Source organism: Schistocerca serialis, chromosome 9, assembly GCF_023864345.2.
Source record: "Schistocerca serialis cubense isolate TAMUIC-IGC-003099 chromosome 9, iqSchSeri2.2, whole genome shotgun sequence".
Taxonomy (NCBI): domain Eukaryota; kingdom Metazoa; phylum Arthropoda; class Insecta; order Orthoptera; family Acrididae; genus Schistocerca; species Schistocerca serialis.
The window spans coordinates 126,742,539-126,886,717 of NC_064646.1; the positions used below are offsets into that span (position 1 = coordinate 126,742,539).

The 144,179-nt window shown below is 44.9% G+C and overlaps 1 protein-coding gene across 1 annotated transcript; it reads left to right on the top strand.

Annotated features, from left to right (window-relative positions):
- Nucleotides 1-1,806: 1,806 nt before the first annotated feature.
- Nucleotides 1,807-101,998, top strand: LOC126419414 (43 kDa receptor-associated protein of the synapse homolog). Its single transcript, XM_050086603.1, has 9 exons — nt 1,807-1,838; nt 5,113-5,320; nt 27,872-28,023; nt 32,887-33,193; nt 52,067-52,267; nt 53,703-53,801; nt 70,991-71,182; nt 90,857-91,056; nt 101,806-101,998. Exons 1-9 carry the CDS (start codon nt 1,807-1,809, stop codon nt 101,996-101,998), a joined length of 1,584 nt encoding a protein of 527 aa, XP_049942560.1.
- The last annotated feature ends 42,181 nt before the right edge of the window (nt 101,999-144,179 follow it).

The following is a 144,179-nucleotide window of genomic DNA, read 5'->3' on the forward strand; positions in this document are numbered from 1 at the left end:
CGTGCTCACAAAACCAGTCCTGGACTATGTGAGATTTGTGAACAGTGGCCCTGGAACACAGCAGCATCATTAGGAATCAAATATTGTACAATGGGATGGATCCGATCGGCCAGAATAGTCACATAATCCTAGACAGTGAGGCGACGCTGGAGAGTAACCTTGGCGCCCTTGGAATGCTCCGATATGGCTGCCCCATTCACCACCGAACCTCCGCCATGTTTTACTCTTGTGACTTAAACTGTGCCAGACGTTGGAAACAGTGCAAAATACGACTCATCCGACTATATGACTTTCTTCCACAGTCCAGGTTTTATGGCTTCAGAAATAATTCAAAAGCCAAGATCGCTTAAACACTGTTTACTAGTTGACCGGTTTCAGCACACTAAAGGTACCATCTCGGATCTGTGAAGATAGAATGTACAGGATTGAGGGAGGTCTTACATGACTTACACTATAAACATTACTATTAGTACAGTACTACATACCTGAATGTAGCTTAACATGCACAAATCAGTTGCATACAACGATACATGAGGCAGACCAGTTGATATAAAATCATTGTCGCAGAAATAAAAATTAAAAAACAACTGCGACAATCATTTTATATCAGCTGGTCTGCCTCATGTATCGTTGTATCCAACTGATTTATGCATGTTAAGCAACATTCAGTTATGTGGTACTGTACTAATAGTAACGTATATAGTGTAACTCATGTAAACCCTCCCTCAAACCTGTCACGTTATATCTTCATAGATCCGATGATGGCATCTTTAGTGTGTTGAAACCCGTCATCTAGTAAACAGTGTTTAAGCGATCTTGGTTTTTGAATTATTTCTACAACAGAGTGATCGCCCCACGACACACTATATCTTCACTGCATTTTATGGCTTCGTCACCACGTTTGGCTGTTATACGGACATTTGCATCACTGACGTGTGGTTTTGGAATTGCAGCTCGCCCTGCAGTTCCGTGCTTATGGAGGTCCTTTCGCGTTGTTTTGCTGCTGACAGCGTTAGTGGGTGCGACATTCAGTCCTGCAGTGACTTTTGATGCTGTCAGCCTCTTACGTTTAGTCACAATCAATTTTAGTGGTCATCCGCCACTATCATTCAACACAGACTTTGTAACTTAGCGGGTGGTGTTTTTCAGCGGTATATACGGTATAAATATTCGGAACGGTGCCTCTTGAATCCACAAACGGTTCGCTACTTGGTTACTATCCACATAGCACCCACTGTCGAGCACCAACAACTTGCCGACGTCCGAATTCACTTAGCTTCGATAGAATGCACTCACAACTACACGGAACACTGTTGTGAGTACGTAGTGAGGACACTGCACAAGTGCCTTCCGTGGCCAAATAAATTTGTATATGTATTCACGTTCAATCATGAATTTTTTGCAGTGTTTCCATTTTTTTGTTCAGCCCTGTATATACACTGTTTAGAACTCAAAAATGTTCAGATGTGTGTGAAATCTTATGGGACTTATCTGCTAAGGTCATCAGTCCCTAAGCTTACACACTACTTAATCTAAATTATCCTAAGGACAAACACACATACAACCATACCCGAGGGAGGACTCGAACCTCCGCCGGGATCAGACGCACAGTCCATGACTGCAGCGGCCTAAACAGCTCGGCTAATCCCGCGCGGCTGTATAGAACTGTTGACGTTACTTTTGAAAGAATGAACTTGAAAAATAGTCATATAAATACACGGTAACTAGTTAACAGCACTATGTGGAATCATAACCTCCCCTACGGTCCATTAGAAGACCAACTGCACGGAAGAATCACACGTTCCGATGCTCCACGGTGAACCTCCCGCGATCAACTGGTAAAGACGAGCCTCGGCTGTACTGCTGGCTGACTACATAGGCGCTAAGGTCCCCCGAGACCAATAAGGCCTCGTGTTACGTAAGCCACAGAAACGACCTATAGCCCGCGACCTCTGGATGCGTGACATTCCAGTTACAAGTGGCAGCATCGGGCAATAAGTTCGGGCGTTACCTACGGTTCGAGTGTCCTGCCTGCGAGGGACGAATTCAAACTACAAGATGGCTACTAGAGCCGATCAGCTTTTTCTATAGAACGGCGCCCATAAACCATAAATTTTTGTAGCCCAAAAGTAAGGCAGCAAGATTAGCTTTAATTTAGGAAAATAAGGCGGTAAAATGCATGAAATTTAGGAAGGTATGTGTCATCATGGAGAACCTGATAATTTATAACATCAACTATGAAGATCGCCGGACAATTTCTTCGAATACAGAGGGATTAGCAGAGATATATTTTCGACTATGTCACCAGTGAATGATAGACGAGTTTGTTTATTTTTTTTGATTTATTTTTTATCCACGGTCATTCAACAGGCTATAAGTGCGAAGAATGACTGAGTATGGTAAGTACGGAAAAATAAGTGATTATTTTCACGATGTGTACCTGGTTTAGCGGTAGCGCCAGCCGGTGTGGCCGAGCTGTTCTAAGCGCTTCAGTCCGGAGCCGCGCGACCGCTACGGTCGCAGGTTCGAATCCTGCTTCGGGCATGGATGTGTGTGATGTCCTTAGGTTATTTAGGTTTAAGGGGGGTAGGACGTCAAACGGGCCGACTTGGAGCAGGAGAGTCACCACAGGACATTTTAATTTCCACTGTCTATACTTTTACAAGTAAATTCATAAAACTTTGTCAGCATGACCAGGAAGGATTCAGGATTCACACTCGTAGCAGCGGAAGTTCAAAAACATAACAAAATAACGTGAAATTTCATCATTTCTTCACTTACTATTGGCTGCATTTGTTGCTATAAGTACACTTTTCTTCATAAGTAAGAGAGAATGTTCGACGAATTTGGCACAGCATACAAACCCTACTTACAGGTGTCTGAAACTCTAGAATCTATTTAATTCATGAAAAAATGAATGAGCTGTTACGTTTTAAACTTTATGTTTAGAAAAAAATCAAGTTTTGTAGTTAATTATCTCAATTTTTACCACAGTTTTTAATAGATTTGGAAAATTCTAGAGTTTCATTCACCTGTATGTATGGTTTGTATGCTGTGCAAAATTGATCAAAGAATCTCTCTTACTTGTGAAGAAAAATGTACCTATAGCAACAAATGCAGTCAACAGTACGTGAAAAAATGATGAAATTTCATATCTAAAAAAAATTATTTTGTTACGAGTGTGAATCCTGAATCTTTCCTGGTCATGCTGACAAAGTTTTATGAATTTATTTGTAAAAGTATAGACAGTAGAAAATAAAATGTCGTGTGGTGCCTCTCCTGCTCCAAGTCGGCCCGTTTGATTTTTTTTTTTTTTTCCTTTATTGTAATTTCACACCTTACATAAGGTGGGCTGGCAGCAGCACAGTACGCTGCTCTTCAGCCACAGGTATTACAAAAGAAAAACAATGGAGACACATAATATACATAACATAGTGGGGGACAAAAAACAGTAGACACAGTAACGAAAAAACACGAAGCCGTTCACACGCTAAGACAACCAAAGAAACTGTTAGCACTGAACACGGACACTGATTATGGAGGCGACACGTGAACAATGGAGCGTGGGTGGCGAAAAAACTCAGGCACAAACACGACGCCACACACACTAAACTGATGGCGATGATCTCTGGCGCGCGAATGTCAACTGAACGTGTGCGAGTCCGGGGGACCTGCCAAGAGGGGAAGAAGGTGGAGGTGGAGGAAGAGGGGAGAGCAGAGATGCCAATGACAGAGGAGACGGTGGGAGGAATGAAGGCATGGGGTAAAGGGAAGCCTGGGTAGGAGGGGGGGAGGAAGGGAGGAGGGAGGGAAGGGAGAGAGAAGGGAGAGAGAGTGCCCTAAGGAAAAAACACAGGAAGTGGGAGGGGAGGATCAAAGTCGATAGGAGGGGTAGATGGAGGAGAGGAGGGCATCACCAGGGAGGAGCAGCTGGTGGAAACCACCTCGGGAGAGGGTAAGGAGAGTGGAGAGATGGAGAGCAGGTGGGACGTGGATATACAGGGGAGAGTGGGGTAGGATGTGAGAGACGAGTGGGTGAGGGGGATCTAGTTTACGGGAGGTGTAGAGGATCCGTATCCGTTGGAGGAAAAGGAGGAGTTGGGGGAATGGGATAAGGTCGTACAGGATCTGCGTGGGGGAGGGGAGACGGATACGATAGGTGAGGGGAAGAGCACGGCGTTCGAGGACTTGAAGGGATTTGTAAAAGGTAGGAGGGGAGGAGATCCAGGCAGGGTGGGCGTAGCAGAGGACAGAGCGGATGAGGGATTTGTAGGTGTGGAGGATGGTGGAGGGGTCCGGACCCCACGTACGGCCGGAAAGGAGCTCGAGGAGACGGAGTCGGGAGCGTGCCTCGGCTTGGATTATCCGGAGATGGGGGGGTCCAGGAGAGGCGACGGTCGAGAGTGACGCCAAAGTAGTTAAGGGTGGGGGTGAGGGCGATAGGACGGCCATAGATGGTGACATAGAAGTCGAGGAGGCGGAAGGAAGGGGTGGTTTTGCCTACAATGATCGCCTGGGTTTTGGAAGGATTGACCTTAAGCAACCACTGGTTGCACCAAGTGGTGAACCGGTCGAAATGGGATTGGAGAAGGTGTTGGGAGCGCTGTAGGGTGGGGGCGGAGGCAAAGAAGGCGGTTTCATCGGCGTACTGAAGAAGGTGGATGGGGGGGGTGAAGGCTGCGGCATGTCCGCCTGTCGGCCTGTTTGACGTCCTACCCTCCCTAAGTAGTTCTAAGTTCTAGGGGACTGGTGACCTCAGATCTTACGCCCCATAATGCTCAGAGCCATTTGAACCATTTAGCGGTAGCAACTTGGGTCAGTAATGTGATTAGTCCCGGATTCATACCAAACTACTAATATTTTACCTGACTCAGCTATAAGCCTGTCACAGTTCTCTGTACAAAGCTTTTATCCACTACTCTTTACTCTGCAGCTAATCGTATGACTTTTAGGTCTTGCCAGATTACTTGATTTGTAAGTGTGTACATGCCTATCCCGTTACATTGCACATATAAAATTCCTAGTAAAACACATTGCTCAACCATGAAATTTTATTGAGCGCTTTGGTACTGGCGGCGGACGGTTTGTACAGGGGTGTCTGGTGTGTTGCAGCGGAACGGCCAGCCATCAGCTGTCTGCGACGGCGCTGCTGCCATCTCCCGACGGCTCGCGGCACCCTCTGGACGTGTACGAGTTCGCCGAGGAGGACCTGCCGGACGGTCGGCGCGACGGCCGCGGGGGTGGCGGGGGCGGCGGCGGCCTGTGGGAATGCCTGCTGGGCTGCCGGCACCGGCTCGACCACCAGCTGGCCAGGAGGAAGGTCCGTACCCGCTGCTGCCACCTCACAGCCTCACGAATGCAGGAGCACTAGTATCGACCGCGACCGACGTTTCCTTTCCTTCTCTTTTTTATTTTTTTACCGATTCCGAGTTGTTTCCTTTCTGTCTGACACTCTATCTGCACGGTTGTCACAGTAATCTATCACGATAAATGATGACAACCAAAACAGTTGCATGATAAACATTTATTAAAATTCTTGACCGAGGTTTCGGTATAAATATACCTTCATCAGAAATAAAATATGCTCAACAAGAGGACACTTTCCTTAGAAAAAATTTAGCATCGGAAATGAGAAAGAAAACACACTATAGCTTAAGTAACCGTAAAATTACTAGAGTATTACAGGCACAAAACTTTAAGTCACTTACTAAAATTACATCCTCCAATGGAGATTAATAAAACAATTATGCCAAAGATGTCGTCAGTAGTTAAGACATCATCTCCATTTATACAACATGATTCTGCACACAGGGTCGATGCGAACACAGTTTAGCATCAGTACTTCGCCTATGAACTATCGTGACGAGCGTGTGAGAGCCCTAGGGCAGATAGTTTCGCCGAGAGAGGACGCTTGTGGTATATGCCAGACACTCACGCACATTAAAATCCATGGATACATTGTTGTTGTTGTGGTCTTGAGTCCTGAGACTGGTTTCATGCAGCTCTCCATGCTGCTCTATCCTGTGCAAGCTTCTTCATCTCCCAGTACCTACTGCAACCTACATCCTTCTGAATCTGTTTAGTGTATTCATCTCTTGGTCTCCCTCTACGATGTTTACCCTCCACGCTGCCCTCCAATGCTAAATTTGTGATCCCTTGATGCCTCAGAACATGTTCTACCAACCGATCCCTCATTCTAGTCAAGTTGTGCCACAAACTCCTCTTCTCCCCAATTCTATTCAATACCTCCTCATTAGTTATGTGATCTACCCATCTAATCTTCAGCATTCTTCTGTAGCACCACATTTCGAAAGCTTCTAGTCTCTCCTTGTCCAAACTATTTATCGTCCTTGTTTCACTTCCATACATGGCTACACTCCATACAAGTGCTTTCAGAAACGACTTCCTGACACTTAAACCTATACTCTATGTTAAAAAATTTTTCCTCTTCAGAAAGGCTTTCCTTGCCATTGCCAGTCTACATTTTATTTCCTCTCTATTTCGACCATCATCAGTTATTTTGCTCCCCAGATAGCAAAACTCCTTTACTTCTGTAAGTGTCACATTCCCTAATCTAATTCCCTCAGCATCACCCGACTTAATTCGACTACATTCCATTATCCTCGTTTTGCTTTTGTTGATGTTCATCTTATATCCTCCTTTCAAGACACTATCCATTCCGTTCAACTGCTCTTCCAAGTCCTTTGCTGTCTCTGACAGAATTACAATGTCATCGGCGAACCTCAAAGTTTTTATTTCTTCTCCATGGATTTTAATTCCTACTCCGAATTTTTCTTTTGTTTCTTTTACTGCTTGCTCAACATACAGATTGAATAACATCGGGGAAAGGCTACAACCTTGTCTCACTCCCTTCCCAACCACTGCTTCCCTTTCATGCCCCTCGACTCTTACAACTGCCATCTGGTTTCTGTACAAATTGTAAATAGCCTTTCGCTCCCTGTATTTTACCCCATGCCACCTTCAGAATTTGAAAGAGAGTATTTCAGTCAACATTGTCAAAAGCTTTCTCTATGTCTACAAATGCTACAAACGTAGGCTTGACCTTCCTCAATCTAGCTTCTAAGGTAAGTCGTAGGGTCAGTTTTGCCTCACGTGTTCCAACATTTCTATGGAATCCAAACTGATCTTCCCCGAGGTCGGGTTCTACCAGCTTTTCCATTCGTCTGTAAAGAATTCGCGTTAGTATTTTGCAGCTGTGACTTATTAAACTGATTGTTCGGTAGTTTTCACATCTGCCAACACCTGCTTCCTTTGGGACTGGAATTATTATATTCTTCTTGAAGTCTGAAGATATTTCGCCCGTCTCATACATTTTGCTCACCAGATGGTAGAGTTTTGTCAGGACTGGCTCTACCAAGGCAGTCAGTAGTTCTAATGGAATGTTGTCTACTCCCGGTATCTTGTTTCGACTCAGGTCTTTCAGTGCTCTGTCAAACACTTCACACAGTATCGTATCTCCCGTTTCATCTTCATCTACATTCTCTTCCATTTCCATAATATTGTCGTCAAGTACATCGCCCTCTATATACTCCTTCCACCTTTCTGCTTTCCCTTCTTTGCTTAGAACTGGGTTTCCATATGGGCTCTTGATTTTCATACAAGTGGCTCTCTTTTCTCCAAACGTCTCTTTAATTTTCCTGTACGCTGTATCTATCTTGCCCATAGTGAGATATGCCTCTACATCCTTACATTTGTCCTCTAGCCATCCCTGCTTAGCCACTTCCTGTCTATTTCATTTTTGAGACGTTTGTTTTCCGTTTTGCCTGCTTCATTTACTGCATTTTTATATTTTCTCCTTTCATCAATTACATTCAATATCTCTTCTGTTACCCAAGGATTTCTACTAGCCCTCGTCTTTTTACCTACTTGATCCTCTGCTGCCTTCGCTACTTCATCTCTCAAAGCTACCCATTCTTCTTCTACTGTATTTCTTTCCCCAATTCCTGTCAATTGTTCCCTTATGCTCTCCCTGAAACTCTGTACAACCTTTGCTTTAGTCAGTTTATCGAGGTCTCATCTCCTTAAATTCCCACCTTTTACAGTTTCTTCAGTTTTAATCTACTATGTCTATATACTACAAAATATTATTTGTCACATTTCGACGAGGTGCTCTGATGGTCTAGCAGGTAGAGCACCAGACTTTGACAGTGGAGGTCTCGGGATGTCCCGAATAGGGCCGGAGATTCCCACAGATTCCAGTCCCTTCAGAACGCACCCAGGTCCAGTCAGCCTGCTGTGCAGGGCACTACAGAACTGTTTGTGATCGTGTGTCCAAGTTACTGCTATGTTAGTGACAATTTGTCAACAGTGACCAGGAGTGGCATCGAAATGGAGGCATCCCAGCCCATCACTACGAGACTGCCACGCCAGAAGAAAAAATATGACCACAACGTTTACGAAAAGACTATGTAAGATCAGTATGGCCTTATTTTAAAGTTGTTTTTGTAATGCCATTTAGCCTGAAGATGAGGTTTACCTCGAAACATGTCACTAAATAAATAAGCAACACAATAGTTGGCAAAGTTTGTGACTGGTAACGGTAATTAAAAAAAAACCTTTACATATTTCTTGAGACAGTCACAATCGAAAAATAGTGAAAATGGCTTCAAAATATGATATGGTATCCCTTTTCTTCTATTATTTATGAAAACATTCCATTTTCCATACAGTTCAAGAAAACATCCATCAACATACTTGAAATATGGCAATTCATTCTACGGCATTCCTTTTCGTAACTAAATGATTTAAGTGAATGTAGTGCTCAGAGATTGTCTTTACTGTCAATATCTGTTTCTCTGTAGTAGTGTCTGAGATTTCTTGTTTCTTGTCAGTCGTTCCTAAATGATTTTTATCCTACTTATTTGCTATTGAAATGTATATGCTCTGCAATAATGTGTGTGTCGTATGTTTTTAATTAATTCCAAGGAGTTCTTTTATGAGTACCGCTTTGTAAATAAAATGTTCGACTCAATACAGGTATGTGTGAACACCATCTAATTTGGGAATTGGTCCTTTGGAAATATTTTATTTTGTATATTCTGGGCTCACTTCCTACTGGACTTCTCTGCCCAAGGTTTTATTTAAAAATAGATTTTCACTATAAACTGAAGTCTAAGAAATATTTGTTGGCAGCAGATTTTAGTCTGTTAACTACTCTTGTGTTTTACATGTGAACTCTTGTTTTTGCGTGAGCTCTGATGTCTTCCTCTTTTCTGCCTTTGTAAGTCAGTTCTTTTCTTATTGAGATCATTGCTATGGCATGTCTTCCTTTCTATCATCTTCTATCTGCTAATTATTTTTAAAAATGCTAACGTACTATTTTTAACGAAAACATTCATGTATGTTGTAGAGCACTAAACATGCTTAAAGAAATCAGACGAAAGATATTACGCCCAAAAGAAAGTAATTTAAGATGCAAGAACAAATTAAAGTTTTACACAAGGAAATACTCTGCTTTACGTCCATAATATTTCAAGAAAGTGATTGGCAGTAGAATATGTAAGGTGCGGCGGGAATGGGGGGAGGGGGGAGGGGGTTTCAGTTGGCCGACATCCACATACTTAGTATGACAGTGACAAGGGTTAGATTAGGTTCCACACAGAGTTCGTTCACACGCTCTCCACTAATGTGCATTTTTTATTTCACAGTGCAAAATTGTAAAATCTTTATCACTCTTCTGAACACTTTCGCTGCTGGCCTCAGTGATTATATTAACATAAAGTAAACACGTTGCACAATCTTCTTCTTTTCCTTCAGCGTTTGTCCAGCTCGTCTGCAGGGTCCGCTACGTGGGTCTGTTGTCTCCATTTCGCTTTATGACGAGCTGCATCTGGGTTGATATTCCCGCATTTAAGGTCTTTATGAATCGTATCAGCCCAACGTTGCCAAGGTCATCATTTGGGTCTTCTGCTGACGACTTCAAGTGTGTAACCAGCCTTGGCAATAGAGTCATCACCGGCCAGTAAAACATGCCCAAACCATCTAAGACTACTCTCACACATCTTGTCTTGGATCGGTGCAACACCAAACTGTTTTCTAATACTTTCACTGTAAACGTTATCTAACTAAGTGAGGCCCGCTGTCCACCTTAGCATCTTCGTTTCCATTACACTTAGGCGGTGTTCTGTTTCAACTCAAGTCGGCCAGCACTCGCAACCATACAAGACGACTGGTCGGATGACAGTGCGATAGATGTTTGATTTTCAATTGTCTTTCATCTTACAGTCGCAAGTAACTCCGGTTATTGTTCGCCAATTCATCCAGGCTGCCTAAGTTCTGGTGTTGAGCTGCACAATACAATCAACGAAACTGACTCACAACAATTACATTATCGGCTGTAAGTGTAATTTGGAAACATAGTTCTGCTCCAGATTTAGGTCTTGAAACAGAGCTGATGGAAAACTGTTGCTTTGGAATTTAGGTTTCCTGCTGCCGTAAGTAATTAATATCTTCAGCAATCCATTAATTTGTGAAAAGCAATGCAGTTCAGCTGTTATAAACGCCCAGACGTACAGGTAGTTACTTGGAAACCCCTCGCGCAGTGCGATGGACGATCTACAATCACGCTCATAAATTAAGAATAGCGCAGATACATGGTGAAACAGCGCTGTGGTGGGCAGTTTTCAGGGTTTAAATCACCTCGGGGCATAACCATGCGGTTCATTTGACCTGCGGTCGTCGCACGCGCTGGCAGCAGGCACATACGCATAGGTGTGTTGGTGCATGTCAGAGTACGGTGCAGCGAGCACGTGTGCAGACGTTCTCAGACGTGCTAACGGTGACTGTGTGTTGAAAATGGCTCAAAGAACACATATTGATGACATTATGAGGGGTAGAATACTAGGACGACTGGAAGATGGTCAAACACAGCAGGTCGTAGCACGGGCCCTCTGTGTGCCACAAAGTGTGATCTCAAGATCATGGCAACGATTCCAGCAGACAGAGGAAACGTGTCCAGGCGCTACATTACGGGACGTCCACAGTGTACAACATCATCACAAGAAGACCGATATCTCACCATCAGTGCCCGCACACGGCCACGGAGTACTGCAGGTAGCCACATCGGGACCTTACCGCAGCCACAGGAACAGTTGTCTCCAGACACACAGTCTACAGACGACTGAATAGACGTGGTTTATTCGCCCGGAGACCTGAAAGGTGCATTCCACTGACCCCTGGTTACAGGACAGCCCGTAAAGTCTGGTGTCAAGAACACAGTACATGGTCATGGGAACAGTGGTCCCAGGTTACGTTCACGGACGAATCAAGGTACAGTCTGAACAGTGAATCTCGCAAGGTTTTCATCTGGAGTGAACCAGGAACCAGATACTAACCCCTTAATGTCCTTGAAACGCACCTGTATGGAGATCGTGGTTTGATGGTGTGGGGTGGGATTACGATTGGTGCACGTACACCCCTGCATGTCTTTGACAGAGGAACTGTAACAGATCAGGTGTATAGGGACGTCATTTTGCACCAGTATGTCCGCCTTTTCAGGGGTGCAGTGGGTCCTACCTTCCTCCTGGTGGATGATAACGCACAGCCCCACCGAGCTGCCATCGTGGAGGAGTACCTTGAAACAGAAGATATCAGGCGAATGGTGTGGCCGGAATGTTCTCCACACCTGAACCCCATCGAGCACGTTTGGGATGCTCTCGGTCGACGTATCGCTGCACGTCTTCAAACAACTACGACACTTCAGGAGCTCTGAAAAGCACTGGTGCAAGAATGGGAGGCTATACCACAGCAGCTGCTCGACCACCTGATCCAGAGTATGCCAACCCGTTGTGCGGCCTGTGTACGTGTGCATGGTGATCATATCCCATATTGCTGCCGGGGTACATGTGCAGGAAACAGTGGCGTCTTGTAGCACATGTGTTTCGGTACGGTTTTCTCAACTTATCACCAACACCGTGGACTTGCAGATCTGTGTCGTGTGTGTTCCCTATGTGCCTATGCTATTAGCGCCATTTTTGTGTGGTGCCACGTTCTGTGGCACCACATTCAGCAGTTATCCTTAATTTATGAGTGTGAGTGTAGTTGGGGCACAGAGAGAGAGACAGAGAAGTGTGGCGCCCCCGGCAGACTGCCGGGGCGAGGTAAACGAACGAGACCGGCAGGTGTCAGCGAACGGAGATCCCTCAGGAATGCTGTCGGAGACAGGGCATAGACGTGACTCACAGTGTTCAGTCGGTAATACGCGGCCGGTATTTTTGGTGCGAAGCGTCAGTCGCTGTTACCGATCACTATCCAACCAAAAGTATCCGGCGCACTGTGTGAAGCGTAATTGACCACTAGATGTCACGAGATGCTCGCCCGTCAGTATAAAAGGAGGCGGGGAGTTCAAAATGGCTCTGAGGACTACGGGACTTAACATCTGAGGTCATTAGTCCCCTAGAGCTTAGAACTACTTAAACCTAACTAACCTAAGGACATCACACACATCCATGCCCGAGGCAGTATTCGAACCTGCGACCGTAGCCGTCGTGCGGTTCCAGACTGAAGGGCCTAGAACCGCTCAGCCACACCGGCCGGCAGGCGGGAGTGCTGTGTTGTTAATAGAGACGTATCAGAGCAATGGCTCGGTCATAAGAGCGAAGTGAATTCGAAATGGGCTAGTCACTGGAGTAACAAATCAATCAGGCAAATTTCAGTGCTTCTAAGGCTGCCAAGTCGGCTGTAGTAATGTGGCTGTCACGTGGAAACGCAAAGCAACAAATCACAGCTCAACAAAGGCCAGGTAGACTTGCACTGACGAACGTGAACCGACGAATATTGCGTAGGGTGATGGTAAAAAATTGCATGTAATCAGCAGAAGGGATCAGTCGTGAGTTCCAAAGTGCTGCCAGCAGTCTTTTTGGCTCAGTCACTACTCGTAGGGACGTAAAAAGCATAGGGTGCGATGGCCGACCAGTTCCTCATAAGAGCACACATTCCTTGCACTTGAGGTGGTGCCAAGAGGAACGTCACTGGACGGTGGCTGACTGGAAACAAGTGATCTGAAATGGTGAATCGCTCTGTATTCTGTGTCAGTCGGAGGAGGGGTTTGGGGTTGGGCTTTGGCGACTGCCTGGGGAAGGTTATGTGCCGTCATGTGTGGTGCCTACAGCGAAATACGGAGGAGGTACCGTTACGATATGTGCTGTTTCGTCCGAACAAGACACAGTTAGGGCAAAAGCAGCACAGGCGCAAAGATGCGAGCTGGTGCCAGTGCCATAGAGACTCGCCACTTGCGCGAGTTCCAGCACTGCCATGGGCGTCGTTGAGGGTGAAGATATCGACTTACCGTCGGCCAACTGCCGGCCGAGTACAATCCGCCAATGACCGGACGAAAACGGTGGGAAGCCTACTCGGAAGACAGAATAGCAGCTCTCGCCCATTTGGTTATAGATGATCGTCCAGGACTGACTTAGACAGAGAACGTCGTAATTTAGAAGTCACCAGATAGTTGTTGTATATTGCATTTGCTACGTCCTGTGAAGTTTACCTACGATTGTTTGCACCTAGCATTGAGGGCCCTTTTTTGTGAAGGCCGGCCAGTGTGGCCGTGTGGTTCTAGGCGCTTCAGTCTGGAACCGCGGGACCACTACGGTCGCAGGTTCGAATCCTGCCTCGGGCATGGATGTGTGTGATGTCCTTAGGTTAGTTAGGTTTAAGTAGCTCTAAGTTCTAGGGGACTGATGACCACAGATATTAAGTCCCATAGTGCTCAGAGCCATTTGAACAATTTTTTTTGGTGTTATAATACAAACTACAGACTACAGTATTCAACTAGTCACAAAGATAAGTAAACTTGGCACGAATCCGCCCGCCGGATTTTTGTCGAGGTCCGGTGAACCGGCCAGTCTGTGGATGGTTTTCAGCCGGTTTTCCATCTGCCTCGGCGAATGCGGGCTGGTTCCCCTTATTCCGCCTCAGCTACACTATGTCGGCGATTGCTGCGCAAACAAGTTCTCCACGTACGCCTACACCACCATTACTCTACCACGCAAACATAGGGGTTACACTCGTCTGGTGTGAGATGTTCCCTGGGCGGTCCACGGGGGTCCGAATCGCACAATAACCCTGGGTTCGGTGTGGGGCGGCGGAGGGGTGAAGTGGACTGCGGTAGTCGTCGTGGGGTCGTGGACCACTGCGGCTGCAGCGGGGACGGAGCCTCTCTGTCGTTCCTAGGTCCCAGATTAACATACAATACAATACCATACAAACCTTTTAAATAATTTGTGTGACTTTCTTACTGTTTTGCTGGAGTGTTGTAGAACCTTCGTTCTCCTAACCTGTTACCCGACCCTGTGGCATAGCTGTGTAATAGTGACAGGGAGAAATTCTCTTAGCAGTGTATTGCACCAGAAGCCGTTTCACGAACTCACAAACTCGGCCTGCTGTAACAGTGGCAACTCCGTCTCCACAGCAGCAGCGACGAGGATTTACAGAACTGGTGACAAGGGTTACAGAAGTATGGGGGTGCTTTTCGTGCTTAGAGTCTGCTCTCCTTATTGCGCTTAAGTGAGCGTTAAATATGGGAGGTAGTGATCACTTTTTACAGCACAGTATACTGCGTAAAGTAGAGCATCGGTTGGGAGATTAAGATTTCTTGCTTCAGCGTGACAATGCACCCTGCCATAAAGCAGTATCTGTGAGACAAAGGATTGTGGATTCAGCAGTCCTGAAATGGTTCGATCTGCGAAGTGTCCCGACCTTTTTTAGAGAAGGATGGGGCCCCTCCAGCCCACAAAGACGTGGTGACCAAACCAAAAGTTCTACTGTCACCTCTGTATAACACGTTAGTTTTCGAATCAGGAGTCACAGGATGCGGGCTGTGACGTTTTCCATGCGTCTGGGTAGGATGACTCATTGACATGGTTCATCAGGAGACGGTAAGTGGACGAAAGCGAGCGAAGGGGGACGGTGTGTAAGAGCAGAGAGGAAAAACGTGGCAAGGCAAGCGCCAAGGGAAAGAAACCTCTGCGACAGTAGGGGCAGTAGCGGCTTGCTAGCTGCGACAGTGCATACAAGGTGAGGTTATGGTAGCGCGAGGTGTCGTGCATTGTTACCTTTGTCGCTGTGGGTTCTCGTTGCAGATGGGTCAGTCCGGGAGCTGCAGCTGGGCTTCTGTGAATTCTCCTGGGCCTTCTCCAGCGGCTGCGTCCCTGTAACAGTCCGAGGTCGTCATACATTAATGGGGGATCGGCCCTAGAACAGCTAACAGTGTAGGGGGTGTGTGTGGCTGGTTTGCGTGTTGTGTACAGTACGGCTTCGCTGCTGTTGCCTGTTTTTCGGCGGGTCGAGCATCTGGGATTGCCAGTAGAGCTGTGTTGCAGGAACTCGCCAGTACTGTTCTGTTAGCGTGCTATGGACCACAGATGTTTAGTTCCTTGCTCATAGTGTCTTTCGACTATTATGTTTCCATCTGTGGTTGTGGTCGTAGTTCACCAGAGAAAGGAGAAAGCATAAACAGGTTATGCGAGTATTTCGTGTTTCTGTACAGTCGTGTGGAGAGTTTTTGCAATACCTGCAAGAGGATATGTAGCCGAAATTCCCGGTAAAGATCCGCGGTGAGTGTGTAATGCGGAGCGTCGCTTATGATTCTGAGTACTTTCTTCTGCATTAGCTGCAGCCTGCGCAGTGCTACGCCTGTTAAGCATAGGATAAAGTTGTTTGAGCCTCGCGTTTGCTTTGTTGGTCACGTATTGAATGTGCCCCGCCCCCCAGAGTAGTTTCCGGTCCAGCCAGACACCGAGGTATCTGACCTTCTAACGGAAACGTATTGGGCGTGCATGTAGCGTTATTGAGTTGCAGTGTTGATGTTTGCGCAGTAGTTTCGGTCTTCTAATGAACAGAACGGCTTCGCACTTAACGACGTTTACTCTAACACGCCATTTCACCAAACAGGGTCCCGACCTGATTCCAATGGAACACATTTGGGATGAGTCAGAACGTCGAATTCGTTCCAAAGCCATGCGCCCAACCTTCTCAGATTTCGGCTCTTGAAGAAGAATGTGGTGGCATTCCTCCACAGACATTCAGACACCCCACTGAAAGTGTCCACAGCAGAGATAAAGTCGTCATAGAGTCGAAGGCTGGATACATCCCATATTAATACCCACTAAAAGATGCCGGAGTATTTTGATCAGATAGTGTACTGTCATCAGTTTTGTGGACCCGCCTCTACAGCCATGCAACACGTAAAACCACTATTAGACGCAGTATTTCAAGCCGTATCACATGAAATGAGATGAATTGGCAGTACCGCACCACGGATAATTTGTTACAGTTTTTATAGAGCAGTAAATTCAGTACAATCATTAAAATTAACAGCGCCTAAAATAAGTAACCTCCCCCCATGAACCATGGACCTTGCCGCTGGTGTGGAGGCTTGCGTGCCTCAGCGATACAGATGGCCGTACCGTAGGTGCAACCACAACGGAGGGATATCTGTTGAGAGGCCAGACAAACGTGTGGTTCCTGAAGAGGGGCAGCAGCCTTTTCAGTAGTTGCAAGGGCAACAGTCTGGATGATTGACTGATCTGTCCTTGGAACACTAACCAAAACGACCTTGCTGTGCTGGTACTGCGAACGGCTGAAAGCAAGGGGCAACTACAGCCGTAATATTTCCTGACGGCATGCAGCTTTACTGTATGATTAAATGATGATGGCGTCCTCTTAGATAAAATATTCCGAAGGTAAAATAGCCTCCCATTCGGATCTCCTGATGGGGATTGCTCAAGAGGACGTCGATATCAGGAGCAAGAAAACTGGCGTTCTACGGATCAGAGCGTGGAATGTCAGATCCCTTAATCGGGCAGGTAGGTTAGAAAATTTAAAAAGGGAAATGGATAGGTTAAAGTTAGATATAGTGGGAATTAGTGAAGTTCGGTGGCAAGAGGAACAAGACTTTTGGTCAGGTGAATAAAGGGTTATAAAAACAAAAGCAAATAGGGGTAATGCAGGAGTAGGTTTAATAATGAATAAAAAAATAGGAGTGCGGGCTAGCTACTACAAACAGCATAGTGAACGCATTATTGTGGCCAAGATAGACACGGAGCCCACGCCTACTACAGTAGCTCTACAGATGATGAAGAAATTGATGAAATGTATGATGAGATCAAAGAAATTATCCACACAGTGAAGGGAGACGAAAATTTAATAGTCATGGGTGACTGGAATTAGATAGTAGAAAAAGGGAGAGATGGAAATGTAGTAGGTGAATATGAATTAAGGGAAAGAAATGAAAGAGGAAGCCGCCTGGTAGAATTTTGCACAGAGCATAACTTAATCATAGCTAACACTTGGTTCAAGAATCATAAAAGAAGGTTGTATACATAGAAGAAGCCTGGAGATACTAGAACGTATCAGATAGATTATATAATGGTAAGACAGAGACTTAGAAACCAGGTTTTAAATTTTAAGACATTTCTAGGGGCAGATGTGGACTCTGACCACAATCTATTGGTTATGAAGTGAAGATTAAAACTGCAGACACTGCAAAAAGGTGGCAATTTAAGGAGATGGGACCTGGATAAACTGACTAAACCAGAGGTTGTACAGAGTTTCAGGGAGAGCATAAGGGAACAATTGACAGGAATGGGGGAAAGAAATACAGTAGAAGAAGAATGGGTAGCTTTGAGGAATGAAGTAGTGAAGGCAGCAGAGGATCAAGTAGGTAAAAAGACGAGGGTTGGTAGAAATCCGTGGGTAACAGAAGAAATATTGAATTTAATTGATGAAAAGAGAAAATATAAAAATGCAGTAAATGAAGCAGGCAAAAAGAAATACAAACGTCTCAAAAATGAGATCGACAGGAAGTGCAAAATAGCTAAGCAGAGATGGCTAGAGGACAAATGTAAGGATGTAGAGGCTTATCTCACTAGGGGTTGACAACATTTCATTAGAACTACTGACGGCCGTGGGAGAACCTGTCCTGACAAGACTCTACCATCTGGTGAGCAAGATATATGAGACAAGCGAAATGCCCTCAGACTTCTAGAAGAACATAATAATTCCAATCCCAAAGAAAGCAGGTGTTGACAGATGTGAAAATTACCGAACAATCAGTTTAATAAGTCACAGCTGCAAAATACTAACGCGAATTCTTTACAGACGAGTGGGAAAAACTGGTCGAAGCCGACCTCGGAGAAGATCAGTTTGGATTTCGTAGAAATATTGGAACACGTAAGGCAATACTGACCCTACGACTTATCTTAGAAGAAAGATTAAGGAAAGGGAAGCCTACGTTTCCAGCATTTGTAGACTTAGAGAAAGCTTTTGACAATGTTGATTGGAATACTCTCTTTCAAATTCTGAAGGTGTCAGTGGTACAATACAGGGAGCAAACGCTATTTACAATTTGTACAGAAACCAGATGGCAGTTATAAGACTCGAGGGACATGAAATGAAGCAGTGGTTGAGAAGGGAGTGAGACAGGGTTGTAGCCTCTCCCCGATGTAATTCAATCTGTGTATTGAGCAAGCAGTAAAGGACACAAAAGAAAAATTCGGAGTAGGAATTACATTCCATGGAGAAGCAATAAAAACTTTGAGGTTCGCCGATTATCTTTTAATTCTGTCAGAGACAGTAAAGGACCTCCAAGAACATCTGAACGGAATGTACAGTGTCTTGAAAGGAGAATATAAGATGAACATGAACAAAATCAAAACGAGGATAATGGAATGTAGTCGATTTAAGTCGGGTGATGCTGAGGGAATTAGATTAGGAAATGAGACACTTAAAGTAGTAAACGAGTACTGCTACTTGGGGAGCAAAATAACTGATGATGGTCGAAGTAGAGAGGATATAAAATGTAGACTGGCAATGGCAAGGAAAGCGTTTCTGAAGAAGAGAAATTTGTTAACATCGAGTATAGATTTTGAAACGTCCCCTTAGAACAATTGGAGGTGAGCCGCCAGCAGTGGTGGATGTGAGGAGAGAGATGGAGTTTTGAAATTTGTAATACTGGATATCATGAACTGCTGTATACATTATGACTTTTGAACACTATTGAGGTAAATACATTGTTTGTTCTTTATTAAAATCTTTCATTTGCTAACTATGCCCATCAGTAGTTAGTGCCTTCCGTAGTTTGAATCTTTTATTTAGCTGGCAGTAGTGGCGTTTGCTGTATTGCAGTAGTTCGAATAACGAAGATTTTTGGTGAGGTAAGTGATTTGTGAAACGTATAGGTTAATGTTAGTCAGGGCCATTCTTTTGTAGGGATTTTTGAAAGTCAGATTGCGTTGCGCTAAAAATATTGTGTGTCAGTTTAAGCACAGTCATGTATAATTGTTCTAAGGGGACGTTTCATATGTCGACCCTTAGCCGAGGATACCTCACTGGAATCTTCTGATTTTTTCTTGTAGTTTGTGTAATTAGTGTAGCTATTGTTTATTGCTAGCGCGTAATTGTAGAGAGTATCTCCTTTGTAGTTGCAGTCTTTCATCGTTGTATAGTAAAACAGTTGTGGCATGCATGTAGATTTGCACCAAGTATTTCGCAGCTGCGCTTGCAATTAACTAGATATTATTTTCAGTGCTATGTTAATGTGTTCTCTTATTTTTGCTCTTCAAATTGTGCTTTTCTGTGTTATCGTGTGAAATATTGTGACAATAATGGCGTGTGAAAAACGTAACTCTAGGCTCCAAAGTAAACTGAGAAACAATAGTGACGACGAGCGTAGCTTATCAGCACCACTGTGTAGTGAATTAACAGACATTCGAAGTAGTAATTTGGTAATTGTGCATAGGGAAATGGAGCGGGCGGCAAATAATGGTGTAGACAGTGAAACAGGTAGTGAACAGGGAAGCATTATCTATCGATCGGTCGGCAACAGCTCGCCTCAGGAATCCGAAATGACAGAAGACTATATTGCAAATACTGTAGACTTAGGTTTGGGGTCCTCACCGTTTTCTCAAATGAGTCAAGACACATTTTCTGCTTGTCAAAATGTGAATGTTGCCGGTGAAAATGCACTGCCAAAAAGCATAGAGAAACAGATTCCAGACACTAATACATTATTATTGCAATTAATGCAACAAATGGAACAAAAGCAGAGACAAACACAGCAAAAGCTTCAAAAGTTAGACGCAATGGAAGAAAATCTTCATAAGTTAGACTCAGTGGAACATAAGCTTGAACAAACACGTGAAGATTTAACTACTGAGTTACATAACATTGAATCGAAATGTCAAAAAGTCTGTAATGATGTAAAAACACAAATTTGTAAGCATTTTCAACCTATTTTTTCGCGGCATGAAAATGCATTACAGAATCACAAAGCAGCCATAAAAGAACTGCAAACTATTGTTCATGAAAATCATGAGACCTTGCAAGCTAAAATTGACTCAGTTGCGTCTACCGATTCGGTTGCGCAACTTGCAAAAACTCAGGAAAACTTAAAGGACACAGTAGATACTCTGAAAATTGGTTCAGAAAGACACATGGAGGAAATTAGTTCATTCATCAGAGAAAGTAGTTGAACTTTCGGATCAGCTAAATAATTTATCTACGAAGGTAGATGATAATCTGAATGACACAAAACCGGTAGTCTTTAATGACACAGAAGAGTGCGAACAAATTAGGAAATTCAAACAAATTCAGAATCAAATAAATACGCAACACCAAAGAGAAATCCGGGAAGTACAAGATCAGCTGACACAGGTAATACAAGAATTACGTATTTCAGAGGACACTCGCGCCCCAATACGGGAAGAGGGACATAGAAATACGGAAAAGCCACAAAATAATAACACAGGGCATTTCGGCAATTATGAAAGAAATTGGCAAGGTGCACCGAATTTTGAAATGGAACCGCCGAAACGGCGTAACAATGACCGGTATGCAACTCGCCGACATGAAGATTTTGACTATAAGCTGTTCATTACTACACGTAAATTTAAAACATTTAAGAATTCTGGCAACGACATTCATCCACAAGCGTGGCTCCATCAATTCTCTCATTGTTTTCCTCCCAACTGGTCATTAGAGCACAGATTAGAATTTCTGTGTTGCTATTTAGAGAATGAACCAGCTGTAAGAATGCGACCGGTCATTCACGATTGCCACAGTGAAGGAGAATTTTATCATGCCTTCCTCTCAGCATATTGGTCTCAAACTACACAAGACCGAGTAAAACATAGCATCATAATGATGAAACATTTCGAACAATCTGAATTTTCCAGTCTTGTGAAATATTTTGAAGACATGTTGCACAAGAATCAGTACCTGTCAAACACATACAGCCCCTCAGAACTCATCCACATTTGCTTAATCAAATTACCTGAACATTTACGACATATTATTTTGGCAGGACATTGAATCTTTTCAGGGACTCTTACAACAATTAGAAATTGACACTGACAATCGCGGAACGCGAAAACAGGAACACAACAATTAAAGGTCACATCCGTCGCAATTCCGCGATGAAAGAAATAATAACTGGACATGACAAGACTATTCTCACAACAAAATCGTGACCAAAACAGACACCACCCGTATGACAACCGTTGGCAGAGCAGTAATAATTACAGGGAAAGATCACCTCTCCGCGGTAGTGACCATCACCGAGACAATCAGAGAAACAGACAATATGGGAACCAAAATAATTATTATCAAGGGAGACAGAATAACTTTAGACGCAACGGTCCAGCGCGCAGTTACGATTCAGGGAGAAATTCTCCACCACGTGACCGACAAGAAAGAAACTATGGAATCTACCGACATGACGACAGCCGATATGATCGTAACGACAGAGCTGAATTGCATCAGAACTGGCGGGATTCAAACAGAGCAGGGCCCTCTCAACAACACGAAATTGTAGAAGTTAGGTCTCCAAATCCCAATAACGACGCGCGCCAACAAAGAGACAATAGGCAATGACTCATACTGCTGGCAGCCACAAAACGTACGTATGAAACGTCCCCTTAGAACAATTATACATGACTGTGCTTAAACTGACACACAATATTTTTAGCGCAACACAATCTGACTTTCAAAATCCCTACAAAAGAATGGCCCTGACTAACATTAACCTATATGTTTCACAAATCACTTACCTCACCAAAAATCTTCGTTATTCGAACTACTGCAATACAGCAAACCCCACTACTGCCAGCTAAATAAAAGATTCAAACTACGGAAGGCACTAAATACTGATAGGCATAGTTAGCAAATGAAAGATTTTAATAGAGAACAAACAATCTATTTACCTCAATAGTGTTCAAAACTCATAATGTATATAGCAGTTCATGATATCCAGTATTACAAATTTCAAAACTCCCCCATCTCTCTCCTCACATCCACCACTGCTGGCGGCTCACCTCCAACTGCGCCACGCTACGCGCTGTTAACATCCAGCTGCTCAACACTACAATGGCAGACAACAATGCGAACTAGCCACAGACTGCACACGGCATAGCCAGTGATTTTCATACAGAGCACTACGTAACGTTGCCAATAAGTAAACATAAACAGCCTACTTACATAGATCCTGGCAGGGTCGCCATATGAAATGTCCCCTTAGAAAAATTATACAAGACTATGCTTAAACTGACACACAATATTTTTAGCGCAACACAGTCTGACTTTCAAAAATCCCTACAAAAGAATGGCCCTGACTAACATTAACCTATACCTTTCACAAATCACTTACCTCACCAAAAATCTTCATTACTCGAACTACTGCAATACAGCGAGCGCCACTACTGCCAGCTAAATAAAAGATTCAAACTACTGAAGGCACTAACTACTGATAGGAATAGTTACCAAATGAAAGATTTTAATAGAGAACAAACAATGTATATACCTTAATAATCATAATATATATAGCACTTCATGCCATCCAGTCTTACAAATTTCAAATCTCCGCCATTTCTCTCCCCACATCCACCACTGCTAGCGGCTCACCTCCAACTGCGCAATGCTATGCGCTGTTAACAGCCAACTGCCCAACACTAAAATGGCCAACAACAATGCAAACCAGCCACATACTGCACACAGCACAGCCAGTGATTTTCATACAGAGCGCTACGTGGCGTTACCAATACAGAAACCTAAACAGCCTACTTACATAGCCCCCATGCTCCCCACAAAAAATTTCACAAATTGTTTTGGGCACTGGCGAATACATATTTGTTAAAATTTTTTCACAATTACAATAACAAAGAAATCAAATGCACACATTTAATGATACAATGTTGGTCAAAAGCTAAAATTTTCTCACAGTCCATAAAGACAGTCCTGAGCATTCATCACAGTAAAATTGCAGTTTTTTTTTCTCAAAGTCTGAGAAGTAAAAGAGAATGCACACGGAAGTAGTGGAATTCCATGCAGTCTTGAAGAAGTAGTGTTATCCTTCCAACGGAAAGACAGTGCTGACTCTTGACATGCAGACAGGTAAAACAGAGCAAACCCACAGCAGAGTCAGTCGAAGTTGAAGAATATTGGTAGGTAGTAGGTAGGTCATCACAGAGCAGACCCACTGTAGTCCTGGTAGAGATTACGGTATTGGTTGGCCATCAGAGGTGCGGACCCACTGTAGTCCTTGTAGAGATAATGGTATTGGTGGGCCATCAAAGGTGCAGACCCACTGTAGTCCTTGTAGAGACAACCAGCAGCCATCTGTTGCGACTGTGCAGGTGCACAATCACCATCGAAGACTCTTCTGGAGAATATAGCAAGTCCATAAACCACCACTTGTGCACTCACAAAGTTATTGGAATTGTCCTTAGAACAAGCAATTGGCTGACAACAATGCAAACTGGCCACAGACTGCACACAGCACAGCCAGTGATTTTCATAGAAAGCGCTACGTAACGTTGCCAATAAGAAAACATAAACAGCCTACTTACAATTTAAATGTCAGGAAGTCGTTTCTGAAAGTATTTGTATGGAGTGTAGCCATGTATGGAAGTGAAACATGGACGATAAATAGTTTGGACAAGAAGAGAATAAAAGCCTTTCAAATGTGGTGCTACAGAAGAATGCTGAAGATTAAATGGGTAGATCACTTAACTAATGAGAAGGTATTGAATAGAATTGAGGAGAAGAGGAGTTTGTGGCACAACTTGACTAGAAGAAGGGATCGGTTGGTATGACATGTTCTGAGGCATCAAGGGATCACCAATTTAGTATTGGAGGGTAGCATGGAGGGTGGAAATCGTAGTGGGAGACCAAGAGATGAATACACTAAGCTGATTCAGAAGGATGTAGGTTGCAGTAGGCACTGGGAGATGATGAAGCTTGCACAGGATAGAGTAGCATGGAGAGCTGCGTGAAACAAGTCTCAGGACTGAAGACCACAACAACAACAAAATAAGTAACATGCTATATCCAGAGAGACTGTCGGATCCAGCTGAGCTAATGCTACTTAATGATGCTATGGAAATTCGCTTAACAATAATGGTTTAGCTGCCAGTCATGCGTAATTACTGTTCATTAATAAAGTTAAGCAGTGCTAATTACAGATTCCCCAGGTACGCAAATACAGCGGCCTAGGGAGTGATACTGTACAGTCATACCACAACGTATATTTATGTGTTTTTGGCGGTGTTACAGGTACTTCAAATCAAGGAATTAAGTTTCCCTTTATAAAACGTAAACAATACGACAAAAAAGATTCAGATAAACGCCAGCATATGAAGCGATGTTAAAGTGGATGCCACACATGTAATGATAGGAGCAGTGGTTGAGAAGATACATACAAGAAACTACTGGAAATAATGGTTACTTCAGAACCAGTTAAATAAAGTACGTCGTGTTTGGTGTTGACGAGTGCCAAATTCAGTCATAAAGAAGCTGATACTTTGTTTTCTGTATGCGGTCGATTTTAAGAATTATTTCAGTTTATGTGTTTTGAGCTAGACATCGTCCATCCCTTTTACTGATGTGGAGTTATCGACCGCAAATAAGGACCGTGTGTAGAAGTGCTTGACATTCCCTCATCGGCTGGTTATGTGTGACGCTAGTTTATGTAAAAGTGTGAGAGGTGCGTGGCAGTACGTTTCCATGATAGACAATTTTTGTTGATTTCTATCACATAGAAAATTCTGCACTTCTGCCGTTGCGGTACACAGAAAACTTCACCAAGTTTCAAGCTGCGATACTTTAACTCCTTTCGGCGGTCATACGACAGATTTCAGCCATAGACGTGACTTTTTGTCTGGGAGGCTCTCTCTAACTGATTCGAAATTCCTAGACTTGTGCAGTTGTTGCTGGGCGACTCGTGTATCAAATCAGCAGGTTCGCACAGGTAGGACTTCAACATTTTTGTCGATCGAACATTTAGTGTAGACACGCTTCGATGCTGTCGGACTTTGATTATTATTGCGTTTCGTGCCACCACTATTATTGAGAACTACAGTCTTTCAATCAACGGAATTATTCGTTTAAAGCACAAACCTTTGTGTGACGCCGCTGCCCCGTAATTATTACTGAACTTTGTATAAAACTGGAACCTACTGCACCGGATTGTGGCCTCTCCTGAGACATAACCAAGAAGATGTCGATGGAACTATAATGCACATTCGTTCCAGGCCACACATAGAAGGATGCCAAGTCGCAAGGTCATGTTGATCGTGTGACTGAGCACCAAAGGATTCTTGGGAACGAGCGAGTTTGCCCTTGTAGAGCTTCTCGTCAAGTATGTCAATGACTGTAGACTCAAGCACGAAAATTTTGATACGAAGTTTTTATAAATTAATTTGGGAGTAGAGTTGCTGATCGTGAGCTGAGATAAAACGAATGAAAGTCTTTAGATAAAGAACAAATCAACTTTAAAGAGAAACTCAAATCTGGCGGACAGACATCAGTGCAAAGCTAATTAGTGGTACCATGTCTGTACGTATTCTATAGCCGCATCTGCTCTCAGATCACGTAACTACAGGACGTGAATAACGATAATAATGTTACTACTAATGAACTTTGACTGTATATATCACGTTGCTACTGTAATTACTTTTAATAAAGTTGCAAATGATAATGCCTTTACGTTGAAGTGCTCAAAAACTTACGTTCACAGCTGTAATATTTCCTAGTCTAATTAAAACTTTTAATTCTGCTTTATTATTTGCAATCACAAAAATGGTGCAACGCTCAAATACTGCGTACTGGTTGAGAAACAGATAGTTCTACAGTGTGAAATAGAGGGACATTTTTAAAAAATCCTTATAGAAATTTTAAAGGTTTTATACGTCTCGTGCTATTATACACTCCTGGAAATTGAAATAAGAACACCGTGAATTCATTGTCCCAGGAAGGGGAAACTTTATTGACACATTCCTGGGGTCAGATACATCACATGATCACACTGACAGAACCACAGGCACATAGACACAGGCAACAGAGCATGCACAATGTCGGCACTAGTACAGTGTATATCCACCTTTCGCAGCAATGCAGGCTGCTATTCTCCCATGGAGACGATCGTAGAGTTGCTGGATGTAGTCCTGTGGAACGGCTTGCCATGCCATTTCCACCTGGCGCCTCAGTTGGACCAGCGTTCGTGCTGGACGTGCAGACCGCGTGAGACGACGCTTCATCCAGTCCCAAACATGCTCAATGGGGGACAGATCCGGAGATCTTGCTGGCCAGGGTAGTTGACTTACACCTTCTAGAGCACGTTGAGTGGCACGGGATACATGCGGACGTGCATTGTCCTGTTGGAACAGCAAGTTCCCTTGCCGGTCTAGGAATGGTAGAACGATGGGTTCGATGACGGTTTGGATGTACCGTGCGCTATTCAGTGTCCCCTCGACGATCACCAGTGGTGTACGGCCAGTGTAGGAGATCGCTCCCCACACCATGATGCCGGGTGTTGGCCCTGTGGGCCTCGGTCGTATGCAGTCCTGATTGTGGCGCTCACCTGAACGGCGCCAAACACGCATACGACCATCATTGGCACCAAGGCAGAAGCGACTCTCATCGCTGAAGACGACACGTCTCCATTCGTCCCTCCATTCACGCCTGTCGCGACACCACTGGAGGCGGGCTGCACGATGTTGGGGCGTGAGCGGAAGACGGCCTAACGGTGTGCGGGACCGTAGCCCAGCTTCATGGAGGCGGTTGCGAATGGTCCTCGCCGATACCCCAGGAGCAACAGTGTCCCTAATTTGCTGGGAAGTGGCGGTGCGGTCCCCCACGGCACTGCGTAGGATCCTACGGTCTTGGCGTGCATCCGTGCGTCGCTGCGGTCCGGTCCCAGGTCGACGGGCACGTGCACCTTCCGCCGACCACTGGCGACAACATCAATGTACTGTGGAGACCTCACGCCCCACGTGTTCAGCAATTCGGCGGTACGTTCAGCCGGCCTCCCGCATGCCCACTATACGCCCTCGCTCAAAGTCCGTCAACTGCACATACGGTTCACGTCCACGCTGTCGCGGCATGCTACCAGTGTTAAAGACTGCGATGGAGCTCCGTATGCCACGGCAAACTGGCTGACACTGACGGCGGCGGTGCACAAATGCTGCGCAGCTAGCGCCATTCGACGGCCAACACCGCGGTTCCTGGTGTGTCCGCTGTTCCGTGCGTGTGATCATTGCTTGTACAGCCCTCTCGCAGTGTCCGGAGCAAGTATGGTGGGTCTGACACACCGGTGTCAATGTGTTCTTTTTTCCATTTCCAGGAGTGTATTTCAGTGCTCAGTTTCAGTAAAGCACAAGTTATGTTTATTTTACAACATTGTTCTTACATATCATTTGTGATCATCATAGGCAAAAATATTTGTCAACAGGCCGCATATTTCCGTTTGACACTCGACTTGGCAAGTACTTGGCATCTGACAGGGCGGACCAGTATTTGGTTCTTGAAGAAGTGTGTGCAAAAGCAGCTCGTAGAATACATGTGACGACTCTTTTTACAGGTGGAGCAGGGACTGCGGTTGTACAATCAGCACAAGCAGCAGGCGGCTGTTCGCAAGTGGCGGAGCGCGCTCAAGCGCATGCGCAGAAGGGACGACAAGTTCACGCTGCTCGGCTACCTCTACCAGGCCTACATGGACTGGGGCAAGTACAGGTGAGCAGCAGCCGCTGGCCTATGGCAGAGAACAGTTACGAACATGCGCAGTAGAGACGACTAGAGTGCTGCTAGGCTACATCATCACCTTACATGGATGGGGTCAGAAACAAGTGCGCAGGAGACATTGCGTTTCTGTTCCTTCTCTCCCCTCTGAGGATGGCCTTGACATACCAAACAGCAATATTTCCTACTCTCTCTGAAGTTTTCAGTGGCATGTATGTCCCACTACATACAAATTATGTACAAGCCGGCAGAATTACTGTGGTGGGTAGTAACGTGTCAAAACATTATCTACGATGTAAAACGTAACACGTTTAGTTAATTGAGACATTCTTGGATCGGAAAAGATGGTGATTTGATTTCATTTTCTGGAAACAGGCACACTGTGCGACTTATAAATACGAGGTGCATTCAAGTTCTAAGGCCTCCGACTTTTTTTCTCCGGACTGGAAAGAGATAGAAACATGCGCATTGTTTTAAAATCAGGCCGCGTTCATTGTCAATACGTCCCAGAGATGGCAGCACCGTACAGCAGATGGAATTTTACCGCCAACGGCGAGAATGAGAACTGTTTTAAATACTTAAAATGGCGACGTTTTCCTTATTTGAACAGCGTGCAATCATTCGTTTTCTGAATTTGCGTGGTGTGAAAGCAATTGAAATTCGTCGACAGTTGAAGGAGACATGTGGTGATGGAGTTATGGATGTGTCGAAAGTGCGTTTGTGGGTGCGACAGTTTAATGAAGGCAGAGCATCGTGTGACAACAAACCGAAACAACCTCGGGCTCGCACTAGCCGGTCTGACGACACAATCGAGAAAGTTGAGAGAATTGTTTTGGGGGATCGCCGAATGACTGTTGAACAGATCGCCTCCAGAGTTGGCATTTCTGTGGGTTCTGTGCACACAATCCTGCATGGCGACCTGAAAATGCGAAAAGTGTCATCCAGGTGGGTGCCACGAATGCTGACGGACGACCACATGGCTGCCTGTGTGGCATGTTGCCAAGCAATGTTTACGCGCAACGACAGCATGAATGGGACTTTCTTTTCGTCGGTTGTGACAACGGATGAGACGTGGATGCCATTTTTCAATCCAGAAACAAAGCGCCAGTCAGCTCAAAGGAAGCACACAGATTCACCGCCACCAAAAAAATTTCGGGTAACCTCCAGTGCTGAAAAAATGATGGTGTCCATGTTCTGGGACAGCGAGGGCGTAATCCTTACCCATTGCGTTCCAAAGGGCACTACGGTAACAGGTGCATCCTACGAAAATGTTTTGAAGAACAAATTCCTTCCTGCACTGCAACAAAAACGTCCGGGAAGGGCTGCACGTGTGCTGTTTCACCAAGACAACGCACCCGCACATCGAGCTAACGTTACGCAACAGTTTCTTCGTGATAACAACTTTCAAGTGATTCCTCATGCTCCCTACTCACCTGACCTGGCTCCTAGTGACTTTTGGCTTTTTCCAACAATGAAAGACACTCTCCGTGGCCGCACATTCACCAGCCGTGCTGCTATTGCCTCAGCGATTTTCCAGTGGTCAAAACAGACTCCTAAAAAAGCCTTCTCCGCTGCCATGGAATCATGGCGTCAGCGTTGTGAAAAATGTGTACGTCTGCAGGGCGATTACGTCGAGAAGTAACGCCAGTTTCATCGATTTCGGGTGAGCAGTTAATTAGAAAAAAAATCGGAGGCCTTAGAACTTGAATGCAGCTCGTAGATGCGGCCCACTTTGATCGCTCACAGCCTTCTATGTATCTATTCCACAGTCGGCAGTATTTTTCTCCAAATTCCAAAAGCATCCCACTACATGTAGCAATACACAAATTTGAGATATAGGCGTCCCATAGCTGAAACCTGGATATTAGTTTAGTAGGAAATATGTGTCCCATAAACCAGAAAAGGCTTAGGCTGCAGCAGGATCATCAGAGTCGGTTCGCCGTATTACATATGAAAGAAAAATTTGTACAGCATGTATTACGAGGGTTGCCCAGAAAGTAATACATCGCATTTTTTTCTGAGCCGTAAACAATACTACGAATGCGAAACGCTACGTTTGTATTATTTGATGTCTCCTGAGTGAGCGCGCCAATTTTCTTCACTTCCGACAGATAGCGTAGCTGCGGGACAGTTTCAAAATAGCGTCTGTAGGTGATGTACGTTACAAGCAACGTGCCGTCATTGAGTTTCTTACTGCAGTGAAAGAAACTGTGGGGAATATTCACATGGAGCATCTGCAGTCAACGGATGTACGGTTAGTTAGTGCGCAGCTCGTAGTCAAGTGGCTAGCGTTGCTGCATCCGGATCACGGAGTTCGATTCCCGGCCTAGTTCTGGATTTTCTATGTCTGGGGACTGGGTGTTTGTGTTTTCATCATCGTCATCATTCGTGACAGTGGCTTGACTGGATTGTGTTAAAAATTGGCCTGTGTAAAAATTGGAACTTTGTACGGGTGCTGATGACCGTGCAGTTGAGCGCCCTACAAACTTAACATCATCATCAGACGTGCAGTTAGTCGGTGGGTACGGATGAGGTCATCAAAAGGCGGTTCTGCGAAGCTCCACTATTTTCAGTGGTCGGGGAGACCATCCACGGCTGTCACACCTGACACACTTGACCTACCCCCCTCGGATTTCCACTTGTTTGGGCCATTAAAAGATGTCATTCGTCGAAGACATTTTGAGGACGATGAGGAGGTGATTCACACAGTGAAGCAGTGGCTCTGGCACCAGGACAAGGATTGGTACCGGCAGGGCATACGCGCTCTTCTTTCCCACTGGAGGAAGGTCATAGAACGGGATGGACATTACGTGGATAAATAGGGTGTAAATAAAAAGCATTATTTGATGTGTGTAATTTTCATTATGTTCAATAAAGAATTGTTGGAAATGTATGAAGAAAGTAACTGTTCTCGAAAGAACAGATACCATTGATGACCGTGCAGCTTCTCTAGAATAAATGATAATTAAATGAAACGCTCAACTGCCGACAGGTGTTTTTAATATACCTCGATGGGGACAGCAAAAAATGTGTGCCCCGACCGGGACTCGAACCCGGGATCTCCTGCTTACATGGCAGACGCTCTACCCATCTTTTTTTTTAGTCTCACTTTGTTCGCTGCATCTTCTCGGGGCGGACGTCGTAAGACATCCGTTTTAAGTTCGTTGCTGATCGATTAACTCAGTTTTTTTATTACGGATGGCAGCTAACCCTGTGACCGAACACGCTGAGCTACCGTGCCGGCAATGATAATTAAATGAAACCCTCAATCCATCTGAGCTACCGAGGACACACATGAATAGCGCGACTGCAGGGACTTAACCCTTGCACGCTTCCCATGATACCCACATTCCCAAATGTCCACAATCTACATACGTAATGTATCTAATAGATATTTGCCCATCCACTCATTACTCGCGCACACTAAGATGACGATTCCTGTAAGAGTTCGGGCAACCTGTGCGCATTCGCACAGGCGAAGGTCAGTGGCTGGATAGATAGCAGCTGTTCTCGAAAGAACAGATACCACTTATGACCTTGCAGCTTCTCTAGAATAAATGATAATTAATTGAAATCCTCAGATGCCGATAGGTGTTGTTGATATACCTCAATGGGGACAGCTGAAACTGTGTGCCTCGGTGGCTCAGATGGATTGGCCGGCACTGTAGCTCAGAGTGCTCGGTCGGAGGGTTAGCTACCCCCTGTAATAAAAAAAAAACTGAGTGAACGGATCAACAAAGAACTTAAATGGGTGTAATCGGACGTCCACCCCGAACAAATTCAACGAATAATAGAGGAGAAAATTAGATTAAAAATAAGATGGATAGAGCGTCTGCCATGTAAGCAGGAGATCCCGGGTTCGAGTCCCAGTCGGGGCACACATTTTTCGGCTGTCCCCATCGAGGTATATCAACAAAACCTGTCGGCAGGTGAGGGTTTCAATTAATTATTAATTTTTGGAAAAGTGTGGTGCATTACCTTCTGGGCAACCCTCGTAGAACTTTGTATGTTACTAACAGCTTTGATCAGAAGGAATGGGTTCTTCCCTGATAATAGGAGCTTATTTCCTGCACCCCAGCTGGACTGGGATCCGGGAGCCACGGGTACTATTTTTCTAACCACACGAGACTTATTTGAACCAGTCCAGAAAAAAATCTGTGTTAGAAGCGCATAGATGAATCGCAAGTACAGTACTGGTGTTGGAGGGTTGTTCGCTGCCAACCGTGATCAACCGTGAATACACCTGATGTAGAAAGATTGCTTGTATTACAAAGACAAGTATGCCACTGGTGTTGATGATTCTAGCACTGTACAGGGAAAGTGTTTGAGAGCGTGCCACGAAAAGTGCATCCACATTACCAGGTGTCCGCAGCTAGCGTTGCTGCCTCTATATTACGTGGTCCCGGGTTTGATTCCCGACCGGGTTGGGATTTTCTCTGCCTGGCGACTGGGTGTTTGTGTTGTTCTCATCATTTCATCATCATCATCATCATTCGTGACGGGGGCTAGACTGGACTGTTAAAAATTAGACAGTGAAAAAATTGGGATACGGGTGGTGGTGACCTCGCGGTTGAGCGCCCCACAAACCAAACATCATTATCAGCAGCAGCAGCATCATCATCACATGCCCGGCGACTGGGTGTTTGATTTGTCCTCATCATTTCATCATCATCATCATTCGTGACGGTGGCTAGACTGGACTGTGTTAAAAATTGGACTGTCAAAAAATTGGGATACGGGTACTGGTGACCTTGCAGTTGAGCCCCACAAACCAAACATCATCATCATCAGCAGCAGCAGCAGCAGCACATTAGCGGGTGACGGACGGTGAGTAGTGGTGCGCCCGCGGCTGTGCAGGGAGAGCGTGGAGTGGGCGCAGCGGCAGCTGACGCTGGCGGAGGAGGCCGACTCGCCCAACCTGCGGGCCGAGGCGTACCTCAACCTGGCGCGCGCGCACGAGCGCCTGGGCGCGCTGGAGCGGGCGCTCGCCTACGCGCGCCACTCGCTGTACAACGAGTGCGACCAGTGCCGCACGGCGGGCCACGTCCACCTCACCGTCGGCTCCGTCTACCTCGAGCTGGCCGGCTTCTGCAAGGCGCTCGACTCCTTCCAGCGCGCCCACAACATCGCGCAGGCCATCCAGGACCCCGCGCTCGAGCTGCAGGTCAGTCACTCCGGCACACACACACACACACACACACACACACACACACACACACACTTCCTCCACTGCTCAATCTCCCAATCACTCCCAACTTATTCAATCTTGTGCTAATCTCATCATCTCAAAGCAACTATATCCAACATCCACTCTCGATATTTTGAAACTCGAGGGACGGGGAAAAAATTCAAATTACCGAGAGTTCGTAATAACAGAAGTTCAAATAATCGGGAGGAACGGAGGAAAAAAACTTCAAGTAAGCGAAAATTTGAAACTTCCTGCCAGATTAAAACTGTGCGCCGGACCGAGACTCGAACTCGGGACCTTTGCCTTTCGCGAGCAAGTCCTCTACCTCTGCAAGGTTCGCAGGAGAGCTTCTGTTAAGTTTGGAAGGTAGGAGACGAGGTACTGGCAGAAGTAAGGTGTGAGGACGGGGCGTGAATCGTGCTTGGGTAGCTCAGTTGGCGGGCAGTCTGCGTTCGGTAGGGCAGCAGTGCGCACCGCGCTCGGCCGTCCACGCCGCTGCGGGCGCGGAGTGTTTTGTTTATTTCCTCGTCTCCGCGCTTCTTAGTCGATCAACATATAACGGCCAACTCTTACAGGAAGAACACTCTTAAGTTCACCTTCTCAAATGAATACGCACGACCCAAAGCAGTGGCCGTCGAACGCTTCCTACGCGAAGACGTGAAGATCCCGCGTGACGAACTCATCGGCATACACCTATCGATCATTAGCAGCGACGTTTATTTTAAGATGACTTCCGACGCTGCCTGCAATGAGATTATTCAAAGGACACGACGTGGACTAAAATTTCGGCACTCCGACGGAAACGTCGGGCCTGTGGATGTCGACCATGCAGGACTTGGCCTTCGGACGATCCGTGTATCCGAAATGCCTTTCGAGGTGAATGAAGATGAAGTCATCGCGGCGCTAAGCCCGTTCGGAAAAGTCCAGAGCCACGTAGCCGAGACATGGGCACAGTTTACGACGTATCCGGTGCTTAATGGTGTGAGACAAGTCCGAATCGATCTCAAACGGCACGTACCATCGTACATTTCTATCGGCGGCTGCCGTGCGGTGGTCATTTACGGCGGACAACCTCTAACATGTTCCGGTTGTGGCTAAGAAAGCCACGTCAGTAATGAATTCCTGCAATGCCGCATCACACAACTACGGCACGACGACACGAACACCGACAGAACCACAACCACCCTTCCAGTCACCTATGCGGCGACACTGCACGTCCAGCCCTCTCAAGACGCCGTTCATGGGCGTCTCTCTGGTCCGATACATCCGGACACGTCCCAGCACCTTGACACCGGCGATGCCGCCCGTGAACATGTCCAACAGCCGGACACGCCCACTCTAGAAGATCACAAGGATACCAACGAGACTGTTCTGGAGATTGACGACCGCATCATAACACCCGCGGCTTTTGTACCGGAACGACGTGAATCTCTTCCTTCCTCAGACACCGAAACTCATTGCCGAAAGCAGAAGTCGCCCAAACGACGAAAAAAACGGGGCAAGACGTCAGAATCGACCATTGAGCCTCCTCCACAGGACGAAGAGATGGCACATCACTCTGACGGAGAACACGATAACACTTTCTCCTCTGCCACGGAGACGCGTCATCCACAAGACGGTGAACCGTCCAACAGAGATCGTGCGCTAGTCCCGCGCCCAGAAGCCATGGAACATAGCACGCCTGTTGTCACCGACGTAATTGAGCCGACTCGGCCAGCGCTGCCACCTCTCGCCGATGTCAAACCTGTCGGGCATTTTTCAGGGGCGGATGACACAGGTTCCCCACCTCCATCTGATGCGGAAATGAGATCTGTTCCTCCGTTAGACCAACACTAAAATTGGGGAAGTTTCTACGGCGACTCCTGCGACTTCTATGGACTTCACGCATCCACGACGACAATCTTCACCAGCTACGAACCTATCGGCAGCACGGATCTCCTATCAGGCGTACCGAATAGCTACTATCAATACTAATAATATCGGCTCCCACGTTAACCTTCAACTGCTCCGTGACACGCTAAGAGCAGCGAACATCGACATCGCCCTGTTACAAGAACTGAGGACGGCAACTTGGACTGGGTGTTATGGATATGAGACGTACGCCGCCCCTGCAGCTATGGAACACACAGGAGCAGCCATCCTCCTACGAGAAGGGATTGCAGTTTCCGATGTCGCATACCTCCCAACGGCGCGAGGGGTGGCCATAACATTTGAAGGACTCAAAATCATAAATCTCTACGCCCCATCGGGCACTGATAAACGGAGGGATCGCTCCCAGTTCTACGCAGAAGATATCACGCCTTTATTCCTCGGCCGATACGATCATCTCCTCGTAGACGGAGATTTCAACTGTGTTCTCGAGCGCACAGACCAATACCCCCATTTCACCACGTGTCCGGAACTTCGCTTCCTCGTTTGCCGCCTTCGTCTCCTCGATACTTGGCGAGTGGTACACGGCGACCGCCCGGGGTATACACACATCACGCGCCACTCCGCTAGCCGACTTGAGAGAATATACATCTCTGACGCTCTGAAATCAGTTCTCCTCGACGCGGAACGTTGGCCGTCTGCCTTTTCGGATCATGACATCTACATCTGTACCATGCACCTACGTCGACAATCTATATGGTGCAGTGCAGGACCTTGGAAACTCAATGTCACGCTACTGCGGGACCCTGAATGTCGACAACAGATCACCGATACGTGGCACACCTGTGTTCAACGCATTATGCGTTACGAGACCACACTGCAGTGGTGGTTGCTGTGCGCCAAACCGGCCATCCGACGCACATTGACACACTATGGCAGAGCCAAAGCCAGGTGGAATCACCACACAACTGATTTCTACTATAGCGCTCTTCGTGAACTCATGGATCATCCCCCATCCCCGGATCGTCTAAAAGAAGCTCAACGCATCAAGGCAAAGATTTTAACCTTGACCAGATGCCGTCTATGCACCATATTGTTCAAAATGTTCGTCGATGCAGACAGGCTTTAATGTCAACTTTAGACCTACCTGATGGACGACGGCTGACATCGCAAGCTACCATTGCGGATGCATTCACAACGCACTAAAGACTTTTCTATCAAGAAGTACCTGCCGGTGTAGAGGCCGTTGCTGAGGTTGCCCAGGAGACACTTGGTACTCTACACGCAGCAGCTGCAGCCCTCCTGATTCTGAAGTGACCATCGACGACGTCCAAGGCGTTGTGGCGCAAAGGGTCTCTGAATCGATCTCCCGGCCCGAATGGTTTACCTCTCGAATTTTACAGAACCTTCCAAGATTTGATGTTGCCACGGTGGAGGGTCATGTACTGGGAACTGTTGTCCGGCGCGGCGAACCCGCCACCAATGTTCATGGAAGGCTTACTTGTACCAGTCCCGAAACCCGCAGGAGGAACACGACTCGACTGTTATCGGCCGATCACGTTACTCAATTCCGACTTCAAGATTTTCACACGCCTTCTAGCAGTGCGACTCAAACATGTCTTACGAGACATTGTTCCCCACGAACAAACATCCTTAGGCGGCGATCGTAATATACAGACAGCCCGCAGTGAATATCGAGATGTGATCGCTGTGGCAACACACTCGCGACTGCCAGGCGCTTTAATCTCCATCGACTTCAAACAAGCGTTTGACCGCGTCAATCATACATTCCTCAACGCAGTGATGGACCGAATGGCAATTCCCCTGCCGTTCACGCAAGTGATTATGCGGCTCCTTCGTGGAGCAACGTCCAGACTTCTCGTCAACGGCACCAATACTATGCTCCGGTTATGGAAAAGCCAAAATGCTACTTTTACTGGAATGTTGACCACTGAGCTCGCACCTGTTTCGAGGCGCCCACCGACGTCTCTGGTACACATCCCACCTCAGATGTCACATATCGGCCGTTTCTTTCTGGAGTATAGCTACATATGCACCGAGCTCCCCAGGACCAGGCAGACGACCACCCGCGACATCTATTGCCTTCTCCGAAAGTCTCCACCCCGCAACCCCGTCGAAACACGTCAACCCCAGGTTTCATGGCCTACAGTTTGGAAAGCGATCCACCAACCATATCACACCACTAACACCACCTCTATGTGGTACCTTCTCGTCAACGGCAAGTATACTACAAGACAGAAACTGCATCGCATCAAACTGGTGGACTCACCCCGTTTTGAGTGTGGGCCAGCAGCAGCTGTCTGGACCCTCGCACAGAAGATTGTAGCTTTCTACCTGCGAGTGCCACCACATCACGTTTCTCCTACCATGATGATACATCCCGACTCGACCTACTTTCCATCGGCTAAGTGGCACGCCATCACATGGATCAGTGGCATGGCTGTCAACTACCTCTTCCGCGACGACATCGTCGATCCGGCGGACTTTTGGACACGCCTCCAAGTACATCACCACACCCTTCGCCGACATCGACACTATCGGGCCACTTTCGCGAACTATTTACAGAGTATTTTCACCAACCCGCCTCAAAGCTGGAATCTCAACGAACTGTGCCAGCCAAGACTGGACGATCCCACGTTCCCCTTTAATGGTCAATGATAGAATGCATTTTGTTGTGATGGCGCGCCAAAGTGGAGCATGGCGCGGAAAGTATTCCTATTTTATTTCACTTCTCTTTTCTCCTCCTCTTCTAAGTTTTTTTTCCTTACACATGTAACAAAAAAAAAAAAAAAAAAAAAAAAAAAAAAAAAAAAAAAAAGGCCGTTGCGGAAATACAGCTACCTTTTATGTTTTACGTTTTCAATGGATATTGTGTTATTTTACGAAGAATGTCGTCTTTTATTTTCATACGCAAGAGGTTTTTATTTGTTTTCTCCTTACCTGCAACTTAAAAAAAGACAAAAACGTTGGTAAAAAAAGCGGTCAAAAAAAGTTGGTAGAGCACTTGCCAAAAAAAAAAAAAAAAAAAGTTGGTAGAGCACTTGCCCGCGAACGGCAAAGGTCCCGAGTTCGAGTCTCGGTCCGGCACACTGTTTTAATCTGCCAGGAAGTTTCGTATCAGCGCACACTCCGCTGCAGAGTGAAAATGTCAAGCGAAAATTTGATTAAAAACTAATTTTAGTACAAACATATACTGAAGAGCCAAAGAATATCGTGTAGGGCCCCGCGAGCACGTATAAGTGCCGCAACACGACGTGCCATGGACTCGACTAATGCCTGAAGTAGTGCTGAAGGGAAATAACACTATGAATCCTGCAGAGCTGCCCATAAACCCGTAAGAGTACAAAGGGGTGGAGAGCTGTTCTGAATATTCAATAATGTTCATGTCTGGGGAGTTTGGCGGCCAGCGGAAGTGTTTAAACTCAGAAGGGTGTTCCTGGAGCCTCTCCGTAGCAATTCTGGACGTGTGGCGTGTCGCATTGTGCTGCTGAAACTGCCCACGTCCGTCGGAATGCACAATGGACATGAATGGATGCATCTTTGTTGATACATTATGGACCATGGGACAACGACTGGCATATATTTCTTGATGCAATAATTTGCCAACAGCCGTATGTACTGTAGAAATTTTTTTTATGAATTTCTTATGTTCATAAAATAAATTTCTACAATACATATGACTGTTGATAAATTATTGCATCAAGAAATGAATGGATGCACGTGATCAGACAGGATACTTACGTACGTGTCACCTGTCACAGTCGTATCTAGATGTATCAGGGGTCTCATATCACTCCAACTGCCCACGCCCCACACTATTTCAGAACTCCACCAGCTTCATCAGTCATCTGCTGACATACAGGTTCCATGGATTCATGAGGTTGCCACGATAACCATACACGTCCATCCGCTCGATACAATTTGAAACGAGACTCGTCCGACCAGGCAACATGTTTCCAGTCATCAACAGTCCAATTTCAGCGTTGACGGCCCAGGCAAGGCGTAAAGCTTTGTCTCGTGCAGTCATCAAGGGTACAAGAGTGGGCTTCCAGCTCCGAGAGCCCATATCGGTAATGTTTCGTTGAATGGCTCGCACGCAGACACTTGTCGATTCCCCAGCATTGAAATCTGCAGCAATCTGCGGAAGGGTTGCATTTCTGTCACGCTGATTCTCTTCAGTCGTCGTTGGTCCCGTTCTTGCAGGATCTATTTCCGGCCTCAGTGATGTCGTAAATTTGATGTTTTATCGGATTCCTGATATTCACGGTACACTCGTGAAATGGTCGTACGGGAGAATACCCACATCATCGCTGTCTCGGAGAAGCTGTGTCCCAATGCTCGTGCACCCACTAGAACACCATGTTTAAATTCACTTAAATCTTGATAACCATTGTAGCAGCAGTAACCGATGTAACAACAGCGCCAGACACTTGTTGTCTTATATAGGCGTTGCCAACCGCAGCGTCGTATTCTGCATGTTTAAATACCTCTGTATTTGAATACGTATATGTATACCAGTTTCCTTGGCGCTTCAGTGTATTACACACATGTATACATTCATCTTTATCTTAGTGATCTGCAAGATAACACATACGACGTCTGTTCCAAAAAATTGCGGAACTTTGTCCACAAGATTTATCTACGCTTACCTTTTACTTTGTGTAGACGGTCCCCTTCGAAATACACCCCTCCACAACTATTACACCGGTCCTAACGACGTTTCCACTTCCGGAAGCAGTCTTGATAACCTCCTGCAGCATTGCGCGAAGCGCCATCTGCGAATTTTCTTTTATCTCGTCTAGCAAATCTTTGTCCTTTCAACCGGGTTTTCAACTTTGGAAATAAAAAAAGGTCCGCAGGGGCCAGGTCTGGAGTGTACGAAGAATGACGTGGCACAGTGATTTCCGTTTTTGTTCAATACTCACGCCTCAACAGGGATGACTGTGCGGTTGCGTTATCGTGATACAAGAACCATGAATTGTCTCGCCACATTTCAGGCGGTTTCCTTCTCAAATTTTCTCGTAGGTGTCGCAACAAGACCCGATAGTATCATAGATTAACAGTTTGTTCCTGTAGCACGAATTTATGATGTACAAAGCCTTCAGCATGGCTCTGACATTTGACCTGACGTCCTTTTCTCGGTCTTCGAGAACCTTACCCGACGCATTGTTAAGCACGAACCTACGTTTCAACATCATAACCGTAGACCCACGTCTCACCACTAGTTATCATTCTCTTAAGGAACATCTCGTTCTCATTTGCGCGATCCAAAAAAGCTCTTCACAGATTACGGGGCGGAGATAATTCTGGTCTTGACTCGTGATCCGTGCGACGAAATTGGCGGCTACACCATGCAATTCAAGATGCTGTGTCAGAATCACATGATCCAACTGAAATGTTATATTTTTGTGCAGTCTCTCGGACAACTAGTCACGATTGGGATGTACAATTTCGTTGACGTTCGTGACATGAGCGTCGTCGGTAGACGTCGAAGGGCGGCCTGAAAGTGGGTCGTCTTTAACTTCCGTTCGACCATTTTTAAACCGTGTGAACTATTCGTAACACCGAGTACGGCTATAGCTTCCTGCATCAAAAAATGGTTCAAATAGCTCTGAGCACTATGGGACTTAACTGCTGTGGTCACCAGTCCCCTAGAACTTAGAACTACTTAAACCTAACTAACCTAAGGACATCACACACACCCATGCCCGAGGCAGGATTCGAACCTGCGACCGTAGTGGTCACGTGGTTCCAGACTGTAGCGCCTAGAACCGCACGGCCACTCCGGCCGACTTCCTGCATCATTCGGTGTGTCTCTGTAAAGGTTTTCTTGAGATTCACGCGGAATTTAACGCCGATGCGTTGCTTCTTAACTGTGCCATGTCGAAAGTCGCATACTGCGCGACACAACGTTTTACTCAGTATAGGGCTTAACAATGAATAACAGACATACAGCAATGAAGCTTCCGGCATTTACATATTAAATACTAGCATGTGCTGGAATGCCAACCGCATTTCGCTCCAACACACCATTGGCTCGAAATTACGAATATTCTGGAATTTTTTAACAGATCTCGTACATATATACATATGGTGCTTAAGAAAGGGACACTTAATTGCCCAAATAATTATAGCGGATTGCCAGTGATCCCTTTAGCTGAAAGACTGCACTTGAACGTATTGAAAGATCTGATAGAGAAAGAAACAAATCACAAGCAGCAAGAAGAGTAAACAAGATTCCGAGCAGGAAGATCGGTACTGTACAATATCTTCACAATGAAACTAATATGTGAAAAATGCACAAAGGTTGGGCTGGAGACGCATGTTGCATTGACTGAGAAAGCATTTGATAATGCACCCACAAGCAAGTTGTGAGAATAGTTGAAAGAGAGACCGAGTTAAGTCAAATATTGCTAAAGCCTGTTATGAAACCATATGAAAATAACACAGCGAGGGTAACGATAGCGAATATTAAGGCAGAAAACTTCGATGTGAATAAGGGTCTGCGGCAGGGATGGGGGCTTTCACCGACCCCCCTTTAACCTGTATCTAGGAGCGGTATCGCAGACTTGGCATGGAAGGTGCCTGGTTGTGGGAGTGACAGCAAAGGCCAGCAGGATACTGTGCCCGTATTTTGCAGATGACCAGACTGTACTAGCAGAAGATGAAGATGATCTGAGCTATATGATAAGAAAGCTTAAAGAGGAATACAATAAGGATGGCATGAAGATGAACGTAACAAAGTGTGAGTACTTGGTTGGTTGGAACAGAACAATTAAATAATTTGCAGGTAGATGTGGGTGTGGAAAAGGCAAAATATATTGGGGTATTATTTAATAAGCAGGGCGCAAGCAGTGATGAAATCAACAGCAGGGTTAATAAAGGACGAGATGTAATAAGGGCAGTGAACACTGTTCAGTGGAACAAAAAGGTAAGAAGAACAACGAAGAAGACAATGTATAAGACTATAGTCCAGAGTGTAGTTTTGTACGGAGCAGAAGCCTCGGACGTTTGAAGAAAAAAAACTGCTTTCCACTGAGATGGATTACTTAAGACGAAGCTCAGACTGTCCTAGGATTCCTAAATAAATGACGTCATTCAACAAAGGATGAAAATGGATAGGTGTATCTGTAACGACATTCAACAAAAACAGCTGATGTGGTTTGTCGGAAGAAAAGGATCGCTCCACAATGCAAATAGCAAAATGATGTGGAGGAGGCAATGAAGGAGGAGGAATATGAAGGTTGAGGAAAGTAAAGACAGAACAAGATGGTGACTATGGGATGAGAAGTGGTGCCCGCCGTAGACAATCCGCAAGAAGAAGAAGAAAGAAGAAGAAGTACGTATGGCTCATGCAGACAGTATATGAAAAAGAAATCAATGAAAATGTTACACGTCACCTCGAAAAAGAGTCGCTGATTTTCTTTGACAGCAACTACCACTTATCATCGTCCGCGAATTTTCGACGGTGATGAAAGCTGAGAAGAAATCATCAGTCGTTTCTGTTCTGCGTGTGTAGGGCCATGGGGTATGAACAGATGACCTTGCCTCGGTCAAGATGGCTGGAGTTGGCGGTTGTTGTTCTTTATTTTTCTAGTCCTCAACCTGACAGGCCAACAATTCAGCATCGATAATAACACCATGGACGCCTATTTCATCGGTTACATGAACTAAATCAGCAAAGGTTATCACAGCTGTATTGAGGTATGTGTTGTGTAAGCCATCCCTGGTCCCTTCTAAGGATGTGTCGGGAGAATATGGTCGTTCTGTCCCTGATTCTTCTTAAATAATCTTGTTGTTACGAGGTTAAGCTTTCTGCTTCATATATAGCACCAGAGCGGATCTCAATTTTCAACAGATTGAAACATTATTCTTATTGTAAATCTTCGTAGTTTAAATGTTAAATTCATCTAATTATTTCGTGTCCCTTTGCCTGTTTTTCTGTAAGACCAGTTTATAACCCTGCTTCTTCGTGTTTAAATCTGTCTTCTGAATTTTCCCTCCTTCTATTGTTATCCGTCTGAGAGCTGTCTTGATGTTCGTCGTATACTGTGTCCCCTCAACTGGGATCTTTACGCTTGCTTTAGCCGTTTGTCTCTTGGAGTTGGGTGGTTTGATTAGCCGCCCGTCCTAACGATTCCGACAGTATGACAATATCGTCTGTGAATGTCAGACAATCAGCCCGTATTCCTTTTTTCTTGCATCCAAGTCGTGTTCCACGCCATCCTTCGATTTCTCATCGCCATTCCCCGATCGCCTTATCAAGCACAGAATTAAAGAAGAAAGTGGGGAGCTCCATCTCCACGTATGACTCCGGTTTTAGTCTGGACCCCTGAAAGCTTTCCTCTGAACTTGACCCTGGTTGTTGTGTAGCTTAAGGCCTGTTTAACCTGTCTTCTGATTTTTCTATCCAAATACAGCTCCTCCAAAATTTGAACAGTGTTGATCTGTCCGCTGAATCATAGCCTTTCTTGAAGTCTACCACTGTGGGCGGGAAATTCTTCTTTCGATACCCGATTCCAGTTGCATATTCAAGATTTGTTTCACGTATAATTTGCCCTCTCTTTAGCCTCCTTGATACTCACCAATTTGTGGATTTAGTTGCTTTCTACCCTGTGCATCAAAGTTTTTGAAAATATTTTATAGGTAACTGTTATTAATAATATTGCTGTATAGTTACCTGGCTCCGACGTACATCCCTTTTATCTGTAGGATGTATTAGTGCCGACATTCGCCCATCTCGGCTATCTAACTTTTAGTTACGAGTTAGTTCGCTTATCGTTTTCAAATAAATATACCTCAAGTTCTGTCCCCATCTTCCCCAGCATCTTTATGATTCCTAACTTATTCTACTGTTGGTAGCTCAGATCGAGATTTGGTTCTTTTTGATCTGGTTTCTGTTAATTGCAGTGGTGAAAGATATTTTAGAGTTTCGCTGCTTCTAATATGCAAGGGTCCTCTCCTAACCTGCTCTGAACTTTCTGTTTCATTTTTCGGTAAGCTAGTTGTGTGTTTTTGATAAATGAGCCAGTGAGGTGATTTTCAAGTATGATCTTGCTTTCTTCGGTAGTCTAATGATTCTATTCTTTTCCAAATTTGATAGAACTTTCCTAATTACATAAATTTTATTCAAGAACTAGTGCAGTTCAGTTGGTTTACCGAGTGATTTGTGCCACACGAGTTTATGCAAATCTTTCTGGAACGAAGAGAAGTGTATCGTATCTCCCCCCCCCAGTCTATCTTGACGTGTTCACATTTTCAATGGCTGAATTCCTCCTTGGCTACTACTGAGTTTCACTAAGTAGCGCTTCCTTGTTCTTGCCTTATTTGCTTCTTCCACTGTCGAAATACTTTTGTCATTTTTTTTATTTCTTAATCATGGAGCTCCTTAATTAAGGACGTTGATAGCCCAATAAGATTACTAGACGAATTATTCCATTTACTACCATCAACAGCTACATACCATACCATTTCTGCTATGGTACTGCTGATAACACCTTTACTTCTAAAGTAGCTGTCGAAGCCAGCTATACATGTAACCAAAACATCTTACAACTAACGCTGAAAATGACAGTAATTATAGATTTAGAACCGAGTTCTGTCGCTTCCTAGTTTCCATCATGGTCTTCCAATGGGTCTGTTCTGTCTAGATTGCCCTGGAAGGATAAAAACGCTCTGCGCAGACATTGCATCCTGATAGGACAGCATTCTGGCAAAAGCTTCAATCACATGGCAGCTATCCGCCCACGCTGCTTACTTTTGATTATGTTTTCTTACCGTCCATCTCGCCAAATTCCTGTTCGCGGCTTCGTCTCTATCTCAAGCAGCTGTTACCATTAGTTATTGCCAATTATAATCCGACCTCAGCTACATTAATCCCTCTCCGCTTGCTGATTCTCCGGGACGGTCTTGGGGCTCAAATCGTGCACCGCACTCCTCTGGAGCACCGTAACAGAGCGTCCTCCATTTTCCCCCACTTGTTTACCTGCGCCAGCAATGTGACCATTGTTGTCAGAATAATGCTGCTTGCTGGGCTCTGAGGTTCGTCACCTGCTGCAACTCTCACCCAACCTAATGAAAATTAGACTCTACCAAATTTATGTCCCATGCCGATTTCAAATGTTTATTCTTATACACGCAATGAAAGCTTCCAGCGCTGTAATTGTTTGACTTCACGTCGTGAATAATGCCACGTACGTGAGTATTTCTCGTCGGTCCTTAAGCGGTAACATGTAGGATTCACAAAGGAAATAAATAAAATCCAAAGAGCAGCGCGAAAGCGGGACATAGATACACAAGGTCTGTTCAAACAATTACGGAACTTTGTTCACGATATTTTTCTGTGCTTATCTTTTACTTACTGTGTATGGTATTCTTCGGAACACTCTCCTCCACAATTGATACACCGCTCCCGACGCCGTTTACACTTCCTGAAGCAGTCTTGTTACGCCACTTTCTGAATAGCCCGAAGCGCCGTCTGGGAATTTTCTCTTATCTCGACTATCGTTGCAAATCTTCGTCCTTTCAACGAGGTTTTCTTCTTTGGAAATAAAAAACAGGTAGCAGGTCTCTCATTTGCGCGATCCAAAAGCTCTTCACAGATTGCGAGGCGAAGGTCTGTCTGACCTTGACTCATGAGCCGTGGGAAAAACTTGGCGGCAGTATGTTGCATTCCAAGACGCTGTGGCAGGTTTTCATGACGTGATCCAACCGAAAAGTTACATTCCTCTGCAATCTCACAGATAGTCAATTTTCGATTGACGCGCACAACTTCATTGACGTTTCTGACATGAGCGTCCCAACGGCCATTTTTAAACCGTGTGAATCATTCGAAACACCGATTACGGCTTAAGCACCCATCACCGTATGTTCCTGTATCATTTAGTGTGTCTCTGTAAAGGTTTTTTTTAGCCTCATGCAAAATTTAATGCCGACGCGTTGCTCCCCTTATTCTCTCATCTCGAAATTCGCGAACTGTGCGACACAAAGATCTACTCAATACAGCACTGAACAAAAGCTAACAGACATACGACAATCAAATTTCCGGCAGTTACACATTAAACACTGCCGTGTACATTAATGCCAATCATATTTTGCTCCAAAACACCGGTGGCGCGAAATCACGTGTGTTCCTGGATTTTTTGAACAGATCTCGTACAACGCCAATGGCAGACACAGCAAGGGAGATACTGTACATCCCGGTGTAATTGTTAAAATTACCGGGAAGATTCCACCAGTGTACTACTTCCTCCTGTGTACCGGGTTGTTTAAAAGATAGTGTCACTTATACCTACAGGAGCATCGGTTCAAACTAGTACAAAAGTTCGTACTATGATAGGCGTTAAAACCAATACCTGTTGAGATATGTGCCAATGAAGATCCGCATATCACAGCCGACATTTTATTTACAGGTGACGCAATATTCACAAGAGGTGGCATAATAAATTACCAGGATATACACGAGTAGACAGACGCATATCCTCGCGCAGTCACGGAGGTGAAGCACCAGGATCGCTTCAGTACGATGTAAAAGCAGCGAATGCGGTGTGAGATTCATAGGGCCATACGCTTTACTAAACAGATTAACGTGTGCTGTGTATCACTGATTTCTGAGCGACGAATTACCAGCGCTATTGGAAAACACTATCGTTGCAGAAAGACAACGACTGTGAACTGCGCACGGCGGTACACCACTCTGGCCCCAAAAAGTGGTCGAGGAGGTCCAGAGTCATAGCCTCCCATTTCCCGGGGCCTAAATCCGTTGGATTTCTGGCTATGGGGACATTTAAAGGCACTGGTGTACGCCGAAAAACCACAGATAAAGAGCAGACATTACAGGACCTTGTTACCAGTAGGTGACCCAATCTGACTGGAGCCAGGTGTATTTGATAAAGGGCGTGATTCACGGCGAAGAACGGCTGAAGGATATGTCAGGATGTGTGATAACCACATGCGTCATTGTCTAGTCTACATAACAGACAAATGGGAATAAGAGGCCCATATCTCAAGAGGTATTGGTTTCCGGACATATCATTATAGAAACTGTTCTAGTTTTGTCCAAAACTATCTCGTGTAGGAATATGTGACACTGTTTTAAACGCCCAATATACACTCCTGGAAATGGAAAAAAGAACACATTGACACCGGTGTGTCAGACCCACCATACTTGCTCCGGACACTGCGAGAGGGCTGTACAAGCAATGATCACACGCATGGCACAGCGGACACACCAGGAACCGCGGTGTTGGCCGTCGAATGGCGCTAGCTGCGCAGCATTTGTGCACCGCCGCCGTCAGTGTCAGCCAGTTTGCCGTGGCATACGGAGCTCCATCGCAGTCTTTAACACTGGTAGCATGCCGCGACAGCGTGGACGTGAACCGTATGTGCAGTTGACGGACTTTGAGCGAGGGCGTATAGTGGGCATGCGGGAGGCCGGGTGGACGTACCGCCGAATTGCTCAACACGTGGGGCGTGAGGACTCCACAGTACATCGATGTTGTCGTCAGTGGTCGGCGGAAGGTGCACGTGCCCGTCGACCTAGGACCGGACCGCAGCGACGCACGGATGCACGCCAAGACCGTAGGATCCTACGCAGTGCCGTAGGGGACCGCACCGCCACTTCCCAGCAAATTAGGGACACTGTTGCTCCTGGGGTATCGGCGAGGACCATTCGCAACCGTCTCCATGAAGCTGGGCTACGGTCCCGCACACCGTCAGGCCGTCTTCCGCTCACGCCCCAACATCGTGCAGCCCGCCTCCAGTGGTGTCGCGACAGGCGTGAATGGAGGGACGAATGGAGACGTGTCGTCTTCAGCGATGAGAGTCGCTTCTGCCTTGGTGCCAATGATGGTCGTATGCGTGTTTGGCGCCGTGCAGGTGAGCGCCACAATCAGGACTGCATACGACCGAGGCACACAGGGCCAACACCCGGCATCATGGTGTGGGGAGCGATCTCCTACACTGGCCGTACACCACTGGTGATCGTCGAGGGGACACTGAATAGTGCACGGTACATCCAAACCGTCATCGAACCCATCGTTCTACCATTCCTAGACCGGCAAGGGAACTTGCTGTTCCAACAGGACAATGCACGTCCGCATGTATCCCGTGCCACCCAACGTGCTCTAGAAGGTGTAAGTCAACTACCCTGGCCAGCAAGATCTCCGGATCTGTCCCCCATTGAGCATGTTCGGGACTGGATGAAGCGTCGTCTCACGCGGTCTGCACGTTCAGCACGAACGCTGGTCCAACTGAGGCGCCAGGTGGAAATGGCATGGCAAGCCGTTCCACAGGACTACATCCAGCATTCTACGATCGTCTCCATGGGAGAATAGCAGCCTGCATTGCTGCGAAAGGTGGATATACACTGTATTAGCGCCGACATTGTGCATGCTCTGTTGCCTGTGTCTATGTGCCTGTGGTTCTGTCAGTGTGATCATGTGATGTATCTGACCCCAGGAATGTGTCAATAAAGTTTCCCCTTCCTAGGACAATGAATTCACGGTGTTCTTATTTCAATTTCCAGGAGTGTATTTCGAGAAAGAACTATGAGGCAAGAAATGTGAAAGGTTCGAGCTCGCACAGACTCCGTACACAAGCTACAATGGCTTGCAGAGTATACAGGGTTATTACAAATGATTGAAGCGATTTCACAGCTCTACAATAACTTTGTTATTTGAGATATTTTCACAATGCTTTGCACACATATACAAAAACTCAAAAAGTTTTTTTACGCATTCACAAATGTTCGATATGTGCCCCTTTAGTGATTCGGCAGACATCAAGCCGATAATCAAGTTCCTCCCACACTCGGCGCAGCATGTCCCCATCAATGAGTTCGAAAGCTTCGTTGATGCGAGCTCGCAGTTCTGGCACGTTTCTTGGTAGAGGAGGTTTAAACACTGAATCTTTCACATAACCCCACAGAAAGAAATCGCATGGGGTTAAGTCGGCAGAGCGTGGAGGCCATGACATGAATTGCTGATCATGATCTCCACCACGACCGATCCATCGGTTTTCCAATCTCCTGTTTAAGAAATGCCGAACATCATGATGGAAGTGCGGTGGGGCACCATCCTGTTGAAAGATGAAGTCGGCGCTGTCGGTCTCCAGTTGTGGCATGAGCCAATTTTCCAGCATGTCCAGATACACGTGTCCTGTAACGTTTTTTTCGCATAAGAAAAAGGGGCCGTAAACTTTAAACCGTGAGATTGCACAAAACACGCTAACTTTTGGTGAATTGCGAATTTGCAGCACGAATGCGTGAGGATTCTCCACCACCCAGATTCGCACATTGTGTCTGTTCACTTCACCATTAAGAAAAAATGTTGCTTCATCACCGAAAACAAGTTTCGCACTGAACGCATCCTCTTCCATGAGCTGTTGCAACTGCGCCGAAAATTCAAAGCGTTTGACTTTGTCATCGGGTGTCAGGGCTTGTAGCAATTGTAAACTGTAAGGCTGCTGCTTTAGCCTTTTCCGTAAGATTTTCCAAACCGTCGGCTGTGGTACGTTTAGCTCCCTGCTTGCTTTATTCGTCGACTTCCGCGGGCTACGCGTGAAACTTGCCCGCACGCGTTCAACCGTTTCTTCGCTCACTGCAGGCCGACCCGTTGATTTCCCCTTACAGAGGCACCCAGAAGCTTTAAACTGCGCATACCATCGCCGAATGGAGTTAGCAGTTGGTGGATCTTTGTTGAACTTCGTCCTGAAGTGTCGTTGCACTGTTATGACTGACTGATGTGAGTGCATTTCAAGCACGAAATACGCTTTCTCGGCTCCTGTCGCCATTTTGTCTCACTGCGCTCTCGAGCGCTCTGGCGGCAGAAACCTTAAGTGCGGCTTCAGCCGACCAAACTTTATGAGTTTTTCTACGTATCTGTAGTGTGTCGTGACCATATGTCAATGACTGGAGCTACAGTGAGTTTATGAAATCGCTTCAATCGTTTGTAATAGCCCTGTATAACTGTTTGTGTCTCGAAGCCAGAACTGTGCTACAGTGGTTTGAGGAACATTATATTCAACTCCCGTCGATGTATCGACAGCCAGATTCGCCTGAGGTAAATCTTACGGAACACATCTGGGCGGCTATGTTGCGCCATCATCGCGTACGCAAATCAGAGCCCTATTATTTACGCGAATTTCATCATGGCCTGCGCGTAGACATCTAATGCCACACATCTCCCCAAACCTATAAACAAACTGTCGGATCCCTGCACGCAGAACCAGTGTTGTATGTCGTTGCAAAGACGGGCAAACAAGCAATTGAACAGGTGGTCATAATGTTTTAGCTCGTCAGTGTATATGTAGATGTAAATAGGGGGCTTGCTATGTGCACAGTGCACAAATCTCATAAGAATTTTAATTTTAAAATCTATCACATGTATCCAGTCTGTAAATGCAATGCAACGACGATTGTCTCATTGACAGTTTTACACTACTGACCATGAAAGTTGCTACACCACGAAGATGAGGTGCAACAGACGCGAAATTTAACCGACAGGAAGAAGATGCTGTGATATGCAAATGATTAGCTTTTCAGAGCATTCACACAACGTTGGCGCCGGTGGCGACACATGCAACGTGCTGACATGAGGAAAGTTTCCAACCGATTTCTCATACACAAACAGCAGTTGACCGGCGTTGCCTGACGAAACGTTGTTGTGATGCCTCGTGTAAGGAGGAATAATGCGTACCATCACGTTTCCGACTTTGATAAAGGTCGGATTGTAGACTATCGCGATTGCGGTTTATCGTATCGCGACGTTGCTGCTCGCGTTGGTCGAGATCCAATGACTGTTAGCAGAATATGGAATCGGTGGGTTCAGGAGGGTAATGTGGAACGCCGTGCTCGATCCCAACGGCCTCGTATCGCTAGCAGTCGAGATGACAGGCATCTTATCCGCATGACTGTAACGGATCGTGCAGCCACGTCTCTATCTCTGAGTCAACAGATGGGGGCGTTTGCAAGACAACAACCCTCTGCACGAAAAATTCGACAACGTTTGCAGTAGCATGGACTATCAGCTCGGACACCATGGCTGCATCACAGACAGGAGTGCCTGCGATGGTGTACTCAACGACGTACCTGGGTGCACTAATGGCACAACGTCATTTTTTCGGATGTTTCCAGATTCTGTTTACAGCATCATGATGGTCGCATCCGTGTTTGGCAACATCGCGGTGAACGCACATTGGAAGCGTGTATTCGTCATCGCTATACTTGTGTATCACCCAGCGTGATGGTATGGGGTGCCATTGGTTACACGTCTCGGTCACCTCTTGTTCGCATTGACGGCACTTTGAACAGTCGACGCTACATTTCAGATGTGTTACGACCCGTGGCTCCACTCTTCATTCGATCCCTGCGAAACCGTACATTTCAGTAGGATAATGCACGACCGCATGTTGCAGGTCCTGTACGGGTCTTTCTGGATACAGAAAATGTTCGACAGCTGCCCTGGCCGGCACATTCTCCAGATCTCTCACCAATTGAAAACGTCTCGTCATTGGTGGCAGAGCAACTGACTCGTCACAATACGGCAGTCACTATTCTTGATGAACTGTGGTATCGTGTTGAAGCTGTATGGCCAGCTGTACCTGTACACGCCATCCAAGCTCTGTTTGACTCAATGGCCAGGCGTATCAAGGCCGTTATTACGGCCAGAGGTGGTTGTTCTTCGTACTGATTTCTCAGGATCTATGCACCCAAACTGAGTGAAAATGTAATCACATGTCAGTTCTATTATAATGTATTTGTCCAATGAATACCCGTTTATCATCTGGATTTCTTCTTGGTGTAGCAGTTTTAATGGCCAGTAGTGTAGCATCTCTTGCAAAAAATCTTGTCAATCTTTCTCCTACCCTAGGTTGGACTGTACCATATCCTTCTCTCTCCCTTCTTTGGCTCTTCCTGGATTTGCCTTGTAGACCGGGCTGTGTGTGTTTTGTGTGGTGCAGGTGTACGTGGGCCTGTCGGAGCTGTTCGGGCGCCTGCGTGACGTGGACAAGGCGACGCGCTACGCCTCCAAGGCGTACGACCTGTCGCGGTCGCTGCAGCTGGGGGACCTCAACTCGCGCCACCACCGCGCAGCCCTGCTCCAGATGGCGGCCGCGCTCCGCAAGCAGGGGGACCTGGGCGACGCCCACGACTACTGCTCCGTGAGTCGCTCACTGGTTGCTTAGCACTCGTCGGAGCACGCCTAGTGCTCTGTGAGTCACTGCCTAGTCTCTGACACTGATACAGCTACTGTTCCATGAGTCGCTCACTTGTCGCTTAACACTCGTCGGAGCACGGCTAGTGCTCTGTGACACATCGGCTGGTCTCTGACACCGATACAACTACAGCTCCATGAGTCACTCACTAGTCGGTTAACAATTGTCGGAGCTCGGCTAGTGCTCTGTGAGTCACTGCCTAGTCTCTGACACTGATACAGCTACTGTTCCATGAGTCGCTCACTAGTCGCTTAAGACTCGTCGGAGCACAGATAGTGCTCTGTGAGTCACTGGCTGGTCTCTGACACTGATACGGCTACTGTTCCATGAGTCGCTCACTAGTCGCTTAACACTCGTCGGAGCACAGCTAGTGCCCTGTGAGTCACTGGCTGGCTGGTTCGAAGTCGAACGTATTAGCAACCGGTCCTTATGCTGCGTTGCTGATTAGTTTGTAAACTGCTGTAACCACTCTCTTACGCAATCAATTGGTTGTGACAATATATGAATGAATTATGAGGACAGGTGTAGGAGTATGTCTTTACTCGTTCAAAGTTTTCCAGGCATTTCAAGTTCCCAAAATTCTGGAGTACAACAGTGTTCCACCAGTAATCACTGTGCACTTTTCCATCTGTTGCTTGGTCTGGGTGGGTATAACAAAAAATTAAACGATAATTAATTGAAACCCTCAGCTGTAGACAGGTGTTGATGATATACCTCGACGGGGACAGCTGAAAATGTGTGCCCCGACCGGGACTCGAACCCGGGATCTCCTGCTTACATGGCAGACGGTCTCTCCATCTGAGCCACTGAGGACACTGATGAATAACGCGACTGCAGGGACTTATCCCTTGCACGCTCCCCGTGAGACCCACATTCCCAACTGTCTACAATCTACATACGTAGTATTTCTAATAGATATTTGCCCATTCACTGATCCACTCGCAGTCATTAATGCGAGGATAAGGTTTTTAATGATCTACGCTTCAACAGTCATGATAACTCTCCTCTTTACTACTGCATTGACATTCACAAAGAAATCATAGGTACACGGAACCTCAATCCCCCATGCTGACGAAATCCGGATATTGAATTTAGTCATCACCAACCACTTGAGACTCCCGTTTGTTCCAACGGTCACTCCGTCTCTAGTGCCAAGTGATACTGAATGATTACTCCCTGGACTGTAACGCTCCACCTTCATTTATGTTGAACTGTAAGCAACAACACGCTGAGGACTTGACTACAACAAAATATTATCACACTCTCAACTAAGTGTAGATCTGGCGCTGTTTGACGCGCCACGAGGCGCCTGACGTAGTGCAGCGCTGGCTTATATGCGAGCTGTATCTGCGCAGCCTCAGAGATGGTTCTCGTGTTGCAGGAGGCGACCCGGTTGGCGCTGGTCTCTGGGGACCAGGCGACGTACGCGCGCAGCATCCGCATCATGGGCGACATCTACCGCAAGAAGGCCGAGATCAATGTGAGTGCTCACGCTCCCGCCAGATTCCTAACGTGTGGCGCTCAGGTTGTGGGAAGGTGAAACTGAGTTCTCGGCTGTGTGGCATGGAAACCTGCAACCACTAGCCTCCTCCTTGCCCTGCTGTGCCTAAAGCATCGATTCATCTCATACAACAGGTGTAACTAGGCCTTCACAACCATAGTGAAGTAGAACCTGGCAGGTTAGCCGAGAGCGCTAATGCGCTGCTTGCTGGACTCGGGTAGGCGCACCGGCCCCAGATCGAATCCGCCCGGCGGATTACCGTCGTCGGTCGGTGTGCCGGTCAGCCTGGATGTGCTTTTTAGGCGGTTTTTCACATCCCACTAGGTGAATACCGGGCTGGTCCCCACGTTCCGCCCGAGTTACAAGAGTCGCAGACATCTGAACACGTTCGCACTATTCCATTAATTACACTCGACGCAGACAGCAAGGGTGCACTAATTCCGTCCCGGGGGGTACGGGGTGGCGGCAGGAAGGGCATCCGGCCACCCCTTTCCACTAACTTTGCCAAATCCGTTCCTAACAATGCCGATCCTACGTCAGCGCGGGACATGGCACCAGTGAAAGAAAGAAAGAACCATAGACCAGGTGTGATAATAGATCAGTGGAACAAATCTGTACTTAAATCTGAGTCGACTACCGACTCAATTAAACATCTACACTGTCCGTCCAAAAGTCTGCGGGACTGATTTTATTCCTGACTAACAATTGTAAACAACGGATGTGTATTCGAACAGTCAGTTGTGAGCAGGTAGCGGGAGTCTGGTCGTAGTGTGACATCGTTGTTGTGTCACAAATCGCAACGGAGTGACATCTCCAAGTGTTGGAGAGATTCTTTAGACTGTTTTGAAGAACAGAAAACGTTGTGCAAAATTTGAGCCGCACACTTCGACTCTCGAAGAAAAACACAACGGCGCGTGGACGCCTGCAGTAAATTGCTTGATCGGAGGCAATCAGAAAAGTTCGGTTTGACGTCGTTACCTCACCTATATGCAAAATAACGCGGGTATATTATCACCGACATGTAGGAAAGTGACTTGGTAGGCTTTCCCGACGTAATAACTCTTGAAATTAGGTTGGTGGGTAATTTAATCAACAGAAACAATGGGTTTCCTCTTAGCAGGACGCGGAATCCTGTACTATCTCGCATCAGAATTGAACGCTATTCGGTGCGACCCTGAGTGCGATATATCTTTGCCCCCAGTGTTCTACTAAGGACGGCGCCACCTCTCTGTCTTGGAGGGCAGCAACCGTGATGGACGCCGCATGCACCGTATACTGAACGGTGGTCTATATAGGACGTCGATTTGCAGCTCTCAGCGGAACTCATCAGCAGAAGCAGCATTCTCCATGAAGATGGCGACCAGTTGGATCACCGAAATATCGAGTCAAGTTGATTTTAGGATCCGGCAGCAAACCCGATGAGACTTTCAAATGATTAGTGCAGCATTCGCATCTTTCCGACGCGCAAGTGGTAAATGCGAACACGTGACGTTATTACCACATACGTCCAAACAGGACCAACGTGTTATTATTCTTTTCTTGTCTATCGAAGGACAAACATCTGTAGACATCCTTCGGAGAATGAAGTATGTGTAGGGGTGATTACGGATAAACGTCCGGGAAAATTGCAACTCACATCCCCATATCGCAAATGTCGCAACGCAGAAATTACATCAACTCAAGTGCGAGACGCTCTGTCGTCCACCTTATAGTCCTCATCTCTCACCATGCGGCTATAACGCCTTTGACCGCATAAAAAAAAGGCCTTGGAGGATCGAGGATTCCTTTCGGGACAGAATGTGTAGGAGGCAGTTACGGACTTCTTCATGCAGCAGGACACGGTGTTTCATCAAACGGGTGTCTTCTGCGTGATGCATCGGTGGGGTTATTGACTCAATGCTCACGGCGATTTTACCTGATTATCATACACTTCTGGACTGTGCAGCCCTCCAACGGAAACTTTTTGATCGTCCCTCAGAAATGAAAAATGCGGACCATCTTTTCTTGGAGATATCATCACAGGTGACAACAGTTTGTGTCTTGAATACGAACCTACAACAAAACGACAAAGCGCAGAATGCGTCTCTGATTTTTCAAGACCGAAGAAGGTGCGAATGTGACGCGCGAGTAGAACAACATCGGAAAGAAAGACAATTCTGACAGTTGCACATAGTTGTATGAACGTTCTGTGTGGTTTTACTCAAGCGTAGGAGGGGGCGGGAGGGAGACTATGTAGAACATTTGAAGCTTTAAGAACACCATCTTAACTTTCCTCTATTTCTTTATTCTAGTCTCAAAACTTTTTGGGCTACGGGATATACTGTGGTAAAGACATGCAAATATATAAACGATAAAACTCACATGTTTGGACAAGATAAAAAGACACTGGGATAAAAAAATTCAAATGGCTCTGAGCACTATGGGACTTAACATCTGTGGTCGTCAGTCCCCTAGAACTTAGAACTGCTTAAACCTAACTAACCTAAGGACATCATACACATCCATGCCCGAGGCAGAATTCGAACCTGCGACCGTAGCGGTCACGCGGTTCCAGACTGAAGCGCCTAGAACCGCACGGCCACACCGGCCGGCCACTGGAAAAGGTGGCATCAGTGCATTGATACAAGAGAGTTATTTCTGGATCACGAAACAACGCTCGAGCAACCAAGAAAAACAATACACATCACTAATCAGAAGACACACACTAATTTAGAAACAAAGCACGTCACTGAGAGCGATCAAGAGAGATACCATCTATTGTTGGCACATTGCAGTATAACGTGGCAGGGTACCTTAGCAGCCGCACGGGAGGCGTCAGTGGTCCGGATGTTATCGTAATCACGAGCTACCATCCTAATTCTGGATGATCTGATTGCCACAGATTACGAGCAACAAGATCATTAAATGTTTCTCTGACTAACCCGCAGTCTTTTATGCATTTCCTGGTGCCTGTACCACTGAAACAGTCTCACATGCCGCCTAAACGATAGGAGCAGGGGAATGAAGACTGTACCAGCCACGGAAAAGCATCTTGATGGCAAAAGAAGTCGGGTACCAGTGAGAAACAGCTCTTGCTGTGGATATTAAAAACCTCGGGCTTAAAAGAAATCGGCAGCATCGGGTGATGGTTCTACTTGCAGCCAACCTACCCGTGGTCATCTGCAAAGTTTCGGGCAGGCTGCTCGGTACGTTAGGTTTCTAGACGCCGAGTTTGGAACCGCGTGACCGCTACGGTCGCAGGTTCGAATCCTGCCTCGGGCATGGATGTGTGTGATGTCCTTAGGTTAGTTAGGTTTAATTAGTTCTAAGTTCTAGGCGACTGATGACCTCGGCAGTTAAGTCGCATAGTGCTCAGAGCCATTTGAACCATTTTTCTAGACGCCGACTTCCCCGAATGGCCAGAATAGCTTCTCTGGTGCCTCCCTGGTGTATTCATTTTCCATGAGTTCCTAGTTATCTGAACAGCTTAGCAGTCACACTCGTTTCCATAGGAGCAAAATATTTTCTGTCCAACACACAGCCACTTCTCCTAAATCCTTTCCGGTACTAGGAAACAGTCTCCGGCTCTGTCACCCTTATTCATCAGAGAACTGAATCGCATGTCTGTTGTGGTCTTCAGTCCGAAGACGGATTTGATAAAGCTCTCCATGCTATTCTGTCATGTGCAAGCAAAAATTTGGAAATATGTGGTAATTCCTATGGGACCAAACTGCTGAGGTCATCGCTCCCTAGGCTTACACACTACTTACTCTAACTTAAACTAACTTACGCTAAGGACAACACTCACATCCATGCCCGAGGGAGAACTCGAACCTCTGAAAAGTTTGTAAGGGTGGTGCAGGGTAGGATGTGCTGAGAAATAATTGTTAAGAAAAAATTCGATACGTTGAGCTGTTTTCGTGTCAATTAGCAGTGAAGTTAACCAATCAGGCCATTGCACGTGGAAATTCAAGCAGCCGGCCAGAGACGGTGTCGCCTAACGAAGAACGCGCAACCGTCTGATTGACTAACTTTAGAGCTAATTAACACGGAAACGGCGCAACGTATCGAATTTTTTCTTCACATTATTTCTCAGCACAGACTACGCTACAACACCCCTACAAGCTTTTCAGACGACTTCTGACCATCCTGTATACTGCAACCTACATCCATTTGAACCTGTCTACTCTCCCCTCGTACGAACACACACACATTCATACACACACACAAACACACACACACACACACACACACACACACACACACACACACATACGTACGCATGCATGCAAGCACACATGTCACTGCAGGAGTAAACTAAATTTTCCCTGATGCCCTTTTCCAGTTTCAAAGAGTAGTTAGTGATGTGTCTGCTAAAACAAAAATGTTCGATCTTCTCTTTCAATATATCCTTTAGCCCAATAAATTACAATTGGCCTTAGACGTATTCAAATCTTGTTTTAAACCATCCTTTTTCTTCTATTACTATAGTAATTACAATTATTTATAATATTAAAAATATCATCATTATTTCAGTAAAATGTGATGAACGTTTTGTATGTGTTATACTTTCATACGTTGTAAGGCAGGGTCTGAAATCTTTAATTTGGTCGGGTTAAAAGTAAAACTAATGTAATTTGTATTCTAGTTATGAAGTGGACAAGAACGTAATAAGAGCCTTTGGTCCTCGCTTGATAGCTACAGGTTCTTCATCCTGCAAATTATTTATTCAAAATATTCGTAAACTGCATCACAGACAATAGCTGCACACACTTACGCAACTGGCGAAAGGTGACAGCTCGCATGACATTATTCGAAACTACTCATGCAGATTCTCTTTCAAGGTGATAATGAAGAGTTTTGGAACCTCAATTAATGTATTTTTCACTTAATTTTATCCGCGTTGTCCTCATCCCTCTATCACTGGATGATTCATGTGCAGTTTACGTGATGAATTCGAACTATGCCTGAAATTATATATGAATACGACAGACGTGCATTTTGTACCCTTGCACAGGACGACTTTTTAAAATACTATGAGGTGGTAATAAAAAATTCAAATCCATACGAGTAAGTATTCGTGATGGCACATCGTCGAAATAAACTGATAATACGAAAATAAATGACACTGATCACAATAAAGCCGAGATGGAATACAGAATTGACTTTTTTGTTTCTTTGGTTCACTCACAACCAATATTCTGTGCTCAGTGCGTTGGTATTTGTATACAACCGGTAATCTTCTTCTTCCTCTCTTTTTCAGAGGATGGCAATGTCATTAATTTGAATCCTGCTACTAATCCTTTCTTTTATTACTGTCATTCTTTCTTCGCTATGTAGGTTGAACAGCGAACGGGAGAGAGTGCGCACATACCTTAATCCCCTTTTAATTCGAGTACTATTGAGTCTTCCATTCCTATTGTTCTCTCTTAGAAATGGGCGAATATAATACTCAAGTTCAGAAGTGACAGCATGAAAAGGGATCTGCAAGAATGGACCATCATGCTCATATTTGAAAGCACGTAAGCAGGGAAGCATGCTTTCTCACTACTGTTCGGTCTACATACAGACGGAGCATGGAGTACATAAAGTAAAGGCAACCAATACATATTAACATACCGAAACATGTGACCGAAAACTGAGCCTTGTGAACATCATTTTTCATTTCTTTATTGAGAAATTTGTTAACATCGAGTATAGATTTAAGTGCCAGGAAGTCGTTTCTGAAAATATCTGTATGGAGTGTAGCCATGTATGGAAATGAAACGTGGACGATAAATAGTTTAGACAAGAAGATAATAGTAGCTTTCGAAACGTGTTGCTACAGAAGAATGCTGAAGATTAGATGGGTAGGTCACATAAGGAATGAAGAGGTATTGAACAGAATTGGAGAGAAGAGAAATTTGTGGCACAACTTGACTAGAAGGTATCGTTTGGTAGGGCATATTCTGAGGCATCAAGGGATCACATATTTAGCATTGGAGGCCAGCGTGGAGGGTAAAAATCGTAGAGGGAGACCAAGAGATGAATACACTAAACAGATTCAAAAGAATGTAGGTTGCAGTAGGTACTGGGAGATGAAGAAGTTTGCACAGGATAGAGCTGCATCAAACCAGTCTCAGGACTGAAGACCACAACAACAACAATATTTATTTATTTTCTCCAATTTATATTTTACTCGCTATTTGGTGACCAAGACAGATCGTGTTTTCACGATATTAAATTCTACGTATACTTAAAATGAAGTTTATTAGGTTTCTTAGAGTTTTAACGAATGAAATCAATACATAATTGTAAACTTAAAGTAATTAGCATAGTAAATGTGAAATAGAGTGGTTAGACAGAGTTTGTATTTGTGGACTGTCACCAATGACGCAGTCCAGGAGGAAGCACCTCAGAAGGACTTTGATCTACTGTTACTCGCCGTCTGAGGAAGAGAATGTCAGGACCACTCTCACCCTCAGACGGCGTGGTCCTACTTCTGAGTTAGGCTGTACTTTCCACCTGCTCTACACGAAAATGTGTGCTCTCCCCCATTTCTACAGGCTGTGCAAAATAGAACCGGCACAGAACATAAGCTAACGGAAAAAAGCGCAACACTAAGAAATTGTTAATGTAGAGTAATGAAATTTCGGAAATATATTTGTCTCGGTAACATATTAAGTGGTTAACATTGCGAGATTACAGATTAATGTCAGTACGAGATAATCCATTGCAAATGTGGAATTCTGGTGCATTAATAACCGTATAACCGCCAGAATGTTGAATACAAGCATGCAGACGTGTATGGTTCAAATGGCTCTAAGCACTATGGGACTTAACATCTGAGGTCATCAGTCCCCTAGAACTTAGAACTACTTAAACCTAACTATCCTAAGGACATTACACACAGCCATGCCCGAGGCAGGACTCGAACCTGCGACCGCAGCAGCAGCGCGGTTCCGGACTGAAGCGCCCAGTACCGCTCGGACACAGCGGCCGGCGCAGACGTGCCTGGATTGTATTGTACACGTGCCGGATGTCAGTTTGTGGGATGGAGTTCCATGCCTGTTGGACTTGGTCGGTCAATACAGGGACGGTTTATGTTGTTTCTGGATGACGCTCCTGTTGTCGTCCGATGATTTCCCATAAGTACTCGATTAGAGACAGATATGGTGATCGAGCAGGCCGAGGTGACACGTCGACACTCTGTAACGCATGTTGGATTAGAATAGCGGTATGTGGGCGAGCGTTATCCTGTTGGAAAACACCCTCTGGAATGCTATTCATGAATGGCAGTACAAAAGGTCGAATCACCAGAATGATGCACAATTTTGCAGTGACGGTGCATGAGATAACCAGGAGAGTGTTCCTGCTGTCATACAAAATCACACCCCAGGCCATAACTCCAGGTGTAGGTCCAGTGTGTCTAGCACGTAGACAGGTTCGTTTCATGCCGTCAGCTGGCCTCCTCCTAATCGACAAATAGCCATCAGTGGCCCCGAGGCAGAATCAGATTTTTTCAGAAAACACAATATACCTCCATCCTGCCCTCCAGTGGGCTCTTGACACCTCTAAAGGTGCAAATGGCGGTGAGTTTTGGTCAGTGGATGCACGCTACAGGGCGTCTGGTTCGGAGCTGTCCTTGAAGTAACCGATTTGTAAGAGTTCCCTGTGTCACAGTGGTGCGACTGCTGCTCAAATTGCTGCTGTAGACGCAATAGGATGGGCCTGAGTCATACGCCAAACACTACGGTAGTTCCACGTAGTCGTCGGCAGCCGTGTCTTCTTGCGACCACACATTCTCCTCACCACCGCTGCCAGCAATCAAGCAAAGTGGCTACAGTACTGCCAAGTCTTTCTGCAATATCTCAGACGGAACATTCAGCTTCTCGTAGCCCTATACACGACCTTGTTCAAACTCAGTGAGGTCCTCACGACCGTCAAGTGTTTGTTGAAAGCAAATCTGATTCGCAACCTCGTGGAGATGTTTTTAGTGCCATACTTATCTTTCAGACGTAGAAAAACACCAACCAACTTGCGTTTATCTCGCACAACTCTTCCTTGCTGTGCGACTTCTTTTTTCCGTTAGTGTGTTTCATGCGTCTTGAGATAGGTAATCCAGCCTACATTATCCGCATCCATAGCGGATGTTGTAAGCTGGATTGCCTGTCTTAAAGCGTATGAAATATTTTCTGGAGCAGTTTTATTTTATCCACACTGCACAGTTATCTTACAAATTAAGATGGCTGTCTAACGCACACTTCTTTTTATGACACTCTGAGTACAACCACCAGTCACTTTTAAATGTGACACTATTTTTCATTTTACTGTTCTACGTTCTTTAGACATCTACCATTTGTGCCTGTATTTGTATGTTCTGTCCTGTATAATGGAGTGTTCAGTATTGTTCCATGCCTAGGATGGCATACAACTTTTGAATTCAGTGTTCACTGCCAACTATATACTGCTTTTTCGTAGCCTCAGTAGGTCAGGCTTGAAAATGAAACTGTAGGGTTCGAAAGTAGTCGCCTAATATAAATACTGCAACTGTTGACAGAATCGTTAATAAACGCTTCTGGGATAAAGGGTTCACCAGTCTTAGTAATTAGCAGGCTTTACGTATGACAAGGAGACGTTGGTAATTTGTAGGTGATCATGGACTAGATGTTAGGATCAAATGTGGCGAAATTTTAAACAAGGTCTCCCAAATACACTGACTTGTAATAATGAATAAGTGGTATAAATAGCAAAAGCGTCATTATATATATGGACCTCACCAAACATATCACAAAACATATAATCAGATCAAACTAACTTCAACCTCATTAACTAAAGACATAGAAATTCCATCGAAGTGGTTGTCACAGCCTCAGGAATCGACGTAAACTCAAACTATAATCGTCTCCGGTAAGATACAAAAACTGAAAGAAATAACTCTTTTGAATAGAATTAATACATAATTACTTAAAGAAAAGACAATGGTACAAAAAGAAAGCTAACTCACAGAAAAAAATAACAGTGTTAACAACAACTGGAAATCACTTGATGAGTTTGTACTTGAAGCTACCAATTGAAACAAAACGAACTGTAAAACAAAAATGAACGGCAAATAAAGCCCTTTCTATGGACGAAAAAAAATCATAAGGGTATAACAAATAAAAGTATAATAAAACAGATGTAGAGATCAGACAAGATAATTCAGACACAGGAAAATGATATGAAAGAGATAGATGAGGAAGTGGAGGGGATGGATAAAAAATATGATACTTCTGGAGTCCACAGAAACATTAAAGAAAGTACAGGTGCCTCTGTAACTTCAGTAGGTCGTCCTCTAAACACTTCTCTGTAGTCCTTCGCACCCATTGCAAGACACCTGCTCGCACTTTCTGGGAGTCTGCAAAATGTGGGTGTTGTCTGCCCAAAGATTTCTTCATAGCCCCGAATAGGAGGAGCCAAGTCAAGAAAGTGCGGTGGGTATGCTAGTACCCGGAAACCCCATTTCAGCGATGGCTGCCATGGTTTTGCTACTAGTACAGGCGTGAGCGTTGTCGCGTTGAAAGAGCATCTTTCGTGACGGTGCACGCTCTCCACACACTGCCAACATTCGCCTGTGAATATCTGCAGTGTTTGCATCTCCTCTCGCAGAAACCACGTCGTGCAGCGCTGTTCTTCACAACAATCCTTGTTTTCCGCTCACTTAAAGACAGCTCTTCTCAAACTGGCCTGTAGTGTGGACGGATTACACTTCTTATGATTGTCTTGCCATCTACGGTTAGACTATAGTAGTACACACTCGCAACTGTAATAATGATCAAATGGTACACCATGAATGACTGAAAAAAATAAAGTGTAAAGCAATAAGGAACTCCCTTCTTAGAAATGAACAAGCCTGAACTGCCTTTTTTAAGATGACATCTTTTATTACGAATCGCAAATCGAACTTATAACTACGACTCCGAAAGATTAAATGTTATGTAATCCCAATGCTCTTGTATGGAATACAAATAGGCAGAAATGAAGAAGACTAAGGGATTGATGTGACTGTATCGACGAGTGTTAAAAATATCCTTCACACAGTGAATTACCAATGACGATGGTGTGAAGCGAATCAGTAAGGATAAGGAAGCGGGGAACAAAGTCAGAACTAGAAAAATGGAATATATTGGTCACATCATGAGAGGAGAAATACACTCCTGGAAATGGAAAAAAGAACACATTGTCACCGGTGTGTCAGACCCACCATACTTGCTCCGGACACTGCGAGAGGGCTGTACAAGCAATGATCACACGCACGGCACAGCGGACACACCAGGAACCGCGGTGTTGGCCGTCGAATGGCGCTAGCTGCGCAGCATTTGTGCACCGCCGCCGTCAGTGTCAGCCAGTTTGCCGTGGCATACGGAGCTCCATCGCAGTCTTTAACACTGGTAGCATGCCGCGACAGCGTGGACGTGAACCGTATGTGCAGTTGACGGACTTTGAGCGAGGGCGTATAGTGGGCATGCGGGAGGCCGGGTGGACGTACCGCCGAATTGCCCAACACGTGGGGCGTGAGGTCTCCACAGTACATCGATGTTGTCGCCAGTGGTCGGCGGAAGGTGCACGTGCCCGTCGACCTGGGACCGGACCGCAGCGACGCACGGATGCACGCCAAGACCGTAGGATCCTACGCAGTGCCGTAGGGGACCGCACCGCCACTTCCCAGCAAATTAGGGACACTGTTGCTCCTGGGGTATCGGCGAGGACCATTCGCAACCGTCTCCATGAAGCTGGGCTACGGTCCCGCACACCGTTAGGCCATCTTCCGCTCACGCCCCAACATCGTGCAGCCCGCCTCCAGTGGTGTCGCGACAGGCGTGAATGGAGGGACGAATGGAGACGTGTCGTCTTCAGCGATGAGAGTCGCTTCTGCCTTGGTGCCAATGATGGTCGTATGCGTGTTTGGCGCCGTGCAGGTGAGCGCCACAATCAGGACTGCATACGACCGAGGCACACAGGGCCAACATCCGGCATCATGGTGTGGGGAGCGATCTCCTACACTGGCCGTACACCACTGGTGATCGTCGAGGAGACACTGAATAGTGCACGGTACATCCAAACCGTCATCGAACCCATCGTTCTACCATTCCTAGAGCGGCAAGGGAACTTGCTGTTCCAACAGGACAATGCACGTCCGCATGTATCCCGTGCCACCCAACGTGCTCTAGAAGGTGTAAGTCAACTACCCTGGCCAGCAAGATCTCCGGATCTGTCCCCCATTGAGCATGTTTGGGACTGGATGAAGCGTCGTCTCACGCGGTCTGCACGTCCAGCACGAACGCTGGTCCAACTGAGGCGCCAGGTGGAAATGGCATGGCAAGCCGTTCCACAGGACTACATCCAGCATCTCTACGATCGTCTCCATGGGAGAATAGCAGCCTGCATTGCTGCGAAAGGTGGATATACACTGTACTAGTGCCGACATTGTGCATGCTCTGTTTCCTGTGTCTATGTGCCTGTGGTTCTGTCAGTGTGATCATGTGATGTATCTGACCCCAGGAATGTATCAATAAAGTTTCCCCTTCCTGGGACAATGAATTCACGGTGTTCTTATTTCAATTTCCAGGAGTGTATATATATGGTGGTTTCCGTAGGAGCGTGCAAATATTCCACATGGCGGGGAACCTAGGGTCGGAGAAGCCAGCTCAAGGAGACAAAAAAATGGTTCAAATGGCTCTGAGCACTATGCGACTTAACTTCTGAGGTCATCAGTCGCCTAGAACTTAGAACTAATTAAACCTAACTAACCTAAGGACATCACACACACCCATGCCCGAGGCAGGATTCGAACCTGCGACCGTAGCGGTCACGCGGTTCCAGACTGAAGCGCCTTTAACCGCACGGCCACAACGGCCGGCTCAAGGAGACAATAGGAATAAAATCACATTACTCTGTAGTAACATTAGTTACAGTTAACTGCAAATACTGTCACTGACACAATGAAAGTGCCATTTGAACTATATCTTAGAAAATGTGCTGAAACTGACGGCCATCAACCTCAATGCAAGCATGATATTGGCGAACAAGATTCTGACGCACCCTGACAAATATCCCTGGTGTGTTTCAAGTCAAATTACAGGCAGCTACAATCCTGGCAGCTAATTCCATCTCAGTATCCACTGGGATCTCATACACAAGTGACTTTAGATATCGCCATAGGAAATAATCAAGGGATAATGTCAGCTGCCCTCGCAGTTCGTGGAATAGGACCTCCCCTTCCAGTCCAGCGACCAGGAAATACAACATTGAGATGGTTGCGGACATCCACACTGAAGTGAGGCGGTGCACCGTCATGTTGTACCCACATCCTCTCACGAACATGCAAGGGTACATTCTCCAACAACTCAGGAAGAACTCTTTGCACGAACCTCCAATACCTGTGGGCATTCAGATGCCCAGATAGAAGATACAGTCCGATGAGATTGTCGTCTACAACGCCTGCCCGGTTAATCACAGCAAAACGTCCTTGATGTTTGACCTGTACTACAGCCTGAGGGTTTACCACATCCCACACATGGCTATTCCTGCTGTTAGAAATACCACCACGAAGGAATAAGCGCGGTTCTAGGCGCTTCAGTCCGGAACCGTGCTGCTGCTGCGGTCGCAGGTTCGAATCCTGCCTCGGGCATGGATGTGGACAATAGTGCTTAGAGCCATTTGAACCATTTGGAATGAGACCTCGTCATTAAACAGCACGATTTAGAGGAGATCTGGTAGATCAATCCATTGTTAGGATCAAACACTGACAAAATGTGACCCTCAGTGCAAAATCCGTCACAACCATTGCATGGACTCGTTGGGGCTGATATGGATGTAAGTGTTGTTCGTGGAGTACTTGCCCACTCGCTAGGACGTGCAGCGCCTGTTTCACGCGTAATACACCAAGTGCGCACCTCCTCCTCAAAATCGGGTGTGCGAGTGGACCTCATGTTGCCGTTTCTGCTTTCCAGTGAACCAGTTTCCCTCATTCGTCGATCGAGAGAAATAAACACTCGTCGTGACAAATGATGCCTGTACAGCCTTTCAGCAGCGAGAGCATTGCAAGGTACTTCCCCATACACAAGGTGCATCTCAGTGAGTTCTGCGGAACTATACCGATACCGCTACATCGTTTTATACTGTATGTCTCTAAGTAGCACTGATTACTGAATGGGTCTGTCGTTGATGCTTAGGAAGTTCTGTCGTGGGACAATGCAAACACGATACAACAGAGCCACCTTGTGGACAAGTAAAGTAAACAAAATCTGCATAATGACTTCCTAGTAGTCAGGCTCGACCTCCTTGTTTCCTTACAGGAAATAAAGAATATACATGTAAATAAACAGCGCAGTAAATTTAAATTTGTATCCATGTTAGTTGAAAATAAACTTTTAAACAGTAATGCTAGAGAAAGCGGTACACAAATTTACTTCCATATCTGCATAAGACTCCAGGTTCAAAAATGGTTCAAATGGCTCTAAGCACTATGGGACTTAACATCTGAGGTCATCAGTCCTCTTGACTTAGAACTACGTAAACCGAACTAAACTAAGGACATCACTCACAGCCGGCCGAAGTGGCCGTGCGGTTCTAGGCGCTGCAGTCTGGAACCACGCAACCGCTACGGTTGCAGGTTCGAATCCTGCCTCGGGCATGGGTGTGTGTGATGTCCTTAGGTTAGTTAGGTTTAACTAGTTCTAAGTTCTAGGGGACGAATGACCTCAGTAGTTGAGTTCCATAATGCTCAGAACCATTTGAACCATTTGAACATTACTCACATCCATGCCCGAGGCAGGATTCGAACCTGCGCCCGCAGCAGCAGCGCGGTTCCGGACTGAAGCGCCTGGTACCCAAGGTTCCCTAACTCAAATTGTTCAGTGGAATTCTCCACTGAATCGTTCCCTATACAGCCTTTCAGCAGCGAGAGCTTTGCAACGTACTTCCCCATACCCAAGGTGCATGTCAATGAGTTCTGCGAAACTGCAGAACACTAGGTAATTTGCATAATTTTTATGTAAAACGCAGTACAATAGTTTACGGGGGTGTGCGACAAAGAAGAATTCTCCAGAAATGGCATTCAAAAGCATATGATATTCGAAAAGTGTACCATAAAATGGTGGGAGGACATAACTAATTACTTAATTTGGTATCAAAGGCGGTAGAATAGTTTAACGAAATGGGTGTGAGCTGGAAAACCACTTAACAGAACAATAGGTTAGGTGCCGACAAAGGGCCAAACATTAGGTTAAGATACTCAGAGTACACTGGCGAACAGTAGGTTATGCAACATGTTTGCTTCATGTAATTACTTCTTACAAGACCTACATGTTTCCAAACAGCAGAGAATGATGAGCAATAGAAATCCAAGCCTCACAAACAGATTTTTTTATAAATAAACAATACGCTCCATCGTATTGTACTGTACATCTCTGAATAGCGCTGAGTAACGAATGGGTATTCTCTCATCCTGTCGCATTTTTGCAGGCTCTTTCGGAAATACCCAATGTAATATTTCGAAAAGAGACAGCACGTTAATACGAAGAATGTATCACCTAGCCTATGTAACTAGTTAACATTTATTCTTCTTATTTCTCGACTTTCGAAAGGCGTTCGACTCAGTTCCGCACTGTCGCTTGCTCCAAAAAGTGCGCGCTTACGGTCTATCCGATGACATATGCGGTTGGATAGAAAGTTTCCTAACAGACAGGGAGCAGTATGTCGCCCTGAACGGGGTGACTTCAACAGAAACAAGCGTAACTTTAGGTGTGTGCTAGGGCAGCGTAATAGGTCCGCTGCTTTTTACGATTTACATGAACGATCTGGTTGATGGTATTGACAGCGGCCTTAGACTGTTTAACGAGGATGCTGTAGTCTACAGGAAAGTAGTATCACACGAAAGTTGTGAACAAATCAATGATGATTTGCATAAAGTAAATGCGTGGTGTAATGACTGGCAATTATCTCTCAATATTAGTAAGTGCAACCTAGTGCGTATAACAAGGCGAAAATCCCCATTGATGTATTAGTACAAAATAAATGTCCAGTCTTTGCAAGCGGTAACATCCGTCAAGTATCTGGGTGTGACTATTCGAAATGATGTCAAATTGAATTATCAGATTACGCAAGTAAGGGTAAGGCGAACTCTGGATTGCAGTTTATTGGTAGAATCCTGTAGCGATGCAGTCCTCCAACAAAGGAAATAGCTTACAATACGTTACTTCGTACAGCCTTAGAGTATTTTTCGTCAGTATGGGGACCTAACCAGTTGGGTCTGATTGAAAAGATTGAGAAGGTGCAAAGAAGAACAGCAAGGTTCGTGACTGGTACATTTAGCCATCGCGAGAGCGTTACAAATCTCATAGAAAGTTTGAAGTGGGACACACTAGCAGATAGGCGACACGCTTAACGGAAGGGGGTGCTCACTAAATTCCGAAATCCGATCTTCGCCGAGGATGTAGAGCATATATTATTACCACCAACTTTCAAATAGCGCAATGATCGCCATTCAAAGATAAGGAAAATTAGAGCTCGTACTGAGGCGTTCAGACAGACGTTTTTGCCTCGCGCCATCCGCGAGTGGAACAGAGGGACACCGCTTGGTGGCTAGCGGAATATATATATATATAGATGAAGATGTAGATTGTTTGTTGTTCCGTCTTCTCCCGCGCCGCTGCCGTCTGACCTGCTACCACTGCTGCTGTTGTCTGTACTGCTAGTATTGCCTGTGGAGTGATTCTACGTACTTGCTCGTCGCCGCCTGTACTGTCGTCGCTGCGGGTGATGCCAATACCGACTCAAAGGAAGGCCTCGGCGCTTGTTCGTGACGTCACGTCAGCTAGGCACGGCGAACGCCAGGTCTGTTGCAGGCATACTCATAATGGTAGTGTCTCCCTCTCTGACACAGGAAAATGTGAAACTATTGGCGGTAGTTCACCAACACACATTTTTCTGAGAGATTTCTGCAATCAATTAATTGTCAAATTCATTACACTTCTTAACAAATAGTGTACTCCTGAACTTAAATTTCCACCTGTTTTAAGGATTGACATGCAAAAACAACTTCATGGTCCAGCAGCAACAGAATTCGTGCTTGTTTACCTTATTTGTAAATCCGAGGAAGTTACGTTTGTACTGGGTTGCTTTTACAAGAAACTGTGAACACATTGGTGCTCTTCTTTAGGTATCTCGGTTGACTATGGGGTGAGAAGCACTGAATGTTAATGAAATATCTTGCGATTGTAAACGTTGGGGGACGGGGTGGGGGACAGAAGAAGAGGCAAAAGAGAGATACTTGTTTTATCAAATAAAATTTTTTTTATCTTATAAAGTTTCTCCTTTCAGTTGCAAGAGGGGAATATTTATCTTTTCTAATGTGCATGTTTAAAAAAGTTTAAGCTCAGCAGTATTTTCGATGTATGAAGCTATTTTGTTTCCTGTTTAGAATTCCTTTCGCTGAAAACGACTGTAATCTAATGACTGGCAACAGTTGGACAAAAAATGGTTCAAATGGCTCTGAGCACTATGGGACTCAACATCTGAGGTCATCAGTCCCCTAGAACTTAGAATTAGTTAAACCTAACTAACCTAAGGACATCACATACATCCATGCCCGAGGCAGGATTCGAGCCTGCGACCGTAGCAGTCACGCGGTTCCGGACTGATGTGCCTAGAATCGCATGGCCACCGCGGCCGGCCAAGAGTTGGAAATTTACACATTTAAATTAGTTCACATTTCCAGTGACGATGTCAAACGAAAATAAATAGTTCATTGTAAGCGGGTTGGGGCAAGTTTTGATAGCAAAATGGATCAAGTCAATACAGTTACTGGAATGTAAAATTTCCGAAGCTTGCAATGGGGCAAAGCATCTTCTCATATTGATCTACGTTTATTTCGACAGGATTCAGTAGTACAGAACTATGATCTTCATTTTTAGCTTTACGATAGTAAGAAAATCTTTCATCTAAATAAAACTGCAGAATCCAAAACAATATCACACATTTTGTCCAAAAATAAGAGATTTATAGTGATAAGCACGCCCAGGCGTTTCTGCCTGCAACAGACCTGGCGTTCGCCGTGCCTAGCTGACGTGACGTTACGAACAAGCGCCGAGGCCTTCCTTTGAGTCGGTGTTGGTGATGCCTTTACTTTCGGTGTCGCCGTCGTGGTGTTGCAGAGCCTGTGGCTGCAGCGCGCCTACCGGCAGTACGAGAGCGCCATGGGGTCCGCGGCGGAGATGGGCGACCGGCTGTGCCAGATGGAGGCGATGGACGGCGCGGCGCGCTGCCTCGAGGCGCTCCGGCTGCAGCACAAGATCTGCAACTGCCGCCCGCTCGAGTTCAACACCAGGCTGCTGGAGGTCGCCAGTTCCGTCGGCGCCAAGGTACCGCCCCCGCAAATCTCCAGTCGCTCCAAAGAGATCCCAGAACAGATCTTGAGGTCACATTTTTTTGCTGGTAGAGCACGCATGCTATACTACAGGGTGTTTCAAAAAGAATATATGAAAGTCGCGGGCTCTTTCTTCTTATCTCGTGTTTTCTACTGAAAATCTCGTGCTTGTACTCTTGTTAACTTTGCTATTACAGGGATCGCCTAAACTTTATTTTTTTTTAATTGGTGTTGTGCGCAACAAATAACTTACTTGGTCTACCTGCTGCCACTGCTTGATCTGCTGCAATCCATTATCTAACAAAAACATAAAAAAACCTATTATTCATGCTGAGTGCAATCCATTTTCTGTATGGCGGCTCCTGCTGTTGCTGCGGCTATTGCTGCTTACTACAACTACATATAATTCAAGAGAAGGGTTTGGTCAAATCTAAACTCGATAAATGATAATCCAAACACGTAATGAACTATATTCCGAAAGCGATTCTTTCTCATTCAATTAACAAAACGCTAGAAACTCTTTGAACAATCGCTTCGTATGTAAATCTGCCTCCAGTGGCATTAAAGCAATATTACAAATTAATCAAACTCTTGAGACAGACTGAAATACTTCTCAGTTAAATGCATAGTGAAACATTTCCCTGACAATTACAAAAGAAATCAATGACAAAAATCAATACTTAATCTATTCACCTAACAATGGCTTCCCTTAATAATTCAACTCCTATCATTATCGAAATTACCGTCTGCTCCTACGCACATACACAAACCCTTTTCTTTAAATTAATAACGCCGGCCGCGGTGGTCTAGCGGTTCTAAGCGCTCAGTCCGGAACCGCGCGACTGCTCCGGTCGCAGGTTCGAATCCTGCCTTGGGCATGGATGTGTGTGATGTCCTTAGGTTAGTTAGGTTTAAGTAGTTCTAAGTTCTACGGGACTGATGACCACAGATGTTAAGTCCCATAGTGCTCAGAGCCATTTGAACCATTTTTTAAATTAATAAGCGCGCTGCAAATTATAAAAAACATCAGCTTACTACCAAATCCTGTGTCGCTGCTGGCGGACACGGCAGTACGGCAGCTCGGCGACGACCCCTCGCCCAACACACGTGCGCACCACAGCAGGCGGGCTCCTGCACTGGCTTCAAAACTGCCACTAGTTAATCCGTGCGCTACGAGGCGCTACAATAATATCTTAGATTCCAGAGCTTGTGTATGTGCGCTGTAGCCAACCTTTAAATCCTAAGAGAGTATTGCCAACTTTCATACACGTATTACAAAATATTATTTTGTCCAAACTATCAGTCGCTGCGCCTCGGCTCGGCTACTGGAGAAACGAATACATAGTCTAGTTTACATTAATAGCCGCTAAATGTCAGTTGTCTTCTGCTTGGCTTGGTAACCGTCATACGAGGGGCGTTTGAAAAGTCCGTGCAAAAATAAAAACTGCTTACGTGTTTGGGTTAAACCTTTTTTCTTTTTCGACATAGTCTCCTTTTAGACTTATACACTTCATCCAACGCTGTTCTATTTTGTTGATGCCTTCCAAATAATAGGAATAGTCCAAGTCTGAAAAATAGTTGTTAGTTGCTGCAATTACCTCCTCATTTGAATAAAATCTTTGTCCCGTCAGCCATTTCTTCAAACTGGGGAATAAATAGCAGTCCGAGGGAGCCAAGTCTGGAGAATAGGGAGGATGTGAAACGTGTTGAATCCTATTTCCATTAATTTTGCGACCACAACTGTTGAGGTGTGTGCTGGTGCATTGTCGTGATGGAAAAGGACTTTCTTGCGGTCCAATCGTCGTCGTTTTTCTTGCAGCTCAGTTTTCAAACGGTCCAATAACGATGAATAATATGCACCTGTAGTAGTTTTACCCTTTTCCAGATAGCCGATGACGATAATCCGTTGTGAATCCCAAAAGACAGTTTCCATAACCTTTCCGTCCGAAGGAATGGTCTTCATCTTTTTGGTGCAGGTACTCCCTTGGTAAACCATTGTTTAGATTGTTCTTTGGTCTCAGGAGTATAGTAACGTATCCATCTTTCATCCACAGTGACGAAACGGCGCTTAAAGTCCTGCGGATTCTTCCTGAACAGCTGCAAACAATCCTTGCAACACTTCGCATGATTCCGTTTTTGGTCAAGCGTGAGCAATCGCGGAACCCATCTTGCGGATAGCTTTCTCATGTCCAAATGTTTATGCAAAATATTTTGTACCCATTCATTCTAGATGCCCACAGCACTTACAATCTCATGAACCTTAACTCGTCATCCATCACCATATCATGGATTTTACCAATGATTTCTGGAGTCATAAACTCCACAGGGCGTCCAGAACGTTCAGCATCACTTGTGCCCATATGGCCACTCCGAAAATTTTGAAACCACTTATAAACTGTTCTAATCGAAGGTGCAGGGTCACCGTAATATTTATCAAGCTCCTCTTTAGTCTCCTGAGCCGTTTTGCCTTTCATAAAGTAATGTTTAATCACCACGCGAAATTCTTTCTCGTCCATTTTTGGACAATCACTCGACTTCCTTGATTCACACGAATGCCAAACATAAAGAAATAGACAAATATGGCTGAAACTTGGTGTGCGTTCTTTCCAAAGATGCTACTAACTAAAAATGACCTCGATGCGCGTCGGTGGTGCCATCTCTCGGACATTGCACGGACTTTTCAAACGCGCCGGCCGGAGTGGCCGTGCGGTTCTAGGCGCTACAGTCTGGAGCCGAGCGACCGCTCCGGTCGCAGGTTCGAATCCTGTCTCGGGCATGGATGTATGTGATGTCCTCAGGTTAATTAGGTTTAATTAGTTCTAAGTTCTAGGCGACTGATGGCCTCAGAAGTTAAGTTGCATAGTGCTCGGAGCCATTTGAACCATTTTCTTTTTCAAACGCCCCTCGTATGTTTAAAATGGCTACTCCGCAGCAGAAATCATTTTGTGTTTTCGAGTTTGCGAAGTGCAATTCCGTGATTACTGTGCAGACTCTTCGGGCTGAGGTACCCAATTGATCCTCCGAATGGGTGGAACATTCTCAGATGGTGTTGACAGTTTCTAGATACAGGATGTGTACGTAAAGAAAAGAGTCTTTGCCGCCATCGTGTTCCTGAAGAAAATGTTGCAAAAATTCAAACTGCTTTCCAGCGTAGTCCTTCAAAATCAAATCGTCGTGTCATTCTGGAGTTACAACTGCCTACAACAACAATTTGGCGTGTTTTGAGGCGTCGGTTGGTTATGAAGCCGTACAAGTTACAGCTGTTACAAGCTCTGTGTCCTGATGACAAATGTAAACGTGTCGCATTTTGTAACGAGCTTCTTGATGCTATTGACATTGGTAACACTTTCGCACAGCGCATCGTGTTCAGTGATGAAGCGACTTTCCATGTTAGTGGTCAGGTATAAAACACAATGTTCAAATTTGGGGCCTACAGAACTCACATTGAACATGTACGAGATTCGCCCAAAGTCAATGTTTTTTGGGCGGTATCCCGATCATCTGTTTACGGCCCATTCTTCTTTGATGGAAACACGGTTAACGGTCAGCAGTATCTCCCTATGTTACAAAACTGGTTGTTTCCGAAGCTGCACGAAGACAATTTCATTTTTCAACAAGACGGGTCACCCACTCACTGGAGTCGCCAAGTGCGTGAATATCTGAATGAAACTCTACCGAACCGTTGGAATGGTCGTCAAGAAGCTGGCGACTTAGCATGTCTCACCTGGACGCCACGGTCACCGGATTTGAAACCCTCCGACTTGTTCCTGTGGGGTTTTGATAAAGACAACGTTTATCTACCACCACTCCCACAGAACCTGGAAGTGTTGCAGAACAGGATCCGCACTGCCATAAGATCAGTGACGTAGGACATGCTTGCCCGAGTATGGGAGGAATTTGAGTATCGACGTGATTTGTTCAAATTGCTGATGGAGGACATATTGAACATCTGTTATATGAACTTGAGAGGTCCGTAAAGATGTGTGTAGAGTTTCATATTTGTATGTCATAAAGTATAAGATCCATATGCATTCGAAATACGTATATCCTTTTTGAAACACCCTGTACAATGCTGGGAGAAAATGCAACCCCCACAAGCACAAGGTCATTGTATTAACAAGTGAGGTGGCAGGTGGTTCGCCACTGTAGGAGTATATGATAACTAATTCAGACCAAATGAAACACACATGTCAGGCTAAAGAGTGCCAAAATAAATACATCCCTATACAGTGTGCCCCCATCTGGCTGCAACGCAGGCGTTTATCTTCGCACGCAAACGACCATTAAGGTGGCGAATGGTATCCTGCGGTACATTGTCCCAAGCATCTTCCGTCTTCTGTCGCAATTCTTCAATGGTTCTTGCAGGCCCTGGAGAAGTGATAAGTTCACACTTCATCAAGTACCATACGTGTTCAACTGTCGAGGGATCTGGTGATCTTGCCGGTCAGGGCGAAATGGTTCAAATGGCTCTGAGCACTATGAGACTTGACATGTGAGGTCATCAGTCCCCTAGAACTTAGAAACACTTAAACCTAACCAACCTAAGGACATCACACACATCCATGACCGAGGCAGGATTCGAACCTGCGACCGTAGCGGTTGCTCGGTTGCAGACTGAAGCGCCTAGAACCGCTCGGCCTCAACGGCCGGTCGGTAAGGGCAATTGTGTACACTACGAAGATCATGCAGCAGCCTTACGTGGCTATGCATTGTCCTACTGAAAAATCATAACCCGTTACTGTAGAAGGAATGGCAGTAGTACTGGGATCACAATCCGCGCAAAGTAGCGGACACCTGTTACTTTACCCAGCAGAAACACCAGATTAGACCGCGAATTGTAACTGATGGCTCCCCCACATCGTGAAGCCTGCGACCTCGTGTACCCCACACGCTTGTATGTAAAACAATCGCAAACAGACAGTACCTACTCTTATTACTGAAGACAACAGAGTGCCATTCGACCCTCTCCTCAACTCTTTCACGACTCCAGAGTACACCATGCTTTGCGGTGTCGCGCTGTCAGTGGCTGCATAGCCACAGGCACGAGTGCTCTTAATCCTGGCGGCCGCGGTGGTCTCGCTGTTCTAGGCGCTCAGTCCGGAACCGCGCGACTGCTACGGTCGCAGGTTCGAATCCTGCCTCGGGCATGGATGTGTGAGATGTCCTTAGGTTAGTTAGGTTTAAGTAGTTCTAAGTTCTAGGGGACTGATGACCACAGCTGTTAAGTCCCATAGTGCTCAGAGCCATTTTTTTCTTAATCCGGGTGCAGCAGAGAACTCTGAATGGTCCCTGATGACACAGCACGTGCAGCATCTCCCCGGATTTCGTCTCTGCATGTTGTTCAGTCAGCCACCAGTGCTTTACAGTGCGTCGATCTTGAAGTGCATCTGTACCACGAGGACGTTCAGAACCCGGTCTACAGCTGTGCAGATGTTCCACAGACCACCCTTGGAAGCAGCGACTTACCACCGATGCATTCTGCCCAACATGTGCAACAATCCGTAGCGTGTCCATCAAGCTTCCACAGGCCCAAAATGCGAGCACGTACAAATGGCCGAAGCTGTTTAAGAGAAGAACGTACACGTCGATGGGGCATAGTTATACGCTAGAATGAATTCTGCAAGTACTGTTCGCCCTAAATGCAGCACTGATACTGTCAGCAAAATTTAGGGTGCCCAGACAAGCCTCCTCAGCTCCACCTGATCGCCGATGATCGCGACAAAAGAATAACTAACACTACATTACAGGGCTATTACAAATGATTGAAGCGATTTCATAAATTCACTGTAGCTTCATTCATTGACATATGGTCACGACACACTACAGATACGTAGAAAAACTCATAAAGTTTTGTTCGGCTGAAGCCGCACTTCAGGTTTCTGCCGCCAGAGCGCTCGAGAGCGCAGTGAGACAAAATGGCGACAGGAGCCGAGAAAGCGTATTTCGTGCTTGAAATGCACTCACATCAGTCAGTCATAACAGTGCAATGACACTTCAGGACGAAGTTCAACAAAGATCCACCAACTGCTAACTCCATTCGGCGATGGTATGCGCAGTTTAAAGCTTCTGGATGCCTCTGTAAGGGGAAATCAACGGGTCGGCCTGCAGTGAGCGAAGAAACGGTTGAACGCGTGCGGGCAAGTTTCACGCGTAGCCCGCGGAAGTCGACGAATAAAGCAAGCAGGGACTTAACCCCATGCGATTTCTTTCTGTGGGGTTATGTGAAAGATTCAGTGTTTAAACCTCATCTACCAAGAAACGTGCCAGAACTGCGAGCTCGCATCAACGATGCTTTCGAACTCATTGATGGGGACATGCCGCGCTGAGTGTGGGAGGAACTTGATTATCGGCTTGTCTGCCGAATCACTAAAGGGGCACATATCGAACATTTGTGAATGCCTAAAAAAACTTTTTGAGTTTTTGTATGTGTGTGCAAAGCATTGTGAAAATATCTCAAATAATAAAGTTATTGTAGAGCTGTGAAATCGCTTCAATCATTTGTAATAACCCTGTATATTAAACCCTGGTGGCACTGATCACAATCTCTCAGGGTGTTACATTTTTTCCAGCAGTGTAGTTACCGTTTGTGAAAATTTCAACATGAGAAATTACAGTATACACTCCTGAGTCTGTTTTGACCTAATCTAAGTTGGTAGGGTGGAGAAGAGACCAAACTACGCGGTCATCAGTCCCTCCGACCTTAGATTAAATAAAGCCGACAAAATCCCACATTAAAATAGGGAACTACAGTATCCACAAAATGATAAACTATTGACAGGGAAGGAAGGAAAACGATGGAAGAATAGGAGAGTGAAGGAAAGTGGCTAATGACATGGGCGTGAAGGAAGAAGCACAGGAGACAAGGGAGATGCTCAAGATATAACAGATCCCATAAGGAAAGGAGTGGGGAGGCAGAGGGCCGGGGTGAACCACCAAGCCCAGCTGAAGCCAATCCAGTCGGGGCGAATGGGGGAGCAAGAGGGCCTGCCATCCCCTCCACTCACCGATAAGGTGGAAGGTCCCTCCCTTAAATAAAGCGATAAAAAACCCCATCACGAATAAAACGTAAAACGAGATCCGCCGCTGAGGCATTGTCAGCCAACACCAGGGGTAGCGAGTCTGGAGAGCTAAAAGTCCATCGCAAAGTGGCTAAGTAGGGGCAGTCCAATAAGATGTGGGCCACAGTCAACATCGATCCACAACGACAGAGAGGCAGGTCCTCACGATGGAGGAGATAACCGTGAGTCAACCAAGTATGGCCGTTGCGGAGCCGGCGTAGGACGACAGAGGCCTTACGAGAGGCCCAGAAGGAGGACCGCCACGGAGTTTTAGTATCCTTAATCGCCCTGAGCTTGTTCGGCGAAGGAAAAGTGTGCCATTCTGCATCCCAAAGACTCAAAACCTGACGACGTAATACCGATCGAATGCCAACAACGAGAGATGGCCTGGTAGTAGCTAACTTAGCCAGTTGTTAGGATAGTTCATTGCCAGGAATCCCAACATGGCCTGGGGTCCAAATGAAAACCACTGAGCATCCACGTTGAGCAAGGAGAGAAAGGGAGTCCTGGATAGCGATGACCAATGGGTGGCGAGGGAAGCACTGGCCGACAGCGTGCAAACCGCTCAATTATATTTTAAGAATTTCCTAGTCTAAATAATTCAAGGTGGAGAATCTTGTTCCAAGACTTTTTTTTATGCGAGGGTAATGTTACTTAGGAACTTCTGTGTGTATGGGTTTCTGCACTTCTCTCTCTCTCTCTCCTGACGGTTTGACAGGACCCACTCTCCTGAGCCAACCTCTTCATCTCAGAGTAGCACTTGCAAACTAGCCCTCAATTACTTGCTGCGTGTATTCCAGAGACTGTCTTCCTTACAGTTTTTAGTCTCAACAGCTCCCTCTAGTATTATGGAAGTCAGTCCCTGATGTCTTAACAGATGTCCTATCATGCTGTCCCTTCTTGTCATTGTTTTCCAAGCACTCCTATCCTCTCCGATTCTGCGCAGAGTCTCCTCAATCCTTACTTTAGCCTTGAGCCACAGCTGCGATTTGGTGGTTCCCTTTAAAAACGCTGCAGCATAGGACATATCTATGTGCGTTTGGAAGGGAGGTATTTGCAATAACGAAATATCTTGAAGGAAATCTATAGCATGGTGTGCAATTCAGAGTGGTATAAGGCGCTTAGCGGCCGGAGCAGGTAAGGCAGTGGTGAGCTGGACCTGATCCAGCGGAAAAGCCAGTGAGCATTGTCGCATCTTCACTGGTGTACAGACACAGTTCCCGCCGCAAGTGTCAGGTCGCAAATTTGTAAATTGACAACGCTTTGATAGGTATGTTGCAGTCAGAACCGGTTATTAATGGGAATGCGATTTCTCTAGTTAAAACTATACTGCACAACAGAATGAAAGGATCACTTATTAGAAATCCTGTAATTGCCTCCCATTGCGAAATAAAAGTTTGAAATCTACCTCAAAGTTGTCTACAAACCTCATCTGTAATAGTGCGAAAGTGTGGTGCCCTGTGTGTGGCGCCTTGCAGCATCGGTGATGCTTCAAATGGGAAGGTGTCTACACATGCGAGCAGAAGGCCACAGCTCAGAAGTTCATGCGAGCTGTAAGGTGTGTTAATGACATCACATTGGCACCAAATTTCACGACAATTCCAGCCAGCAAAAACGGACGTCTCACAAGAGAAGAAGGTCGTCACAGCCCTTCCTACAAACATTTCACCACTTGCTCTGACACCTCTGCGACAGAGGTGAGAATCGCACCACCCAGTGTTCAAATTATGCGCTTTCCCTAAGGCTGGCTGACGAAAATTTCTCAGACATACTGCCTCTCACAATCGACACGAGAAGGCCCCATGGGGTGGAAAAGCGCGTTAAAAGAACCGACCCTTTCCCTGAGGTATTGATTCTCACACATTTCGCGGTTGGAACACAACAGTTCGCATGGCGATAAGCAATAGGAAGATGTTCTTGACAATCTCTGATACCATTAACACCTTCGGATGTTTCAACCCTTCTCTCAGGACATTGTTGGGCTGCATCCCCATTTGAATCTGATCGTGACCCTTTGGAGTGCACCGCGACCGCACTGTTTGCTCTCGTGTACTGGTTGGAGCCACGATTTAAAACCATTCAACGGAATTCGAACGTGATCCGAAGCAGCAAAGGGTACTCATGCTTTTTCAGATCTCGTATTTTACGACTTTCTATGGAGCAGAAAAAAACGGAACATTGTCCTTCTAAGATCCCCGAATTTGGGAACACCCGTCGTCCCACCGCTGCATCTTTATTGAGCATGTTAGGAAATAAATTTCGACACCAAATCAGCCTGACTGCTGCTCTATCACCTGAAGGTTAGGCAACCCCTTCGACAGTCCTTGCGTGACTTTTGCCTAACTTCAGGCGCTACGCAGCCCCTACACTTAATTGGTGTCGAAGTCAGGTACAATTGTAAGGTGCTTACAGAGACGTCAAAGAAGGGATGGAATGTTGGTAAGGTGGGATGTGAGAATCTTCTCATCGTGTGACACGTCCACCGTGGCGTTGGGCAGAATTTTGGTGAAATTTCTTGCCAAGGTGACGGCATTAACGCACCTTACAGTTCACATGTTGCGAGCTGCGGCCATATTTTCGCATGTGCACACAGTGTGCCGAGTCCGAGGATGACTTCGCAGAGCGCCAGGCTTTTGCACCATTACAGAAGAAGGGTGTAGTCGCCTTTGAGCCAAACTTAAAACTTACGTGTCGTAATGGGGGACAATTACGGGCTTTCGAAAATATCATCCTTTAATTCTGTTGTGGGGTGTAGTTTATACTGAATGCCATTATTACAAAAATGAACTTCCTGGCCATTACTAGAATTAACTGCTATGCATATTTAAAATCCAGGTAAAACTAGTTTTAGGTAGAGAAACTTCTTCACGGGAAATAATTCAACCAAAAGCAATCAAGTGTTGCTTGAGATTAAAAATATTTGTATTCTTTTATACTATGTAGTCATCCACTAAAGTAACATCTTAAAGAACATCACAAGACACATCAACAGTTTTAATTAAAAAGAGTGAAATAAAAATAATCATACATTAAAATATATTAATTAGTCTGACATGTTTAACAAAAATGGCTTGAGTCTCAATAAAAGAGGAACATAACAAACAATAGAAAGGAAACAAGTTTAGATTACTTGTTACTGCAAGGCAAACTGCCATGGCATTTCGAATTACACAGGTGGCCGTTTTCGTAGAAAAGCACCTTTTTCGCATAAACGCTTTCTTACACAAACAGCCAACAAATCACTGGCATGTTCCTAAGGCTGCTGTCTTGGCAGTTGTTCTTAAAGATAAATTTGTCTCTTGCACTTCTTCTAGTTGCAATAATTTTTCTTTGGACACGTCGAATTCTGACCTGAAAAAGCATATTTATTTGCTTACTTAAGAAGCGATTAGATATTCTATAGGAGCTTCTACGCACTATGCAAATTAGTAAGAATATTAAGCCTAAAGACACTGATGAACTACTTACATATTTAGCAACATTTAACAGTGGCACATTTTCACTGTTTTGAACCAAGAGTTTGCAACCACATTCGGCCCTAATTATTGAAACCGATTCAACAACACATGCCTACAATACGATTTATCGAGCATCCATATTTAGTTCCATTCATATCCAAACCCTGTTCATCCTTTGGAAGAACCACTCCAATAATATTGCAGAAGTCTGCTTTTGCTCTGTCGGCATCAGGAACTCATATAATTGTACGAGGGTTGTCCAGAAAGTAAGTTCCTATCCGTCGCAAAATGGACACCACAGTGAAAACCCGATGAAGCTTTGCACAGATGTGTTGGGTAGTGTCTCTAGTATGACCGTCGATCGCATCAAGACGCTCTTTTCAATTGTGAGTTTACTGTGAGCGAGTAAAGGTGCCTAGAACAAGGATGTCTCCCGCCAAGTAGGAGGGCCAGCTGAGAGGCTTCGCCTTAATGAATGCAGCCCACTTAACACAACTGCCACGCACTTCCTTCTTCACGGCAATTCTCAGACGCACTCTGCAGGGGTAGGGAAGACACTCCTGCAGCCTCTTCGATAGGAAATGTTCAATCACCCACAACACAGCCCTAATTGGCTCGCCCTGAGTATCATCTCTGTTCACATGAAACGCTGGACACGAAGACAACACTTCGGCGCAAGCTAAGCGCTATAGACCAGCGTACAGAATTATCGGAAAGCACAGGCAGCTGACTTCTATGACGGTGGTGTTGGAAATTTGGTATAAAGCTCCGACAAATGTCTAAATCGGAGCGGCGACTATGTAGAGAAGTATCTGGAAAGTATAGCTAACTCTCACAAATAAAATGTTTCTGATTTTCACTGTTGTTTCCATTTAGCGACCGATCGGCACCTACCTTCTGGACAACCCTCGTATTATCACTGATTTGTACAGGAGTGTGTGTTGAATCAAAATCCAGTTTCGCCTCTTGGCGTTTTTTGTCAACTATCCAAGAACTTTTTGTCTAGCTACTGTTATTTAGGATTGTTGTTTCGCCTTAGCCACATCTTCTGGATCTCCGTCACTAGCTAGAATTATCTGAGGCACTGCACTCGTACTAGCTACAGATTCTGTGTGTTTTTGACTGGCTACTGTCGTAGGTGGAGACCTTCCACTTGTACTAGCCACTAGGAAACTTTTCAATGCGTCACACGTAAAGTAAACGAAACTTGACCTTGATCGAAACAGTTTTAACTGAGTTATTTTGTCAAAATGTGTTTTTTCTAGATAAATCCAGTGTTAAATGACATTCACTTTTGACCAGAAATAAATTAGAGTTCAGTACAATGTAGAATCACGCATCAAGAACGCGTTCTCAGTAAAAACGAGTATTCACTGTAACACATAAACGACAGCGTGCAAAATGGGTTACCTGGCTTCCATTTTTCTCGCAAACTCACTATAATGTTAAAAATTCGCAGCTTATGTCTCGTATGTTACCTTAAGAATCAAGAAGGAAGGTGGTCAAGTTTAGACTAGTTCTGCGCAACTGACGTCACACGCTCACCGGCGATCAGTAAGAGTTTATTTTTAATGTTCCGAGCGCTCTTCTGTTGACGTCGTAGCCTGTGCGAGATTTAAAAGTGGCCATAGCGAGTTATTTGCTGAATTTGTATTAAATTTATTACGCGTTGTCATAGGTGGTGTTGGCGGTAAGCGATAAATGCTATATAAGCGAACGAGACACGTGATTTGCAAAAAAACTTTTCTTCAAGCACAAAGCACCTCTTAGCGAATACCACAACAGTCTCTTGGAATTGACAACACTAAGTTTTCCTTCCGTGCCTCGATCTACGGGCACCACCGTCATTCGTGAATCGGACTATAGTGATAAACCATTCCTGTTAACAAGCACATTTACATTATATTTACGTATGTTTTACTGTATTAAATTAAACATGTTTGTATAATGATATATCACTTCTAATTCGCAAAAGTGACAAACTTTTAATTTTTATTTTTGCAAGGAATATTCTGTTGAATTATGTAGCGTATAATCCACATTTGAGAGCGCTTTTTATGAATCTGAATGAATTTAATTTGGGTAGTTGTAAGATTGTGTTTCTAATAATGCACGTCGCTAATGATGGCACGAAGTACTGAGAGGTATGGATAACGGCAGTCAGTGGTTAGCATGCTAACAGGAGTAATATAGGAACGTCCGCTATCGGACGTTTAGTGCAGAGACTCTGAGAAGAGAGGAGGTGGAGGGCGGAGATTGCGTGGGTTTATAGCTCGATTTTTGAAGTGTTGTAACTCAGTTTTTGGGAGACATGCTGCAGTGAAACGCAGAAGTACTACGTAACGTAAAAGGGAGTGAGTGTAGGGGAGCATAAGTAGGAATCCCTCATCGACGTGCTGTGTCACGTCCAAGTCGAGGTGGTTTGCCGTTGTCTTCCTCCAATCTGTTGAAAAGTGTCAAATGCGTGTCTAAGTCGTGTGGATGACTGTGATGAGTGCTTCTACAATCTGGTTTAGGGTATGTCTTGTTATGGATGAAGGAAAGGGAGTGGATGAACTCCGGTGTCGCCACATAGCCTACTCTTCCCTAATAGCATCAAGGGCGCCGCCGACTGTAACGTATCTATCTGACGGACAGATTCCATCAATAGCCCTCTCTTTCCATGAGACTTCACTCATTTTATTCCAAATGATTACTACAGCTGCGCCCATCGATTCATTATGCTGCATAGGCTTACGATGAACAAGAAACAACTCCAAAAAAATTAATTTCTAACTGAACATTGTATCCCCCACTGTTGAGAACACTGGCCTCATCCAGTGTCTTTCCGACCACGTCTGACATTCCTAACGTCTCCCCACAGTCCACATGGCAGTTTCAACTGCCCTCCCCGCCAAACCATACCTGGATATCATTCAAGGAATCTACCCATTGTATCAGTTACAACCTACCCCAAATTTTCCATTCCAAATTATGGGCACTACTGTAGCCTTCCTCTTCATAACGGCAAATCTCACCTACCTACCATGTAAATCCCACATCTTGACCCTTCCCAATCACTATCTTACTTTCTATCCCATACCACTTCCTCTTCAATCTCATCTCCATGAGAATCCGTAAATGAGTAACGTTAACAGCTCTTCACACCAGGGTCCTTACGTTGTAAAGACCACAGGTCACACAATACGACCAAGTCTCACTGTTGCTCATTTACATCAGTGTCTGCAGTGGCAGCAAGCGAGTCTCTATGAAACGTCGTTGTCACTCCGAAACTCATACAAACCGTACCGCTGCAACACTATCCGCTCAATATTACCCCCATGTAATGCGGAATTGGTCACTATATGTCACGATGGGTGGATTCGCCAATGTAAAAGGAGGAATGGAGTATTGTGTTGTCAGTAGAGATGCAGCAACAGAAGAGTGAGTTGGTTAGGAGACTCCAGTGCCTTCGACCGTGGTCTTACCTGACTGACAAAGCCATCAGGTGCGTTTCAACCCTCCTAAAGCTTCCCAAGTCGACCGTTGGTGATAAGACTGTGAAGTGGAAACACGAACAACCACTACTAAACCGAGACCAATGAGAACGTCGTGTACTGTCGAACAGGGACAGTCGAACATTATGAAGGGTGGTAAAACGTCGCCTTAAATCAGAGAAGGAAATCAATCATGAGTTTCAGAGGGCTGGCAGTAACCCAGCTATCACAATGAGTGTGCGTAAGGAGTTAAGAAATAGGGTACAGTGGTGGAACAGCTCCTCATAATCCGCATATTTCTGTAGTCAATACTAAAGAGCTTGAAGTAGAGTAAAGAGAGACACCACTGTAGATGGTGTGTAGTGATGAATTACGCGATACTCTCAGGCAATCCGGTGGAAGAGTATACACTGCTGGCCACCGTAAATGCAACACCCTGAAGGAAGCATCCGAATCGAGTGAAATTTACACCATGAGTTTGCAGCGATGAGATATGCAACTGATTAGAATTTCAGCGCAGACGCACATCACGCGCGCCTGTGGCGCCACCTCATAGCGCCATTTAAGGCTTGGCGATTTCGACGAGTGTTCGTTCGGCACGTGTGTTTATCTTGTGGTTGCTTCACAAGACGATCAGTTATGCCTCGTAGACAAGAGCGAACATCTTTTGATCAAGTATCCGAGTTCGACAGAGGAAGGATAGTGGCTTACCGAGATTGTGGATTATCATACAGAGAAATCGCTAGTCGTGTTGGACGAAACCAAACAACTGTAATGCGGATATGTGACCGTTGGATGCAGGAAGGTACGACGGACCGACGTGGTCGATCGCATTCACCTCGGTGCACCACTGCACGTGCTGATAGGCAAATTGTGCGCATGGCAGTGACGGATCGCTCAGTGGCATCCCGAACCATAGCACAGCACATTGCGTCTGTAACGCATCATCCAGTGTCTGCGCGTACCATTCGACGCCGTTTACAGCAGAGTGGTCTGTCCGCAAGACGTCCATTGCTTCGTCTACCATTGACGCAGAACCACAGCAATGGTGTGATGACAGACGGATGTGGGCGGCAGAATGGAATGACGTTGTCTTTACTGACGAGGCACGCTTCAGTCTGCAGCACCACGATGGTCGGATTCGAGTGTGGAGACACCGTGTAGAGAAGATGCTGGACAGCTGCATTATGTACCGCCACACTGGTCTTGCACCGGGTATTATGGTATGGGGCGGTATTGGATATTACTCTCGCACGCCTCTAGTACGCATTGCCGGTACTTTAAGTAGCCGGCGCTACATATCCGAGGTGCTGGAGCCAGTTGTCCTTCCTTACCTTCAGGGCTCGGCCACAGCCATATTTCAACAGGATAATGTGCGACCACACGTGGCACGCATTGTCCAAAGGTTCTTCGTCAATAACCAGATTGAATTGCTTCCCTGGCCGGCTCGCTCTCCGGATCTTTCGCCGATAGAAAACATGTGGTCCATGGTTGCTCAACGAGTGACCCAGATTACATCCCCAGCTGCCACACCAGATGATCTTTGGCAACGTGTGGAAGCTGCTTGGGCTGCTGTACCCCAGGAACACATCCAACGTCTCTTTGACTCAATGCCGAGACGTATGGCAGCGGTGATCTCCAACAATGGCGGCTACTCTGGCTACTGATTCTGGCAGGAACCACATGTCACAGACGTCTGTAAACGTAATCATTTGATACTTGGTCAACATGTTATCTACAAAATAAATTTTGTTGTGCTACCTCTTGTCTTTCATGGTGTTGCACTTACAGTGGCCAGCAGCGTAGGTTAGGTGAATGCTTGGAGAACGCTACCTGCCACCACGTGTACTGCTACAAGTGAGGTACGGAGGAGGCGATGTTAGGGTATAGGGGTCTTTGGGAGTTCTTCGTGATTGGGTTGTGGTCCCCTTATTGTCCTTAAGGGGAGGTTTACTATCTTTGGCCCGAAAAAGCATGTTCTTTGAGAATTCTTTTCGGAATTTGTTATAGATATCAATGTCAAATTTGGTCAAAATGTTTATTGATATTATCTCTACAAACTGGAATTTTTTTGACCGGAAATGTCGAAGAGCAAAGGCAGAAGTCCCGTGGGAGCGAAACAAAATTTCAATGTAGACCTCAACGTGCGGTATGCCACAGGTCAGCCGGCTCGTCTGAAATCAAAATTGAGTTGACTGCAGCGAAGTATATAAGATTCTTTAGGAGTTATACTTCGCTTGAGTTATTTGGGCCATAGGAAACAAAATGGCGGCCATTTGAAAAAAAATAGGGATTTTTCATCGATTTTTGAACTTCGTCGGCCAAGTAAAAATAATTATAGTTGATGGATCACAATAAAAGTGTTACAACTCCTAGACAATTTAGGTAGTTTCGTCTGAAACAAAGAATCATGCCAGTCGGTACAGTAGATCTGAAGTTAGCATACCGCGCGATAAAAAAAAGTCATTTCGAGAAAAACGCGTTTCAAGCTTTGACTACATATAAATGCAATATTATGCAACGTCCGTTCAATCAGCTATTCCGGGTCCATAAACTAGTCCTTCCTCTTTCTCACAGAGGGCGTTCTGCTCGATCTGGGCCATCCTGCGCTGCTCCAGAGCCGCTCGTACGGCCGGTGACAAGCGGTTTTCGGCCGCTTGAATCCGGTGGTCGTCCGAATGCTTGGCGGGCTGCGTCGAATAGAGTCCCAGGATCTATCATTGTCATGGTCTTCAGAACTGCTGAATACCCTTCGTTGAAGCTGCTCACTGCCAGGAAAGTCGCCACCTCCATAGTCTTCGCACCAGAATGCAAATGCTTGGGGCCTAACTTCCAAACACATGCGTTCAACTTTCGTATGATTTTCGTGTGTTTCCTCCCAAGCAAAGGTACAATAAGTCGACCTCCGAAAGAAAAAAAGCTGGTGCATGTAAAAGGCCGCATTTTTTGTTCATCCGCGAATAACAAACATTTCTGTTCCGTATTCGGAAAAACCGTTTCAGGGGTAGATTCTAAACACTTTTATGGATCCAAAAATGCAATTTTAAAAAAATCGGTTTTTTGAACCAAAAGATAGTAAACCTTACGTTAGTAAATTGCTGAATTCGGAAGGATGTGAACTCATTTTACAGCGTACAATAGTGGAACTGTTCAGAGACGATGATTGATTGTATCGGCATGGCAACGCACCCTGCATCTGTCAGGCAATAATTTGTGCGTAGTAACATTACTAAAATCCACTGGCCTGTTCCGAGTCACCGGCTGGAGGGGCCGAGCGGTTCTAGGCGCTACAGTCTGGAACCGAGCGACCGCTACGGTCGCAGGTTCGAATCCTGCCGCGGCCGTGGATGTGTGTGATGTCCTTAGGTTAGTTAGGTTTAAGTAGTTCTAAGTTCTATGGGACTGATGACATCAGAGGTTAAGTCCCATAGTACTCAGAGCCATTTGAACCATTTTTGTTCCGAGTGTCAACCTGAACGCAGCAAAACGGGGGAAGAGCGGGCTGTAACTCCTCCACAGATATTCAGATACCTCACAGAAAGTGTTCCTAGCAAAGCCGTCATAAAGACGAAAGGTGTGATGTACCCCATATTAATGTCCGCTAATAGGTGTCCGAATACTTTTGATCAGATAAAGTAAACGTTGGCTAGTCCGTAGAGACCGCACCATGTGCTCCCAGCACGTATCGACCGCAGTCTTATACACACAATCATAAAGGGTGGCGTAGCTATGTCTATAGTGTCGGTTCAACATCTACTTCTACATGGTTACTCTGCAATTCACACTTAAGTGCCTTGCACAGGGTTCATCGAACCATTTTCATACTACTTCTCTACCACTCTCGAATTTCTCGTGGGAGAAAGGAACACCGAAATCTTTCCGTTCGAGCTCTGATTTCTCTTATTTTACACTACTGGCCATTAAAATTGCTACACAAAGAAGAAATGCAGATGATAAACGGGTATTCATTGGACAAATATATTATACTAGAACTGACATGTTATTACATTTTCACCCAATTTGGGTGCATAGATCCTGAGAAATCAGTACCCAGAACAACCACCTCTGGCCGTAATAACGACCTTCATACGCCTGGGCATTGAGTCAAACAGAGCTTGGATGGCGTGTACATGTACAGCTGCCCATGCAGCTTCAACACGATACCACAGTTCATCAAGAGTAGTGACTGGCGTATTGTGACGACCAGTTGCTCGGCCACCATTGAGCACACGTTTTCAGTTGGTGACAGATCTGGAGAATGTGCTTACCAGGGCAGCAGTCGATCATTTTCTGAATCCAGAAAGGCCAGTACAGGACCTGCAACATGCGGTCGTGCATTATCCTGCTGAAATGTAGGGTTTCGCAGGGATCGAATGAAGGGTAGAGCCACGGGTCGTAACACATTTGAAATGTAACGTCCACTGTTCAAAGTGCCGTCAATGCGAACAAGAGGTGACCGAGACGTGTGATACGCCAGTATGGCGATGACGAATACACGCTTGCAATGTGCGTTCACCACGATATCGCCAAACACGGATGCGACCATAATGATGCTGTAAACAGAACTTGGATTCATACGAAAAAGTGACGTTTTGCCATTCGTGCACCCAGCTTCGTCGTTGAGTACACCATCGCAGGCGCTCCTGTGTGTGATGCAGTGTCAAGGGTAACCACAGCCACGGTCTGCGAGCTGATAGTCCATGCTGCTGCAAACGCCGTCGAACTGTCCGTGCAGATGGTGGTTGTCTTGCAAGCGTCCCCATCTGTTGACTCAGGGATCGGCACGTGGCTGCACGATCCGTTACAGCCATGCGGATAAGATGCCTTTCATCTCGACTGCTAGTGATACGATGCCGTTGAAATCCAGCACTGCGTTCCGTATTACCCTCCTGAACCCACCGATTCCATATTCTGCTAACAGTCATTGGATCTCGACCAACGCGAGCAGCAATGTCGCGATACGATAAACCGCAATCGCGATAGGCTACAATCCGACCTTTATCAATGTCGGAAACGTGATGGTACGGATTTCTCCTCCTTACACGAGGCATCACTACAACGTTTCACCAGGCAACGCTGGTCAACTGCTGTTTGTATGTGAGAAATCGGTTGGAAACTTTCCTCATGTCAGCACGTTGTAGGTGTCGCCACCGGCGCCAACCTTGTGTGAATGCTCTGAAAAATTAATGATTTGCATATTACAGCATCTTCTTCCTGTCGGTTAAATTTCGTGTCTGTAGAACGTCATCTTCGTGCTGTTACAATTTTAATGGCTAGTAGTGCATTATGATAATCATTTCTCCCTACGTAGCTGGGTGTCAACAAAATATTTTCACATTCGGAAGAGAGAGTTGGTGATTGAAATTTCGTAAATGGGTCTCACCACAAAGAAAACCGCCTTTGTTTCAGTGACTGCAACTCGCGTATCGTATCAGTGACACTCCCAGCCCTATTGCGCGATAACACGAAACGAGCTGCCCTTCTTTGCACTTTTACGAAGTGAGGAAATGATACTCAAATCCACATGTAGCTCAGTATTTTGCTGTAGACCGTTTCCAGCTGCTGTTAGGGGCGGTGTTATGACTGGCGCACATGCAACATGTGTTCGGTTTCACCCCGCAAACTGTTTCCAGAGCAGGTGGGGCCAGCACGTGTCACACTGTGTTGTTGCCGACAGCTGCTGGTGCGGACCGTGCGAGTGCGGCTGGCGCGCATCTACCAGGCGCTGGGGGACGAGGAGCAGCAGGCGGTCCAGGAGCGGCTGGCGCGCTGTCTGGAGGACGAGCTGGAGCTGCAGTGCGGCGCCTGCAGCCAGCCCTTCGGGCTCGACGACGACAGCCTCGAGGCGCTGCCCTGCGCGCACATCCTGCATGCCAGGTCTCGCCGCTGCTCTTTGCTAAATACTTGTTTCTTTACTTATCCAGCTGTCACTGGCTCGTAGACCATGCGTCGACAATCAGTCTCCACTGTGCGGGCTTTCAAATTAAAAACGAGATTACTTTTGAATACATTATGGGAGTGACAGTGATCAATGTGTTACAAATATTTACTATAAAAACAGTCTTGATCACGATTTATTTATTAAGGTGACCGCTTTCGACCACTACTGTGGTCATCTTCAGATCATTGAGTAGGAACCTCTTTCTGCTGGAAAATCACTACTATGATTCTCCAGCAGAAAGAGGTTCCTACTCAATGGTCTGAAGACGACCACAGTAATGGTCGAAACGGGTCACCTTAATAAATAAATCGTGATCAAGACTGTTTTTAGCCGGTCAGAGTGGCCGAGCGGTTCTAGGCGCTACAGTCTGGAACCGCGCGACCGCTACGGCCGCAGGTGCGAATCCTGCCTCGGGCATGGATGTGTGTGCTGTCCTTAGGTTAGTTAGGTTTAAGTAGTTCTAAGTTCTAGGGGACTGATGACCTCAGATATTAAGTCCCATAGTGCTCAGAGCCATTTGATCCAGCCAAGACTGTTTTTATAGTAAATATAAAAATGAGATGATATAGTGTTGTGGTGGCCCTCAACTACGTACGCTCCGACTTAGAGGTGAAATATTAAAAATTTTGGCTGGTTTCATTGTCTAGGGGCTGGGATACGTAGTTGCCGCATTACAAGACAAATACTGCTGAGTCTGCAGTATACAATATGAATACACACATCAATCGAATGGTCGAAGGTTCCTATCACTCGGCAACTGCGAATGTAATATAGAAATTCATAAATGAAAGACCCTACGACTTATCTTAGAAGAAAGATTAAGGAAAGGCAAACCTACGTTTCTAGCATTTGTAGACTTAGAGAAAGCTTTTGACAATGTTGATTGGAATACTCTCTTTCAAATTCTGAAGGTGGCACGGGTAAAATACAGGAAGCGAAGGGCTATTTACAATTTGTACAGAAAGCAGATGGCAGTTACAATAGTTGAGGGACATGAAAGGGAAGCAGTGGTTGGGAAGGGAGTGAGACAGGGTTGTAGCCTCTCCCCGATGTTATTCAATCTGTATATTGAGCAAGCAGTAAAGGAAACAAAAGAAAAATTCGGAGTAGGAATTAAAATCCAGGGAGAAGAAATAAAAACTTTGAGGGTCCCCGATGACATTGTAATTCTGTCAGAGACAGCACGGGACCTGGAAGAGCAGCTGAACGGAATGGACAGTGTCTTGAAAGGAGAGTATAAGATGAACATCAACAAAAGCAAAACGAGGATAACGGAATGTAGTCGAATTAAGTCGGGTGATGCTGAGGGAACTAGATTAGGAAATGAGACACTTAAAGTAGTAAATGAGTTTTGCTATTTGGGAAGCAAAATAACTGATGTTGGTCGAAGCAGAGAGGATATAAAATGTAGACTGGCAATGGCAAGGAAAGTGTTTCTGAAGAAGAGAAATTTGTTAACATCCAGTGTAGATTTAAGTGTCAGAAAGTCGTTTCTGAAAGTATTTGTATGGAAGTGAAACGTGGACGATAAATAGTTTTGACAAGAAGAGAATAGAAGTTTTCGAAATGTGGTCCTACAAAAGAATGCTGAAGATTAGATGGGTAGAACACATAACTAATGAGGAGCTATTGAATAGAATTGGGGAGAAGAGGAGCTTGTGGCACAACTTGACTAGAAGAAGGGATCGCTTGGTAGGACATATTCTGAGACATCGAGGGATCACCAATTTAGTGTTGGAGGGCAGCGTGGAGGATAAAAATCGTAGAGGGAGGCCAAGAGATGAATGCACTAGGCAGACTCTGAAGGATGTAGGCTGAGAGATGAAGAAGCTTGCACAGGATAGAGTAGCATGGATAGCTGCATCATACCAGTCTCAGGACTGAAGACCACAACAACAACAAATGAAAGACTGCAAGTAAATAAAATCTGCAGTTACTGTCTTAACGACTTTAAACGATGAGTACGATAGTAGAAGTACTTTTGAGAATGTGGTGTATCTCTGCATAACACTTACTGGTGTCAATGGTCCAGCAATTAAATAAAATATAAGCTGAATTACAGGGAAACAATAGATTCCTAATATGAATCTTCAGGTTTTCGAGGCGCAATGACTGCTCCATTAAGTTTCGGGAATGCAGCCGCATAAATTCTGCTTCTTCTTCTAATATTTCGGCTGTATACCTTTCAGCCATCTTCAGAGAGAGCCGTACGACTGGCGCTCCAGCGCTCGCTCCATCCTTTTAAACTCGCGGACCGCGCCACTGCGCATGCGGCCACAGATAAACAAGGCGCCAGTGATGTTGATCGGCGGCAAAGACGTAACATATGCATGAGTTACGTCTGTGGCTGCGCATTCGATCCATGCTGGGAGGTCGATGTATTACTGGGAGCTGAACTGTAGCGACGTCTTTGTAAGTTCAATATTGAAAGTGCCGGATTCCATGATTTATCTAATGTGAAACCGCTGTCTCTATTAATTAAATTCTTTTACTACGGAGTCCCAGAAAGATGAAACAGAAGTCAGAATTTCGACATTTTCATATACCATAGAGTGACCAGAATCAATACAATGCTCTGCCACAGCCGATTTACTGGGTTGTAAGAGCCGAGTGTACCTGCGATGTTCCGTACACCTCTCTTGGACTGTACGATTCGTTTGCCCGATATATGAAAGGCCACATTCACATGGTATCTTGTAAACTCCATGCTTGTGGAGTAGTAAGTCATCTTTAACGGAACCCAGGAGTGCAGCCGTCTTCGCCGGTGGACGAAAAATCACTTTTACTTTATGTTTAGTGAGGATCCGTCCTATTTTGGATGAAAGGCTTCCCACATACGGCAGGACAGCCATGGATTGAAATGTTTCCTCGTCATCTTCTGCATTCCTTACGGACACCTTAGGTTTTATTTGTAGTGCCTTACGTATGTGTTGTGGAGAATACCCGTTGTCCTCAAAAACTCTCTTCAGATGTAAAAGTTCGTCTTTTAAACTACTTTCATCAGATATGACGTGTGCTCTGTGTACCAAAGTTCTTAGAACACTACTCGTCTGCGAAAGATGGTGACAGCTATTTGCATGTAAATATAAGTCCGTATGGGTCGGTTTCCGATATACTGCATGACCCAGAGTGCCATCTTCTTTGCGCCGAACCAAGACATCCAAAAATGGAAGACATTCCTCCTTTTCCACTTCCATTGTAAACTGAATTTGTCCATGGATGGAATTCAGATGGTTTAAGAAGTCCTGCAATTTGTCCTCGCCATGGGGCCACACTACAAATGTGTCGTCAACGTACCTCCAAAAAACTGTAGGCTTCAAACTAGCAGACTCCAGGGCCTTCTCCTCGAAGTCCTCCATAAATAAATTGGCCACCAAGGGTGACAAAGGACTACCCATGGCAACACCGTCAGTCTGTTCAAAAAAGTCGTTATTAAATAAAAAGTATGTGGAGATCATCACATAGTGAAACAAAGCTAAAATCTCCTTATCAAAACTTTTTCCAATGAGATCTAAAGATTCAGAGAGGGGTACCCTAGTAAATAGCGACACTACGTCAAAGCTGACTAATAGATCAGAGGTGTTCAGTTTCAAAGATTTTAATTTGCCAATGAAATCTGCCGAGTTCCTTATATGATGATCACATTTTCCCACAAGCGGCCTCAATAGTGACGCCAGGTGCTTGGCACAATCATAGTTGGGAGAACCAATATTGCTCACGATAGGACGTAGAGGAACGTCTTTCTTATGGATCGTTGGGAGTCCATAAAGCCTTGGAGGCACTGCACCACTTGGTTTCAGTCTTCGTATGACTTGCGGTGGAAATGGGGAGGCATTCAAAAGCGACGCCGTCTTCCTTACCACCTTGTTGGTGGGGTCCTTACTGATCTTCCGGTACATACTATCATTCAGTAAGCTGTATATCTTATCATGGTAGTCGTCACGTGACATTAAAACAGTGGCATTACCTTTATCAGCAGGGAGAACCACTGTTTCGGTATCTTGGCGGGGCATACGTAGTGCAGTCCTCTCTGCCACAGATATATTGCTTCTTTGTGGGCGAGCCTTCATAACAGCTCGACAAGTTTCGCGTCTTATTTCATCTGCAGAATCCGTAGAGAGTGGTCGAACAGCTTCTTCAACGGCACTGATGAATGCAGATATAGGCAAAACCTTTGGCGTCGGTGCAAAATTCAGTCCTTTGCTTAAGACCATCATCGTAGCATCGTCCAAATCTCTACCCGTCATATTAATGACGGAGCGTCGAATGATACTTTCTTGCTGTGGAGGTGGCTCAAGTCGGCCGAACTTTGCAGTCTGTCTTGATGTCGCTGCCTCACGAACCCAGTCTGATTTGGCCCATGTTGTACCCTCTATCCAGTTCCAAGAGTTGCTGGGTAACTCCACAGACATCTTCAGGTGCAGACGATAAAGTTCTTGAGAAACAAGATCCAGCTTCCTTCGTGTAAATCGGATCCTCTCCTTAACGATAGCAGAACCAGCTTTAAATAAAATCTTATTCATGGAAGTCGATTTTATAAAATGTACTAACCTGGCAAACTTCGGAATTATGCCATGGTCACGGCACCTCAGTAAAAAACTTAAAGAGCTCAATAATCTCGCTCTCAAATGTCGTAGCTTGTCCAGTCGTCGAACACATAAAACCATCTCCTCCCCGAAGAGGTACTTGATGTGAATCTTCAGGTTTTCGCGGCGCAAAGACTGCTCCATTAAGTTTCGGGAATGCAGCCGCATAAATTCTGCTTCTTCTTCTAATATTTCGGCTGTATACCTTTCAGCCATCTTCAGAGAGAGCCGTACGACTGACGCTCCAGCTCTCGCTCCATCCTCTTAAACTCGCGGACCGCGCCATTGCGCATGCGGCCACAGATAAACAAGGCGCCAGTGATGTTGATCGGCGGCAAAGACGTAACATATGCATGAGTTACGTCTGTGGCTGCGCATTCGATCCATGCTGGGAGGTCGATGTATTACTGGGAGCTGAACTGTAGCGACGTCTTTGTAAGTTCAATATTGAAAGTGCCGGATTCCATGATTTATCTAATGTGAAACCGCTGTCTCTATTAATTAAATTCTTCGCCAAGCGGATTTCAGTGGCCTCTTTTACTACGGAGTCCCAGAAAGATGAAACAGAAGTCAGAATTTCGACATTTTCATATACCATAGAGTGACCAGAATCAATACAATGCTCTGCCACAGCCGATTTACTGGGTTGTAAGAGCCGAGTGTACCTGCGATGTTCCCCATGTCCTGTCCCATACTGCCCATCACTCTCCCGCTTCCATCCAGTCTCCCCATTCACGAGCGCTGTGATTTGCTATAGCACTCGCGCCATGTCTTCAAGCCAACGCACCCACACAGACATAATGAAACACTGTCGAAATACTGGATTTACATTTAAGTAACTTGAAATTAAATACATATTCCTACGACTGGACCATACACACGTTCTAACACACATTATTAAATACATAAACAAATTAAATATACATATATCATAGAAATAGCAACAAAAGGTAGGCCAGTAGCCTAAAGTCTTTGTGCTTTCTAAAGCAACTTTAAAATTTCAAATGAGAACCCCCATTTTTTATTGCAGACTCAGATTCTACATTAAAAACTACGTACATTTTGTCATAAACATTTGTTTTGATTCGTGGTAATACTTATTTACTTCGTAAATTTTGATTCGCTAAAACTAAAACTCTCCTCTCTCCCCATAGGGCGAGGTTCGATAGAAAGGAATTAGAGTTTTACTAATATTGACCCAAATATTAATTTCTTCCGCAGATTCGGATAAGTTGTGTTTGTTTCGTGGTCATGAGGTCACACAACTTTTAATTATCAAACAAATCACCTGACTAACTAACTAACTAACTAACTAACCAAACATCCTACTCAATAACGAGTGAACTCATTAACTAAAAAACTAACTGACTCACGAACCTAATTTTTTGTTAGATTCTAAGTAAACACTCTTGTTTGTCGAGATGTCTCACAACTGGGGTGCTTGCGTAATTAGAGTCGTTTAATTTCGAGTGGAAAAACGTAGAAAACGACATTCATAAATTTATTGACTTATATCACATTGGTCACACCATATCGCGGCTGTTACGTCATTTACATTTTTTTTTAATTACAGCGCCAACTAATAAGAACCAAAACAAATGTTTAAGACAAAATGTACGTAGTTTTTTATGTAGAATCTGATTCTGCAATAAAAATGGGGGTTCTCATTTGAAATTTGAAATTTGCCTACCGCCCCACCCACCCGGGCGCTGGGGTGGCGGGCTAATTTTAGCACCAGAAGATGTCCCCCTTGAAAAAAATCAACTTTGGATCCTACACATTTTTTCGTGTGAAGCTTATTTTTCGAGATATTTTGGTTTGTCAGGTTAAAATTTACACCCTGTATACAAAGGCCCGGGTAACCTACCGTATATTAGTATGCGACAAGCGTTCTTCAACATGCTTCATCCTTTGGAAGTGCGGGAGTTGTACAATACAAGACAGAAGCCACGTGTACGTAATGCGGAACCATATATCATAATGCAGTGGCTACTCATTTATGAGATCAGCTTCACAAGTGTAGAGTCTGTCCATGATTTATCAAACATGTGGCTCAGGAACCTATACAGAGACCAGGGGAACCTTCGGGGGGCACTTGTGAAACAACTACTGAAACGTCGATGCCTACTATGTCTGCGTCCACATCTGATGAGTAATCTAGTCACTCAAACGCCAAATCATAAGTTTGATCGGGCACTCCCGCAACAACTTCTGTCAGAGACGATGACGAAGTCCTCGCTAGAATTGTCTACGCTTCAGAAGTATTATAGAACACCAACAGTGATACAGATTTCATATGTGTGTGCATATATACTGTACTTCCATCAAAAGTAAATGTCTTGGTTACATAGAAGCACAGAAGCTACGTTATTAAATCATTATTATCACATATAAAATGCAATTCATTTTCTGCAAGCATATGAAATACATAATGGACTTACGCTGAACGATATGCTGTTCTAATTATGTGCAAAACAGACAAACAAAGAGAAATCGTCGGCTCCCAATTTCTCTCTTACACATCAATTTATGTTTCATTCCCTACGAATGTTACCTATACTACCAGTAATCCTACCATTTACTACGTCATTTATGTACTTTACTCACCTCTACTCTCAGACCTTCACAGATATCTTTACGGCGTCTTCTCATTTATTTCTTGGCTTACCCAGGACCCTTATAGTTGTAATGCAGGCAACGAAACCTTGCTTAGGAAGTCGGGTACGTGACCTGCCCATTGCAGTCGCCTGCTCTTTTGCTAGTCTAAAAACGTTGAACTGGTTCACGATCTCATAAATTTCAGTATTTATTGTTGCTTTCCAAGTATCTTCCTTTCTCATCGGGCCCCACATTCTTCTCATCGCCTAACTTTCAAATATTAGAAGCTTCTGCATCTCCCTTTTAGTTAGTGCTCAGTTTTCTGAACCATAGTGGACAATTCAGCATGTAATGGCATTGCAGATCTCCATTTTCGCCGCATATGATACATCTTTAGACTAGAACGTGTATCTGAGGGCATATAAACATCTGCATCCAGCAAAAATTGAAGTGGAAAGAAGTCCAGGAATGTTCTGTACAGAAAGTATTTCATTTACATCTTTGGGTATTTGGTTATAATTATTGTACCAACTCCCCAAGTTCTTGAACTGATCAGCAGACTTGATCTTTACCCGTCAATTGCGAAGTGCTCTTGTGCACGTTCATTTCTATTTTCTGTCCGGCTGTACTCCTTCCTATGGCGTCCCTTTTGTACATCTCCCTAAGATCTTGTTCACTCTCGTTCACAAGCGATGTGTCGTTTGCGTAAGCAAATATCTGAAACCAGCCACCTTCCGTTCTTAGCGCATCACAATCTTCTCTCTTACGACTCTCTCCAGGATGAGATTAGACAGTGCATATCCCAGTCTTACTCTAGTTCTTGTGGGGAAAGACTGTGAATGTGCTCCTCCATTTCTTCCTGTCGCTCTTGATTCCCACATAGGTGGTAGGCACCGCCTTGCCGTAGCACTGTCCTGCGGGCGAGAGAGTTAGTTTGTCACCGAGAACCTGTTAGCTGTACTCGCCATAGCGTTGTTACTGGCAGTTCTAGTCTAGCGGGACAGGTCTCAGCACAGAAGCTAAATAACTCAATGATTTTCTGATAGTAATAATATTAATAATAATGTAATAATAAATTGAGGCAAAATTTGGGGAATATCAGACAGAATTGAGACCGGCCGTTGGTGTCCAGAGCAAAACTGGAACCTAAAGCTAATCGTAATACATCAGAGAATTGGTTGCAAAAATTTAGTCATCACATTTACTGATTCCCGAAAAGCTTGTGACTCAGTTGACCACGAATCGCTCTTCGAAATATTAAAAGAACAGGATCTAGATCTGAAATACTTGCAATCATAAAACAAACACTGACAGAAGTCGGCGAGGTTAAATTTATGCGGTAACTCTCACATCGTTTCGTAATCGAAGCGGAAGTAAGACAAGCAGATAGTCTGTCTCCATTATTTCTCAACAGTGTCCTTGAGAAACGCCTCAAACAGAAATCAATCCTCAAAATTCACGAACCAATCATTTTAAACAGACACATGTTATCTATAGATTTCCTGCGTTTGAAGACAATTTAACAGTCTCAACTGCAGCAATTCCTCGAATTAAACTGCATAAAAAGTCTGTCTCCAAATACCTTTGAACAAAATACGTGACATACAACAAACGAGCACTAGAATTCCTGGAGGCGAAAGACAGCAAAATGAAACCAGTTAAGCAATTTAGATACCTCAGTGAAACCATTCAAGAACATGGAATCGAAAAAAAAGAAAGATATTAGATGTCGAATGGTGGAAACAGCACAGTAACTTAACAAAAATATCTGCAACAAGAAATGTATCTCGAAGCGCGGAAAACTAAGATATCATAAAACAGTAATTAAACTAGAATGACTGAGTGGATCAGAAATACTAATTTTGAACAGGAAAACATATATTGTAAACATTGAGAAAAAGGAACGCAAAATCCTAAGAAAAATTTTGGGTGCAAAGCTTGTAGACGAGCAATACCGACTCATAGGCAAACAGGAAATCAAACAACATACAATCTCCATAGAGACATTAAAAAACGCAGGTTATGACAATATTTACACACTGAAAGAAGAAACCCAGACATACTCACAAAACAAATAGTCGAGTTTTCTTACAACAGCAGTGAAGCCAAAGCGGACACGATTAGAAAATCGCTGGAGAGATCAAAACTGATCTGAAAAAAAAATGGTTCAAATGGCTCTGAACACTATACGACTCAGCAACTGAGGTCATCAGTCCCCTAGAACTTAGAACTAGTTAAACCTAACTAACCTAAGGACATAACACACGTCCATCCGAGGCAGGATTCGCACCTGCGACCGTAGCGGTCACGGTGGTGGTTAGTCTCGCTACAAAAAACCCCTATGGTCCCTAACCCCTGTATCCGTCGTGATTCTCCCTATTTGCTCACCATTATTTGTTGCTAAGAGGCCGTGTATGTTTCCACAACCATTTACATTCCGAGTGGGTTTCTGAAGCAATTGCTCAAAAGAATTGTCGGAGAAAACATTTAGTACAATTTATGACAATGTTTTACACCTACCACCAACACTGAACATGTATTTTCACGAACATACTAATACTCACTTTTATGAGAAAAAGTACCACCACAGCCATATCTTGAGAATGACTTTATTGTCTCACACGACTAGTATCGACAGCACATTACCACCATCCTCAGGTCCCACCACTGCCAAAATTCCGTTGGAGACACCACGGTGTCGAGTAGAGAGTCCTGAGGAAACCAACCCACGAGTACGAGTAACAAGGACTCCACAATAAATGTGCCAAGGAAATCTAATACTCTTCCGGCTGTGGTGGGGTCAGAGGATGGCGGTAATGTGCCACCGAAACTGGTCGTGTGAGACAATAAAGTCATTCTCAAGACTTTGAACATAGCTGCTAAGGTTCAGTGACCGTGTCAGAATTATATTAGTACAAATAAGCCCTCGGTCACAAATATTAAGTCAAAATTGACCAGGTTTCGACACTACTATGAGCGTCGTCTTCAGGATTAAACTAACTGTTCTAAAACATATTAGGTATATAATACATTAATAAAATTAAAGTTTGTACTGACTGGAAAGAGATGCAGCACTTACAAGTCACATTTAAAAAAAAAATCCAAGCCAGAAAAGCGACGTCATGAATTCTCAAGATACTGATGTGGTAGTACTTTTTCTCATACATAACATCAGCTGAAGTCCCTCACCCATGCAATAGGATGGACATCCATATATTAATACTAACTTGTTGGCTGGTATCTCAAGCCCACAGGATTAGAAACATAAGGATGTTATTCGTACTTATCAGGGATGCTACCTTGTATGTACTAATACAAAAGAAATCGGCTTTTGTTATAAATAAAGTGATAACCATTATTTAAGACCAATGGCCTACCTGGCGATTAAAATGGTTAAAGTACTGGAAATAGTAAAGGACCCAACACAGAGCCGTGTGGTACACCATGTAGGGATCTGTAGCGGTGTGCGGACGGGTAGTGGAAATGACGCTGGTGTTGCAGGTGCGCGCACGAGCTGCTGCGGCGGCGCGACAAGAAGAAGAAGCGGCTGTGCCCGGACTGCCAGCGCTCGGTGAGCTCGCGGCTGTACCTGTACTGCGACGACCCGCACCGCTCCAGCTTCAGCCTGAGCAGCGTCAGCCTGCGCGCCTCCAGCCTCACGCTGGACTCGCAGCAGGCCACGTCGTCCGTCTGAGCCCGGCTGCGGCCGCCGCCGCCGCCCCCGCCGCCCCCACCGCCGCTGGCGCGCTCGTCCACGTGCCCCGCGGCCCACGGCTGGCGGCCGTCTCGAGGCTCCCCACGCCGCCCCCCGCACGCATTCTCGCAGACCTCCTTCTAGGCGCCGGCTGTCGGCAGACCGGACTCCGAGAACAGAGCTTCCCACTTTGGTTGGGCGTCGAGGCAGGATGTGATACTGTCGAAAATGTTGGCATTCTCCAGGGCGTGGAGACGAGGTATTGGTTAGAGTGCGAGGAGATGGGACTCAAAGTGGGCATCGAGGGTGGACACTGCGGGAAATGTTGGGTGACAAATGTACGAGAAGATACATTGCCTGACAGGACTCCAACATCACAGCTTCTCAGTAAACTCTGGGCAATGAGACAGAATACAAAAATGTGGAGCATGTTTGTCACCTCTTGTGTATGGAGATGACATACTGCCTGTAGGGACTGCGGCAATAGAGTTCCATATTGGTCGGCATCGAGACTGGACGTAAAAACTGTGGAAAATATGGGGTTCCACTGGCGCGCAGAGATGGACTGCTGTCTAAGGTGAGAGCAAGTGACACCCCAAGGAGAGATCATCTCAGATAACTCAGGGCATCGAGACTGGGCACTGTACAATATGGTGGGAACCGCCAGTGTGTGCGGGTGACATTTCGCCAAACAGAACTCCGACAATCAGTTAATTCTCGGTGTCGAGGCTGGCTGAAATATAGCGGAAAATATTGGCACCTCTCCTTTAGGAAGATATCAGCTAACAGGACTCCACCAGCAGAGCTTCTCAACACTGAATGAGTATCAAGGCTGGCTGTAAAACTGTGGGAGATGATGGAATCCTCCAACATGCGAAGAAAAGGGGTATTGCCTTAGATGTGAGCAGATGAGACTCTAATAACTGAGCCTGTCAGTTAATACTGGTCATCGAGTCAGGACACTGTGAGAAACGGCCTTATATTGCTCAACAGGGGTCCAACAACAGAGCTTCTCAGTTAACTCTAGGGTTCAAAGCTGTATGTAATAAAATGTTTAATGCTGACGCCTCCAGTGTACGGATAGATTGCCTTGTGGTACCCGCGCATCATATTTTCTCATTTAACGCTGGTTGTGCATTGATTCTGGACACAATAATATGGAAAATGTTGATCCTGTGACGTGCAGAGCCGAGATATTGTCTAAGAAATGAGCAGATTGGACTTCAACAACAGAATTTCATAGTTTAGTCATCAAACCTGGATACCGGAAAATTTTGGGAACCTCTATGATATGCCGGTAACATATTGCTGCACAGGAATCCAACAACACTGGTTCTCAGTTTCAGCGTCGAGGCTGGTTGCGAAACTGACGACAAAGTTAGCCACCTCCAGCTTACAGTTATGGTGTATTGCCTGAAATATCAGCAACTCCCCGTCCAATTTGCATTTGCTGCTCCTTAAATCTTCGTCACCTCACCTCCTACGATAGTGGCTCTGTGACTCGAATCACGACGGAACTGGTCTCAGTAAAGAGGATCGCCAACTGATCTGAGACAAGGCAAGTACGCACAATGTTTGTCAGAAACTTTTGTGAGGGAGCAAAATTTCATATAGCCTAGGCTTTGTCAGAATTGTCAGTCAGTCGCCCAAAGAACCTGAGTAGCAGTTTGAGAAACGGTTGACAGAAGTGGACTGACACAAGGTTTGTGAACGCATTGGCTGCTAAAACCGTATGAAGCGAAGGCTATGAGGATAGCTTGTGTAGTGGCAGCTTTAAAGTGAGCACCACTTTTAAGAATTTTGCAGTACAGTATGAGAAGCATATGAGGACGAGGTGTAAGTACAGAGCTGAGGCAAATCATCGTCATTAATTGGCTGCTGAAAACGTCTGAAAGGGAGCCATTTCCATATATATGGCACCAAAGTAACAGGTAAAATCAGTCAGTCGTCAAAGTGTATGCAAGCAAGTGAGAAGACAGCTGACAAATCTCAGGTGAAACACGTTTTGTCCACAAAACCCCCATCTGAGACAACAGAAGAGGAAAAAAGGATGGAATGTAATCTGAATTGAGATTTACGGTGATGTCTCGTAGTGATCAGTATCTTCAGCGAATGAAAACTAGGTTAATGAAGCTGAAGTCAGCACACAAGCAGTTATTTGTATAGCTCTAGGTAAGGTGATGTAGTAGTAACTAGGACATTCACCTGAGAATTCAGATGGTGGCCAGCATGCAACGGGTCAATGAAATTCAAGAATACTACGCTAGAGAGATCATGAAGTGCGTATTAGTGGCGAAGATTTAGTGGAAAAACATGTTCTGTGAACCCCAAATGCCAAACGTGGTGACTGCGAAGGGTTTCTGTGCTGTGATCGATTATGGCGGCTGCGTGTTTCTACGGTAGAATTGCTCGTCAACCAGCCACTTCTATCAGATGATTTCCTACCATTCCAAGTTCTTGTGTAACCTCCACTACTTGTTGCACTTCGTGCAAATTGTGAGAGAAGAGTTATGGATTCCTCGAAGTAAATCTGAGAAACTGCTGCAGCTTAAGCGGAAAACATAAGGTAACTGATGTTTCTCGGAAATTAACATAGGAAATGTAAAATGTTCACAGATTCCACGAAGTAACTCGTAAAAATTGCAACAGGTTGGATTTCACGCTGAAATGTTGTGAAGCAACCGATTCTTCTCAAGAATTATCAGAAGAAGTGACCGATGAGATGAAGCGTAGTGCTGAAGGATTTTAACCGAAGGAACTGCTGGTACTTCACCGGCCAGAAACACTTCCAAGCAACGAACAGAGCCTGGCATAACTGACTCCAGTGAGACCAGCAAAATCTTCAGCTGGTGTTTGCATATAAAGTTCGGATCCTATGCATGTGTAAGCGAGACTATTATTCGCTGATGTTTTCTGCTCTATTAATACGCTTTCTGATGCCTGCCTCCAATGGAAGACTTCCCCTGATGGAAACTTAGCTGTTAATTCCGAAACTACATAAGTAAGCCTCAGCACTTCACTGAGCGAACTACAACCTCTGTTGTAAAATTGAAGTATGGCTTCCAGTTTAAGACCTCACATGAATGCTGCTGTGTACTAGACAATACGGACATCTTGAACGTGTAAGAAACGTCTATAGCCACATTGCTAATAATGGCAGTCTTGCTATTGCGAGTCTTTTGTCCGTACAATGGAAAATGGTGCAGTGGTTGTGGCACTTATGGTTCAACAATGGATTCGGGGTTTCAGCAATGGCTGCACTGACTATTCAGTTTAGCAGAAAACTGCCGCTAGGAAGGACGAGTTAGTCCAAGAGGAGGAGGAGGAATAATAACCGCGTCTCGTACGCTCGATCTTGGACAGTACGGTCTCAGGCCATCTACTATCGACGCGAGCAGAGAAAAAGAAGGAAAACAGACTACCGTAGACGTCGGCAGTCAACTGGAATGTACAGTTGCCAAAATAATTCCTAATTCCACAACGAAAGTTCCGTGAGCGTTGTTGCCTACAGAGGGTCAGTGCGAATATCTTCCCATAATACGTTTCGTCGGGAGTCCAGTTGTGTATCTGTGATGGTCTTTCTTGCGGAGTATTCTTGGCACCGCAGGACACTTTCTGTCCGTCGGAGCATCTCGCAACGGTGTATGCCCCGAAAGCTATTCGATGAGCTGCCGGTTCAGCTGCCTTTGACAATCAACACAGTGCGGGTCACGGAATGGGTGACTGGTGAGAAAGCCAGACAGCCATCGCGAGGTGCCACAAGGCTGAGGACGACTCTCCAGAGATATGGGACTGGTGCTTGTCTGCATCCGGCCGCTAGAAACGATGAACTGAAGCACCCTTGATGATTCGACTGCTCAAACACAGCTCTATACTCGCCGTTGATATATTATATATATGTATATGTATGTGTTAGCTAGATCTTTCCAATGCACTGCACGTCTGTATTCTAACAGAATTCCAAACAGGCACTCTACTGTCGGCACGAGCTCAAGCGCTTTGTAGATTGTTGGTAGACTGCGCCGCAACGTCCGTTATTCTGTCACTCACCAACGACAAACACACAGAAAAAAATTATAATAAACAAACGTAAATTGCCAGTTCGGGTCAGTCATAAACTTTTACGTAGTCTAGTCGTTTCAATGTTTGTCGTCAAATTTACTTCTAAGAAACTCGAGTAGCGACAGATTCTGATTTCTAGAAAATTCCGTTCGGAGATAGTCACATAGAGTTTGTCCTTCTAATTGTCCTCTGTCTTTGTGTTGCACGGAGGCGGGAACTTCGCTCCGCAGTGTGTCCCCAGCAGAGGGGAATGACGTTTGTCCTTAATGATCCCACTACTTGTATGTACCCTGTGATAAGGTGTTCTAGTGCTCAATTTTTATACTGCTTGCAAATACATATATATATAGTGTTAAACTGGAAAAAATATGCGCAAGAAAAGAATTCGTGGTTAATAATTCGTCGTTATTGTGTAGTTGATGTTTTTACGGAACTGTTACTTGCGGTCGGCGTTTGTTGTCTGTTGAGATCTGCGTGACGTGATAGAGAGCGAGCTCATTTATACACACAAACACAAACACAAACACAGTGATTGTCTGTTAAACTGTGCCAATACGTATTTATCTACAAATATTTATATTACAGAATGTTATTGCTCAAATATAACACTGTGAAAAAAAACACATATTGTGGTTTCTTTACTGAAAAAATTGACATTACCCCTTAACTCCGACCTTTCCTTTGCAAGTGCTTTCCTCTTATCTCCTACGTCCTACGCACAGGAAACGAATAAATTTTCTTTACAACTACATCTCCTACAGCAATCTATTAGCCTGGACAAAAAGTTTACAGTAATTGCTCCTTTGCTACTGATCACAAATTTCAATTTTCTGTTGCAGAACCTTTAATTTTATGGTGTTATGACACAAATAATCATTGGTTTACAACATAATGGACTAACTGAAAACTGAGTCTCAGGCAGTTACGTCAGTTTTCGTAATGAATACCTGACCGGAAAGATAGCAACTTTTAAACGGAAGCAAAGTAGTTTGGTTAGATGGTGAAGAAGAAGTGATACCTGTGAATGAGAAGCTGCTATGGTACATTAGATGCACCTATATCTTTTACTGGCTTCTAAGTTGAACGGTTACTGACAGCCTGATCAGAAAACACAGAAACTGATTGGCGTTCTGAAATTGCACGAGTATGTTAGTACACGGCGTCCATTTACGTCCAAAGCTTACATTTGATCTCAAGTAAGTTGTGAAATAAAGAGTTTTTTCTATGAAACAATTGTTAATAACGTTACTGAAACTCCAGATGATGGAAGCTAGCAACTGTTGCGCTCTATGCGAAGCGAAATTCATTTCAAACAGAAAGTAGATCTTGTCGTCCAAGACAACGCATTTCATTTAAACATGCGGCTGTTTCCTGTGCTCTCTATAGCGTCAGTGCAGCTCCAGCATTTATGGCAGCAGTCCGCAGCTCGTGGTCGTGCGGTAGCGTTCTCGCTTCCCACGCCCGGGTTCCCGGGTTCGATTCCCGGCGGGCTCAGGGATTTTCTCTGCCTCGTGATGACTGGGTGTTGTGTGATGTCCTTAAGTTAGTTAGGTTTAAGTAGTTCTAAGTTCTAGGGGACTGATGACCATAGATGTTAAGTCCCATAGTGCTCAGAGCCAGTTATGGCAGCAGGGCACCAAGTGTAGTTATGCTACACATCATAGTAACATTGCACAGCTCCTTATACAGTATCCCACTAGGTAACGGCACAAATTGTTCTTTCCGCTCGCGCCCGATAGGCGGGTACCGCTACGTGTCAATCAGAGTGAAGTTCAGACGGGAGTGGAACTCTTTGACGGAAGGTAAAAGCCGGTAGCCGTTGATGCGGGACTTCACCCTCGAAGTTCCAACCCGATAAACTGTAGAACGGACGGCAAGTCTGTCGTAAACGATATGCAGACAGCCCTAGTTGTAAGCAAATCGAAAGCCAGGTCTGCAGAGAGACAATAAACACAATGTAGTAATGGTAAGTAATGGACTACCTAACGTACTAGATACTCTCTAGCAGCTCCACCTATTTTTAAAATTCGTAACAGAGAGAGGAGTAATAGGGTTTCAAAAATTTTTCAAGCAATTTTACGATTCTCTTTATTATGATTTAGTTTATCAAAATACTGCCAAGTTGGTACGCGCCATTCTGTCTGCTGATCCAGCAATTATTTTACTTAAACGGGTTTAAGCAATAATGCAAAGACAAATAACTAAGTCGAATCGTGAAAACAAGAGGATTCCAGTGAACGAGCTGTGAACGATACGATGCTAAGTTTGGCTAAGCGACACAAAATCTTTCGGTAGGCTAATTTCTCGCTCGCAAGAACAACATTCAGCTGACATGCTTTTGGTGTTGACGCACTGAATTATCCAAACTCTTGGATCAGAGTTATGACGTCAAGATTTCCAGTAAATAATAAAATTATTCGCTATGATACATGATAGACATAAAAGTACTGATATAATCAGAAGTATCGATTGAAAAGCATAAAGTAAAAAAGTACTTGTATCCAGATGAAAGTGATCAGTACCAAGAAAGTATATCTATAGTTGTTCCACGTCCCAGGTTCTAAGTGCAGCATGGGCTCCAGCGGCCGCTACTTTTGACTAGTCACTAGAGTTGTAAAACTACAACAGACTACCATAAGTAAATGTGGACTACGGTGCTTTTCCTAGCATCTTTGGTCGGTTAAAGTCCTACCAACACTAACTGTACTTTGGGTCGGCTGCATACCTATCGAGGGGTTAACTCATTTCTATCACTTCCTCTAGATGTGCGATCAGCGTCTTACTAGATTCTCCTATAAACCAGAAGCAGTGAACAGTCCATAAACTGAGTGAGGATATATAAAGCTTCGGGTAAGCTGCGGAAGATTTTTGTTCTACATAGTTATCTCCCTGCTGCTATTTAAGAATAAATAGCATGCATAGCAAAACTGAAATTGTTTTATTTAGGTTTCATTAGAAACGTTGATTTTTAACATGAAACAGACGGACGTCGTAGTAAAAATAAAAGCAACTACCCAGATTTATCAAATAGCGTTAGAAAAAGCAATTTCCGCAACAAAAACGTAAAATACAAAACGTAAAATAAAAATATATTAAACATTGTTTGAATACATCGTCGAACTTATATAAAACACGTTTCTGTTATTCATAAACAACTTTCGCCTTTATTAATAGTAACTGGACGCTCTTGCCCCTGATCATAACGAAGAACTTTCTACTGAGTACAACAACAATAATTACATATATTTTATTATGTTTGCGGATGTAAACTGTACTTTCTAAAAGTAACTGCTTTGGTCGCATAAAATGCAAAGCAGGAAAGTTTTGTAGGAAATTTAATGTAGTTAATTTTGTACTGGAATGCGTTTTCGCTGGCGGCCACGGTTTTCGAGTTATTCGAGAAACACGTAAAAAATTATCTTCTGACGCCCCTGCAGCCCCACATCCATCCCTCACCGGTCATAATTTCTAGAATGTTATTCGTGGCACTCCCTCCTACGACTGTGCAAAAAATTTCCCACTACACGAATTACTTCCGACGTTCGATTTCTTTTTCTCTCCATCGATACCGCTATTACTCCACTAACATAGTCAGCTATTTAACTTTATTAATTCAAACATGCCCGTGAGGGTAACAAAATAAAAGCTACTTTTTTAAACGTTAAGGTAAAACTAATTACGTTGACAATTTGATACAAACTCAAACCTTACAAGCAAAGTAGTTTCGTAGTCAGAAGGCCTGACAAATACAACGATGTAATTGCTTATTTTATGCTGCTAAAATTTATAAAACTGTTAGATAAAACTTACACAAACGTTAGCTTTATAATTTTTATATGCTCGACTTCGCCGATGGCGCAATGAAGCCAGTCAACAAAAACCAAAAATGCTGCAATGTGAGAACTAATTCTTGCAGCCGCTAATTTTTATACAGTGGTAGGATGGAGTCCCATGGACAACATGCAAGAAATCCTGACCGGTGGCGGTTGAACGTCGGCGCAGGGTGCGTTTTAAGCTCACTTTTGTACCTTTTTCTTGGGTAATTAGAAAACTACGGCCTCTAGCGAAAACGTAAGGCAGTACAAAATTTACCTACATTAAATTTCCAACAAAAAGATACCGTTCATTTTCTTTTATTGGACTAACAGTTTGCACGTAGCAAGCGAGAGAATGTGAAAATCTCGCGCGTAGCTTTTCAAGGTCGTATATAACATTATGGGTTGGATAAAACGACATGGGTAGGGGCAACTGACTCACCACGCGTATGTCTTGAGAGGGCTTAACTCACGGTTCTATGATTAACCACATTACGTTCATCCAGTTTTTGAAAATGAGAGCAGCTTGCGACTTCCAACAGACTTTACAAGTAATTTCAGATGTTTTTTCAGACTTTATCTTCCTGACATACCGAACAAAATAGCCAATAGAAAAAAAAAGTTCATTGCTTACTACAGTTTGAGTATTCATGAGGCAAGATTTCAGTATAAGGTACGACGTTTAAATTTATTACGTCTTTACTACTAATCATATTGGCAACACATTTTGCATACAGTATCTAAATACATCATTAAACGTGCGTGATAAATTATATAATTGTACGTCACATAGCTCAGGAGATATGACGGCATAAGCAATGAGATGCGAGAAAAACTAGATTTTCATAAAACGCGGCGCAAGTTACCCAAACTAGAAGGTGCGTGAGAAAAAAATGAGACTGGTATTTATATCTACCGAAGTTTTTGTTTCTTTCAAACAACAATATTCTCCCCTTCAAAACAGTTCCCTTCTGCTCCTATACACAGGCGGAGTCGTTTTTCCCAGTCTTGCACATTCTTTTCAGTGCCCCAAAATGACACCCTTTTAAGACAATTTTCAACTTTGGGAAAAAATAAAAGTCACGAGGACTCAGACCAGGTGAACGGGGGGAGGAGGGGGGAGATGGGGGGACGTGGAGGAACAGGAATGCGTTTTGAAGTAAAAAATCCTGCGATGGAAGTAGCCGTGTCACATGGGGCGTTTTCAAGATGCAGCATTCACTGGTCTGCCATGTCCGCTCTCACTCGCTTCTCGCTTTTCCTGAGCCTTTCAAGGACATCTTTGTAAAGCGCTTGGTTGGCAGTTTGTCCTGGAGGAACAATCTCACTAGAGCACGCACACGTTCAACGTTTTATCCGGTTTCTGAAATTGAAGGTTTCCCAGAGCGAGGTTTTCTTTAACGTGTTCTTACCCTTCCAAACATGATTTATGCCAGAGAAACACTACTGTTCTTGATAAGTAATGTTCCCTATCGGCATGTTTAGACTTTCTTTTCAAAGGTCACACTCGCTGATTCCTCACGTTTAACGCATGACTTGATGGTATAACGTTGCTCTAAATTCCGCTGTTCCATTTTCGCAAAAACACTTCATTGGCAGCGCTCTCAAAATCGCGTGATGGCTGCACGGAGCTTAAACTCGGGCCGAATATCTGGAAGTTATGAGCATACATTTCTAAATAAGTAGAAGCACACAACGTTGCCAGATGGTATGCAGTGTTGTCAGTCTCATTATTTTTCCCACACTCTTCGTATACTCACACAGAGTTTGATAATGAGAGCACTTAGCGACTTCCAACGAATTTTAAACATAAAATGAAACCTTTTCAAAACTTTTTCATTAGTCTGCGGGTGAATAGTCTTGAACTAATACAACCAGCCTGTTTGCTTTATTATAATACCAGTTTTGGATCACAATCATTATTTGTAATCAGGTGAATGCGTGTTGCGTTACATGTACTACACTATTACATGTGATGGTGCAGTCAAAGTCGTTAACCATTTGAGCTTCATCAAACAAATAAAATAAAATAATAGTATGTGAAGAGCAGCACTGAAGCGTACATACTGCACATAAGAGAGACTTTTCCTGGATCGCTAGAAAGTTTTTCGTCGCTAGGTCTCAACTTGAAAACCAACATAATTAGGGTTTTGGCAACTTCAGTGATAAAAGCTTTACACGCTTTACATCCAATTTTTAAGACATTAACTCATTTGTACAGCACTTAGAAGTTTGAAGCTGTTTTATAAATGGAAGTTAGATTTTTTAAAGAATATGTGTTGGAGGTGTGGAGGAGGGTTATTGGTCGGTACAAACCTAGCGGTCGTGTGTGGAAGATCTTGTAGTTCACTGTCGCATTGCGCAGAGAACGTGCAGTCCGCTGAATCTTGGAATACCGGATGACATGAATACCGACATGTGGCAATGACTTAGTGCTGTTATGAGGTAAGTCCGATATTTTGGAATACTGCATGCACGAAAAAATTAACTGTATATTTATGATATACTTTAACTACATGAGTTAGTCACCCTTTGAAAAGTATTAAATATAGACTGTTTCAAAAAGATTTCACAGGATTGTGTAGGGTGACCCAAGAGGAGTGATCAGTATTCCGGGATATGACAGGAACGATCATTCGAATGAGGTAGTCTAATACACATGGCCTCTAAAATGCATACTAGAAGTGGTGTCATCCACAGCAGCGAAGATGAACAAGTGATCATAGGTCTTAGGTTATGCACGTGAGGACATATGCTTACTAGACTTTTTTCATATTTTTCGTCCATACTACCACTTCTTAAAATGTGGAAAGCAAAGAGCTTGCAGTAGAAGAGATTTGTTTCACGGTATCGTACATTATGAAGTGTTCACAGCTCTCAATGTTTGCTTTTTACAGCCAATGTTTACTAGACATTTTTGCTTCGAATCATCGTTCCTACCATACCCCTGAATATTGGCCATTCATCTTGGTACGCGCTGTATCTTTGGGGTGAATGAAGAGAGATACTTGGCCTTATCTTTAATTTTCACGTGGGACTAGAATGTTTTTATTTTTGAGAGAACCATCTGATATTGCAAGCGTACATCTTCTACATGCGTACACGTAAAACCTTGGGGTACTTTTTAAGTTACGTTTGGGATCAAAATTTTCATTTACCCTTCAGAAGTGTTCAATGTGCCCTCCACCGAACGCACGACAAGCATAAAATGGCTCTGAGCACTATGTGACTTAACTTCTGAGGTCATCAGTCCGCTAGAACTTGGAACTACTTAAACCTAACTAACCTAAGGACATCACACACATCCATGCCCGAGGTAGACTGTAGCGCCTAGAACCGCTCGGCCACTTCGGCCAGCGACAAACATTATACCGCAGGCGAAATGGCCCCATACTTTTGCGAGCATGTCTGGTGTTACTACTGCTATGCATCGTCACAGAACACCCGGTTTGCTGAGGAGCAAAGTACTCGTACATAGACGAAGTCATTTAGTAACCGAGAGCAAAACGAACTTACATACCGTGAGACCAAGCGACCTAGTAAGCCAGTGGTGGATTCGTGCGACGAATCAAAACCGCTGGTCTATTCAGCGCATATTTTCGACGAGTCCGACCCGAAGGTCAAAGACCAGTCGTTTCCCAGGTGGGAGGCTGGGTCCTTTCGAACGTGTAGTCAATCGGCGGATTTTTGTAATTTATTCACGGACGATGGATGGCTGTGGAAGCTCGACAGGCCAAAGGTCACAGGTGACGGACTTCAGCGGTTGTGACTGTGTCTCACCCAATGTACGTTGTACCCTGCGGTGTTTGTAGCCATTGTATTACAGCACATTTTCCGACTTTTAAATTCGCATCCTCGACAGAAAGTAAGTATGGGCGATAGTAGGAAGAAAACTGAGGCAGTCGCTGCGGGTTTCTATGCTATGGACTTATTTCCCACGGTCCAGTCACATTAAAATATGACCATCCCCTATGCTGGACAGGAACGCGCAGTAACCACTCACAAACGGCAGTGGGCAGCAGTGCAAGTGGAAGATATAGAAAGCGTGTACGGTGGTCATAAAACAGTGCAGTCGTTGTTATAATGCGGAAACGGAGCGTCCAAAAGGACGCGATCACTGGCTTTCGGGAGAAGAGCGGAATCAGTGCCGAAAGGGGTAGGTTAATAAACTGTTCGTGTGTCGCCTTGGTTGAAGTATACAGTGCATGGTAAAATGGCGCACCTGAAAACAGCCGCTGAAGCAATTGTTGTGAACCATAGGCCTTAGATGACGGGGCTGGACGGCTGCTGAGATGTGTACGGGCGAGCAGGCGTGCAGCGGTAGAGGAACTGGCCGCCCGGATGAACCGAGACGCTACCTCAACAACCGTACATCGAACGTTGTTGCGCATGCGCCTGCGCAGCAGGCGCCTGGTTCATGCACCCATTCTGACTTCTGTTCATCGGTGACAATGCTGAAATTTGTATCCCACTACCGCAACTGGACAACCTCTGAGCGGCGATGCAGATGAATCATATTTTATGCTGCTGCCGACAGATGGTAAACATCCTGCGGCAATTGTTGGAAGGCTCCAGGCCTGAGGGGAGCGTTTTGGTCTGGAGAATGTTTTCGTGGCATTCCTTGTGTTATCTCGTCATTCTGCTAGTGGACCAGCACAAGTATGTGTTTGGCCTTGGGGACTAAGCAGTTTCTTTGTCCTCGGCACGATTGCATCTACCATCTGGATAATGCAGCTCCACCTGGGCCACACTTACCTGTATGCTAAGCAACACTTGAGGTAAAGAGCGACGCTAATGGACAGTGGATGACTGGAAACTAGTCATTTGCAGTGGCACACCATTCTATACCTTTGGAAATCCAATGGAAGGATTTGGATTTGGCGAATGCCTGGAGAACGTTACCTTGCGTCATGTGTAGTGCCAACAGTGATCTAGAGAGGTGATGGTGCAACGGTTACGGGTGGTTTTGGTGGTTAGAGTACTTGAGAAACCGCTAAATTCGGAGGGCTGTGAACAAACTTGAAGCCCTGAGTACTGTATACAGTGGAGGAACAATGCGGAGACGATGACTGTATCAGTATGACAATCTACCCCGTCACTAAAAAGTATCTGTGAGGCAACGGTTTATGTGTAATAACATCCCTTAAATGGAGTGACACTCCTAGAATCCCGACCTGAATCCAACGGACACCTTTGTGATGGGTAACAATGACGGCATCGCACCAAACTCCAGCGTCCAACATCGTGACCTTTGGGTCTTCAGGAAAAATTGGCTGCCATTGCTCCACAGACATTGAGACACCACTTAGAAAGTGACCACAGCTAAAGTGAAGTCGTAATGAAGGCGAAGAATGGACACACGCATATCAGTGTGCACTAATGCGTCAGGATGCCTTTGATGAGATTGCGTATAGTAGATCCAAAGACCCGCGGCGTATTTGCGAAAGATTCGTTTAGTAACTGTGGAAGCTCCACCGAGATTTTCAGGAAATTGCAGAGCCAGACGGTAAGCACTGATTCGGTAATCGATGAAGAGAGCCTGAATGCTCGCCGTTATGTGATGATAACCATAATACCAGTTGTATACCATTCACAAAGAGGGTACCTAATGGCATATCCCAACAGCCAACTGAAGCCTAGAGGAGTCACAAATCCACGACTGGCCTGCCTTGTTGTTGTTGTTGTGGTTTTCAGTCCTGAGACTGGTTTGATGCAGCTCCCCATGCTACTCTATCCTGTGCAAGCTTCATCTCCCAGTACCTACTGCAACCTACATCCTTCTGAATCTGCTTACTGTATTCGTTTCTTGGTCTCCCTCTACTATTTTTACCCTCCACGCTGACCTCCAATACTAATTTGGTGATCCCTTGATGCTTCATAACATGTCCTACCCACCGATCCCTTCTTCTAGTCAAGTTGTGCCACAATCTCCTCTTCTCCCCAATTCTATTCAATACCTCCTCATTAGTTATGTGATCTACCCATATAATCTTCAGCATTCTTCTGTAGCACCACATTTCGAAAGCTTCTATTCTCTTCTTGTCCAAACTATTTATCGTCCATTTTTCACTTCCATACATGGCTACACTCCATACAAATACTTTCAAAAACGACTTCCTGACACTAAAATCTATACCCGATGTTAACAAATTTCTCGTCTTCAGAAACGCTTTCCTTGCCATTGCCAGTCTACATTTTATATCCTCTCTACTTCGACCATCATCAGTTACTTTGCTCCCAAAATAGCAAAACTCCTTTACTACTTTAAGTGTATCATTTCCTAATCTAATTCCCTCAGCATCACCTGACTTAGTTCGACTACATTCCATTATTCTCGTTTTGCTTTTGTTGATGTTCATCCTATATCCTCCTTTCAAGACACTGTCCATTCCATTCAACTGCTCTTCCAAGTCCTTTGCTGTCTCTGACAGAATTACAATGTCATCGGCGAACCTCAAAGTTTTTATTTCTTCTCCATGGATTTTAATACCTACTCCAAATTTTTCTTTTGTTTCCTTTACTGCTTGCTCAATATAACACTTGAGTAACATCGGGGAGAGGCTACAACCCTGTCTCACTCTCTTCTCAACCACTACTTTCCTTTCACGTCTCTCGACTCTTATAACTGCCATCTGCTTTCTGTACGATTACTAAATAGCCTTTCGGTCCCTGTATTTTACCCCAACCACCTTCAGAATTTGAAAGAGATTATTCGAGTCAACATTGTCAAAAGCTTTCTCTAAGTCTACAAATGCTAGAAACGTAGGTTTTCCTTTCCTTGATCTATCTTCTAAGATAAGCCGTAGGGTCAGTACCGCCTCACGCGTTCCCATATTTCTACGGAATCCAAACTGATCTTCCCCGAGGTCCGCTTCTACCAGTTTTTCCACTCGTCTGTAAAGAATTCGTGTTAGTATTTTGCAGCTGTGACTTATTAAACTGATAGTTCGGTAATTCCCACATCTGTCAAAATCTGCTTTCTTTGGGATTGGAATTATTATGTTCTTCTTGAAGTCTGAGGGTATTTCGCCTGTCTCATGCATTTTGCTCACCAGATGGTAGAGTTTTGTCAGTACTGGGTCTCCCAAGGCTGTCAGTAGTTCTAATAGAATGTTGTCTACTCCCGGGGCCTTGTTTCGACTCAGGTCTTTCAGAGCTCTGTCAAACTCTTCACGCATTATCATATCTCCCATTTCATCTACATCTTCATCCTCTTCCATTTCCATAAAATTGCCCTCAAGTACATCGCCCTTGTATAGACCCGCTATATACTCCTCCTACCTTTCTGCTTTCCCTTCTTTTCTTAGAACTGGGTTTCCACCTGAGCTCTTGATATTCATACAAGTGGTATTCTTTTCTCCAAAGGTCTCTTTAATTTTCCAGTAGACAGTATATATCTTACTCCTAGTGAGATAAGCCTCTACATCCTTACATATGTCCTCTAGCCATCCCTGCTCAGCCATTTTTCACTTCCTGTCGAATTCATTTTTGAGACGTTTGTATTCCTTTTTGCCTGCTTCATTTACCGCAGTTTTATATTTTCTCCTTTCACCAGTTAAATTCAATATTTCTTCTGTTACCCAAGGATTTCTACTAGCCCTCGTCTTTTTACCTACTTGATCCTCTGCTGCCTTCATAACTTCATCTCTCAAAGCTACCCATTCTTCATCTACTGTACTTCTTTCCCCCATTCTTGTCAATTGTTCCCTTATGATCTCCCTGAAACTCTGTACAACCTCTGGTTTAGTCAGTTTATCCAGACCTTTATCCAGACCTTTTTGCAGTGTCTTCAGTTTTAATCTACAGTTCATAACCAATAGATTGTGGTCAGAGTCCACATCTGCCCCTGGAAATGTCTTCCAATTTAAAACCTGGTTCCTATATCGCTGTCTTACGATTATATAATATATCTGAAACCTGTCAGCATCTCCAGGCTTCTTCCACGTATACAACCTTCTTTTAAGATTCTTGACCCAAGTGTTAGCTATGATTAGGTTATGCTCTGTTCAAAATTCTACTAGGCGGCTTCCTCTTTCATTTCTTACCCCCAATTCATATTCACCTACTACGTTTCCTTCTCTTCCTTTTCCTACTATCGAATTCCAGTCACCCATGACTATTAAATTTTTGTCTCCCTTCACTATCTGACTAATTTCTTTTATTTCATCATACATTTCTTCAATTTCTTCGTCATCTGCAGATCTAGTTGGAATATAAACTTGTACTACTGTAGTAGGCGTGGGCTTCGTGTCTATCTTGGCCACAATAAGGCGTTCACTATGCTGTTTGTAGTAGCTTACCCGCACATTTATTTTTTGTTCATTATGAAACCTACTCCTGCGTTACCCCTATTTGATTTTGTATTTATAACCCTGTATTCATCTGACCAAAAGTCTTGTTCCTCCTGCCACCGAACTTCGCTAATTCCCACTATATCTAACTTTAACCCATCCATTTCCCTTTTTAAATTTTCTAACCTACCTGCCCGATTAAGGGATCTGACATTCCACCCTCCGATCCGTAGAACGCCAGTTTTCTTTCTCCTGATAACGACGTCCTCTTGAGTAGTCCCCGCCTGGAGATCCGAATGGGGGACTGTTTTACCTCCGGAATATTTTACGCAAGTGGACACCATCATCATTTAACCATACAGTAAAGCTGCATGCCCTAGGGAAAAAATTACGGCTGTTGTTTCTCCTCGCTTTCAGCCGTTCGCACTACCAGCACAGCAAGGCCGTTATGGTTAGTGTTACAAGGCCAGATCAGTTAATCATTCAGACTGTTGCTCCTGCAACCACTGAAAAGGCTGCTGCCCCTCTTCAGGAACCATACGTTTGTCTGGCCTCTCAACAGATACCCCTCCGTTGTGGTTCCACCTACGGTACGACTATCTGTATCGCTGAGGCATGCAAGCCTCCCCACCAACGGCAAGGTCCATGGTTCATGGGGGGTGGCCTGCGTTATCTGTCGTCAATATAGCCAGTCTCGGCTGCGTTGCGAAGACGTACACTTTCTTACCAGCCCCTAGCCAGCAATCTTCATAAACTGACACTGCATGTGTTTGACGTGGTAAGAAATTACCTTTCAAATAACTTCCGGGAATTCAGCCAGGTAACACTTTCAGCGACCGCCGATATTTCGGAGGGAGGACACCCCGCCATTTTCAAGGCAAACTGCAACGGACAGGCGACGTATATGCAAATTTAAAACCTTTGTTCTCGCACTGATGCATGAAAGATAACACACACACACTGAACACTAGTGCCACCAAAGATGACCAAATTCAGAGATATCGATAGTGAGACTACGAACTCGCAGGTGAGGTAGCATTGACTCTGACCCTCTGTTTTTTTTCAAGGGAGAGAGCTGGATTCCAGACAGAGTTTAAACAAAAACCTTCAACCCTGTTAACGAAATTGCTCGCTAATTTAACCTCAACTGCCACCTTAATGACACTGTCCCAATAGCTGGACATTATATATGCCAGGAGACACTCAGGTCTCATGATAAAATTGGTTAAGATGATATTCGGAGACTGTTTGCTTCCACACCACAACGAATACAAGGATGTATTTGAGCCCTCCTGACATCGATGATGAACATCATTTCCGAATAGAATGAAAGTTTGCCCATTTGATACGAGGTTATTTACACTACTGGCCATTAAAATTGCTACACCAAGAAGAAATGCAAATGATAAACGGGTATTCATTGGACAAATATATTATACTAGAACTGACATGTGATTACATTTCCACGCAATTTGGGTGCATAGATCCTGAGAAATCAGTACCCAGAACAACCACCTCTGGTCGTAGTAACGGCCTTGATACGCCTGGGCATTGAGTCAAAACAGAGCTTGGATTGCGTGTACAGGTATAACTGCCCATGAAGCTTCAACACGATACCACAGTTCATCAAGAGTAGTGACTGGCGTATTGTGACGAGCCAGGTGCTCGGCCACCATTGACCAGACGTTTTCAGTTGGTGAGAGATCTGGAGAATGTGGTGGCCAGGGCAGCAGTCGAACATTTTCTGTATCCAAAAAGGCCCGTACAGGACCCGCAACATGCGGTCGTGCATTATCCCGCTGAAGTGTAGGGTTTCGCTGGGATCGAATGAAGGGTAGAGCCACGGGTCGTAACACATCTGAAATGTAACGTCTACTGTTCAAAGTGCCGTCAATGCGAACAAGAGGTGACCGAGACGTGTAACCAATGGCACTCCATACCATCACGCCGGGTGATACGCCAGTATGGCGATGACGAATACACGCTTCCAGTGTGCGTTCACCGCGATGTCGCCAAACACGGATGCGACCATCATGATGCTGTAAACAGAACCTGGATGCATCCGGAAAAATGACGTTTTGCCATTCGTGCACCTAGATTCGTCGTTGAGTACACCATCGCAGGCGCTCCTGTCTGTGATGCAGCGTCAAGGGTAACCGCAGCCACGATCTCCGAGCTGATAGTCGTCGAACAGTTCGTGCAGATGGTTGTTGTCTTGCAAACGTCCCCATCTGTTGACTCAGGGATCGAGACGTGGCTGCACGATCCGTTACGGCCATGCGGACAAGATGCCTGTCATCTCGACTGCTAGTGATACGAGGCTGCTGGGATCCAGCACGGCGTTCCGTTTTACCCTCCTGAACCCACCGATTCCATATTCTGCTAACAGTCATTGGATCTCGACCAACGCGAGCAGCAATGTCGCGATACGATAAACCGTAATCGCGATAGGCTACAATCCGACCTTTATCATAGTCAGAAACGAGATGGTACGCATTTCTCCTCCTTACACGAGGCATCAGAACAACGTTTCACCAGGCAACGCTGGTCAACTGCTGGTTGTATATGAGAAATCGGTTGGAAACTTTCCTCATGTCAGCACGTTGTAGGTGTCACCACCGGTGGTAACCTTGTATGAATGTTCTGAAAAGCATCTTCTTCCTCTCGGATAAATTTCGTTTTTGTAGCACGTCATGTTCGTGGTGTAGCAATTTTAATGGCCAGTAGTGTATGAACACAAAATTTGGTAAATATTTGACTGACGGATTTCCGTCAGTGTCGTTCGCCGTATCTAATACATGATATTGATACGTAACAACTGTCTATTTCTGGCATATTTTGTACATTTTAGGGGCAGGGATGCAGGCCCGGTGGCGCCTCGTGAGCCTGTTAGAAAATTCCGCGGGTAGTGCCCTCGGCCGCCGTGACGTCACGAGGCCTTCCCCGAGACCAGTCCCCCGGCGCCACAGGAGGGGAATTCCGGCCAGCTGGGCGCCGCGCCGGCGCGGCTCGCTTTATTGGACTTTTTATCCGCGGAATAGCGGCCGTGGCGCCGTGTTTGCGCGCCAGTCCCTGCTTACACACACACACACGCTCGCCTGTAGCGGGCCTTGGCTGCTGTACGACCTCTCCACCTAGCGAAGTGGCCGTAGACCAAACAGCGGCATTTCCTGCTAAGTACCTCTTCACTTCCCGGGAATGGCACAGCACTTAGTTGCACCGCCCTGCTAATTTGGTGACATAATGCCAACGGACTTCGTTTCTTTCTATATTGTTATTTGAAACGCTTGCAGCCGAAATAACTGATAAAAAGGACACACACTTTGAAGAATACATTCTTATTGACAACTGTGTTATGAGTCGCTTATCGGAAACCATGAGAACGTAATACTCATAAGAGCCGTAATAGAGCCACCAAATGCAATTCAGACAGCTGTGAACAAAAACGTATTTTTGAAAATTCATCGCGTGCTCTTATCCGGCAATGTCACATTTCAGTAAACTTCCAATACTGGATTAATAAAAAACAGGGAAAAGTTAAGATGGTAGTTTCACGAGAGCTCGAGAGCTATTAGGAAAGTAAGGCCTGACTGGGCGTGAAGTGGAAACCACAGTGAAAATCCGATGAAGCTTTGGACAGATATGTTCGGCAATGTCTCTGGTGCGCCCATCATCGTGTCACGTTAATCTTTCCAGTTCTGAGCGCACAGTGAGCGCAATAAAAATGTCTAGCAAATAGTGTCTCCCGACAAGTTTGAGGGCCTAGTCACAGATTTCGTCTAATGTGTTGCAGCCCACATACAGTATGCGATCAAAAGTATCCGGACACCTAGCTAAAAATGACTTACAAGTTAGTTGAATTCAATATGGTGTTGGCCCACCCTTAACCTTGATGACAGCTTCCACTCTCGCAGGCATCAGTTATGCACTGAGGAGAGGTATCGATGTCGGTCGGTGAGGCCAGCGTTCGAAAACATCCCAAAGGTGTTCCATAGGATTCAGGTCAGGACTCTGTAGCGGCCAGTCCATTACAGGGATGTTATCGTGAAACCACTCAGCCACAACAAATGTTCAAATGTATGTGAAATCTTATGGGACTTAACTGCTAAGGTCATCAGTCCCTAAGTTACACACTACTTAACCTAAATTATCCTACGGACAAACACACGCACCCATGCCCGAGGGAGGACTCGAACCTCCGCCGGGACCACTCAGCCACAGGCCGTGCATTATGAACAGGTGCTCGATCGTGATGAAAGATGCAATTGCCATCCCCGAATTGGTCTTCAACAGTGGGAAGCAAGAAAGTGCTTAACACATAAATGTTGGCTTGTGCTGTGATAGTGATACGCAAAACAACAATGGGTGCAAGCCCCCTCCATGAAAAACACGACCATCCCATAACACTACCGCCTCCGAATTTTACTGTTGGGACTACACACGCTGGCACATGACGTTCACCGGGCATTCGCCATACTCACACCCTGCCATCGGAATGCCAAATTGTGTACAGTGATTCGTCACTCCACACGACGTTTTTCCACTGTTCAATCGTCCAATGTTTACGCTCCTTACACCAAGAGAGGCGTAGTTTGGCATTTACCGGCGTGATGTGTGGCTTATGAGCAGCCGCTCGACCATAAAATCGGAGTTTTCTCACCTCCCGCCTAACTGTCATATTATTTGTAGTGGATCCTGATGCAGTTTGGAATTTCAGTGCGATGGTCTGGATACATGTGTGCCTGTTACACATTACGACCGTCTTCAACTGTCGGCGATCTCTATCAGTCAACGGACGAGGTGGGCCTGTACGCTTTTCCGCTGTACGTGTCCCTTCACGTTTCCACTACACTATCACGCCGGAAACAGTGGACTTAGGGATGTCTAGGAGTGTGGAAACCTCGCGTACAGACGTATGACACCAGTGACACCCAACCGCCTGGCCACGTTCAAAGACCGTGAGTTGGCGGAGTTCCCCATTCAGCTCTCTCACGATGTGTAATGACTATTGAGGTCGCTGATTTGGAGTACCTGGCAGTAAGTGGCAGCACAATGCACCTAAAAAAACGTATGTTTTTTGGAGTGTCCGGATATATTTGATCAAATAGTGTAACTGTCAAGGATTTTCCTCTTCATAACAATTCTCGGCCTCATTCTGCAGGAGCAATGATGCTCCACCTCCTGCAGCGTTTTCGGTGGGAACTAGTTAATCACTCACAAAGAAGCCCGTAACTGGCTCTCTCTTTCGTCTCTGTTCATATGAACCGCTGCCTTTGAAGACAACATTTTGGCACAGACAACAATCTGCAGACCAGCGTAGAGAATTGGCGGAAAGCACATGCGGATGCCTTCTGTGACGAGGGTATTGGACACTTGGTACAACACTATGATAAATGTCTAAGACGGAGTGTAGATGGAAGTTGTAAGAACTGCCAAAAATAAAACACTTTTGCTTTTCACAGTGGTTTATATTTCGCGACCGATCGGAGCTTACTTTCCGAGCTTACTTTACTTAGTTCCTCAGGTGTTTGCATAGTCTCCTTTCAACGACTTGAAACTGTTTGAAAAGCCCTTCTTTGGGATATATTTCAACTCATTGTCTTGGAGAACTATCAAAGATCCATTCTGCACTTTGTCGTTTTGTGGTAGTTTAGTATTGATAACACCAAGTCATGTAGCCTGTGATTATATTTCCAGAAAAGAATTTCAGCAGTCTGCATTTCAATTAAGTCGCAGCACACATTCACGAACTGTTGTTTCTGTTAGAGAGTGAAGTTGTGCGGGTCAAACGTTGCAGACACTTTTCTTTTCCTGTAAAAAAAAAAAAAAAAAAAAAAAAAACAATGTGGGGAATATCTCAAACGCTTCATTTGGCAGATCTGTTGTTTGTAGTTATTAGTGCATGCTATCATCGCAGTTACTGCGCTTCCGTCGCTTGTAAGGCAGAAATAAAATGACTTTCGGAACTTTTCTGATGGATGGTGTATGAATAGGCTTTCAAAATTATTAAAACACGTGGGTGTATATGGAAGACTTTAAGTAAAATGTTATTTATTAAAAAAAAATTAGCCAGGTGCCAACCGTCCTCCTGAAAACAGAGCAGTTCACTTTACTGGAATTATACAAAGTGAGAAGTAGATGAGGAGAATTTTTGGAGGAAGACTCGTTTTGAAAGTATGTGGATCCCAAAAAGTGTCTGGTAAAGGAGGTAGGAAAGACAGATAGAGAGACAGGCAGAAATACAAGAGACAGAGAGAAAGTGTGTGTGTGGGGGGGGGGGGGGGGGAGGATGAGGAGAGGGAGGAGGGGTGAGGGATGGTGTGGGAAAAGCCGTGACGGAGAGGGAAAGAGGGGTATTCTGTTAAAGCTGGAAGGGTGGGCAGATCGCAGTTAGTGTTTCATGGTCAGCTAGGGGCGGAAGGATAAAGTTCCATTGAGACGGGGTGTGGAGGGTGTGTCGGCGTAAAATTGGTGCGGCATGTATTGGTAGATACGTGGCAGAGTCCAAAGATTTCCATTAGAGAATTCTGGTTTCGAAAGAAGGGAAAATAATTACCTCATACCGGATGCTACAGTGCGTGCACATAAAATGGTTGCGTGATGCGTTCTGCGTAGAGAGGGAGACGGAGAATGCTTTGTGGCGTTGCCATTGTGCGCTCTGCGTCTGTCCCACGCCATACACTCCGACCATTGCCTACCTTAGTAACTGTCAATACCGCGGTAAGCGTTACATCGGGCCACTATTTCTATTTCTGAGTCACCTTAGTAGAATTTATATGTATCTCTATCGCTTCTTAAAGTAATACAGTGACTGACAAAAAGGTGAAAGACGTAGTCGGATGTCAATGTAACTTCGTACATGCACACACCATAGGCAGGTATGTAAAACAGAGCTGCAGTTTTCTATGATAGGTGGAACGACAGCCACAGTGCATTAGTACTGTTCGTGTTTAGGGTTGTTACAAAGCTTGGTATGTTATACTGTGTGAATCCCCTAAAACATGCACCGAAACTATTTTGGAAATGGAAAGTGCTATTTATGTGCGGTTTTCACATAATGGTTTGGTAGTCAAGAGCTCGTATTGTTAACCAATAGACAGATTGTAATAACATTTAGAAAGTGTAGTTTTGTGCAAACATGCACTTTTTTAAATGCAACAATGCCTGTTGACATTAACAAACTGAAAGTCGTTTATGAGATTTGGTATTTTAAAAACTTCTCACACCGACACTTGTGCCATTCAGCCTGCGTAGTTGCTAGGTGCGGCGTTGTTAAGTTTGCTTAAAATGTGCTTGTGTGTTCCTTGAGTTCACTGTCACTTGCTGGTCAGTTACTGTGTGACAGTCCAAGCAATATGACGTCAGTGAACGATGAGATTTACCAATACAGAAAAATCCGACATTCTCATTGTGTATGGAGAGTGCAGGAAGAAAGCAGTTCGTTCTTGTACTGTGTATGTGGTAAGATGTCCCAATACACCTCAAGCAACTGGGCAATTGTCTATCAATCTCTTCAACCACTGAAAGTGGTTGGGTAACATCTGCACACCGTAACAGAAGGGAACAAGTGACGAGGCAGAACTTAATGTCCTTGCTGTTGTTGCAGTTTATCCACGCGTTAGCTCCCGCGCAATCGCACGTGGAAGTGCCGTGGGTCAGGCAAATGCCCTAGGCATTCTCAGTCGACATAGGTTCCATCCTTATCTCCATCAAGAGCTGCATTGAAATGATTATGAGATCCAGTTAACTTCTGTACATCATCATTAAGACAGGATACTCCAGATGTATCGTGTATCTTGTTTAGTGATGAAACCACATTTACAAATCACAGTCAGGTAAACCGCCGAAACATACTCTATTGGCCGGCCGAAGTGGCCGTGCGGTTAAAGGCGCTGCAGTCTGGAACCGCAAGACCGCTACGGTCGCAGGTTATAATCCTGCGCCCGCATCTCGTGGTCGTGCGGTAGCGTTCTCGCTTCCCACGCCCGGGTTCCCGGGTTCGATTCCCGGCGGGGTCAGGGATTTTCTCTGCCTCGTGATGGCTGGGTGTTGTGTGATGTCCTTAGGTTAGTTAGGTTTAAGTAGTTCTAAGTTCTAGGGGACTGATGACCTAAGATGTTAAGTCCCATAGTGCTCAGAGCCATTATATTATAATCCTGCCTCGGGCATGGATGTTTGTGATGTCCTTAGGTTAGTTAGGTTTAACTAGTTCTAAGTTCTAGGGGACTCATGACCTCAGCAGTTGAGTCCCATAGTGCTCAGAGCCATTTGAACCATACTCTATTGGTCTGTTGACAGTCCCCGTTGGCTTTGTCAGGTAGAGCGTCAACATCCAATGAGTGTAAATGTATGGTGTGGGATAGTGAACCATGATCTTATACGCCCGTTTTTTATATACCGAACAGTGAAAACGCTCAGGTAACGCAGCCTCCTAATAGACCATCTTTCAAGGATGCTAGGAAACATTCCTCTGTAGACTAGAAAGAATCTGTGCTACCAACATGATGGCTGTCCAGCCCATAGTGCACCAAGTAGTAAAGCATATCTGCATGAATTTTTTCCAAATCGTTGGACTGGACAGAGGACCTGTACCTTGGCCAATCAATTGCCCAGATCTGACGCCTGTAGACCTTTTTTGTGGGGAAATTTGAAAGACGCTGTCTACAAGGACATACCAAGTACACTCGTACGTATTACTGCAGCCTGCTCGGACACCTCCGCTACTTTGCTATCAAGTGGGCAGCAGTCGTTCCATATCAGACCGGAATCGTGTATTGCCACTACGGGTTGTCATTTTGAGCACGACCTGTGATGGTCAATTGTCTCGTCACTGGCCAGACTACTCCTAACTAGTATATTCACTTGCGTTGTTTTTTAGTGTGTGTCTCCACAGGTATTATACAGCTTTCTATGTGGGAACTTTTCAAAATACGATATCTCGTAAACATGCTGACATTCTAACTTGGCCCACTGTTGGTTTGTTAATGTCAATAGACATTGTTCCATTTGAAAAAGTGTATGTTTTCACAAAAAATACACATTCTAAGGGTTATTACAATCTGTTAGTTGACTAGTAGTACGAACCCCTAACATTAGTTGAATCCATGCCACATCATGTTGTGGCATTTCTACTTGCTCGCGGGGGCCCTACACGATATTAGGCAGATGTACCAGTTTCTTTGACTCTTCAATGTAGATCTGCATTAACGGAGTTTAGAAATATTACACCATGAAGTGGCTGTCCGATATTTACCAAACTTGTAGACATCTTCATCACATAAATGATTAAACTTTCATTCCATCCGGACAGTTCGACCTTGAATATCAGTACGAGGTTTGACCCTTCTCTCTCCCCTTCTCCCCCCCCCCCCCCCTCCCTTCCCTATCTGTGAAAACCACACATCAATAGCACTTCCCACTGCTACAGTATTTTCGGTGCAAGTTTGTGATACACCTTGTACAAACAGCGTGAGCAACGTTAAATGTTGACTGATCATTGTGAAGGCCACGGAGATGACGTGTACTCGTGATACAGCGTCAACCAACATTGGGCAGAGTTTCAAAGGGGGCTCCCTGTCGGTGTTCACGTGGTCGGTTGGTCGAATCTTGTAATATCCACATTTATGGGGCATTCGTATGTGACAGTGGCTTGATGTTGGAATCCACGCGAACATGAGAGCAGGCATACTCGCTGTCAAGAGTCCTGTCGACCATGTTTCGCCATCACAGGGGAGGATCGCCATGCTGTGCATCTGCCGTCCGAGAAAAAGTAACGGACTCTCTGCAACATTGTTGCAGGGAATTATATAAAGTATCGTTACCACCACAAGACAAGAGGCTCCACTTGGAGTGCTACCACGGCCAGGAAGCTTGGAGTACTGATTATTGGTGTCTCTTAGTGTTCAGCAATGAATCGCAGATAACTATCGTCCGCGATTATGGCTGCGATCTTGGGAGAGGTCTCATTCTTCCAAATTTTTGGAGGGTCACGTCATTGTCACTCTTGGCGTCATTGTCTGGGAAGCCATCGGATATGACCTCACGTCATGGCTGGCAGTAACTGAGGGAAGCGCACGGCACAACGTTACGTCATGGCACATCCTGCGTCTTCAAGTGCTACCTCTCATGTTAGAAATCGCGGTGCCATTTTGACTTACGACAGTGCTCGTCCACTCATGGCATGCGTTCTATGAACTGTGTGGATGGTGTCAAGATACTTCCATGGCCAGGAAAATCCCCAGATATGTCCCCAGTAGAACATATGTAGGACGAGCTTTGACGTCCATCCCAGTGCCAGTATCCAGCATATCAAGCACTAATTAACAACCGCTGTAAGCCGCGGTAGAGAATGCAAAATCAATGCATGGATCTAGGCTACGATGGATTCATTGTCATAACTGATTTGCCTTGATGGTCAGTGGATCCACCATATACAGTGCAGATTCCTGTGGGAATCTCTAAGTAGCTAGCATGGAGGACGGGGACGGGGATGTAAACGTGGACGTCTGTTCAAAATATATGAAATATCGTGAAGTTTACGACGACCGGTTGCAATCCCGAAAGCTCGTCTAACATTTAATTCGCCGGGGAAATTTTAAATTTCACAACGAAATAATTATTTTACCAAGGATAAACCCAGTCCTACCACTCTCCCTAGTGGCACAATTTAAGTACTTATATTTTGGCTCAATAAGAATCAATTAAAAACATAATTGTGGCAGTTTACTACGAGTGTTTAACAGGAAAAAAAATTCTAAAGATGAATCTCTGACATTTTCAATACATGGGCTTTGGAAAAGGAAAAAAAGAATTTAAAGATAATGTCTTTACACTCACCAAGTAGTAAGAGTTTGTGTGACAAGGTATTGCTTTTTACAAAAGGCTTAAGAACAACTCGGGAATATTCTTGTACCCCTGTTTCTGATCGACACTGAGGTCTACGAGAAGACAATTTGACACTCCCTAATCCAGCGAAGAGAGCGTGGTACCCCAGAATTCAAATTGAATTTGCATAACAAGACTCCCTCAAAGAAGAGGGGTTTTTACAAATCTGTCACACATACAGTAAATACGCATGTGTATTAAATACTGCCAGTTCGGTATCCACAAACAAAGGCAGTAGAAATGGGAAATGTGCCGACTCTGAAGACATGAACCTGCGACCATGAGGGAAGAGGGAAGTCGTAAATATTCAAACGTTGTGTGCACGCTTTTCACAGTTATCGATCACCAACGATACTGTGACGAACCGGATCTGTCCTCAGTGAGCAATCCTGGGTACCACGTGAAACAAGAAGCAAATGTTGAGACCTGGAGATAGCTCCCATGCGCTTACATCCCATTAGCGAGCGGCTGCGCCGCCTCTGGCAGGACGCCAGGGAACCCGTCGCTGTGATACGAAGTACACAGAAGATTAATTAGCAACAGGAATCGGTACTAGAACACGCACATCACTATTAGTACTGAAACTTACATCTGTGAAGTTGGTGCAACAGTTCGTAGCGTTTTTCCGTGAGTTTAATAAACACAACAAGTACACATAACAGAGACCAGTCATAAATAATATATTCTCCGTCACTGTTTACAATAATCCGCCAACCTCTGGGGTAAGTTTACGATTGCAGGGCTGTAGGAACCCATAGTTTTGGGGCAAAGAACTCGTCTAGCTATGTTCGGAGTGAATTTTCATCCGGAAAGAAAGTTCCTTGAAAGTTGTTCGTTAAAGGGCGGAAAAATTAAAATCTTATGGCACAAGATGGGTGCGGAATGACTACTCAACCCAGCTCCCACTTAGTATTTTTTGTCAGTGTGGCAGAATGCGCACGGGAGTTATCGTGGAGTAGCGTCACTTCACGAGATCTTCCTTGTCGTGTTCCTCGATTGCATCTGCAAGACGTTTCAGTCGTTGACAATAAATGTCAGCAGTGATGGTCACTCCTCGGAAAGGCAATTCGTAGAACACTGCACCGTCACTGTTCCATCAGATGCATAACATTGTCTTCTGTGGATGCTGTGGCATGCAGTATTTTTACAAATCGTGGGCAGGCCTACAGCAAAACCAATTACTTATTATTAGCGTAAAATGAGGTTTCACTTAATCGCTGCCTCTCCCGGCTAATGATCGCTATTTTGTTAAAGAAATCTCCACATGGGAATGTGTGCCAATGTTCTCTGTCAAGCAGTGTAAGTGGCACTAAATTTTTTCACAAGAGTGATTTCACAATTTAGCAAACTGTTATTCAAGGTGACAACATTTTTCCTTAAGCAAAATGAACTATTTTTACATACAGTACCACAAGCGCACAACACTAATGTATTCTTTCCTGTCAAAAAATATTTCCTAAATGTCCTTACGAAATAATCAGTGTTCATACATTAGCAGAGAACAGTTTCATCACGGAAGATGCCGTTTGCACCATATTTAAAGATTATTCATAACCTAAGTCGAATTTATGATTTTCTGAGTGGGTTCTGGGCCACCAACACACAATTATTATAATGAAAATTGACTATTAAGATTCATGTGTCCTTAGTAGTTTGATTTAAAACCGCTGCTGCAATATTTCACTAAGATGGCGGTTAACTTATATATATATATATATATATATATATATATATATATATATATATATATATATATATATATATATATATATACACTCCTGGAAATGGAAAAAAGAACACATTGACACCGGTGTGTCAGACCCACCATACTTCCTCCGGACACTGCGAGAGGGCTGTACAAGCAATGATCACACGCACGGCACAGCGGACACACCAGGAACCGCGGTGTTGGCCGTCGAATGGCGCTAGCTGCGCAGCATTTGTGCACCGCCGCCGTCAGTGTCAGCCAGTTTGCCGTGGCATACGGAGCTCCATCGCAGTCTTTAACACTGGTAGCATGCCGCGACAGCGTGGACGTGAACCGTATGTGCAGTTGACGGACTTTGAGCGAGGGCGTATAGTGGGCTTGCGGGAGGCCGGGTGGACGTACCGCCGAATTGCTCAACACGTGGGGCGTGAGGTCTCCACAGTACATCGATGTTGTCGCCAGTGGTCGGCGGAAGGTGCACGTGCCCGTCGACCTGGGACCGGACCGCAGCGACGCACGGATGCACGCCAAGACCGTAGGATCCCACGCAGTGCCGTAGGGGACCGCACCGCCACTTCCCAGCAAATTAGGGACACTGTTGCTCCTGGGGTATCGGCGAGGACCATTCGCAACCGTCTCCATGAAGCTGGGCTACGGTCCCGCACACCGTTAGGCCGTCTTCCGCTCACGCCCCAACATCGTGCAGCCCGCCTCCAGTGGTGTCGCGACAGGCGTGACTGGAGGGACGAATGGAGACGTGTCGTCTTCAGCGATGAGAGTCGCTTCTGCCTTGGTGCCAATGATGGTCGTATGCGTGTTTGGCGCCGTGCAGGTGAGCGCCACAATCAGGACTGCATACGACCGAGGCACACAGGGCCAACACCCGACATCATGGTGTGGGGAGCGATCTCCTACACTGGCCGTACACCACTGGTGATCGTCGAGGGGACACTGAATAGTGCACGGTACATCCAAACCGTCATCGAACCCATCGTTCTACCATTCCTAGACCGGCAAGGGAACTTGCTGTTCCAACAGGACAATGCACGTCCGCATGTATCCCGTGCCACCCAACGTGCTCTAGAAGGTGTAAGTCAACTACCCTGGCAAGCAAGGTCTCCGGATCTGTCCCCCATTGAGCATGTTTGGGACTGGATGAAGCGTCGTCTCACGCGGTCTGCACGTCCAGCACGAACGCTGGTCCAACTGAGGCGCCAGGTGGAAATGGCATGGCAAGCCGTTCCACAGGACTACATCCAGCATCTCTACGATCGTCTCCATGGGAGAATAGCAGCCTGCATTGCTGCGAAAGGTGGATATACACTGTACTAGTGCCGACATTGTGCATCCTCTGGTGCCTGTGTCTATGTGCCTGTGGTTCTGTCAGTGTGATCATGTGATGCATCTGACCCCAGGAATGTGTCAATAAAGTTTCCCCTTCCTGGGACAATGAATTCACGGTGTTCTTATTTCAATTTCCAGGAGTGTATATATATATATATAAAATCTTTACTGTACCTTAAACATATGCATTAACATTTAAAAGTATTTCTCAATGTTAATCACTCATTATTCTGCATTTTACCAGTAATCTGCTCTGTAGATCAATAACGCTAATGGCTGCGTTCCATTGTAGCTGAACAGAAAACCTAACATTTAAATAGTACGAGAATCATACTAAAATAAAAATTCATACACACGTGTTGATTACAGTTACACAGAAACTCCATTTTTTACATATTACTTAACAATATAATACTGTTTTTCACCGACCTCAGTGCCACAAGACATCAATCGCATCCGATCATTACAACAGTTCGAACAAGAAGAAAGATTATTCTAGAAGAATCATAGATAACAAATGATGAAGATTTCCATTATCTTTTTCGATGAGTATTGTCTGACATATAATTTTCACAGAAAATTAAATTATGTCACTGACAATTATTTATTATTATTTTAGTATCGATGAAGTCCTTTTTTATTAATATCACGAGAATGTTCGCTCAAATTCCACACACAGTGCTCTCCTGAATATTGTTCTGAATAAAATATAGTCGTGGATATTACAATGCGCGTAGGTCTGTGTACGGGGAATTTCTGCTTTTTGTGGTCTCAACCATTCCTTTCTTTTCCTTTGTTAGCGTAAGGATACCATTTCTCGTCACCAGTAATGACACAGGATATGAATGGTCGGTGTTGTTCACGAGCTAGTTGGTGAGCAAGCAGTGATGCACATAGGGCCATCCACTTGTGATTCTGGCTTCGAGCGGAACTCATACAACCTATGTTTGAACCTTCGCCGTCCCATGCAAATGTCGAACGATGCTGAAATAATCGCACTTCAACACATTTGCTAAATCTCGAGTACACTGAAGTTGAACATAGTGAATTAACGCGTTTAAACGTTCTTCATCAAACCCTGGAGGTCTTCCTGAACGTGGAGAATCATTAACGCCAAAACGATCCTCCTCAAAACGAGAAAAACTTTCTCTTGACGTACTGTAACGGCATTATCCTCATACAGGGCGCAAATTTTTGTAACTGTCTCCGCTACCGTCACCCGTCGGCTGAACTCAAACAGAAAAGTATGTCGGAAATGTTCCGATTTCTCTACTTAGCACTCCATTTTCTAGCATCCAGTACCACTATCTTCAGATAAAAAAATGACAACACATAAACTCAAAGAGCAAATGTGGACTGCAAATAAAAAAAATAGCAATCCATAAATAAACCCTTAGCAATTGGAACACTAACACACGAAAAGATGCACCAACATAATAATTTGAACCTTCTTATTGTACTAAATCCTTCATCCTCTTCAATTTTTCTCTCCCACATTTCTTTCATTGTCAACTGATACCTTCTTTTTTGTCACAAATTTCTTTTCCGCTCAGTTCGATACAGTACCTCTTCATCAGTTAATCGAGCTACGCATTTTGAACCATCTCCCGTAGCTCCACGTTTCGGAAGTTTCTGTTCTTTTCTTGTCTGAACTGTTTTATCGTCCGCCGGCCGGTGTGGCCGAGCGGTTCTAGGTGCTCCAGTCTGCAATCGTGCGACCGCTACGGTCGCAGGTTCGAATCCTGCCTCGGACATGGATGCGTGTGATGTCCTCAGGTTCGTTTGGTTTAAATAGTTCTAAGCTCTAGGGGACTTATGGCCTCAGATGTTAAGTCCCACAGTGCTCAGAGCCATTTAGCCATCTGTTTTAACGTACACGTTTTACTTCAGTATGAAGTTCAACATTCTACATTTATTTACGTTCAGAGTTAACAGACTTCCCTGAATCAACCTATCCACTGTAGGTGTCTTGAATTTCGAACGTTGCAATTTCCTCTCCTATGTCCATGATTAGTCTTACGGTGATTCTGAACTTAACATCAAGGTCATTTATACACACTGTGTACAGTAATGGTTCTATAAAACTCCCCTGAGTTACTAGCGAATTCATTTCTACATCTGAGGATTTAGCTCGTTAGGAACCATACGTTGAGTTATAGCTTATTGAAAGTCTTGAATTCACTCAGAAAGCTGTGTGATATACTTCAAACACGTATTTTGTTCGCGAAACCACAACGTGGAACTGTATCTAACGTCTTCCAGAAGTAAAGGAATTTGGCATCGACGTCCCTGATGGACGAGAATAGCGAGCTCAGTATCATCAGTTTTCCGTCAAAGTCACCTACTGCAGTAACCCACATTGTCTTCAAGCTATTGACAAATGTGTCCTGATGTTTGCGAAATCAATGTTGCTTCCTATAAATGAGATTTCCCGTCTCGACGTCCACAACTGCTTTCACGTCCACTAAATTGACGCCTCAGATACGTTACTGTATTGACAAACATCATAACGTATGTCTAGGAGCAGTTTTGTAAAGAAACTTCCACATAAACTTTCATATTATTGTGCTTAGAATTAATGTTCTTTCAGAGTTTTAATATTTAATACAGGGCTATTACAAATGATTGAAGCGATTTCATAAATTCACTGTAGCTCCATTCATTCACATATGGTCACGACACACTACAGATACTTAGAAAAATTCATAAAGTTTTGTTCGGCTGAAGCCGCACTTCAGGTTTCTGCCGCCAGAGCGCTCGAGAGCGCAGTGAGACAAAATGGCGACAGGAGCCGAGAAAGCGTATGTCGTGCTTGAAATGCACTCACATCAGTCAGTCATAACAGTGCAACGACACTTCAGGACGAAGTTCAACAAAGATCCACCAACTGCTAACTCCATTCGGCGATGGTATGCGCAGTTTAAAGCTTCTGGATGCCTCTGCAAGGGGAAATCGACGGGTCGGCCTGCAGTGAACGAAGAAACGGTTGAACGCGTGCGGGCAAGTTTCACGCGTAGCCCGCGGAAGTCGACGAATAAAGCAAGCAGGGAGCTAAACGTACCACAGCCGACGGTTTGGAATATCTTACGGAAAAGGCTAAAGCAGAAGCCTTACCGTTTACAATTGCTACAAGCCCTGACACCCGATGACAAAGTCAAACGCTTTGAATTTTCGGCGCGGTTGCAACAGCCCATGGAAGAGGATGCGTTCAGTGCGAAACTTGTTTTCAGTGATGAAGCAACATTTTTTCTTAATGGTAAAGTGAACAGACACAATGTGCGGATCTGGGCGGCAGAGAATCCTCACGCATTCGTGCAGCAAATTCGCAATTCACCGAAAGTTAACGTGTTTTGTGCAATCTCACGGTTTAAAGTTTACGGCCCCTTTTTCTTCTGCGAAAAAAACGTTACAGGACACGTGTATCTGGACATGCTGGAAAATTGGCTCATGCCACAACTGGAGACCGACAGCGCCGACTTCATCTTTCAACAGGATGGTGCTCCACCGCACTTCCATCATGATGTTCGGCATTTCTTAAACAGGAGATTGGAAAACCGATGGATCGGTCGTGGTGGAGATCATGATCAGCAATTCATGTCATGGCTCTCCCGACTTAACCGCATGCGATTTCTTTCTGTGGGGTTATGTGACAGATTCAGTGTTTAAACGCCCTCTACCAAGAAACGTGCCAGAACTGCGAGCTCGCATCAACGATGCTTTCGAACTCATTGATGGGGACATGCTGCGCCGAGTGTGGGAGGAACTTGATTATTGGCTTGATGTCTGCCGAATCACTAAAGGGGCACATATCAAACATTTGTGAATGCCTAAAAAGCTTTTTGAGTTTTTGTATGTGTGTGCAAAGCATTGTGAAAATATCTCAAATAATAAAGTTATTGTAGAGCTGTGAAATCGCTTCAATCATTTGTAATAACCCTGTAGTGTTGTGTAAAGAATTGTTTCACTGTTTGACGCTGGCGAGATGCATTATCCATTGTGCTGGTTTTATGTTGTCGAGGTGAAAACTGTGTAAAAGCTGTAATTTTTGCGCTAAAATTTGCGAAATTAAACTTGTCATTTCAACTTACACAGTTGTTCTCAATTCTGGAATAAGCATGCACATTACAGTGTGAAGCAGGAGCAGTCTCATAGTTATCCCACGCACCCTGAGAGTCTGGTGACCCGAATCGTTGTGCTACCATTAATGATCAGCACTCCAGGGGGTGTGTTCCTACAGTATAACGCTCGACCACATAAAGTTGTTGTATCCCAACATGCTCTATAGAGCGTCGACATGTTGCCTTGGCCATCTCGATCATGAGCCAGAACTGATTAAAGATTTAATCTAAGTGTTAGTTCAGTTGTGCAACACACCGTGTGTGGTTTTGACCCTGTCGTGATCAGAAACTACAGGAATTAAAGATACAAGCAAATCAGTGGCATTCTTACCTTTTGCGGGAAGCATATCTTCAAAAATAGGAACAATTTTAAAGCAATTTCATATTAAAAATGTATTCTGTCAGTCAGCTAAGACCAGAGCTCAGCTGAGCTCAGTGATAGATGATTTGGATTTGAGAACGCCTGGTGTCTCCAAGATTCCCTGCCATTGCGGGAAAGCCTATACTGAACAAACCATTAGTGTGGTCCAGGGTCCAGGCATGGAGCCTCATCGCCACACGCATTTATTTCAGCCAGAAAAATCTGCCGTTGTGGAACATTGTCTTACTGAAGAACATAAAATTTTTAACGATGAGACACAAGTGGTTGCCCCTGCGTCCCACTATTCTGACTGTGAAGAAGCCATTGAAATCTGGCTATCTGACAATATTATAAACAGACATAAGGGGAATCCTTTAAGTAAGAGTTGGAACCTGTTTCGTTTGACATTAAGAAACAACGATCTTTGTTTCGGTCATCAAAAGCTGTCAGTAGTGATATCGATTTATCATTTTCGCGAGCTTTCACCACAGGTGTGCTGTTGTGCCTTGCGCTAGAGGGCAGTTGTGTTTGCACATGCACAATGGACCTACTGTCGGTGTATAAAGGAGCCGCCACAGCATGTTTTACTTCATCCTCCTCTCCACTGGCTTTTACCCCGACCTGTGGAAGACTTCCCCTGTCCTGCTGTTCCCTAAACCCAACAAACCCCCCTCTGATACATCTTCCTGTATACATCTGCCTCAACTCTGTGTTCAGTAAGGTCTTCGAGACCATCCTCTCCTCCTTCCCCTTATCTAGGCCTTCCTTCTCAGCCGACGACCAGCTCCTTAACCTTACCAGTCTTCTTTCCCTCAAACTTAACTCCCATCGCTCCACTATCTTTGTGTCCCTTGACCTCCAGAACGCCTACGACCGTGTCTGGCATCCTGGGCTCCTCTTCAAACTCCAGACCTATGCTCTCCCTACCAATTTCGTCCATCTCGTCGCTTCCTTCCTCTCCTGCCGTCCCTCCTACATCACTATCCACAATTCTAACTCCTGTACCTTCTATCCCCCAACTGGCATGCCTCAACGCTCCGTCCTTCCCCCTCTCCTCTGTATCCTGTACACTGCTGATATGCCCAAACCTCCACTGCCTGTTCATCTTCTCCAATTTGCTAATGACACCGCCTTCCTAGCCCTTTATCCGACCCTTCAATGGTCCCAACGTACCCTCCAAACCCACCTTCACCAGTTCACAACTTGGTGTAACCAGTGGTTCCTTCATATCAGCCCCTCCAAGAACCAGGCGATCATCATAGGCTTCACCACCCCCCTCCTTCCACCTCTATGATTTCTACCTAACCATTTATGGCTGTCCTATCCACCTCACTGCTACCCTCAAATACCTTGGCCTCACCTGGACTCTCCATCTCCTTATAGTCCAACACAAAGCCTATAACAGACTCTGCCTCCTGAAACTCCTGTCCAGCTGAATATGGGGAAAGCATCCTTCCATCATCCTTCACACCTATAAACACTTGATCCACCCCATCCTTTGTTATGTCAGCGTCGCTTGGATTTCCGCCCGTCCCAGGTTCTATAAAGACCTTCAAATCCTCAAACTCCATGCACTAAAACTCACCTTCCGTATCCACCTTCTGTCCCCCCATGAACATCCCTTAAGACCTCATCCCCTTCCCCCACCTTCTCCTTTTCCTTGAACATATCCACAACCTGTATATTGTCCGCCGACTCGATGCCACCCACCCCTGATGTCCCCCTTCCTCTCCGCCCACAGCCTGTTGCCGCACCTTTACCATTGTGTCCCACCCTCTCTCCATCTTCTCACCCTCCACCTCCTTTCCCAATGCAGCTTCCAGCATCTACCCCTCCCGAATGATGAGCTTCACCCTGATATCTATCCCTCCTACCAACTCTATCCCCACCTTCCTCCTCCCTCCTCCTTACGGCTCCCTCTCTTCCCCCTGCCTTCCCCTGAGTGGCTTTCCCCCTCCTGCACCCCCTCTGTGCTCCTCTTCAGTGTCTTTGCTCTCCCTCCTACCTTGTCTTCTTCGTGTGCCCCCTGTCCCCCCTTTTTCTTCTTCCTCCCGTCCCCCATCCCCCCTCCCCTGTTTTTCCCTCCTCTCCGATCTCCAGTCCCTCTGCAGGTCCCTAACAGCGGTTTTTAATCTTTGTAAGTATTCTGTACTTGCCAGTAGTTTTGTTTTTTAAGTGTCTGACTCTGTGTGATTTTTATACTGTGGCCGACTTAACTTGTGTTTCACTCCAGTGATTTTGAGTGCACAACGAATCGCCAGTTGTGTTCTTTTAACTTTTTTTACTTTTTAACTGTCCCCCGCTTGCACGTCCCTGTATTAGTGTATATTTTAACTCCCATCTTCTCCATTTGCTTTGTTTTTATATGCCCCCCTTTTATCGCCCCCCCTTTTTTTTGTAAGCGTTCCCCTTTCATGTATGTTGTAAAATAGTTTAGCTGAAGAGCAGTGGACTATGCCGCTACCAGCCCTCCCCTGTTCATAGGGCAGGCAAATGAAATTACACTAAAAAAAAAAGTGCTTGATTTCAGTTCTGGCTACTCAGTGTGACAGCTTACTCACCTGAAGATGGTGACCAGGTGGACCACCGAAATATTGTGTCCAGATGACGATATGTTCTAGCTGGAGACCTGATATGAATATCACCAATTATTATGCCAGGAAAGTTTATGCAGTCAAAGGTTTTAAGATGAATACAAAGTTAAGTAAGGGTAATTGAATGTAGTTGAATTAAACCACATTAGGAAATGTACTAAAGGTAGTGCACAATACTTGGATAGAAAAATAACAGACAATGTCAGAAGAAAGAAGAATGAGTATGGTCTAGAAATAACTAGAAAAGTGCTCCTGAATAAGAAAACTAAATTTGCTTTAGAAAGTCATTTCTGTAAGTATTTGTTTGGAATGTATGTGTAAGACATTTGCGCAAAAACAATCGGACTAGAAGACAGCAGAAGCTTGTCGTCAATGGTGTGACAACAGGGTTTAACGTTCTTGCCGTGTACTGACGAAAATATCCACATCTATATCTAATGTCCACACATGTAATGGAGGGTACCATGTACCACCAATAGTCGTTTCCTTTTCTACTCCACTCGAAGGCAGAACGATGTAAAAGCCATTCTATATGCGTCCGAATGAGCCCTAATTTCTCGTAGCTTCGTGGTCCTTACGCGAAATGTTGGTGGCAGTAGAACAGTTCTGCAGTCAGCTTTAAATGCCGGTTCTCTAAATTTCCTCAATAGCATTCCTCGAAAAGAACGTCGCCTTCTTATGTGAGTTCCCAAAGGATCCCCGTAACACTAACCTGTTGTTCGAAACTACCGGTAACAGATCTAGCAACCCGCCTCTCAACTGTTTCGATGTCTTCCTTTAATCCGACGTGGTGTGGATCCCAAACACCCGGAAAGTACTCAAGAACATGTCGCACTAGGTTCCTATAGGCGTTCTTCTTTACAGGTGAACCACACTTTCCCAGAATTCTCTCATTTAACCGAAGTGGACCATTCACCTTCCCTATTACACACTCGTTCCATTTCATATTGCTTTACCCAGATATTTAAACGACGTGACTGTGTCAAGTGGGACACTACTCATGCTGTATCCGATCTTTAAGGGTTTGTTTTTACCACTCATCTGCATTAACTTACAGTTTCTTACATTTAGAACCAGCTTTCACCACACCAACTAGAAATTTTGTCTACGTCATCTTGTATCATCCTACAGTCACTCATCTACGACATCTTCTAGTATACCACAGCATCATCAGCAAATAACCACAGACAGGTGTTCATATTGTCCACTAGACCGTTTATGTATACAGAAAGTAATAGAGGTCCTGTCACACTTCCATAGGACGTTCCAGACGATACCCCTGTCTCTGATGAACACTCGCCGTTGAGGACAACATGCTGGATTATATTACTTGAGAAGTCTTCGGGCCACACACATGACTGGGAACCTACTCCGTATGCTTGTACCTTCGTTAAGTCTGCAGAGGGGTACCCTGTCAAGTGCTTTTCGGAAATCTAGGATTATGGAATCTGCCTGTTGCCGTTGAACCATTATTCGCAGTGTATCATGTGAGAAACGGAAAGCTGAGCTTCACACGAGCGATGCTTTCTAAAACCTTGCTGTATCATGGATATAAGCTTTTCGGTCTCTAAGAAATTTATTATATTCGAACTCAGAATATGTTCTAGAATTCTGCAGAAAACCGATATTAAAGATATTAGTTTGTGATTTTTCGTGTCTGTTCTTTTACCCTTCTTACATACAGGGGTCAACTGTGCTTTTATACAGTCAATTTTGACTTTGCTCTCGGTGAGAAATTCGCGATAAATGCATGCTAAGTGAGGGACCAGTCCCGTAGATTACTCTTTGTGAAACGGAATTTTGATTCCATCCGGATCTGTGTGGCTTACTTGTTTTCAACTCTTTCAGTTATTTCCCTTCAACAAGCTACCAAATCAGTCCTGTTGCCATAATCACAGCTTGATACCAGGACTTGCAAGGACTGATGGGTCTCGACAACAGCTGCCTCCTGAGACGCTTCACCAAGCCGCTTGATGATAGTGGCGTAGATCTGACAGCCACAAACATAAGCGAGGCTCATCCTTAAACACGAAATAATGCCGCACAGTGTCTCAAATGACTCTGGCTCTACCCCATCCATGTCTCTATTGCTGCGCTATGCCGTTAGCCGTAAAATATACGTGGCAACCCGTGATCTCAATCCGGTTTTTAGTTCTCGCTGGTTCATGGTGACTCTCTGCCTAAGCTCTCTGCTCGGATTTTAACTGCTGTCATCCGTCTCTCCGTCAGAGAAAGTCAATCTGTCTTCTACGATCTTCTCGTAGTATAGTGTAGCAGTTCAGTTCAATAACTGGCATTTGTATCTCAAATCTACTTGCGCGATAAACAAACAAACACCGTCCGAACAAGCCGCGAAGGCTCAACTATACCGACCGACCGCCGTGTCATTCTCAGCCCTAAGGCGTCACCGGATGCAGATACGGAGGGACATGTCAGCACACCGCTCTATCGGCCGTACCGCTACTTCTGCATCTACTTAGATGTAAGCCCGGATAGCTCAATATGCCGGCATGGTAGCTCAGCGTGTTCGGTCAGAGGGTTAGCAGCCCTCTGTAATAAAAAAAAACTGAGCTAATCGATCAACAACGAACTTAAAAACGGATGTCTTCCGACGTCCGCCCCGAGCAGATGCAACGAACAAAAGCGAACAAAATGAGATTAACAAACAAACAAAAATGGTCAGCGTGTTGGACTGCCGTCCTAAGGGACCCGAGTTCAATTCCCGGTTGGGTCGTTGATTTTCTCCGCTCAGGGGTGTTGTGTTGTCTTCATCATCATTTCATCCCCATCCGGCGTGCAGGTCGCCCAATGTGGCGTCGAATGTACGAGTAATAAGATCTGCACAAACGCTCATTTCATTTCTCATTTACATGGATACTCTTCAAATCACATTTAAGTGCCTGACAGAGGGTTCATCGAACCATCTCCACAATTCTCTATTATTCCAATCTCGTATAGCGCGCGCAAGGAACGAACACCTATATCTTTCCGTACGAACTCTGATTTCCCTTATTTTATCGTGGTGATCGTTTCTCCCTACGTAGGTCGGTGTCAACAAAATATTTTCGCATTCGGAGGAGAAAGTTGGTGATTGTAAATTCGTAAGAAGATTCCGTCGCAACGATAAACGCCTTTCTTTTAGTGATGTCCATCCCAAATCCTGTATCATTTCAGTGACACTCTCTCCCATATTTCGCGATAATATAAAACGCGCTGCCCTTCTTTGAACTTTTTCGATTTACTCCGTCAGACCTATTTGGTAAGGATCCCACACCGCGCAGCAGTATTCTAAAAGAGGACGGACAAGCGTAGTGTAGGCAGTCTCCTTAGTAGATCTGTTACATTTTCTGAGTGTCCTGCCAATAAAACGCAGTCTTTGGTTGACCTTCCCAACAACATTTTCTATGTGTTCCTTCCTATTTAAGTTGTTCGTAATTGTAATAACTAGGAATTTCGTTGAATTTACGGTTTTTATATTAGACTAATTTGTAGTGTAACCGAAGTTTGACGGGTTCCATTTAGTACTCATGTGGATGACTTCACACTTTTCGATATTTAGGGTCAACTGCCAATTTTCGCACCACTCAGATTTCTTTTCTAAATCGTTTTGTAGTTTTTTTGTTTTGATCTTCTGATGACTTTATTAATCGATAAACGACAGCGTCATCTGCAAACAACCGAAGACGGCTGCTCAGATTGTCTCCAAAATCGTTTAAATAGATAAGGAACAGCAAAGATCTTATAACACTACCTTGGGGAACGCCAGAAATCACTTCTGTTTTACTCGATGACTTTCTATCAATTACTACGAGCTGTGACCTCTCTGACAGACCTTCACAGATCCAGTCACATAACTGAGACGATATTCCATAAGCACGCAATTTCACTACGAACTGCTTGTGTGGTACAGTGTCAAAAGCCTTCCGGAAATCCAGAAATACGGAATCGATCTGAAATCCCTTGTTAATAGCACTCAACACTTCATGTGAATAAAGAGCTAGTTGTGTTTCACAGGAACGATGTTTTCTAAACCCATGTTGACTGTGTGTCAATAGACCGTTTTCTTCGAGGCAATTCATAATGTTCGAACACAATATACCTTCCAAAACCCTGCTGCAAATCGACGTTAATGATATGGGCCTGTAATTATGTGGATTAATTCTTACTACCTTTCTTTAATATTGGTGTAACCTGTGCAACGTTCCAGTCTTTGGATACGGATCTTTCGTTGAGCGAACTGTTGTATATGATTGTTAAGTATGGAGCTAATGTAAGAGCATACTCTGAAAGAAATCTAATTGGTATACAGTTTGGACCAGAAGTCTTTCTTTTATTAGGTCTTTCAGTGCTCTGTCAAACTCTTCACAAAATATCACATCTCCCACTTCATCTTCATCCTTATCTACCATCCTCTTCCATTTCCACAATATTGTGCTCAAGAATATCGCCCTTGTATAGACCCTCTATATACTCCTTACACCTTTCTGCTTTCCCTTCTTTGCTTACAACTGGGTTTCCATCTGAGCTCTTGATATTCATGCAAGTGGTTCTCTTTTCTTCAAAGGTCTCCTTAATTTTCCTGTAGGCAGTATCTATCTTATCCCTAGTGATATACGTCTCTACATGCTTAGATTTGTCTTCTAGCCATCCTCACTTACCCATTTTCCACTTCCTGTAGATCTCATTTTTGAGATGTTTGTATTCATTTCCACCTGTTTCATTTACTAATTTTTATATTTGCTCCCTTCATCAATTAAATTAAATATCTCTTCTGTTACCCAAGTATGTCTACTAGCCCTCATCTTTTTACCTACTTGATCCCCTACTGCCTTCACTATTTCATCCGTCAAAGCTACCCATTCTTCTTCTACTGTATTTCTTTCCCCCTTTCTTGTCAGTCGTTCCATAATGCTCGCCCTGAAAATCTCTACAACCTCTGGTTCTATCAATTTATCCAGGTCCCATCTCCTTAAATCCCCACCTTTTTTCAGTATCTTCAGTTTT

Coding starts and splice junctions, on each gene's coding strand:
- LOC126419414 (XM_050086603.1), top strand. CDS start 1,807: ATGCTCCACGGTGAACCTCCCGCGATCAACTG. Junction 53,802..70,990: donor GCAAGAAGGCCGAGATCAAT/GTGAGTGCTCAC, acceptor CTGTGGCTGCAG/CGCGCCTACCGGCAGTACGA. Junction 71,183..90,856: donor CCAGTTCCGTCGGCGCCAAG/GTACCGCCCCCG, acceptor TGTTGCCGACAG/CTGCTGGTGCGGACCGTGCG.